The following is a 135,848-nucleotide window of genomic DNA, read 5'->3' as shown; positions in this document are numbered from 1 at the left end:
GTAATCCTGTTAGCCTCATGCTCCTCTCCAGCTCATCTGCAGTCACACAAGAGTTTGCTCAGACAAGAGAAAGACATCACCTACTTGATGGCACTAGCACATCCAGGGGGCAGTTCCCCCATTCCAGTACATGCTGTGTCATGATATGTTTGCTAATGGCACAGGATCTGCCACAGTAACGCTCATTGGTATATAAATTGCAACAAGCATCTTACAGTGAAGCAGGAAGCAAGAATCTTAGCAATTAATTATTACCAAGACTTACTTGAGAGTAATATCTGGACACAGAGTTTTTCATTATCCTTTAGGAGAGCAGATGTAATTAACTGGTATATTACTTAACCTCTGCAGTGATTTTCTTATGCTTACTGTGTTGCTCTTGTAGTTGGTAATGTGGGTAACAAGTAATCTGCTTTTTTTAGCTTGTTACCTGGCTTGGGTTCTCTCTAGCTAGCATCTTTACAGCAGTTGCTGTATGTTGTGAAACTTACATATGTCCATCTGGCTTGCATTAGCTTTGCTTTATTATACATTCTTGTATGTATAATTCTTGTAAGAAAATAATTTTAAAAAAGAGAAAAGTAAACCCGTGAATTATTGTCATGCAACTCATATACACGTCAAGTGCCTGGCCAAGCTAGCAGTGTCTGTTACATCTCTTAAAATGGTTAACACTGATTTGTGTAACAGCAAACACGCTGGTTTGCTGTAGAAGCAGTGCAAAATACAGTCTCAATCTGTAGAAATTAGAAAGTATCCAATATCTCCTTTTGCTCTAAATTGAGCATTTTTGTATAATGGCTGTCCACTTAGAATTGATAAACTATCAAATCACTAGTAAGTCTGGTTTTGTTTCAAAGCAATTTAAATGTCAGTGTTTATTTGGCTTTTATAGGAAAGCATAATACTCATTAAAAAAAATTGCTTGCTTTCATATATACATCCATCATTGCAAGTCCAGCTGTTTTGCTGTACTGTATTGAACATACTAGCATATTTACTGCATTAAAGCAGTGCTCTGTAGAAAAAAAAAATATTACTTTTTTTGACAATTTTTAGCAGAAACCTATATTCTCTTGGTTATCTATGCAGTTTAACTTTACCAGATTGGTTTTGACCGCAGTTGGTTACAATAATGTTTGTAAATGAAATGCAACTATTGCTTTTCCTTCCTTTTCTATTTCATAATAAAGTTAGTATTGCCGTAGACACTGGAATCCTCATTTGCCTGACATGAGAGAAAATAACAACATTCTTCTGTTATCCCAACTTTGAAACATGATGATTAGAAGTATTATCATAGATCACAGAAAAATCTAGGTTGGAAGTGACTTCTGGAGACCATCTGGTCCAAACTTCTGCTGGAATCAGGGCCATCAAGTTAGGTTCTCCAGGGCTCTGTCAAGCCAAGTCTTGAATACTTCCAGCGAGGGAAATTCTACCACTTCCCTGGCAACATATTCCAATGTTTAATTGTTCTCACAGTGAATTTTTTTTCTTGCATCCAGACAGAATTTGTCCTTGAAGCAACTTGTTTGTATTAGCCTTAATGTGTTTTCCCTTGATGTGTTCAGATACGTAAATTAGTGCTTGCCTGTCCAAATAACCAACAGAAGAAAGAGCAGTGGCCTTGTTTTATTTCTGATGTCATGCTGGATATTTAGTAATTGAAATACCTGGTGGCTAGCTTTTGTCCAAGTCTTTCATTCCCCTTTGCACAGCCTGTGTAAGTACTGGACAGAATTGGGTGGTCTTTAAGTACTCTGTCACGTACCAGAGAACCAAGGAACACAGAAGTGGGCAGGAGGTTGAAATCAAGGGCATTAATGTTCTACAACAGCCACCCACCCCATTTCAAAATTAAGTTTTTCAAGGACTTTGCCTATATAGTATAATTGAGCTGTAAATGTCCTGGCCACTGCCTGAAGGCCTGTATTCGACCCTCATTTTGTGCACATACATCACCGCTGCAGACTGAAAGCAGTATGCAAAACTAACCTTACAGTCCTGCCAACAATTACCTGTTACTTGGTCCACTGCCCAGAATAAAATCTTAGAAAATTTTAGACTCTAGTTTCCATTTCTCTGGTACATTTCTATAGCTATTTAAACAACTACCCCCCCCCCCCCCAAAAAAAAAAAAAAAAGACACGATAAAAATGTTTAGATTATGGAATAAGCATGCATAATGGTTTGGCTACAGTTCCTTTCTCTTTCCCCAAATACTTGAAAGAATAACAAGAGGAAATACTAAAAAGAACCAGCAATCTAAACAAAGGTTGTGAGGTCAAACTCTCACTTGCTCCTCCTTCCTTCTCTTTATCGCTGCTAGCCACTTGGCTGCTGGCTCTCAGCTGAAGGGACTGGTTGCATTGTTAGTCCATGGACAAAAACAATAAACGACAAAAAAACATTTTGTGGGTGCCCGGTGATATCTTGAGTCATTCCAGAGTTTTGCCTTGTGCAAAATGAAAATCCTCTGAAAACAAGGAAAAATAAACTGAAGTTCATGAAGTACATGAAGTACCAGCCTTAACTCTGGTCACCATCCCTCAATGGTAGGTATCACTAGAATGAGTTGCACAAATGACAGCTATGTCTGCTGTGTTTAGATATATCTGCAAGGGATGGTGAGGGAAAGTGCTGCATTAGCTTGGCAGGACTGTAATTGCAGCTGTTTGGGAGGCAGTGGTGGAGGAAAGACACAAAGATGAGTTATGAAGATTTTTACTAGTGGGGCACAAAAGTCTTCCTGCCAATATGTTGTCTGTCATAGTAGTGAAATAGGGAGAAGTTTGAATATGTGAATTTAAAGATAACCCAGTGAAAGTTGTGCATCAAGCGGCAACCTACACAAATAGGCGAACGACTGCAAAAGTCCACCAAGTGTGAAGATGTTTCTAAGAAGCACGCTACATTTGAGGATAGGACGGGTATAAGTAGCTGCCACTTAGTGCAGTTCAAAAAATGCTGGATTTGCCATTGCCTTAGACCATGTCTGACAGTGCTCCAGTGTCCTGTTTCCTGAATGTTTCTGCTGTCTGCAAAGTGCAGGCACCTTGTACTGCTACAGCCCTGAAAACAGAGACCAAATTGCAACCTAGTTGCATGTTGCCTAATTCAATATTCTGGGAGCACAGACAGCCAATTCTAACTGTATCAATGTAGAGTATTTGTTAAGTGAATTTTCTAGTTTAACAAGGAACAGGTTCACTGCAGAGAGTGGTATCACATGGCTGTAATTGAAGTACTAGCGTGACACGACAAAAATAAAGGAAGCTACGCAGTTCCTACTGAGTTTGCTCTCACACATCTAATTATAGAGGAGTGATAAAGACTATACTTCTAACTCATCAAAGGCTGGAGTTGCTGACATGAATGACAGGAATCAGATTTTTGGTAGATATTCATATATAGTGACTATTGCAATGAATACTGAATGCACTGGCTACCAGAATCGTGGATGCCCAGTTGTCCACGCTAACTCTGAGGTTATGCAAAATATAATCTCAACCAAAACTTCAAATTAGCAGTTCTCTTCCTATTCCATTGAGATGTTATCACACCCAAAGTTACTCCTTGCTATCTGGCGCCCTCTCCCGCACGTTTACTTGCGTAGGCTGTTCTGGTTAGAGAGAATCTCCTACATCATCCCCTTCCTCCGGTAAGGTCTTTCAGTACAAAAGTCCCTCCTGACCCCACAAACTTTACCTCCCTATTTTTCAGATACCTAGGTTGTGGCCACTCATTACACTCCAAAAGGCTCCCAGGCAACTCTAGCTTTGTTAATGAAGAGTTGCCAACAAAATTATTTCTAGCACCCTCAATTTACCACGGTCCAGCTAGTTGTCTCTGGTTTATTGACAACAATTACCCTTGCCACAAAATTCACCGAACAGGTATTAGTGTCTTTACCTCCTCAGGGTAATCTCTCTACCTCTTCTACTTTTCCCTTCATAGAGTTCAGCTGAAGTTGAAGCAAATTGATCTGAGACTCTGTATTGGCTTTGTGTGGCAAGGTTTTGGTAGCGGGGGTGGGTGGGGGTTTTACAGGGGTGATTCTGTAAGAAGCTGCTGGAAGCTTCCCCGGTGTCCAACAGAGCCAATACCAGCCGGCTCTAAGATGGACCCGCTGCCAGCCAAACCCAAGCCAACCAGCAATAGTAGTAATGCCTCTGTGATAACATTTTTAAGAAGGAAAAAAAGTTGGGATGGACGAAAAACGGCAGCCAGAGAGAGGAGTGAGAACATGTAAGAGAAACAACCCTGCAGACACCAAGGTCAGTGAAGAAGGAGGGGCAGGAGATGCTCCAGGCGCCGGAGCAGATATTCCCCTGCAGCCTGTGGTAAAGACCATGGTGAGGCAGGCTGTCCTCCTGCAGCCCATGGAGGTCCACGGTGGAGTGGAGGTCCACGGTGGAGCAGATATCTACCTGCAGCCCATGAGGACCCCACACCAGAGCAGGTGGGTTCCCGAAGGAGGCTGTGACCCTGTGGGAAGCCCGCGCTGGAGCAGGCTCCTGGCAAGACCTGCAGATCTGTGGAGAGAGGAGCCCATGGAGCAGGGTTTCTGGCAGGACTTGTGACCCCATGGGGGACCCACGCTGGAGCAGTTCACGAAGAACTGCAGCCCATGGGAAGGACCCACATTGGAGAAGTTTGTGGAGGACTGTCTCCTGTGGGAGGGACTCCACAATGGAGCAGGGGAAGAGTGTGATGAGTCCTCCCCCTGAAGAGGATGAAGTGGCAGAAAATGTGTTATGAACTGACTGTAAACCCCATTCCCTGTCCCCCTTTGCCGCTGGGGGGGGGGGGGGGGGGGGGGGGGGGTAGGTAGATAATCCGGGAGTGAAGCTGGGCCTGGGAAGAAGGGAGGAGTGGAAGGAAAGTGTTTTGAGATTTGGTTTTAGTTCTCATTACCCTACTCTGGTTGATCGACAATAAATTTAAGTTAATTTTCCCCAACCTGAGTCTGTTTTGCCCATGACTGTAATTGGTGAGTGATGTCTCCCTGTCCTCATCTTGACCCACGAGCCCTTTGTATTTTCTCTCCCCTGTCCAGCTGAGGAGGGGGAGTGATAGAATGGCTTTGGTGGGCACCTAGTGTCCAGCCAGGGTCAACCTACCACCGACTCACTGCATCCTCACCACCATCATACCACCTTCAGCCTTCTTGCTAGTCCATCTCTGTAGTAAGGTAGCAATAGCTATGTAGCAGTGATTGTCCCTGCACTCAGTAGAGGCAAGAAAAGCAGACAGAATGTGTGTCTCTGTTCCAAATCAAAGTGTTTTGGACAGAAGGACCATTGTATCTGCAGCAGAGGAAGTTCAGAGACTTGACCTCTGCCTCCTGATGGCAGGTTCTCTGGTCATCCATCTGAGATGTTAACAATCTGAAACATCAGCTCCAAGACAGAAAATTTGCTCCATGTATGGGTCCTCTTCCCCCAGTGTAAGATAGAATGAATCCACTTCTTTATCTGGAGATGAAAATCAATGGTCCCAACTCCCACAAAAGGCAAGGAATGGGGCACAAACCCTGAGGAGTTTCAGAATTCACCTAAGAGGAAACAATATGGGGCTAGCACTTAATCACCACATTGCTACATTCTCCTCTCATGGGCTGATTGCCAAACCACTTTCTCTTCTGTTTCCTTCCTCCTTACTGTCATTTTTACACTCTGTCAAGTCATTCACACTGCTTCCTCATCCCCAGTCAGTGTTCCAAGACTTCTCTTCATCATATTTTTCTAGTTTATCATCAAAAAGCTGCAAGAATCTAAGAAGAAAAGAAATTATGTCTTACAGAACACAGAGAATGCTTTGAATTTTGGCTAATGCTCTGCTGCCATGTTTGCTGTATTTGAGCTATTTTAGAAGGCTTTTTACCTATAGGCTGGGGATGAGAAGTAGATGCCTGTTTTCAGTAAAAATTCATAGATACCAGTCATTTCTGTAGGCGTCTTTGAAAAAATCTTTCTGCAGGGTGGCCTGTTTGATTATTCTCTGATCAATGGCTATACAATACTACTGTAAATTCTTTCACAAGGAAGAATTCAAAAACTTACTTTCAGCTGCTTTGTGGAAATAGGTGTGTATAGTTTCATTGTCCATGAACTCTGTATCACTGTCCTGGTTTCAGCTGTGATAGAGTTAATTTTCTTTCTAGTAGCTGGTTTATTGTTATGTTTTGGATTCAGTATGAGAATGTATATTCCAATCCTCTTATTATTATTGTCATTTTATTATTGTTATTGTTATCATTATCAGTTTATTCCTTTCTGTTCTATTAAATTGTTCTTATCTCAACCCATGAGTTTTACCTTTTTCATTCCAATTCTCTCCCTCATCCCACTGGGTGGGGGGGAAGTGAGTGAGCAGCTGTGTGGTACTTAGTTGCTGGCTGGGGTTAAACCATGACAATCATTGACTTCTTTAGACACAGATTTTTTCTCTGTAGACTTCCTGGACCAGTGCTGAGTGACAGGATGAAGCCTCCTAAAAATGCAATAGTAATTTTTGTTTATCTGACTAACCTACAACGCATTATGTTATTTCTCCTAGGTGAATAATATAGTGGGGCTCCAATTGTTCCTGCTGGAGGTAAGTGTTTAGGACCAGGACGTGTGCTAAGCCTGGAACTTTGTGAAAGCTGTTTCTATACTTGTGATGTGGATTTAGGTCGTCTCTCCCCTCAAAACCTCCTGATGCACACCAACCCACTAGACTTCTGCAAAATAAACCACTGAAAGTACTGGGAAAAGGAACCCACAAAGTTTCATGAACTGAAACAGCCTCCTGTGTGATTTACTTCAGCATACCTGTTCCTGAAACACAGTAGGCAGTTCTGTAAAGAATACAAAAGAACATAACAAAGCTTCCAACAATGCCTACTCTTTTATGGTAGTAGAAGTTTTGGTATCTATTGACAGTTTCCTCCCACTACCACTTAGCTTATTACTAGTGATGCCCAGAACTCTTTTCAAACAGTATTCTTTAAATTGATTCCAGAGTTTGAAGTTGGCTTATTTTAACTTTTCCTAAGGAGGTGTTCCCTATTGTTGCTAAATTATTACCAAAACCCCTGATTTTTGTGGCTCATGGAAAAAAAAAGACGTCAACTTTCTCCCACCTGCTTCCACTAACTTCAAGGTGTTTCAAAATCTTTAGCTTTGACCTTCAAGAAAATATAGTTTTCAAAGCGACTCATGTTCTTTTTGAAAGTAGGTATGATTTATGCATCTAAGAGAATCACTACATTCTATTTTCTTCCTTCCTTCCTTCCCCCTCAATTTTTTTATTCCAAAGTTTTAATTGAAACAGTTTAAAAATAAAAAAATAACTACAACCCCCAAACTAATGAAGATCTGTTTTTAAGAACTTGCAATCAGGTTTTTGTCTTTCTGATTAAATCTGTCAAATCATACCTTCCACAATTTCTCTTCCTTAGCTTTCTAAGCTCAACATCAAATTGTATTGTAGCTTACTTTTACAAGTTTGGACCTGGGCAGAAAGCTAGAACTTCAGCTTTAGCTCACTTACACATCTAACTTTGGTATGATTCAGACGACCAAAGCTATCTTGCTAGCTTAGTCAATTCAGAGGCATGTAAGCACAGAGAGGGCAATTCAGAATATCTAAAGTAGATGCTTAGAGCACATTGTGTGGAAAAAAAATCACAGCTTAATGTTATGACTACAGAAAAACCAGCTTCTTTGGCCTATTAGTCACCCTTGAGCATTCTTCTGTTCTGCATTCACTGCAATGCTTCTCTTTTCCAGTCAGTCAAACTGGCTACATAATAGAAGAGTTCTTTAGTGCTTCTAATTTTTATTGTCATTGTGTTCCCACTGTTATGTTAATTAGATTAAACCAGACTCCTGCTGAGACTGTAACAATTATAAACATTGTAGTAATCTGTCAGCTCTCTCTGAAACTACTTTCGATGGCTTTGTAAATGTGCTGCCTCAACAGACCACACTGTTGTATAATGTAAATAATCTGTTTTGATCACACTTGCTCACATATGTTGCAATAATCAATATAGAAAAATAAACTCATAATGGCTGGGAACCTGAGGCTCATTATCAATCTTTCCAATCAACTAACCATGAAGACGGTAATAGAAACAGAATAATTTAAAACATGTACTAATACTGCCAATTTTTAACTATACAATGCAAATATTGTGGGGAATTATGTCCTATCAGAAGTTTAAAATGACTGTATATTAATACTCATCATCTTCTGTCTGGAAAGATTGGTTTGTTCCATTTTTCTCTCTTTGCCTTAAATAGGTTATAGCCTTTCCACTGCTTGTTCTGAAGGTAATAAATTCTGACAAGTTTTAACATAGACCCTCAGTTCTATGGGATTTCACTTTCAGGCAGCTAACTTCTAAATCCATATTCTGACAGATTTCATCTGAGGAAAAAAGAACAAGGCAAGAGTAAGTGCTGAACTGCCTTTCGTGTCCTACTGTATGAAGATGTTCAGCAACAGGGCACTCCTCATTAGCAGACCATATTGAGAAGTAGGGTGGACTTCATAAATGCAGGTTCTTTACAAGTGATGTGCAAACCATTATAACAAATAGCGATGTACTTCTCACTAGCTTTTGCCTCATTTAACTGAATCCAAAAGGTTGTCTTCTGCATCCAGTGTGCCTGTGTGTGTCTGTGCATGTATGACATATGTATCTGCTGTGTTCACAAACCTGTATTACACATCTCATTTCTCTTACAGCAAATTTGAACCAAATGTGTGAGGCTGTAGACAATAGGTGTAGGCTGTTTTCCTCTAAACTGTGTTCTTGCTGGTCATCTGGAAGGCAAAAATTTTCCCAATAGCAGAACCACAGACTTTAAAAACAAGTAATGCCAAGATCTCACTTTTCCATCCCTTAGCCTGAAAACAATGAAAGAAGAGTGAAGGTGGAACCCAGAAAGGAAAATTATTTCTTCTTTAGACCTCTACCCTAACATAATGCCTGGCTCCAGCACCTATCAAAGTCCACTACAGATCCCTAATTCCTAAGCCTGTTTAGAAGATTATCTGACAATTGTTCACTTTGTCTTCAGGTGTGGGAGCTGATTCACAAACCTTAAGTGACTTGCTTAGGTTCACATAGGCAGTCTGTAGTACAAGTGGAAATTGGGCTGCAAAATCCTACTTAATGTGATGGACTGAAATGTGAGTGTGTGCAATATGCATTACCACCCCCAAATAATTTAGAGCTCAGATCTATGTGCCCCAAATTTAAGGGCTGTCCAGACTATAGCAGTAGGACTGTCTTTGAGTTAAACAACTCTTAACATTTATGAGAAAAGAGCTGTGTTACAAAGAAGTGGACAGAACTGCTTTGGTGAGTCACATGCTGACTGGGAACAAGAACACAGCTGGCATACACCTATTTTTCACTATTTCTTGAGGTCACTGCTTAAGCTCAAATAATGGAAAAAACAGATGAGTTAAAAGAAAACCTCTTTGAATTATATTTGAAACACATAGCTCAGGGATAGTCTTGCAAAATTTAACCAGCCTCTGAAAAGTACGGCACAATCATCTGTTGAGCTTCTCCACTTACAGAAATTAGCCCACACTTGATGATACAGTCATATGAGGATCACATACTTTGACAAGCTACAAAGCAAAGTAAGCCTGTGCTATGTGAAATCCTTTAAAATAAGGTATAAAAAGAAGGAAGGAGTAGTCAGTCTTTTGCTATAACTGATGCTTAAGCCAGGGACGACTAAAGCTGTATGCTAATTCTTTTTTCCCAGCATTTTTTCCCGCTCTCCTCTTCTTTGCCTGCTTCTGTCCTTATCTTTGACTGTCTGTTTAAAAATATACTTTTGTTTATCACTTTCTAAATAACCTTGTGGAGATAAACACAACAGCCCAAGACATCCTCATACTTATTTACCTCTGGCATGTTCTTCAGTGCAAGCATAAACCTTCAACAACTTCAGCAAAAGTGCTCTTGGTTGGAACATTCACTGGCAGAAAATCCCTCTATATTTGCAGAATTAATAACTGCAGGAAAAAAATCTGATTGCATCTGTTTCATATAGCTACAATTACAAATGTGATTAAACTTATTTGTGCCCTCCTTTAGAGAGAACTTTGCGGATGCCATGAAGACAGAGTAAGGTATTTCATTCTGCTACAGTCTGAAGGAAAAAAACTCCACAAGAGGGCACCAGATAGTTACCTTAAATATCATCCAGGCAGCTATTAATAAAAAACTGTTACTTGCACCTCATTTGAGATCAATAGCTGTATTAACCAACTACAAGTTAGGCCTTCAATATAGAAACATTCAGTGGCAAGTTCAGTGTTCCCATCTAAACTCTCAGCTTGAAGTTTGTGACTTCTGTTTCGGATCCCAAGGACAGCTTGTATGCAGGTATTTCTTCTACCTACAAACATTGCCCCACTTCTCATCTTACTGCCATGATGTCTTGTGTCACATACCTAAAATATTGCACATACCTAACATATTGCCTAGAGCTCTAGGATGAGAACAGCGATTGTTAAATTTGTTTTCCAGGACATGGCACAATTTTTTCACCACAAATGAAAAGTCAAGCAGTGCAAGAGACAGCTTTATTATGGGTTAGTCTCAGTCTGTAGAGCTATTCCTTCAAATGCTACCACCTTCCACGCTTCAGAGGCCTTTGACCTTGTCTTTGCAATGCATATATAGAGTTATTTTAAAGAGAAAGCCTACTTCAAAACATTGTGTACAGAATTTCCCCTACGGGAAACCACAGTCAATATGCGTTAATCACGCTTGTTTCCTTACTGCAGAGGATAGGACATTGTAAAAATGTTTGCTGAATCACAAATTAAAAAGTTGTAAACATTGTGTTATCATGTCCCTATTTCTGTTCAAATTACCTCTGCTACGCACCAGATCTGAAGCATTCTGCATTTTTCTTTGCCCTGAGACTACTTAGACCATTTTGAAAGTATGTGCAAAATCTCCTCAACTATTTTGAGGAAAAAAGGTGGTAAAAAACAAATTAAAAAATCATCTTTCCCCTCAATCCACTTCTTATAATGCAAATGGTAAATAAAGTAGTAAAAAAGGAGTTACAGGAAAAACAGATGCAGCTTTACACCTAGTCTGGATTCTGCCTTATTTGTCTGGATTCTGCCTTACTTACCATCCCTTTTGCAGAGAAAGGTGACCACAGGAATCACTTCTGTTTCACTAAAGCATTGCAAAAAGTCACCCTTTAGCAAATCTAACAGAGAAATGTTAAAAGTCTTTAAAGCATATTGACAATTATTCATATTATCATTATGTAATTATTTTGAAACAACTGCTTAATTGCAGAAGTCCCTGCATAGCACATGAAACTAGCCTTGGCCCCTAGCCGTGACACTAGTGGGAAGTGTGTTATGGGATGGCAGGACTTCGTTCCTCAAGAAGAGAAGAAAGGATTAAGAATCTTTGTTGCATATGGCTATGAGGGAACAGAAGGTGGTCAGTGACAGTTTGCCAGTTACACACATACTCTTAATGTCCTTCAAAAGGGAACAAAAATGCTCAGTGGGAAAGTGAAGAATACTCCCAGGCTAGGAGTATTAAGTCTTAGAGCAGTTACTACAGAAAATGAAGATCCTTTTCTGTTTTCGTTTCTAGACATACCCTTAATTAGCAGACTCATTTGACCTAGCATTAAAGAGGAGCAAGATTTTATTGCTTTCCTAGTTGCTTATGAGTTACCACTCTCTTGTCTTTATCTCCAGGCCCCAGATTTCTGGGAACGGAAGGGTATCCATTAGTTTATCTCTTGTAGCCTGAATGTTGAATATCCATTAGCTACATGGAACAGGTCATAATGCACAACAACCCACAAGTAGAAGGAAACCACGTGTTACTCTTATCCCTTGAAATGAGCTGGACAAGAATTACATTCTGTTATCAGAGATTAAATCATTAGTAAATTCAAGCCAAAAAAGTTCAGTGTACTCTGAAAGTATAGCTTAGAGGACAAGAAAGTAGGACCAGACAGCTGGCTTCACCTGCAAGAATCTACACTAGAATGTAAACTAGCAGCAGTAGAGTCACACCTATGTTAGGGTACCTGAATGGCTGTAAACACTGTCAGAAATTTGCTACTTTGGGCAGATAAACAGCTTCTATCTATTCAGTTATGATTTTCTTTGGCAGCACATGCAAGAAGAAACAATAATTACCTTTGGTTTTGTTGTGGCTAAACAATATGTTTTAGATAAATGGAATTAATTCTCTTCTTTTACCATATTAAAGGGATAAAGGAAATGCCTAAAATAAAGTTCCCACCAAATGAAAATATTTTTAATAAGCTGTCTAATTACCTGATTAAATAATTACATTTTGTCTCCCTGTGTTTCTACATCTGTTAATATACTGTCTTAAATATCAAACTCAGAATTAATACCAGCCATTAAGTGCATGCTACCCCACTCCAGAAGTCCAAATTAAGCATGCCTTTACAAATGATACCTTGAGTTATCCAGCTTTGGTATTTCAGTCAAATGTCTTCATGTGCCATGAAGACATTTCACAAACTAAGGAGACATAAAATGTCTACTCAAAGTATGAATATTCTGAAAACATTGTGTATTTTTGAGAACAAGCCCTAAGGCTATAGATTTTGTAAATATGTTTTTTTCCAGACTAAGTGAGTTTGGGGTTTTCCCTTTTGAAATGTTTAAGAATCTGAATTTCATATACTAACATTTTCATTTGTATGGCCATTTCTGTAATTCGGGGGTGTGCTATTTTGAACTACCTTTCATTTTTTAAATTGGCAAAATCCTTTGATCACTGCCTGAAACTTCATTTTATGAAGTAGATAATATTATCTTGCAGCTATTTCTGAAGCTCTTGGCTAGTTTTGACCTCTGTTTTTACTTTGCTGATATGATGACTTTCAGAACCATGCAGTTTAATGGTGTTATGAAAACACTCTCTGGAAAATACTAACCATTTCTGAATTACTACCACTGTACTACTGTTTTTCACCAGCTGTGGTTGTATGATTGTTTCACTTGTATCTACACTGGAACGCTTCATACCCATACAACTCCCAAAGCTATTAGACTATATTGCCAGTTAAAAGTTTAGATTATTTTTTCCTACACTTGCTCTCATCTTTGCCTTCTTATAAGCAATCTGCATTAGAGAACTTGGCCTGATACTGTTTCCAGCAAAGCTGGTAAAAGACTTTATGTCCCTGCTTGCTCAAAATCTGTTGCCATTCTGCATACTGCTTAAGAAGCGCATTGCAGTCATGAGTTTATTAAGGCTATATTAGGGTCAGATACATCAACATTTTTAGGATACATTGGAGGGGAAAACAAGTCTTTGACCTTTCCTAAACAAGATCCGCTATGTTACTATCTGCTCCCATCTCTGCTACTCCTAGCTCATTCAGGACTTACAAACTGCTATTTTTAGCAATATCTTTCCCTCTTGGGTCAGCATTGATTGTCCAAATGCTGGCTACATACTGGTTTTCAGTGACTTTTTTGAAAACAAGAACTTAATAATAGTGGGGTCTGAATACTGAAGATCCTGTAGTGTCTCATGCAAAACTTCTTTTCTAAATGAATAAAGCTGATAGAATCCCTAATTTGTGCATTTTGATCCTTGAGTAACATGGATTCTGCTACAATTCCCATTTACTCACATTACCTCTGTGAGTAGTAAATATGCCATGGCTTTCTCCTTCCCACTTATTTTTATCTACGAGTCTCAGAATAAAGCCACAGTCTTTTCAAAGTTCTGCAAATATATTACCAGGGTATTATCTTACCTATCAGTCCAGGAAATTAACATAGATTGTAGCAGAGCTGACTGTTTCTGACACACATTGAATTATTTTCACCACATACACAAACAAGGATCCAGAATGCATGACTCACTACCAAAACAGATGATAAGCCTGTGTCTCCAGATGTTTATTACTGCTGAGCATCACCTACTACACTGTTAGCAAGTATATCCAAAGTAATTCCTTTCTCTTATCTTCAAGATGCCCATTTGAACGTTGCATAAAGTGACCTAACTTCTGCCTTGGCATGAAAGGTACCTTCCATCACTGATTACTTTGGGTCTAGTAAACCCAGCTACAGCCAGAGAACCCTAATTCAAACACAATGCCTTCAGGAAAGTGAACGATCACTTCATGGAAGGGCTTAGTTCCTCAATACCTTTTTGCAGCTCTCTTATGAACCAGAGAAAGGGCTTTTCCTCTAGATTGCCACTGGGTATTTTCACCAGATTGTTACAGCTCTAGCAAGAGGAAGAGGTACATCGCAGTTACAGTCACGCTGTAGCAATGTCACATCAGTCCATCTACCTGTGCCAACGGTGCCTGTGACTTCAAGATACCATTGTCAGGCAAATGTTTCTTGTTAAAGTATCTTAGTTTAGTTTTGAAGGTGGAGTAAACATGCAAGTATACAGAGGGGTTTCTTGTATTCTGAACTTCTAGAATGTGACCTGCCACAATACAATCTGTGCTGAGCAATCTTGTTTAATTTCCCATTTGTAATATTGAACATTTTTCATTAAAGACCACACAGCTTGCTTGCCTCTGCTTTATTTTTAAAGACTCAAATCTTAAATTGTAGAAAACCCATCAATTCTGAGCCAGCGTTGGTTCAAAAGAAAAACCTCAGTGCTCTTTCTCCCTGCCTCGCTTGCACCTGATTTAATCCTAAGGAAGGCTGCTTTGTATAACACTTTGTAACCTGCACAAAGGGTAAATGCCTCAGAAATCTCTCTTGCTCTATTTGACAGGGCAGCCAGCATGGGAAAACGGATTGAGTATTTTACTAATGTTAGGGCAGACAAGTCTCTTAGCCTACCTGGAATACCACCAATTAGCTTACCTTATCTTACCAATTTATTTTTCCCTTGCTATCATTTATTTATACACTCATCTTCCTTTACTGTAATGTACCACAGCGGAGTAATGCACCAACATGGACATTTCCTCCCACCTTTTGTGTATCATTTACAGTTCCCTGCCTCTAAACTTTTAAAATGGGAGTACTTTATTTTCCTTTTTCTTCTCTCTATATACTCGTTTCTAAAAGGCAGTGAATGGGTGACCTTCAATCACTTTTAACAGGTAATAAATATTTTGCCTGGAAGGAGGACATGGAAACAGCATGACTCAGTTGACTGGAGTAATTTTCTTTACTATTATTTTGCTGCTGCAAGGAACAGAAGAAATGTTTCCATTACACCACAAACAGTGGAAACCACGAGCTGATGAAAGCTTTTTCAGCTATCATGCTGCATGGTTTTTCTACCTGCTGCAGAGAACAAAAATGCTCACAAATGCAAAGGTTTGAAATGCAGCATTATCCATATCCCAGGCTTTCTTGTCTGCACTGTGAGTGCAGAATCACAGAACGATGGGATAACTTGGGCTGGAAGTGACTTCAGGAGGTGCCTGTTCAACCTCCTGCTCAAAGCAGGTCAGCTCTGGGGTCAGACCAGGTTGCTAAGGGTTTGAATGAGTCGAGTCTTGAAAACCTCCAAGAATGGACATGGCACAATCTCTCTGGGCAAACTGTTTCTGCTTGAGTGTCCTCACGGGGAATAGGTTTTCCCTGCATTCAGTCCAAACCTTTCATGTTTCAGTTTATTGTCACCTCTTACCTTGTTCCCTTGCAACACTGAGTAAACCCTGGCTCCATATTCTCAATAACCTCATACGAAGGGGTTGGATAGCCCCCCAGCATCCACAGGCTGACCAAGCCCCACTCCTGTGGCCTCTCTTCTCAGGTCAAGTGCTCCAGCCCCAACTGCGCTGGGGGCCTCCCTGACCTTGCTCCATTTTTGTCAATTCCTTTCTGAGGCATTTGACTATGACCCCCAAACTGGACATGGCATCTAGATGTGATCCAACAAGTGCTGAGCATAAGAGACTAATGTCCCCCCTTGATGTCCAGGTCATGCCCCTGTTTGTGTCACCCAGGATGCTGGCCCCAGGGCCTTCACCGCAGAGGCAGTAGCATCCTGGCTCCTGCACCGAGCAGGGTACCTGGTATGGAGCAGAACTGTGCATCTGCACCACATTTTTCCCTTGAAACAGAAACCTTCTTCATGTTGATGTCTCAACAGACTGACAGCCAGCCTGCATTTGGAAAGTATATGGTGGCCTTTTTTTACATCCTTAAAAGTAGCAAGAACACTACATTGCAGAGAAGATCCCTGGTGCTACTATTAAATGGTAAATTCTTATATATATAAAACAAAGTCAAATAAATATTCTCAAAAATATGGCAAGTTGGACACCACTAGCACAACTTAACTGTGTTGAATTTCTTTTTGTCTCCCTTTCAGCAAAATGTTCTTAAAAATGTTTATAGTTTGTTAATATACATGCCACTGTATAGTTTTGCATTTTACCAGATGCTTCCAACCCAGCTTGCACTCCATCTGCCTTTGGAGATCTGCCTTCCTTAAAACTGCATGCTTTCATTTTGCAGATCTTATTTTTGCAGCATTCAATGACCTAATATTCATTTAGTTTTTTTCATCTCAAAAAAATTTTACTAACAGTGGTATGTTAACATAGAAACTTCTTCACTCACTGCAGTACTGCGGACAATTAACAAGTGAAGCAATTTTCACCAAAGAACATTTTCTGGTACAGCAGTAGCTTGACAAACGATGTCTTCCTTTCCTCAGCACTGATGAACAGCTGAAACATCAAGAAAATTTCAGTCATTAATTCTGACTAGTTTCATTCTAAAGGGAGAAACTTATCAGAATCTCTTTTTCTGTTCTGTACCAGCTTTGAACTTTAACACTTTAAAGAGCTCAACACAACCCACTTAAAAAAAATATTCTTTAAAAAAAACTAATCAAGAACAAAAAAGGACTGTTAAATCCTGTCTCCAGTTGACTCCCTCTGAGATTTAGCTGAGACATTTGATCACACTTAGAAAACAGAGATGTTATTGCTGACTACCTTATCAAGCTGTGGTCGGGATTTAATTATATAGGCTGAGGTGTAGGTCACAAGGAGTGCGGGGGAGTGAAGGCTACTACATAAAAATAGTTACTTAGAACGACGAGGAAAAACCTAACATAAGCTAGAATTTCTTAAAAATACGTGAAGTTTTGCAAAAAGGGAAAAAGTTCAAACCAGGACTTTGTTAATATTCCAATTATGAGAATACTAACTGCAAAACTCTAGGAAAACTTAAAATACTCCATATTGAATTGCTTTAAATACTCCATATTGAATAATCTAAAATGATGTTGCGGCATCATTAAAGACTTAAGTATTAATTCAAATTTATGTCTCACAAGATGATCTCTGTTCACTTTTTACTAGCACCAGATTTAATTACACTAAGCATACTGCTTTGCTTTTGCTATAAAACAGTTAATGACAAGACCAATAAAGGCACCACTGAAGACCCAAAGCTCATAAAAACTATCTTAATTTAACAAACATTAAAACGAAGATACTGGAAGACAAATGCTTATTTCACTTTTACAACCACAGAGTGGACTCGAGACGCTTGAAAACATCTAACGTGTACTTTTGCATCTGAAATACAAGCACAACCGAGTCTTGCCTCAGTTTCTGACCCTTATTTGAGGAGGGTGATGACGGCAGCATGCCTTTACGTTGGGCTCGGTGCCACGCTGCCCCAGCCTCATGGTTCAGTCCTGCCCGGGGTTCCAGCTTCGTCTCACAGCCTACAAACGGCAGGCGCGTTCCTCTCTTCGGAAAGGCAGCCGAGAGCAAGACCGGTCAAGAGCCGTGGAGTTTAGAGGGCACATCCAGTGAGAAAAGCCCAGTAAAGGCCAGCTAGAGGCCATGTGTTTGGCCCGCTGGGTCCTGAGGCTGGCAGACCTGCTCTTGCCCAAAGACAATTTAATAACCTCACTCCATCGCTTCACTTGGCGATGAGATGCAAGCGGCTGTTCAGGGTCAGCCCAGACTTCAGCCAGGACACGGCCGCCATCCCGCCCGCCTCGCTCGTCACGGAGGTACCCGCACCGCCCCACACCGACCCGCCAGACCCCGGGCCAGCATCGGGGCTGCGGAAAGCTCAGCCCCGCGGCCCCCGTTCCCTCCTCGGCGCCGCTGAGTGGAAAATATGAGATCGCTCCGACCGCCCACCGCGGCTTTACCTCAGGGAGCGCGGCGCGGCCCGGCCCGCACCCCACCCCCCTTCCCTCCCGCCGGGCGACGCCCCTGGCGGCTGGCGCCGTTTCAGGCCCGCGGCGCCGGCTCGGGGCGGGAGGCCGTGGCTGGGTCGAGAGCTTAACCCTGGTGTGGGCCGTTAATGGGGAGGGCCGCGGGCTGAGGTGAAGGAGGGCGGCGGTGGGGAGCCCCGCCGGCGTCGGTGCCGCGTCGCCCGGCGGTTGGGACCGGCGGCGGGGGAAGGGGAGTGGGAGCGCGGCGCTGGCGCTCACAGCGGCGGGGAGCCGGGGGCCGGGCGGCCGCAGCGGAGGTGTGGGGAAGGCGGGGAAAGGAACAAGCGGCCCCCAGCCGCCGCCGCCGCCGCCGCGCCCCGGCGGGGAGGGAGGAGGAGGAGGGCGCTGGGCGGCTCGGTGTCGGCAGCCCCATCCACGCTCCCCCTGCCCGGCCCCGACCATGAATATGTAACTCCCCTCTATTTCCCGAACTCCATTGCGGAGGCTGCCGCTCGCCATATTGTGCTGCTGGGGCTGCGGCTTCGCTGCCGGCGAGAGAGAGCGACGGGAGCGAGCGGCGCAGTGAGGCGCGGCGGCCTGAGGCGGGAGCCCGGCGGGCGGTGAGCGCAGGGCCGGGGCTGGGGCGGCTTCTGGGGCGGCTGCGGTCGAGGTCGCTACCGCCAGGTCTCTCCCCCCCTAGTGGGGTAGGGGCGGGCGCGGAGCCGCCGGCTGCGGCGGGGTGTCCCGGAGGGGTGTCTGGTGCCGGCAGCGGTGCCCGACCCTGGTGCGGGGGAGGCGGCGGTGGCAGAGGCAGAGGGGCTACGCCTCCCTAAGGTGGTTGTTATGGCGGGGTGGGGTGTGCCGCAGTGGGCTCACCCCCGGCTGACGGGGGTTGGGGGTGCTGTCCGGGGAGGAGCCGTGGTCCAGCGGCCTCCCCCGGCCCCGGCTGGGCGGTCGCCGCGCAGGTGGGTGCGCTGCCCGCCCCGGCGTCAGGCGGCTCCGTTCGCCCTGAGCCCCCCCCCCGGCAGGCTGGCCCCGCCGGGCCGGGGCTGCTCGCCCCCCCCCCCCCCCGCCGGCCCCGCACGCTGAGGGGCTGCCGCCGGGGCCAGCGGTGGGGCCGTGAGACCCGCCCAGACCCCTTCTGCTTCCCCCCTCCCAAGCCTGGCGCTTTCGGCGTTGCTGCAGGGGCGCGGGGAGCTCCGCAAGCCCTGAGCCATCCCCGGGGGACCGGCGTTTGGCCGCGAAGCCCGGGGGGGGTGAGGGAATATATACCATAATGTATGTGTGTGTTTGTGTATACATATGTGCACACGCACACCCTGGAAGCTGCAGGGAGAGGTACTGTAGGCAGCTCCGTTCCACAACCACATACCGTTAACACAAACCCAGAAAGCGAGGCATTCATTGCCAAATGCCTTACTTGGGAAGGGAGAGCTGATTAACAGAGTCACGAGCCGTTATTGTTGTTTTTATAAATTGCCCTTGCTTAAAGTACAATATTCAATATGATTTATTGCTCTGCATTCCCAGTCTTTTGTTTCTTTTAAAGCCCCTGAGCATCACCATGCTGAACAGTATTTGCGAGGTGTGATGCTGATAAACTGGTACTGGGAACGACCTGACTGCTTCTGTGAAAATGTCATCATTTCCAGCAGGGCATCAGGTGGAGAAAGACACTGTGTGGAGCTGTAGATGTGTCTCCTCTCTTCACACTCGCTCTCACTGCTTCTGATATGAATTTAGCACCTGTTTCTTGCCAGCTTTTATACTCTGTGGTAGCTGGCTCTTCGAAATCATTTGCCTTCTTTGGACCCACCCCATGGCATAATGTATATATGAAACGAATGCTCTGAGCAATATTCTTCTTCCTGGCATTTTTGTTAAGGTATTTGTTTTTCAGGCTCTTTTCTATGGAAAAATAATTGGATCAAGTGCCTAATTCCATAGAAATCCAGAGGACAGCTAGCGGAGAAAGATGACTTCCAGTATGTTAAATCATAATCCAGTCCTGTTTGGAAGTGTTTATAACTGTTTATATCTCTGTGTAATAACTATGCATTGCATACAGGGTTTTGAGGATTAAAGGAAATTGCTTGCATTTGAAAAAATGTGACTGGTGTGCGGGTGAAATTATTTTTGCTTGGGGAAAATTCTTTAATCAAATATGTGATTCACTCAGTGACAAAGACTCGATTTGTCATAGGAATTCCCTGCAGAGGTACTCTCATTTGTATTCATCTATATTTTCATTAAAAACTTTTGTAATGAGTTAATTTGACATTTTTATACATCATGTCAAGCTCAGAGCTGGCATTCAAATTGTCAGCTAAGACAGAGGTGCTCACTTTAAAAGTAGCAGATATCGATAAGCAGTATGTTTTACACTAAAAGATATACTTGTTTGAAGGATTAGCTTTGCCAGTTGTTTGCAGATGGGAGGAATTTTCACTGGACAGATGTTAGTGTAAGCCACAGTGGCATGTTACTCAGTGATGATACTCATGATGCTCTTGATACTTCAATGATGATACTTAAAAAAGTTTAGAACATTTTTAGAACTTATAGACCCCATGAATTGTCATTTACAATGTTTGATAAATACCTTATTATTTTCTGCATTCAGCTTCATAATAATAATAGGACACAGATTTTGCATTGGAGGAGTTTTTCAGTGGCTAAAATTTTGACCTTTGGCTTCAAAGCTTTGAAACACCAGCCCTACTGCAGTTGCCAAGAAAAGCACTGCCCATCATGTCTTAGAGTTGAAATAATATGCAAGTGCCAGCGAAATAAATTGCATGGGTCTCCCTTTATCAATGATACTTTGTGTTTTAAGAGTGATGCATGGTAATATGTTGTGTATAAAGACTTTTTTAGGCATCTTGGGTCATTAGAGCAGAATTCTGGCATATTCAGGGCTATGTTATCATTAAATAGAAATGGTTGGCACCTATAGGAAAGCCATCAGTCTCATAAGTGAAATAGATGTAGGGATACATGAATTTCTTCAGCTTTCTTTAAACATATCTCTTTCCTTTGCTTAATAAAAAGAATGCAAGGGGGGGGGGGGGGGGGGGAAGGCAAGTGGAAAAAGGAGCTTAAAAAAATGAGACCTAAGTCTGCAACTGCTCAGTTGTATTTTTGTGAAAAGGAGCACTGGATCTGCTCTTACTGAACCATTTCAAAGAACATGCATGAAAGAAGTATCAGAGTAAAGGGATTCCTTCCACTTCCCCCCCCCCCCCCCCCCCCCAGATAGTCTTTACCAATTTTTTACTGAATAAATCAGCAGTTTAATGATGATGCAAAGAGAGAGGAAAGAGACTGGAGAAGGGATGTTGTTGAGCCTAAACTTAGTTCTGCTTGTTGATGAAAATAAGTTTGAAGCTGGCCTTTGAAGCTGACCTTAAATTCTTAATTTTCTGAGGAATGAGCAGCGTTCAGTATTATGGAGCTCTTTAGACTTGTTGCAGTGGAGAAATATTTTAGGAATTATCCCCGTCTGCTTTCCCCCCACTTCTGGATCATGGAGCTCTCTTGCAAACATCTGGGAGTTAGCAGTAGTATTCTGCTAATTAATTAAAAACCTAATCCATTCATTATTCTTCACTACTCAAGGATAACATTAAACTACTTTGGATGATTACTGGGTTTAAACTTAAGTATTAAAACTAAGTAATTAAGTATTTAAAACTAAGTATTGCTCCTGTAGTACTGTTTCCAAAATGTACAGTTTTATATGAGAGAGAGTCCTTAAAACACAAATTGTTCTTAGCTGTCACCCAGCTTTAGATGAAAGTTGTCTGGTTGCCAAATTAACAGTTTTGTTATTGTATATTTATTGTAGCTATTAAGTCAATCATACACAAGATGACTTGAGTCTTTCTTTTTATCTCTCGAGTATTGTGGGGGTGTTTATTTTTTGTTTATTAATAACCAAACTGTCTTTTGTTCTCATTAAGAAAATTCTATTACTATTGGTTGTGGCTAGCTTCACTATGTTAACTGGTAAGTGGGTGAGAAATTTTTGTGGCTATCTAACATGGCTCTGGAAAAACTGAAAACCAAGCATATTTCTTGATCTGATATTCTCAGAATTTCTCCCACAATGTAAACTCATTAGAATACTACTGCTTAGTGCCATTGATATTAATAAATGTGATGGATAGTAGGTACGTTGTATGTTGTAGAGGATAACAATGTGGCTCACCTGATGTGATCCCAGTAGCCCAGGGAGAGCAGTACACCTGATTTACATATATTTGGCTTGAGCTTCTATGATGTTTCTTAAAATTTGCTTAGAAGCATCTTGGATCCTGTAGCACTGCAACAAAGCAGTCAAAGCAGTAGTCCAAGAAGCTGACGAGCAGGCTTTCATGTTTTCTGCTGGAATGAAAAATAACAAACCCATATCGGTTTCCCAACGGATGTGGAAGCGGATCCGTGCTGGCTCCTAAAGCATTCCAGTTCAGGATCTAGCGTGGTCATTTCAATGTGCCTTCAGTTTTAGACTGTCTCGCAACTGGATGGTAAGCGAGCTGTTCTGAGGGCTGGAACAGCCACTGCAGTGCAGTGGGGAGAGCAGAAGGTACAGCCCTGAAGCCTATTCTAACAAATGAAATATGGATGTAATGTATCAGTTCTGTAGCTCCTGTTTATTAACATCATATTAAAGTTATCTTCATGTTTGCAATGGAACAGAGTGCAGGTTTTGAATTTGGCAGTGCCTGACACCAAAACTGTCAGGAAGGAACATGAAAGTTTTGACTACATGTACCTCTGGCAGGAGTTTTTTATCTGGGTGAGCACAGTTTTATATGAAAACTGCAGTCCTGAACGTGAAATTGAATCAGTGTGTTTCATTATCACCACCAAAAGTGGGTTGAGTTGTTGGGTAAAAAACAACTGCCTTTTTTTTTTACCCTGGTGTAACTGTAGCTATAGAAGTGATTTATACCAGCACAGTCATCAGTCAAGGACTGTGTTTCTCCATTTTCCCAATATAAAAAACTGAAAGTAGAAGACTAGTTTTCTAGAGACGTAGCCTTTGCTGCTGCGCTACTAACAGCACTTGTGGAGATGGGAAAAATCATTTGAATTATAGTGCAAGTATATTCATAGGATTTCTGTTAAAATGTACAGCAAACTAAAAGGCTAACAACAGGAGTAGTGAAATGATCAAACTTAACCTTTATTGATTGAAGCGGTCAGTTCTCGCTTTTGGCATATGTTATTTCAGGGAGGTGACAAGAAGTTGGTTACCCTCAAAAAACATGCCAGCAGTTCTGTGAGGGTAAGAAAGTACTGTAAAAACAAAAGCACTGGTTCTGAAGCATAATTCTGTGGCAAGGGGGTACACTCCACAATAGCAGCTTATGTGGTGTTTTGTTACAGTCACATCCATGTAAATGTGGTCTTTTACTGCAGACTGTGAGTTCCAGTGCACTGTAAATGTGCTACTAGACAATGAATTTAAAAAAAAAAAAGTGATTAAAAACATCCTAAGGCAACGTGTATCATTTCTGGCCTGTTTGTATTTAGTTGCTGTGACAGATTCAACTTTTCTGGAGTTTGAAGGTTTACTTTTGTTTGCTCCCAAAAGTTTCCAGTCCTTTATCCCTCCTACTCTGATCTGATACAGCACTGAAATGAATTTTAGGTAGAATTTTAGAAAGGCATTTTCGCTTTTCTCCTTCACAGTTGGTTATTAATTCTGAAATCTAAGGTCAAGTTAGCTCTTAAGAGCTTAAGAACTTCATTAAGAGCTACAGTAGCGTGCTTCATAATATGAGAAATATTGCATTAAATTTAACAAATAACAGAGAAAATGGCAATTCTACTCACTCCCCAAAAAAGTTCTGTTTAATATTGTTACTTTGCAGGGCTAAATTATGGCTTAGTAATGGTTGTTTTCCTTTTTTGTATGAATTGTAGGCGAAGTTCTTTGGCAAGTTTTAGGTCAAGTGCTTGTCTGATTTATTGGCCCACATGAGGAGTGAAAAGGTACTGTTCCTGTAACGGTTTTGTTTTCACTCCTGGTAGAAGGGGTTACTGTTGTATCATATTTTACTACTCGCTTTGGAGAAGGTATAGATGGTGCAAAGGATAATACCAGGATTTTTTTAGCTTTAATGATTAAAATAATCTTACTACCTGTTACATTAGAACAGTGGACAATGTTTGCTTTTTTTTTTTTTTTTTTTTGTACCAAAACCTGAAAAGTTTTCTACTTAATCCCTCTGAGATAAAAAAAAGCTAAGCTTTTTAGTTTAGGAATTGCCTGGTTTTGGAATGTGATGAGTTTGTGCGTTTATAGGTATGACAGCTAGAGGAAGATGGGTGAATTCTGGACTACCTGGAGGCAACTAACATGACATAGAGAGAGCTCTCTGCAAATGTTGTAATTTTGTGTATTCTGGTTTTTGTAGCTCAGGAGATGTCCAGGAGGGTATGATACAGAACTGTAAATAAGAAGTTGAACACTAAGGGCTGAGGCTATTGACAGTAATGGAGTGATCCAGGAGGCAGTGTGAAAAGGCCACCGATCCCCCTAGCAGGGAATATAGAACTCCTTAGGATAAACTAGAAATTGAGCATCAGCTACATTAAGAGCAATGTACATGGACATATAGTGCTTATATGCTATTATACATTACTGCTATAAATATACAGAGAAGCACCAACTTAAAATCACATACTTCTGTCATGTCCAAAAGTACACGACTGTTCTTAACACTGTGATAAAACAGCCTTGAGTATGATCAAAAGTTTAATTTGGTACTTTTTTTTTTCTTAATGTTCTTGACATCTAAAATGGGAGGATTATCTCTCTTTGGTCACTTCTGTTAGTGTTAGATTAATTGAATTCTTTCATAGGTGTACATATGGATAGCAGATGGTTTGTATGAGGTCATAGCACAAATGTTTCTAAAGGCCAGGATGAGCAGCTTGACTACCAGATTGGAAATGCTGCCATACTTCATGGATCAATTCATTTCAGGTCCAATAAATTGTGAATGGCAATTAACTGGAAGATCCCATGTCTTAAGGCACCAGGCAAAACACTTTCTTCCTTAGGAGAATAAATACAGTGAAGAAACTGTAAAAGACCATGTGCTAGCAAGCTAGTGTGTTTCAGAAATGCCAGTATTATTATTTTTTTTCTCCTCTGTTAGATGTTATCTGTCTGGTAGCCTACTGGATGTTTCATAATCACAGCATTAGGTGTTGTTACTTGGTTTTCATGGAAAGATTTTTTTTTATGTTGAAGAGAAATGCCTATTAAGTTTATGGGACAGGTTGTGGGAAAATGGGAGTTTGGGTCTAGTTATCAGGAAAACTAAAAACTTGGAACTAGTATGATTGAGAGGGACAATCATGTTGGGAAAATATCTGTAGTGTTACTGACTGTCAAGGCTGTTAAACTGCACCGGTGCCTCAGATTTCTCTGCATTCCACAGTTTTACTGGCTGCCTTGGGACATTTTTGAGTTTGTGGTCTTGAATTAATTATACAACTTTTTTTTTTTTTTTTCTTCCCCTCCTCTCCTGGCTGGTAGGGCTCTAGGGCAGAAATGAGGTTGTCTCTCTTCATAGACTGACAAACTTTGGATTTCTCAGTTTGACCATCTGAAAATGCAGAGCTTTATAATACTTGCTTTGGGAAAAAATGCAGCTTCCTTCATTTTTATGTTCTTCCAGTGTTGAGTGCCATGAAGTAACTTCTCATGTACTTGAGTCTCTTCTGGGTGAAAAGCTTTGTTATTGAAAGTAATAGAATAAGAGGAAAAAGTATGAATCTTTCTAGGGTGACTTTTACAATGGATTTCAATGAGCTTCACATTTTGAGAAATCTAGACACAATTTTAAGTGGCAAATGAGAGAATCTGACAAACTGTCTTAAAGATTACATGCTTTCAAGCAGCCGTTAGAAATCCATACACACAATGTCTCCTAATATGCATTCTGGTGACACAATACTATAAAGAAAAGGAGGGTATGTTATTTTTTTCATACAGAACAGGCTGGATTTGTATTTTAAATGCAGAACTTGGCACAGCCTTGAGTGTGGGGAACATCTGGCACTCATATATGTACAAATAATTATATTGTATTAGTAACTTCTTCGTTGTGCCAGTTGATCAGTTATCTAACATACAGTGGGAGTTGGATGTATCCATCTGAAAGTAAAATTTGTGTTTCACTTTAATACTAGTTTTCTGGTTTTATTATAGCTAAATTCTTTTCTTGGCCATAGTGGGGCTATGTTGATATAATTGATCAAAATTGAATGAAAATTAACATTTGAATGTTAATTTCTTCATTTACTTCTGTAAATAAAGTAGGAAAATAGGATGGCAAGGAACCAGATGAAAACACTGTTAAAAAGGGGATTGTCAGGATGGTTATCACATTGTGTTTATTTCTCAGTGTGCATCAGCTATCCTTCAAGTGTAACTGAAATTGGAATAACTTAAAAGTAGTGAAAGGGTAGACCTGCTTTAAGTTATTTTGTCACATTAAACATCAGCCATAACGTTCACTGCAGTCAGATTATTGGCATTAATATATATTATTATTTATGGTAGTGTGTGGCCTCAGGATAGTCCCAGCTGTTCTTTATTTTAATACATTTTTATTCACTTAGTTTCTGTTTATTTTGTTTAGCTCGAAAACAGGTTTCCAGGTTTACTCTTTGAGAATGAAATACAGAGCCCCTTACCTGGGAAAAAAGGAGAGAGGATGCTTAACTTGAGTGAGTGCCTTGTGCCTACGAGCTTTCCTAAGGTATGGGTTATACTGTCAGCCTTTGAGCAATCAGAACTGTGGTCTTTGTACCATTAATCAGTTGTCTTGGGAAGAGTGTAAGGGCAGCAGTGGGATCTGCAGTGGAGGTAGCTGGGGGTTTCTCTCTGGTCTTTGCTCTTGCAGTAGGTTTGGAGAGGGGTGGAAGAGCAGAGGATTCCTGCAGTGCTTTGGAGGCTTTGGGTGATTGTAGGGGGATGGAGGGGTAACAGTGCCTTTCCTTGTGGTCTTTGGGAAGGAATTGGGGGAGGACTGTGCTGGCATTTGTGAGGATTTTTGGGGGAATGAAGGTGGTGGTTAGGATTCTAATGATGCAGATGGTTTTAAACAAAAGCCCAGTTCAGGGTCCAAGGATGGTGCCCTGACAAGAATCTGATTCCTTATTACCCAGCAACACTGTTGCCCTTGCAGTTGCTGGTGTGCTGGTTTCATCTCTTTCATGGAGCATATAACAACAAGCTGTAGCTATGCTCTTCTACCTCATTTTTTTTCTAATTCGGTGTTTCTGTCCCACAAATATAGTCCTAGGATGTGTTTGTTTGCAAGCTGCTATATTGTAAGGGTGGCAAGCACAGTGTAAATTATTTGTTACCAGATTTGACTTCTGGAGCATGTAATTGCTATTTGAAGTTTCAGCTTCATAGTTTGTATTAATTTGGCATCTTTAATAGTCTTTTAATTGGCTTTGATTGTGCTTTGCAGATGACAGACTTCTAGTTAATGTGTACAAAAGTATTTTAAACACTGGCTTTGTGTAAGCATTGATAACCAGTCATTTTTAAATGTAGTAGGCATTTACAAAGGAGCTCACTTACATTACTGTAGTGTATTAACTGATAACGTGTTTGGTAATAATTTTGAGATTATCCCGTGAATGTACTTTCAGGTGTTCTGTGGTAGTAGCTGAAACTATTCACTTGGTAACATTCAATTTGTAATCTATATCTGATCCTCTTGAATTTGCAGATTGACTACTAATCCGTGGCTGCTTACAGCTCTATTCTAACAGCTACACATTTAAATTTGGGCAGATACCTTCAGCTCTCAAGAGGCCTGCTTTTCAGTAGGTGGTCAAAACCTGAGGCATTTTTGCTTGCCAATTCAAATGTACATACAGGAGAGAGAAACTGTATTCTCAGGAAACATTTGTGTGGTGTTTTGGGGCTTTGTGAATGTTACTGCTGATTCCACAAGTTCTCAGAAGATATTTAAGGAAAGTGTTCTCTTTCTTAAATGTGTGGTTATATCATGTGTTTATGGAGGAGACTCCCATCTTAAGCAGACTTGCTGGATGTTTTTTATAATGTACTAGGTATCCAAAGGCTCAATTCCCTTGGTGCTGTTTTCACACAGTTCAAACAAATGGACTCTACTTCGTATAAACCTAGTGGTCACTGTAGTCCCAAAAAAGCCTTTTGCTGTTTCTTTTGTGGGTAAGGAGGATGTTCATATAATCATATTTGGCCACATATATTTTTAAAGGTATGTGGCGTAGGAGAAGGTCCTGTTCAGGTTTCTTCAGCTTTTTATTATGGTAATGCTTTAGTGGCTGATTAGCGTTAGTTGCTGTTGGCTTTTCTCGGCCCTGTCGTTTTCCACACAGTAAAACTAAGTATAGATGTCTCCAACAGTGAGATAACCCCAGAATTAGAATAATTTGGGCTGGAAGAGACTTCCAGAGGTCATACAATACAACCTTCTGGTAAAAGCAGGGACAATTAGATCAGGTTGTTCATGACCACATCCAGTTGAGTGTGACTGTCTCCAAGAATGGACATCCCAGAACCTCTCTGAAGTGACCATTTATTAGTGATCCTTTTGCTGTGGCTTTATGCTTTCAGTATAGAATTAGCTTCCCCTATGAATTTTACTGCTCGACACTTATCAGTTTTTTCTGTCTGTCCATATGCCTTTTGTCACGGCAATAGTTTCTCATTTTGTTTTGGATAGTTTATGTAACTATTGCTTTATGTCTGGCTCATGGCATGAGTCCACAGCACAAGGTCCTAAAGATTTTAAATGGGCTTTTAATGACTGTAAGAGATTATGATGGATGCCAAATCATATCTTATTTCTTAGATGTCTGCAAGACTGACAATGTGAATCTTGCACGTTGGAGGTGAGCTGCAGTACTGAGGTGCTCTGTTTTGATTACAACTCTGAACATGAATTGATGAGCTTGAATTTGTTGTTAGCATAGATCATGACTGATTGTGTGAAGAGAAGATGACTGTACACGTGGCTAATATAATACTGAATTTAATTTGCAAATATAAAGAAAACCTCAGTAAGGGATGTTGTGACATTGAACTTGATATTGGGAGGACAAGGACTGATAGCTGAATGAACTAAAAACACTTTAGTAAGACATTCCTCTCTCGAGCTTATCCCCTTTTGAGATCAGTATATAATTATAGTGAGTGCAGTATAAACTTACCAAGGGACAACTTGAGGACTGGTGACAATATGAGTAAACAAGCAGAAGAGGAAGGGGAGGCACAGACAACTGCAGTGACATACTTGTTCAAGATCATCGAGCAGTTAATTTCAGAGCTGGGAATAAAATGAGCTCCGGCCCAGAACCTGATTCAGTGGTCTCCCAGGGATTTTGAGATCCAGAGATTAAAAAAACTTCAGAAAAGAGTGAATACTAAAAGTACTGGATTGTAATCTAGTACTAGTTGTCCTAGATTGCTTTATATCCAGTTGTAATCTGAGCTGCCAGTGAACTGTAGTGAAGAATAATTTCTTCAAATACAGTGTGTATCCAGAAATGTTTGGGTTTTTTTTCCAAATCAAGCTCTTAGCCAGAAAGTAAAAGCAGAAAAAACTTAAATTTCAGAATGCTTTAACTGAATAAATTGAAATGAATGATTGAATTGAATACTTTGTCAAAACATGCAATTTGTACCTAATACTAGTCACAGTATCAGAGAGAGTGAAACGTAAAAGTCTAATCCTGTTAAGCTTCCAAGTAACTGCACTGTGATACCTGTTTTTAAAAGAACTAATCCTTTGGAAAAAAAAAATTGGAATGGTTGAAGGTGCTGTTGAACCTGGCATACCAAATAGAGGTCTAACTCTCTTACTGTTTTAAGTCTAAATATTTACCTTTTAAAACTTGGAACAAAAATCAGTTGATTTCTAAGGATTTAATATTGTGTTAAAATGTGTGTATTATTTTTTTTTAAAGAGCCCGATGCAATTTTTTTCCCTCAAAACTATTCTTTCATGGAGGTATCGGAGCTCAGTACACTGAGTTAAATAGCAGCTGGTACAGTTGTGGCCACACCTGAGCTGGGTTTGTGGGTTATTTCTTCCAGCTGCTTCGTACCATTCCAACCCTTTCTCTGATCTCAAGGTATGCTGACACAACCATGCATGCAGTTGCTCTTTAGTCTTTGCCTGGGCTAAAATATGCACTGCAGAGCATTTTGGAGAATAATTCAAGTTGTGAGTGTTTTCTGATGGCAGCCAGTAGAAAGTCCCCTGCTCCTCGGTTAAAGCAGGATCACCATCAGGGTTAGTTCAAGCTTGAGCTTATGAAATCTTAAATTTTCACAAATGACAAATTTTGAGAAAAAAAGACTAAGGAGTGATTATAAGTTGGTGAATCTAGGGATGGTAAACCTCTGAAAAGGTAAAATAGTGACGAGCAGGAGCAGTGACATGCTGCTGCTGAGCTCCTTCTTTGGCTGCCTTGCAGCCAGAACAGCCTGCCTGCCCGCAGCTCTGACTGGTCTGAAGTGTACTTGTTGCCAGTTGGATTTTATTTTTACTGGATAGTTTCAACAATGGATACCCAAATGCCAACCTACCATGGCTCAAGACTACATTTGAGCAAATAATCAAGTGTCTTTCAGTATAAGAGCTTGTAAAGTGGATGTGGTGTGTGACAAGTGAGGATGTTGCTCTGCTGGAGTTTTTTTTCTAAGCACACTGGAGAGACTCTCCTGCATAAATTCCCCAGTCAGTAAGCAGGCAGGAGATCAGAGGGGCTTTTCTGATGGGGTCTTTCATACTGTTATTTTTTCCTATAACTGCCTGCCTGTTTTCCAGCGCTTCAGGAACAAGACTTATTTTGTTGTTATGTTTTTAAACCCCAACCATTTGTCTTCAAATTTGTTTTGGAAAATAGTCTACAGATGGATGAGCACAAAGAGCGAGATTGCATAAGCCCTGTTTTCCAAGGAAATCAGGCTTCAGTAGCAAGTCTTTCAAATGAAGTGATGCGGCACTTGTTACTGAAACCAGCAGGCTCATCTCCTAGCTCTAGTTAGGGAGCTATTCAACTTGTGGATAAAACTTGGTTATATAAAGTTGATGAAAAATTTCCAAAGCTCCTTAAGAACAGCACAGGTGGGTTTTGTTTTCTTTTGTTTTTAATGCCCTGGCAATGTGGAGAACTGAGAAACATCCTGGGTACAAAGAAATAAAAATTTACATGTTCTGATAATCTTTAGCAATCTCCCTGTTTCATCTTGCAGTTTTCTTTTATAAAAGACACGAAGCAACTAGGCAAGTTTTATGACTACATACTAAATTTTAGCTTGTTTCTGTTTTTTCAGATGCTGTTTGGAACTGGGGAGTGACAAGGAATCAAACCTGAAGAGATTTATAACATTTCTGGTTCTCAGATTTATAATACATTCTGTTGATTGTATCTGTCAGCTCTTGATAGTGACAGATGTGCATACTCCGTAATTACAAAGTTTGTGCTGCAGAGTTTTACTGTGCTTGAAGACTGAGTCAGCCTGAAGGATTGCAGGTGTCCTTATAATATTGGTTATGGGTTGTGGTTTGGGTTTGGTTTGGTTTTTTTTATGACTGACGAGAGTGGCCCTCTGGCTGTAGCATAAATTACAACAACTAGTACTTGTTATTAGCTCCAAGAGAAAGATGTTTGATCTGCCTACAGGAATATGGCTTCTCCCCTTCATATTGCCCTGTTGTCATGTGACTCGTTGCTTTCCTCTTATATCCAGAAGGTATAGACAAGTCATAAAGGTAAAAAATGATAAAAGGTATAAAGTCATGGTGCGTTAGAAGTTTTTTCAAAAACTTAATGTTGAAAAAAGGCTTATGGGTTGTATCTGACTTCACATTGTTCCTAGTGCTAGCACAAGTGACCTGTGAAGAAGAGATCCCTTCTTCATTTATAAAGTGGAAAAGATCTGAAATGTTAAATAGCTGTAAACTTAAGTAGATATTGTGATGAAATCTGCTTCGTATTTTGAGTTGGAAAAATGAGCATGAGAAAATTGCTATGTAAGACTTTTTAAAAAAAAATGCTGAAAGGGATGCAGAGGAATAGTGAACTATGTCAGTGAAGATCCAACTGATCTTAAGCATGTGAGATTTCAGTGGAATAAATTTCCAGACTAAAGAATAAATGTGAGGCTTTGTATTTATTCTGTATCTTCTCTCCCCTTGCCAGTAGTAGTTAATAAAAAGTCTGTTGTACCTTCTGTCTAGAAACTTTCCACTTTATATTTTTTACTCTGAACGAAGTGTCAAGAACAGGAAAAAACCCCGTTCTATGGCTCATGAAAGCTTTTTCCTAATTTTGCAGCTTTAGAAAAGATCAGCTAGTCTGGCCTGCACTATCCAGGATTTCTTTTAGCAGATGCCTGCTTCAAATCTAGTAGGAGTGGACTGTCCTAAAAGAAAACAACTAAGGAGTAATCTCTGTATTATTGTTGCAGGCTGTAAATGCTGGCACTGTCAGAACATATAGAAAAAGCCCTTCTGTCAGATTCATCTTCATGCCAGGCAAGGTGTGGTGGGTTGACCCTGGCTGGACACTAGTTGCCCACCAAAGCCGTTCTATCACTCCCCGCCCATCAGCTGGACAGGGGAGAGAAAATAGAACAAAGGGCTTGTGGGTCGAGATAAGGACAGGGAGACATCACTCACCAATTACAGTCATGGGCAAAGCAGACTCAGCTTGGGGAAAATTAACTTAAATTTAGTGTCAGTCAACCAGAGTAGGGTAATGAGAAATAAAACCAAATCTCAAAACACTTTCCTTCCACTCCTTCCTTCTTCCCAGGCACAACTTCACTCCCAGATTCTCTACCAACCCCCCCCCCAGCAGCACAGGGGGACAGGGAATGGGGTTTACGGTCAGTTCATCACGCGTTGTCTCTGCCACTGCATCCTCTTCAGGGGCAGGACTCATCACGCTCTTCCCCTGCTCCAGCATGGGGTCCCTCCCAGGGGAGACGGTCCTCCACGAACTTCTCCAACATGGGTCTTTCCCACGGGCTGCAGTTCTTCACAAACTGCTCCAGCATGGGTCCCTTCCACGGGGTGCAGTCCTTCAGGACCACATGGCTCCAGCGTGGGTCCCCCATGGGGTCACAAGTCCTGCCAGAAACCCTGCTCCGTGGGCTTCTCTCTCCACAGATCTACAAGTCCTGCCAGGAGCCTGCTCCAGCGCGGGCTTCCCATGGGGTCACAGCCTTCTTTGGGAACGCACCTGCTCCAGCATGGGGTCCTCCACGGGCTGCAGGTGGATATTTGCTCCACCGTGGACCTCCCTGGGCTGCAGGGGGACAGCCTGCCTCACCATGGTCTTCCCCACGGGCTGCAGGGGAATCTCTGCTCCGGTGCCTGGAGCATCTCCTGCCCCTTCCTTCTTCACTGACCTTGGTGTCCGCAGGGTTGTTTCTCTTACATGTTCTTACTCTCTCCAGCTGCTGTTTCTGTGTGCCCTGCAACTTTTTTTCCTTCTTAAAAATGTTATCCCAGAGGCGTTACCACTATTGCTGATTGGCTCGGCCTTGGCCGGCGGTGGATCCATCTCAGAGCCGGCTGGTATGGGCTCTGTTGGACACAGGGGAAACTTCCAGCAGCTTCTTACAGAAGCCACCCCTGTAACCGCCCCCCCCGCCCGCTACCAAAACTTTGCCACACAAAGCCAATATGTAAGGAGAGCTGGAGAGGGTCTGTCCACAGCAGCTCAGCTCCACAGCTAGCACAAGAACAGAGCGAATAGTGGAGTTGAGTCCAGTGGTGTCTTCCTCATTAGGTTTTTTTCTGCTGGAGACCAACAGATTAAATGATACCTGAAAATGAACTCAGCAGTGCTGTTTGGGATGTGCTTTGAAAATGACTGCCTATCAAGAGTGCTTCCTTACTTAAAACATGTCAGTACAGCTGCCTAACTATTTGCTGTTAAACCTGGGAGCAAGGGACCAGTGCAGTCTCCTCCTGCTTGGTTGTAAAGCTTGACTTGAGAGTCAGCTAACTGCAGAGGATTTTCCTACCTCTGTTCCCCAAGCGAGTGGAGAAGATCAGTCATTGATGAGAACATCTAAAGAGCTGGTTTACTGGTTATGATTTTGAGACTGGTAGTTCATAATTGGTGGCTATTACATGGTCAGTGCAATTATAGGTCAAAATGGCTCTCCTTATTGTGGAGTTTGATCTTTGATACTGGTGCCAGCTGTTGATTTTGCTGTATTAGATTTCAGCAGTGTGAATAAACATAATCCAGTCTTATGTCCAACAACGTCATAAGGAAGCGAAGTCAAGCCTCATTCATGTGCATTTTTCAGGCCCAATGTAGATCTGGAAGTTGTAGGGGAACAGGGGAAAAAGCTAAGGAGGCTTATTTATTGATCATCAAGCAGTGTAATGTGATTTTTTTTGTTGTTGTTGGTTGTGGGAGTGGCCTTTCAGCATGTTTGAATTGACCATGTTTCCACTGTTCCTCAGATTTTTGACTTTGTACATACCAGAGGCAGAGTGTGTTTGCTAATGATAAAGTGGACTATGTGGATCTCTCCAGCTTTTGGCTACCTTTAAGGCCACTTTTTTTCCTCTTAAAATTTGAAAGTGCAGACCTTAGTGTCACTGCAGACCTTAGGGTGAGAATGAAGCACTCAGCATCTCAGTTTAAAAGCCTTTAGAATAAAGCTGGTCAATTATTTATTATGACACTTGTAGTGTGTCTTCAGCAGCATAGCCTCAGGCTTGTAGGCAAGGTTGCAATATAAATTATAGTGTTAATACACTTGTTCTCTGGTTTGATAGGTTTGCTGACAGTCTGGCACCTGGAGAGATGCCGTTCTGTGTTAGCAAGTGTAAGCATGCAAGTTTAGGCAAGATACTACGTGTGTGTGTGATGATCTCTTTACTATGGGGCCGCTTAGATGAGCTCTTTACTGCGATGGAGCTGCATAAATGTTGGGAGCAGGTTTTTCTGTTAAGAGAGGCTGGATTTACTGGGACTTAGTTGCCTTAATCTGCTGCAGTCTAACTATGCTTCAGCAGATTTTGGGAAGGGTGTGAATGATTAGCAGCTTTGTGAATTTTTCTCAGTAGTTGAAATGATAGTTAATTAAACGTGTCAACTTCAAAAGCACTCAAGAGGAGTATCCAGTGCGCATACAGAATAATAATGTTGGGCCTCTGTTAGAACAATCGACTGGCAACAAGACATAACAAAAATCCTTACCCCAAAGGACTTGACTTCTTGTATGCCTGGAATTACCTTAAATAATAGTGGATATTAGAACACAGAGAAATACTATTTCCTTTCTTTGCCACTAGTACACTTTTCAACATTGCTTCTTTGCTGAGATATGTCACTTAATACCATCATTAAATTCATAGCTCTGAATAATTTAAATAAAATGCCCAGAATCCTGACGGGACAGTCCAATGCTTGGTCAGACTGGGAGCTGACAGTCTGCATCTGGGTTGTGGTGGCTTGTCACTTTTAAAGGGGAGGTAAGGTCCTAACTGGACATCTTACTTTTCTGATCCACACAGAGGAACATGTCTTTTGTGACAAGTAAACTGTATTTTCAGGGCACAATATTTTATGTAGTAAAAATTAGAGTTGATGGCCTGTCATCTCCTAATAATTTCTTTTGACACCTTTTCAGACCCTTATTACTTATTAGACATAATAGTGGACGTGGCTACTTTATGTCAGGCTTTTTTTTCCCCTCCTTTTTTCATAAGGTGAGAAAACTCTGATTTCTGTGTGTGGATAAAAGTAGATAGAATAAGCTTTGCTGCACTGCTTCTCTTGCTTTTCCCTCAATAATTAATTACAGCTTACAAAGTAACCTTGATCTCCAGAGAGGTTGACCCTCTTCATATAGAACTTGATGAATTGCAAACTGGTTTATAATGTACCTGGCAAATGCCGGTAGAATCTGCATTTGGCTGCTGATTTGGAGGGTCTGGAAATACAAACCTAGACTTAAAAAAGTGACAAAAGAAAGGAAGAAAGCACTTTTGCTTTTTCCACCTAGTAGAAATGTCTGCAACTGCAGTCTTACCTCTTAAATGGTGACATTTTTTTAAACATACCACACAGTCTGGGATAAGTTTTCCTGCTTTAAGGGAGGCATGTTTGGAGAGATGGGGAGGATTGCCTCCTCTCCCCCAGTGTGAAACTATTTTCTGTTCACAAACATCATTTTCTTCTGTCGTTTTGACCTGACTTTCTTTCACGTGTGCAGTGACTGTGTGTGGTAGTTTTGCCTCATCTCATACAGTAATCCCAAAATTTTGATGGGAAAGCATTACAGTTTCTCTGTGTGGGGTTCCCCCCCCCCCCCCCCCCCGTTTGTTTTATTTATGGTTTGGTGGGGTTTTTTTAATGAAAAGGTGATGTATGCCTTTGCCTGTAGGCAAATTCTGCAGCAGTGGTTGTGGGAGTGGTTACTTCTAGCCCTGTCCATTGACAAGAATGCCCTTCTACCACTACTGGAACAAAAAATGAGTAAAACCCCATGTCCTGGTTTCAGCTGGGATAGAGTTAATTTTCTTTCTAGTAGCTGTTATAGTGTTATGTCTTGGATTTAAGATGAGAAGAATGTTGATAACACACTGATGTTTTCAGTTGTTGCTAAGTAGTGTTTATACTAAGTCAAGGATTTTTCAGCTCCTCGTGCCCAGCCAGCGAGAAGGCTGGAGGGGCACATGAAGTTGGGAGGGGCTGAGGAAAAACAGGGTCCTTTATCAGGACAGCTGACCCAAACTAGCCAAAGGGGTATTCCATACCATGTGATGTCATGCCCAGTGTATAAACTGGGGAAGTTGGCTGGGGGGGGCAGATCACTGCTTGAGAACTGACAGGGCATCAGTCAGGGAGTGGTGAGCAATTGCATTGTGCATCACTTGTTTTCTATATTCCAATCCTTTTATTAGTATTGTCATTTTATTATTGTTATTATTATTAGTTTCTTCCTTTCTGTTCTATTCAACTGTTCCTATCTCAACCCATGAGTTTTACTTTTTTTCCCCAATTCTCTCCCCCATCCCACTGGTTGAGCAGCTGCGTGGTGCTTAGTTGCTGGCTGGGGTTAAACCACGACACCCTGATAACGTGTGTATGATTTGGGTTTCTGAAACGTAAAAACTTCTGACTCCCCTTCCCATGTCATTGCAAATCAGGTGCACGTCCTGGGGTTGCACAGGAAAACTGAAGCTCTTGACTGAAATTACCCAGTGACTATGTTTTACTTGATCTTTCAGTATTCTCTAAACTTCTGATCAGACACCCCTAGCAATGTATTTTCAGGAGGAAAAAGAAAGGCATTTTAGCGTGCTTCCAGTGAACATGTTTAGCTAGTTTTCTGTGTGCATGTATAATTTTGACCTTCCACTTGGTTAAAAAGTAGACCCCACTTGACCCCTATGCACATTTGTAAGTGGATGTTTTATGAGTTTTCCACATCAGGTGGCATTTGCAGCTTTGCGCCACGCAGCCAAGTATTACGGCCTTCAGTTCCGTCACTTTTGTTTAACAACCCTAATTGATTTTTGCAAAGCATTCATGGCTGACTGACTCCCTCAATTTTTCTGGAGCGCTACAGAGCACGGGCTTATCCACGTGTAACACAGTGGAGCCTGGTACTTGGATGAACAAGTGTCCCCCCCATACTTCTGCTGTGTTGTCGCAGAGACCGCTGTGTCTGCGTGGCCCCAGGGACTCTGTGCTCGCCAGAGAAGCCTGCTCAGGAGAGGAAGCTGGCTCCTGTAGCCAGGTGTACTTGAGTGTGCAACATGTTTCTCTTCTTCTTCCCAGCCATGTCTCAAGCTGTGCAGACGAATGGGACGCAACCTTTAAGCAAAACATGGGAGCTCAGTTTGTATGAATTGCAAAGAACACCTCAGGTAATACATGTTAAAGAGCTGGCCTTTATGGCAAGGCTTTTTAAATACTTTTTACTATTAAAAAGCTTGATGTTTTAAGATTTTCCTTTAGGAGTATTAACTGCCTATTCTAAATGATAGAGTACTTTTGAAAAAAAAGCCTTCCAAAACAAAACCTCTCTCGCAATATTAAAAAAAAAAGTATGTTTGATCTTAATTTCTTTTTTCCTTTCTTTAGCAGCATGGGTGTGTGTGCTTGATGTGGTTGTGTTTATGTCTCGTTTTGACTTTTTACTATGTTTCTTTTTAAAAGAATAGTAACCCATGCAGTCCCTGTGAGGAAGTTACTAAATTCCATTAAAGAACTTTTACTTTTTTTTTACGCTAGGAAGCAATCACCGATGGCTTGGAAATAGTGGTGTCACCCAGGAGCCTGCACAGTGAACTGATGTGTCCCATCTGTTTGGATATGTTAAAAAACACCATGACGACAAAAGAATGTCTGCATCGCTTCTGTGCTGATTGTATCATTACAGCCCTCAGGAGTGGGTATGTAAATATTACTACAGGGAAAACGGATTTCACTTAAGATGAAAATGTGATCAAGGAAATCCTTTTAGTCCTGGGTGTTGATGTGGAACAGTTACGTGCCTGTGCACTACAAGTTTCTGAATGTGTAACACATCTTTCATATTTCATTCTTGTGTGGCCAGCCATCTGTGGCAGACCAGGTCTGGTTTTTTCCTCATATGAAAAAGCATCCCATAACTTTGTTTCTTGAAAGGACTTGAAAACCTTTTTTCTTTTTTCTTCAATCCAGTATCGGCAAAACAAAAATACAGTACCTCACTTAAAAAAATGAGTCTCAATTCCCTTATTCTTCCTTTTCCTAATAATAAATTGCAAATCGTGTGGCCTTTTAGCAGTAGTCCTTCTTCCAAGCTTCACTACTGGAACAACCTACACTAAAGTACAAATAATTTTTCTTGTATTCTTCAGGTACAAGTTCATATTTTCCTAAAAGCAATAGACTTCTGAGGTAACCAACAGCAATTAAGTCAATGATGTATCTATTTCTGATAATGGCAATTACCTGTGTTCAGAGGTCATGCTTAATTTTCTGTGCCTGTGTAAATTCTGATGAGTAATTAGCAAAAATACATTAGAGGGAAAAAAGAAAACCATCAGGAGTAAAGACACCAGTGTTTCAACTATTGAGGCCTCTTCCTCTCACAGGAAAAAAAAAAAGTGAACCTGACATTTTTGTTAAATGAGAACAAAGCGGTAAGAAGGACAAGACTGTTTTCGTGTTCCCAGTAATTAGTGCTTGAACTATGGAATAGGTTCCTTAATCTTTGTTTTGTCCTGTGAGTGCTAGGAAGACTATGCCTTAATATAATTTCCACTGGACATGCATTTTTTTCTAGGTGAAAATCCATCCAGAGGGTTAAGAGAAGAACCGTTTTGCAGAGTGGAACTTTGAACTCTTCAGCATAAGCACAGTTTGCTAAAACATACTTTAAAAAAAAAATAAGCAGGGAGATATATGTTTGGGGTTTTTGTTTAAATATCTGGAACTACCTGATCTGTCAAAAGATAGAAGCCCCATTCCAGATTCACTATAAATATTGAATCTTGGTGAGCACTTTGACTAAGAATGGTAGCATTAGGGCAGACTTCTGTTATTGCCAGAAAGTTAGTATTGTTTTCTCCCTTCTTGTTTATGTCCAGCAACAAAGAATGTCCCACGTGTCGTAAAAAGCTAGTTTCAAAAAGATCACTGAGACCAGATCCCAATTTTGATGCTCTCATCAGTAAAATTTATCCAAGCCGAGATGAATACGAAGCTCATCAGGAGAGAGTGCTAGCAAGAATCAGCAAGCACAATAACCAGCAAGCTTTAAGTCACAGCATTGAGGAAGGATTAAAGATTCAGGCTATGAACAGGTACGTAATCCACTTAATTTGTCCACATGTAACCTTGTTTGCCTTAACACAAAAAATAACACCGTCTGTCCTCACTCCCTGTATAGCCTGAGATTCCTCTTCTCTCCTCTGAAGTCTGCCAAAATAATTTTTAACCTTTGGCAAAGTAATTTTTAACCTTTTGTCTACTAATAGAAACCTCTGTATCACTCCCTGCAACTTCTGTGGCGGCCCGATGTAGGCGGCAGATTTCAGTTTAGATTTACTAAATTATGGCTATCATGTCTTAGATAATAAACTGTAATACAATGAATCCTGTACCAACATATTAACCATGACATGTGAAAAAATGCACATAATACCAGAATGTAGGTTTTAGTTGCAACTTCGTTCACAAGGCTGGAATATATTGTGTTTATACAGTAGTGAAATTCTGGGTGTGCATTTAAACTAAGAGAGCCAGCTGGGAAGGAGGCCTGAAACTTTATATTGTGGTGAAGCGTGGTGTGATTTATATTTTTAATCACATGTGGATTCATATTTAGATGAAAATAATGGTCTGAAATTGCCTGAAAAATAAAAATAACTGTTTGAAGTTAAAAATTGTCTTAAAACATGTCTAAAAGTTGTTTGAGGGATAGGGAAAAAAACCATAGTCTTGTCTATGAGTATCTTTTTATAAAAAAGAATGATTTTTATATTTTTTAAATATTTTTTTTTTTGTTTTAAACTTTAAATATCTCTGAAACATTTAGTGCTTGTGTGTGCATATGACTAACTTCTGGCATGATGGAGACCGGGAGAGGGAGGAGTTATACAAGCATTGTGGGCCTGTACATTGGGTGAATTCTGAATGTGGATTAGCATTTATTTCTACCTATTTCTGATCAGGTTACAGAGAGGCAAGAAACAACAGATTGAGAATGGCAGTGGAGCAGAAGATAACGGTGACAGTTCACACTGTAGCAATGCCTCAACACACAGCAATCAGGAAGCGGGGCCCAGTAATAAGAGGACCAAAACATCGGATGATTCTGGGCTAGAACTGGACAATAACAACACAACTGTGGCAATAGACCCTGTAATGGATGGTGCTAGTGAAATCGAATTAGTCTTCAGGCCTCATCCGACTCTCATGGAGAACGATGACAGTGCACAGACAAGGTAAATGGCTTCTATTCCTCTTTGTGTGTTCTGCTGTTATTTTCTGGTGCTTTTGTTTTCTGTCATTCCTTGGGGCTTTTAAAATCAATTTACTTTGGTCATACCACATCCTGTTTAACCCATATGCACTCTTTCCCTCTTTCCATTGCAAGTCAGGTAGATAATACTGTTCAACTATTTCCAAAAATACAGTAACAATCTGTTTTAAGCCTTTGATCACAAATAAAGATGCTTTTAAGGGTTTCTAGCATTGCAGTTCACAGTAGGTACTACAATGATGGTATAACATCAGCCCCTTTCTAGTTATTCTAAGATTCTTAGGGAATAAACAACCTTGCTTAAGTGTCAGCAGTTTTCAGAGCAGCTTTGTGTCAGTGGGATTTGTAGGCTGGAAGCTTTTCCTGGCATTTTCCTTCATGATCAGCCCAAGCACAGACTGCAAATTTTGGATCACAGCAATGAGCAGTCTCATGGCATTTCCTCAGATCTCTTCCTGGCTTTTTCTCCTGTTGAGACATCTCTCTGTAGTGTCTATAAATATGAGCTTCAGCCAGCTTTTCTTTTTGGTTTGGAATTGCAAGGAAGTTCTGGGGGTTGTTCTGAAAGGCAAAGAGAAAGCTAAGCTTCTGGGAGAGGCGTCTGCAGCATTTGTGTCAGCCTTTAATTCTTGCATGAAGAATTGAAGTGAGAACAGATAGTGAGACAAATAAGGAAGAGTAACTTCAAGGAGATGCAGAGAGCGTTGTGTGTATAGCTCTTGCACCTTACACCTTTCTGTCCGGGCTTTTCAGACTGTATCTGTACTCTGAAGATATCGGCAGTTGTGAGTAGTTCTCAAAACCCCTTGACAACCTGTTATTAGGTTTTTCATTTTGAGCAGGTGACAGGGCAGTGCTGTCTTCTCTACAAAGAGCAAGAGGGCCTGTGGGAGAAGTGTCAAAAAGATGTAAGGGCACTTTGGAACAATGTAATTTGGTAAGCTGCTTGTATGTCTTGGGTGAAAGCAATTGATGTTCTTGTTTGTGAACTGTCTTTAAAGGCCTTTTCACACTTGATGCTTAATATTTGAGGGTGTTCCAGATGTCTTTTCCCTATACTGCAACTCAAACGTCTTTGATTATCTTTGTGGTTGTTGTCACAGATACATCAAGACCTCAGGCAATGCCACTGTTGATCACTTGTCCAAGTACCTAGCTGTGAGATTGGCTTTGGAGGAGCTTCGTAGCAAAGGAGAATCAAACCAGATGAACCTTGACACGGCCAGTGAGAAGCAGTATACCATTTACATTGCTACTGCCAATGGGCAGTTCACTGTAAGTACAACTTCTAAGTGTAAAACTGAGCATCAATACATCTTTGATACAGATTTGATTAAAATTTACTCAGCTGGACTTTTTCTGAGTTGGTGTAGGGGTAAAATTCATAGCACCAGGTTGTTTATTTAGAAGCCCATCAATTGCTTTTTAGGAAAATGTATACAACAAAAGCTTGGTTAGTAGAAAAGGAGGCATATAAATTACTTGGGAAAAATCCAGCGATGCCAGCAACTACTAGCTGACTTATGCCATTATTTTACAGTTAATATTGAAGAGGAAAAATACTTCATCTGAGAATCTTGTTTCAAAAGCAGATAGCTCTAGCACCATGAAGCATCTATTGTAAGGTGGCATTTCTCCACTTCTGTGTAGGCTTCCAATATTCCACTATGAAACAGCTGTGAGTACACTTTTAGGGAAGAATCCCTCCTCTCGGTTGCTGACTTCAGAATATACGGATACAACAACAAGGCAGTATCACAATCAGAATGAACTCTGAGCCTGGTATTACACTTGGGCGTTTATCTGAATAAAGTAAGTCTTCTGGTTAAGAGATAGGCAGATGCTTTGCAGTGAGAGTCTATTTCAAACATGACTATAGACTATATGCCTTAGACAAAAGCAGAGATGCTTCTGGTGTAAATACACATCTACTACTCCTGCTGTTTGCAGAGAGGAAGGAGGAAAACTGAAGTTCACTTTATTTACAACTATATTCACTTTGCAAGAGTGTTTTTTGGTGCTGTTTTAGTGAGATCAGCAGGAGTTTGGAATAGCTTGCATTGTTGCTTTTTGATGCCGAGTGGTTAGCTAGTAACTTGCGCCACATTATTGGTGACTTCTTTAAAGTCAGTGCATTCCTCTGATTTAAGTAGTCTGTTTCTACAGTGCTACCCGTGCAAGCCATCAGATTTATTTCATTTCTGTTTTCGTGTTCTCTTCTAGGTATTAAATGGGTCATTTTCCTTGGAACTGGTCAGTGAGAAGTATTGGAAAGTGAACAAACCCATGGAACTTTACTATGCACCAACAAAGGAACATAAATAAGCTGTACTGGAAAACTGAGATGGGACTAACTCTTTTTATAGCTATGACTTCTTTAATATTAAAAGAAGGCACCACCATTATCTTTATGGACAATACATGTGATGCCTTCAGGTTCTCTCACTATACTTATTAATATGATTAGACAGTATTCTGGGTTGTATTTGATTTAGTCTTTGTTTTGGGTTTTTGGTTTTTCCCTAGGAGACTAAATGACCTTCTCCAGTACATTCCAGTGTTTGACATGCTTTTTTGTTCCTAATGCATGATAACTGAACAAGTGTTCCAGTTTGGAATGTCTTAATTTTGTCCAGGTAAATCTGGATTTCTAATACATTTGACACAGTTATAGTAGCCTCTGTGAAGTATTGAGCATTGGATGGCTAAGTCAGTCTATTCAATAGTAACATATGCCAAGGAATGTGTTAAATGTTGTAATTTGCTAATGGTTCTCCATATAAAAGATTGGTAGAGAATTGATTTCTGATAGTCTTGCAGCTAGAGGTAATCTGATTCCCTGGAAGAGATCTGTTAGTCATTTTCTTGTGAACAAACAGCTGTAGTGAGGAAACTGACACTTTAAATCCTTGCTGTTTACTGGGCTTAACACTTCAGTGCAAGGTAATTCATGAGATTGACTGAAATATTCATTAAAAAGTAAACAAAAAACCCCCCCAAACAACCCACACCCATAACTCTTCCCTGTGTAGAACATGCCAATCTTGATGCACACTGCAGCTTCCCACCTGGCCCCTGTTGCAGTGTTATCCTGTCCTCACAAGCTTAATTGAAGAAAATCTTCTGGAAGTTCTACAGCCCTACTCTTTTCCCTATAGTAACAGATTTTTATTGAGAATGTACTAGAATGTTCTGTAAAGAACTGTCCTGAAAACTTTTTTTAAACCAAATCCCTGAAATTCCAGCACATGGACATAATGCAACATTGAAATGCTTTGCTTTATGGAATTTGTGCCACCCCAGCTGTGAGCTTATCCAGGCTTCAGTTTGAGTAGGGAGGACTTCAACTGTAAGCTGCTTGAAGATTGAATTTTTATTTTTTATTTTTTGCCATAGCTTTAACAAATATGGCTTAGCACTTTGGAAGACAATTTTAGTACTTGACAAAGTTTACCATTTAGTGTCTTAAGTTTAGGTTCAGGTTTTAAAACTTGGTAGTAGGCTGTTGTGTAAAGTCCAGTAGCTACCATTCATCTGCATGTTAAAACTCCTCTTCCCTCGCTCTGGACCTTGTTGTCACTTAATGGGGGCTGCTTTATCTGTTAGAATTCTGTCTTACGGGAAATGTTACCATGAGAGATTCCCTTTGCTGTAAGACTGGCTGATGACGCGTTCACCCGTTCGCACCTGAAGCTAGAAGCGAAAAATGTTGCCGATAGGTGAGAAGTTAATATAGTTTAAACCATACAGTATTGTTCCTTCTTTATCTTGCCCGTAGTTAGACTGGTTTTGGCATGTGGTACGTAAGTATTCAGATGCTCGGGGATTCTCTTGGGAAGGAAGTACCCTTCCATCGCTTCTGTCTTTCAAGCCTAGCACTTGTAAATACGTGTCCATTCCAACTGCTGTTTCAGATCAGCTTTATCCCGATGTGAAAACTGCACAGGCTTCTTTGAGTAACTTAATTATTTTCTCTTACTGGAAAAAACTTGGGGGTTTGTGACATGAAACGGAAGTTTTCAGGCCCTAGAACACAGAAGGGGCAGTTTTTAAGGAAATACATTATTCATGACTTTCTGGTGAAACGTTGCATTGTATAGATTAGTAGTGCATGTCCACTAAATATAATCTGGGGGATGGGGGAGCAGTGATTATAAATGCTTTAAAATTAATGGGGAAACTTCTAGATTAGTTGCAGGATATCTTCCCATTGTGATAGCTAAGGTAATGTCCAGTCCCTTAAGCAAGAGAGGTGTTTGTGAAGCTGAGCAGTCTGTCTAGGAGCCGTCTGTCACTTTGTCCCCAGTTCTTTAAAAAGCGTGGGAAAATGTGAAGCGCTTATTTTCATGTTGTAGTGAATTTACTGAATATTTATGTTCTTTAAATATTATATATAATGTAGTTTGATTAAACCATTGATTGCACTGTGACTCTTTAGTGCTATAAACTATTTTATTTTCAAAATTACTTTACTCTTCCACCTTTTAAAGCCATGTTATTTTTTAAGTACACAACGTGTTAGATACAGATATGCCTAATAGCTCTAGTATCCAACTGAGGTCACACTGAAATTCTCAAACTGACAATAAAAGCAAAAATGTTATCAACAACCTATTGGAAAGTCCAGTACTGCTTCCTCTTATAATTCATAATGGAAACCCTTTGGACAGTTTTTGTTTGTTAGTGCTGCCATGTTTGTGGTTGCCCAGAGGGAAGGGTGAGGAGGTGAAGCTGACCTCCACTGGTGTTGATCTGAGTCAAGTCTGGCTCCTGAACAGTTACATTCCGTTGAAACACGTGGAGGAGTTCAGCTGGTTATGTGCCTTGAATGAGAAATGCAGAGGCACGTAGAAGATAACAGCTCTTCCAGTGACCTGCTGTAGAGGCTGCTGTTCTAATCTGATCCTGTAGCCCAAGAAATGGGATGAAGGATTTTCACAGCACTCAGGTTAAACTCAGCAACTTGCATTGTGTTTAACTGCGTATGAGGCAGCTTCAGCAGAAAGCAGCATAGGGTAACTGCAACAAATCACTTGCATTGAGGTATGTTATTAAGAAAAGGGAAGTTCTGTTCCTTTCCTTGTTTTCTCTCTACAGTTATTACAACTTTCAACCAGAAGGATGCACTTGGAGTTAAGAGGGAATGCTTGTGTACACTAAGAGTAGGGTTTCTTGAGATGTACTGAACGTCAGCTCTCTCCAGTTGCAGAAGGAGGTCCCCTTTCTGCCTGTGCTCCTGCTGCTTACTGTGCTGACACTAATTTTCACAGCCTTGTTTGGAACAGCCTTGACTCCCTTAAAGCTTCCCTCAATCACAGCTAAACAGAAAACACCCAGAGAACTTCTGTGCTCGTGGGCAGCCACTCTCTGCTGTACGCAATGGGTAGGTGGACATATCCCTCAGCTCCAAAGCATTAGAGATGCCACTGTACTACCCATACTGGTAACTAGATCATACCCTAAAACTTAATTTTCCATCATCCTTTGGTGTTTTGGCTTCCAGCATGCTGATCAGCTGAAAACCTAATACTGATTTCAGTACCCTAATGGTTCCAGCAGTTAATCAGTTTGATTTTCAGTTCAGCAGAAGCCACTTGCACCAACACCTTGATCCAACAAAGATTTGTTGCATGTTGAAGGTCTGTCATTAGTGATAGTGGCACAGAATGCCTGGCAAAGTACTATGCCAACTATCAGCTTGGGCCTCGTGGTAAAACATTGGCCAGCTCTTAAGAATTTAAAGAGAATCAGCAGTAACCTGGCTACCAACACGTGCATTATCCCAATTTATTTACTACTGTAATAGCCAACTGTGGTAATATGGATCATCTAAGTAAGTTGATCAAAACTGGGTTGGGTTATGCTGTTATGCAAGGAGCACTCTGCACTGCTGTGTTTTGAGGCACAGCCAAGCATACTGCTGTGCTCCCCAAACCCTGTTTCCATACAGCATGAGGACAACATATTAGTCATATCTTGTAGAACAACTGAGAAGTAACAAGAAGCCCCAAAACAACAGCCTTGAACCAACACTAGTGTTCTGTTAACTAATTGCAGGACTGACCCTACCCTGATGAACAACCGAGACAAATATTGAACAGAAAGAGAATTCTGAGGCCTGAGTTAGTTACAAACAGCTCTTCTGCTGGTCACTTAGAACAGACAAAATGCCTTGTCCCAGATTATAATGGCTTCTGCCTATCTGACAGAGGAAAAAAGCCTGAATTGTATGGACAAGCCTAACTTCACTTTCTCTGCCCCTCGTTGTGCACAGCTGCAAACACCAAGGAACAGTTGCTTTGACTTAGAAAAGATGCCTTCCATTACTTAGGAGGAGCTGTAAAAGTAATCAATCAGAAGTATTTCCCACAACAGGCTTCAGTTCAACTTTCTTTTTAGCCTACTTTATTGTAATTGGAACACTATTTTGCTCCAGTTAACCAACTTTATGACCGATTCCATCCCACTTACATTAGTGCTGAAGGGAATAGTGTGTTATCTGCAAGCAAAGCCTTCCAACAGTTTCTCCACTTAAAAAAAATAAAGACTTAGTTCAAAACAACTCAGGAATACTAACTCTTCTTTCTCCTTGGCATTTATTTTTCCAATTTGATCCCAAGTTATCTTTGGAACAAAGAACCAGAAGTACTACATTTCTGAAGGAAACTTAGTTTGTTGTTGTATCACTGAAGTGCAATCTATTATCCCGTTAGTGGTCTCCTCTTTTAATTAGGACAGAATGAAAATAACTCCTTACCAAAGCAGTCCTGAATTTAAGATGGTGTAAGAGGCAGTAACTTAATTCTGGCCTGATAGGAGCTTAGGAAGTTTTGCATAATCAGGAGTGCATCAGTCCTGTTACTCTTGGTCGGCGCTCAATGAGAGAGAAGCAACACTCTCACTGTAAAGTTTCAGATATGGATAAGTAAGAATAACAACCACTCACACTGGGGGCCAGGTTGAACACCAAACCTGTGAAAAACTGGAATGACTAGTTCAATTGTGATCATTGTTCCCAATTCAAGTGAAATATATGGAAGTATCTATCTGAACAAAGTTTGGGGCAAAGAAAGGACAAAGTCAAGCTTATTTGGCTGGAATGCTGCCATATATTTGAGGAAACCAGAACCAACACACAGCATCTTTGCTCGTTCACAGAAGAGATCTTTTTAACAGCTAAGATTGTATTGTTGACAAACTCATAGCAAAACTTCACTTAGAACTTCAACTTGTGGTGTCTTGTCGCTGTACCTTTTTGCAGTACACAACCAAATGTAATCTCTGAACAAACAACTACCTAGGGTGGTGACTAACACAATTCACTAAAGTTTGGTTATAAACTGAAGTTTCAGTAACAGTCTTGGAACCATTCCTTTCCGTTCTCACTCATGTTAGGTCCTTGCTTGTAGGCAGAACTATGAAAACAGAACTGAATGCCAAATTACATGTGCAATCTGGAGTCAGAAGTGCACAGTTAGGACTTTCTGGCTTGCTTAAACTCAGATCACATTTTATCCTGTGATATTTTATGATCTTAACATGACCTCCCTCTGAATTGTAACCAGTCAGGTTTTAGGAATGATTTATTTTAGGAACATTTTGTTTCATATTAACCTCATGTTCAGAAATGCCTAAGACTTTTGGCCCCATCCACAATTCTGTGCTAGGAATAAGGCTTAAACAAAGACTTGGGAGCAGCCACAGTGCCTCAGTGTGAAAGTGGATGTGACTGTAAAAGCAAGTAACTGTCTCCGAAACCTTCCCACAGTAACAGTACCTTGACCATGCACGCTGTGATCAGGGGTAAGTTCTGCTACATAATTCTAAAACATCTTTCCAAATTAAAATAGCAGGCAACTCAATTCTTCAAAATCCAGTTTAGTAAAAAGTACTGGCTTACTTGAACAGGGTGGGCTTGCAAGACTGCAATATCCTGATCTACTAACAGAAGGATTTACATTAATCGGCTCCACAGTGAGTAGGGTAGTCTTTTGTGAACATGGCGGCAGTAATTCCAGATTTATCATCTTCCAGAAACTCAGCATCTTCTGCCTTGCTGTCTGCAGCAGCCTGAACCTGTTCTGCCTTAACATCTTCAGGAAGATGGACAGGGCCTTCTGTCTGCCCCCCCAGGTATGTGGGAGTGCTGTACTTCATAAGAATAGTCTTAAACTGTGCCAAGGGTGCATTCGTGCGAACTCCCATAGGATCAAAGTGGGTTCTGCTTACTCTGTATCCAGCTTCAGAGAGATAGTTTAAGAACTTATTTAACCTGAAAAAAGCCCCAAACATTTAAAAAGGAGTTAATGCTAATAAGGCTGATTCACTACAAGTTATGTATCAGTTGTCATAGTAATCTAAGACTGGAACTTAAATGAAAACTTACTTTGGCATATTCATCCCTTTAATACTGTGTCTGTGGATATTGTAGTAAAATGCAGGATGCTCAGCACTGTTCTCAGATTTTTGTCTCTTGGCTGCATTTCGAATCACTTCATCGCTTTTTCTTTTTCCTGGACCACAAAAAATGCCAGTGAAACCAGTTGAGTATTCAGTGAGGCCATGAAAATTGCCAGTGAGGCCGAAGACAGTACATACAAAAAAAGCCACACAGCAACTACAGTTTTGTGTCTGCTTTTATAACCTAATATTTTGCAGAGTTAAAATCTAGCCTGAATTTAATTAACATGCTATTTTCAGTAATAAAAAGTGAAATCAAGAAGGCTTCATGGAGTATTTAGCGTTCTGATTTTACCAGTGAATACGATTCTGGATGAAGGTAAAGTAAAATCAGTAGTCAGTGGGAAAATAAAATCCTGACTACCAATATTGTTAAATATAAAAAAATACATGAACACTAGGTTGGCTTAGCCATCACTTATAAACTATAGTTTAATTTGAAACTGCTAGAGTGACACCAAAATGACCAACTTACCATGTACCAAGTAGGATTCTGCAGAAGTATTTGGTGTTTTAATATATACGCCACACTCTTCTAGAATACAATTAAAAGTCAAAATTAATTCTACTGTAAGACAGTAAAATGGCAAAATGCCTTGGTTAAACAGAAAGAAAGAATACCACATTCTGGCCTAAAGAAGGAAATGTAGTAAGAAGCATACATATGGGTAACTTTTACTTACAAACTCATTAACTTGTGTTTAGAGGAGATATTCAAAATACAATTTCATTTAACAGTGGAACAGCATTCCTGTACAGAAAGCCATTTCTTTTGGCACACTGATTTGCAATCCCTGCGGGGTTGGCAGAGCATGACGGCTGCAGCCCTCTCTTCCTAACAGCACATGCTCTCAGGCTGGGTTTGGGGTACACCAAAAGAACTACCAGATGCTTAGTATTTCCATCTCCTTCAGGGAACGTGCTGGATTTCATGGCAGTCACCCTGCCTGCATTAAGTTCAGTTGGTTTAGGACCTGTCATACTGATTAAAGATGTCTAAATCCAGCACTCTGCCTCTGACAGCCCCTACTCTTTTTTGCAGCACCAAAGACCATCTGACAAGAGCTGACAAGTCCCAGACTGCATTCCAAGCAACAGTTTCTTGACCTTTTAATGAATACACTGCTGTTAGTAGTCAAAGAGCAATATCTCTCTAAATCACCACAAAGCCAGTCCTTTTTGTGAACAGTCTGCCATTTTTCTTACCTTGTTTGTTCTCATCATAAAGACTATGGATAGAAAAATGTTTTAAAGTTGTGCAGTCTGCTTCACAAACTAATGTCTTCAAAAGTGGCTGAGCTTCATCCAAACCATACTGGACAGCCTCAAACAGCATTCTTCTGAGGAATCCAGTGTTAAAGAGGGCTCCTGACCTATGAAATACAAGACAAGTGAAAAGTTAAGACTTCTTAATGAAAACAAAAAACTTGCTCTAAAAATCTCTTGCCCAAATTGATCAGCAACTATTACCGCAATGTGCTGCATCAGGCTGACTGTGTTCTTAACTTAGAGATATTGAATTGCTTTGTTTCCAGTGACAGTAACATTGGTCTTGTGTTAAAAAATCAAGATCTCAACAATGGTAATTTTATTTCCACCACTGACTTGCCCTACTATTTTGAGAAAGTTATTTAACCCTGTTGTGGTTTAACCCCAGACAGCAACTGAGCACCATACAGCTGCTCACTCCCGCCCCCCCCCCCCCCGCCCCCTGTGGGATGGGGTAGAAAATCGGGAACAGAAGTAAAACTCATGGGTTGAGGTAAGAACAGTTTAATAGAACAGAAAAGAAGAAACTAATAATGATAGCACTAATAAAATGACAACAGTAATAATAGGATTAGAATATACAAGTGATGCACAATGCAATTTCTCACCACCTGCTGACCAAGGCCCTGTTAGTCCCCGAGCAGTGATCCCCCCGCCCCCACCATCCCCAGTTTATATACTAGATGTGACGTCCCATGGTGTGGAATATCCCTTTGGCCACTTTGGGTCAGCTGCCCTGGCTGTGTCCCCTCCCAACTTCTTGTGCTCCTCCAGCTTTCTTGTTGGCTGGGCACAAGAAGCTGAAAAATCCTTGACTTTAGACTAAACGTTACTTGGCAACAACTGAAAACATCAGTGTTATCAACATTCTTCTCATACCTAACTCAAAAACACAGCACTGTACCAGCTACTAGGAAGACAATTAACTCTATCCCAGCTGAAACCAGGACAAACCCCCAGAAGAAAGGTACTGTCAATTTTCAACCATTTCTAACAACTGCTTTGAAAAAGCTTAAACAGAAGTCTTAAAAGACTTAACAAAAGGATTTATTCTTGTTTCTCATAAGAGAAAATTTTAAGTATTAGTTATCAAGTAGTGTATTATTTACTACCACCAGCACATGTAAGGATTTACTAAATAAATTCTCCACAAGTATCAAGTAATAAACTGTTGCTTAATATTTGGCAACTAGAGGAACATACAGGCAGGTTCTCCTGTGCAGGACATATTATGTAAGTTGCACTGAATCTGAAGTTTAAAGCAAATTTCTTATTATTTATTAACTGGTTTGAAGTCTATGATAACAAAAGCAAAAACTGAATACCCTACTAAATTCAAATCAATTCAATGTTTCCTGGATTTCTCCTGATTGCTATAGCACCTTTTGTAGTGCTAAAATATCCAGAAGACTTGCATTTTTATTGTATGACGGAATAGCTGACCTCCAGAGGTTCTTCCAACCCAAATTAATTCTCCAATTCTGGTACTGTGTTCCGTACTTACCAGAGTGGACCAAGAACTACTGCTGTCTTTCCAGGCATACTGCCGTGACAATCACAAGGGAGCTGCTGATAAGGGTTTTCTACAACAGAAAAACAGGATTTAAGTTGTTTTGGAATAGTCAGCAATGCCTACTTTACTGGAGAGAGATGACATAGACAGAAGTAGTAGCTTACTTCAGTGGAGGTAGTTGGAAGGGCAAGCAACAGCAGAAATGTGACACCGTTCTCAATTCTGCCAAGCAGTGTTTATGAGAATTTAGCGATTGATGACTTGATCCTTCATCATTGTTAAAACATTGAAGGAAAAAAAACAACTAAAAAGCCACATAATTCCTATGCTTCTTGGCAGAATTCAAGTAGCAAGGAAATTGTTAACCTTCCTACACTTATGTAAGTAGCTGTCCAGGTTAACAGTAAATAACAAAAAATTTTTCAGAGATCAGCCAATTACATCTACAAAATACAGCCCACCTACAAGTTTCCTAAGCTGTAGGTCAGCTCGCTTGCAAGTAAGGCATTAAGTAAACAATTAATTTACTAATTAAGATCTCTACCGTAAGACTGTACTTATCAGTTACTCACTTCTGTTCTTAAAACTTAATATCTACGTTTTTTTAATCTCTTTAAACAAGCTCATTGCATGCTCCTGCACCTGACTTTGAGCAGGGTAGTCAAAGACACCACCAGTTAGTAGTTAGATAGCCAAGAATTGGTAACTTTGAAACAAGGTTTTTCCTTTTATATTAATTCAAACTACCAACTGGCTAGTAGCTACCTCTTCGCTTAATTTTTGTCTCCTACCTCTGCTAACTCGTGTATAGAGACAGCCCACAAACAGTCAACTTTTAACCTAGAGGCTGCCTTCATTTACCACCAAGTGTTAGATGAATTACAGGAATGTTGCATACCTTTCCTACCACACCTGCTGACATATTTCCACAAGGCATGGATACTGCCCAAGGCCAGGCAGAATACACCCTCCTCTGATGGGAAAGTGATACTGCTTAGTCCACTATGTTTTAAGGTAACTGAAATGAACAGTAGAAAACCAATCTGACACTGAAATCTATCAAGCTGCCACTGTATAGAGGAACTGAATGGTAGCCAAGACTGCCCCACTTTTCATCCCATTCACTGAAAAGACACATCCACAGGCATATCAGGCATCCTGGCAGCTTCAGCAGCTACAGCTAGTTGGAATATGTCCTGTCTAGAAACAAATCCAGTACATTTACAGCAAAATCCATAGAGAACTAATCTAGCCCACTACCAGAAAGCATAGTACCTTCTCCACCTCATACAATACACTTATTACATTAAAGGGAATTATTACTTTACTAAAGGGATGTAGATACAAACAAGGCCTAACCAAACACAAAATGGAGAAACAGGAATTGGACCTTCTCGAAAGTACAAAGGAAAAGCCATTTACCTTCTACCATATTACCCTCTTTCTGAAAAATTCTCTCTTCGCACCATTGGCAATGGATGAGGTATCTTATTTTCTTTGCTGAATCATCCGCAGGGGATGGCCCCCTTAAAACTCTGACCACTACTAGAACAAAATGTTCTAGAGCTACTGCAAGTAAAACTTCAATGCCCTTGTTACAGCGAGCTGCAGCTCTATGAAGGAAGAACAAACACAAAACCACATTGTACTGAAATCAGCAGACTAAGATTGCCATGGACACCTGAACCTTCTGGAAGATTCTTGAGCTCATCCACTTTCTAGAAAAGAGATACTAAAGATCCAAGAAAGTAATCAGGAGAAAATGTTGTTTCTCAGGTGCCTAGTTTTGTCTACTGCCTGTAAAGCTATGCAAATCTTGTTTTACTTCTTTTTATCACGTCTAGAAATATTGATCTGTCACCTGCATCATCTTTCTATCCAAAAACCTACCTATTGCCAGGATATTGCAACAAAAAAATATAAACAAACTAAATGAAAATCCAAGAAAGCAGAAATGTAGAGGGACACACGTGACGGTAAATCATTGAATGTTGACTAATAAGGACTGTGGGAAGGTAAGTGAGCAGTTCCTGAATGTAAGCTTTGAGAAGGAAGAAGAAATCTTTAGGGAGTTGGAGCATGTAACCCAGCACACAATTAAAACATTGCTTGAGCAGCATGTCTGTATCTGAGAATATTCTGCAAGGAGAAACTTCACATATGCAGGGTGAAAGAGAAGTAAAACCTAAACATATTCAGGTCAGTATTTGCGCTCCGGTGTTCTGAAAGACCTCTGTGCATTTCATTTTCCTCCCAATCTTTCCCGAGGAGTTAGTTGTCCCATTCTCTTGCCTGTACCTTTTTTCCCCCTAATTAGGGACCAGGTTTTATATCTTCATTTATTTACTGAGAGTAAATTTTCAGACTGAATTTACTGAGAGTATCTACATGCAAATGAATAATTTCAGAAGTTAGTAATTACATGTATCTTTTTAAGCTCGAGCACAAGGATCTGAAGTGAACATCAGTTTCTACTGAAGCAAGTCTAACTGTAATGCTTAGCTAGAAGCCATTCAAGCAGCTGAATTAGAGTCCTATGCAGCACTAAAATGACAAAATTGACAGAAGAATAAAAGAGTTTGCAGATAGGCAAGTCTGGGTATTACTTTTTCTGTTACTGTCTCTCCCCAGCACCAAGAAAACTCTCCACCATCCCAAACTCGTACCCTATTTATGCATTTTTACCTTGCCCAGTCTTTTAGTTTAAAATTTACATTATCCCATAGCACCACACATAAAATATGAAACAATAATTTTGTATCAAGTAGTCTGGCTTTTAGAATTAGGGAATTCTGTAAACTGAACACGTACAACCTACAGCAGCAGTCTCAAGTTTTTTATCGCTAATGATTTTCTAGTCCTTTTTTTACCATAATTTGAGCCGATTTAGCAGTACCTTGTCACAGCAGCAATTACTATCCTGGCTGCCAGTTCCTTGTAGTACTCAGTTCTGACAATATTACATCCGTAATGACGCAGGGCAACGTGTTGAGCCTTTGCGTACAGAGAACTGATGTCTGTGGACGTGAGTGACACAATTCCAAGATTTCTCACATTTCTAAAGGCAGAATCCAGATAATTCACAGAAGTTCCGAAGGGATCCAAATGGCTGAAGAGAAAGGAAATACCACTGAGTATCTATAAATGCTCAAGAGTTTAGCTTCAAACTGAGGAAAACGCTACTTTATAATCTTCACCTATGGTCATATTTAAAACAAAAGGGGAAACGGGACTAAAATTTACAGCACACCTCTCATGAATTACTCCGGAATACTTGCAAGAGCCAGGGAAGCACTGTGCTGGAAAATACACATCACCACAAAGCCAGCAAGTACTTTTTTTTGCATCCTGAATGACTAATTCAAGTTATAATATTGGCCTGATGCTTACCTTCCTCCTTAAAACAAAGGGAAACTTCTAAAACCAAAAATATCTTCAAATGTATGCATTCCAGTTTACGTACTAAATAATTAGCCTAATTTTCAACCTGAATACCTGCTGCTTAGATCTGGATGTTAATCAATAAAAAAAAAATCTGATCACTTATTTTGACGTCTGTATAGTTTTAGAATGTACACATCTATAAACCCAACTTGGAAGAATTAGCTTACTTTAATTGAAAATGAATATGCTGCAAAATCAATTAAAACAAGAGGTGCAATAAAGTCCTACACAACAAGATGCAAAGGTATGAATTTTAAACTAATTAAAAGTTTTAAGAAGAAAACAAAAAGACTGATTTGACATTTCTCTATCAAAAGTTTGGCTTAAAATTTTCGTATACATTCATAGTCCATTCTGGATGTCAAAGGGCTTAATATTTTTCCAGCGATCTCTAAAACATTTAACATTAAAGTCTGTTCCCACACCATTTCTGGGACAACAGAATTACATTTAAAATACCAAGTGACTGTTGGTTATTTCTTTCATTCCAACTTCCCCCAATAATCATATACTGTGAGACAGGGTGGGGTGTGTCATTATCAAACTAGAAAATTACTAAGAGAAACATCCAACACTTACATAAAATCAAATGATCTCAAATGCATTATAACATTGGCATCCATTTTTGTCACCTCAATGGTGTCACTATTTTCTCCTCCATCTCCCATAGCTTCATCATAATCTTGTTCCTTAGTGTGGAGTTTCACCTTCATTTTGTTTAAATGGCAGTTTTCCTGAATCATTGTCACAGAATTTTCATTACAATCATTAATTGTAACCTTCACAGAACTTCTGAGATGCTTTGCCCATTGTAATCCCATTATACCTAAGGAAAGACAGAATTGTAACTCCATGACAGAATAAGGAGTTGGTTTCCAAGTCGCTGAACTCGCCAAGAAAAAAATTCATCCTTTTAAATGCTTATAATACAGAAGTGTGTGTGATGCAAATTTTGTCACATTCCTGCAAAAATGTGTTGGTGACCTTCTGCCTCAGCACAGAGTGACAATGGGCTATGTAAAGGAACAGTCTGCTTGTCACCTTCTTATATGATAACTGGGGCTATAGACCAAAAGATTTTTCTATCAGGCTGGACCCCCAATCTGCAAGAAAGCCCCTTGGCTTGTTTAACGCTCCAGTGTAGCAGACAGACTCCTGTGACAAACCACCGTAAAACATAAAGATGAGAATAGGTACTGCGAAGATTTTTAGGCTGCCTCCAAGTGTTTATTGCTGACTTCTGTAGTAAAGTCTATGACTACATTGTAGAAGTGAGGACAGGATGCACTTGTGAAGTCTGGCCAAGTTCAGAATGGTGATAAATTCATTATAAAGAATTTTAATGCAAAATACTAAGCAGTTACTGCTGTTCTCAACTACGACCTTAAGTTTGCAGTAGCTGGCTGATGATGAGGCAGCAATCCAGATCTCTTCAGATTTTTGTTCCAAATGGTTAATAGACATTGATATAACTACTTTACATTTAGCTCATGTTCAGAATTTTTGTAATCAATTAAGAGATGATTCTGATAAAGCAGCTTGGATTCATCACCATTTTTAAACTCCAGGTTGATTTTACAGCCGAATTCCACAGCCTCTTGTGACTAAAAGAGATCTGTGACTTGGATGCAAGTTTAGGAAGATGCCATTTCATGGACATTAAGGCAACTGATTGTAAAGGAGACCACTAAACTTTCGTATTATTTACAGTCTTTTTAAAAGGCCTAATACCAGGCTCTTGATGGCTGTTTTTTTTATATGGAAGCTAATGACTGCCTGCCTAAGGAAGAAAATTATTGTGTACCTCACATTATTTTTGAATATGCATTGTCAATTATAACTGATTTCTGCATCTTCATACTATTGGGTATTAGCCTAAAGATTAAAGAAATTGACTTTACCAGTGGCACCGAAAGCATCCAAACATTCTATCGGTTTACGTTCCTCAGCTAGAACAGCTAGTGCGCAGAATATCAATTGCCTTGAAAATAAAAAAGAATGGTCATAGTAAGTTGAGAAAATATTTTTCCTTCCTTTTCCTTATTTATTTCCCTTGAACATAATACTAGAACATTTAAGCTAAACTCTACCTTTTACACAGAAGAATTGTAAATCAAAAACCTCAGCTACCTTTAAATGTTTAATTCTACAGAAGGATATTTATAAGGCAAGATCCTGAATCAACTTACTGGAAGAAGTGGCTAGTATTCAAAAGTAAAAAGTGTTTTTCTTACTATCCTAGCATCTGGTACTACCCTACTAATGGCTCTGTGTTTAAAAAGATGTCAGAAGTTACTGTAGAGCAATGAAATTCCACTCTGCTGAGAAACAGGCCTTGTTCTTCTAGACATGGCCATAACCTTAGCTGCAGTGGCCTTCTTCAGAGGCATGCCTTAGCATTCAAATGTACCTGTCCTGGTTTCAGCTGGGATAGAGTTGATTGTCTTCCTGGTAGCTGGTATGGTGCCATTTTTGAGTTAGGTATGAGAAGAATGTTGGTAACACTGATGTTTTCAGTTGTTGCTAAGTAGTGTTTAGACTAAAGTCAAGGGATTTCCAGCTTCTCATGCCCAGCCAGCGAGAAGGCTGGAGGGGCACAAGAAGTTGGGAGGGGACACAGCCAGGACAGCTGACCCAAAGTGGCCAAAGGGATATTCCACACCATGGGACGTCACATCTAGTATATAAACTGGGGATGGTGGGGGCAGGGGGATCACTGCTCGGGGACTAACAGGGCCTTGGTCAGCAGGTGGTGAGCAATTGCATTGTGCATCACTTGTATATTCCAATTCTTTTATTTTACTATTGTCATTTTTTTTAGTGTTACCATTATCATTATTAGTTTCTTCCTTCCTTTCTTCTATTAAACTGCTCTTACCTCAACCCATGAGTTTTACTTCTTTTCCCGATTTTCTCCCCCATTCCACTGGGTGGTGGGGGGAAGTGAGTGAGCAGCTGCAAGGTGCTTAGTTGCTGGCTGGGGTTGAACCATGACACTGAGCTAACTTTAAACCCGGAAGCTCAAATACTAACAGCACTGAGAACATGAGGGGTCAGCACAGGCTGAAGCGCAGTCCCATGCATTGGTGTCAATGCCTGCACCTTTAAGCATGACTCTCCTTAAAAAAAAGACCATGTTTCTTCATTGTTTTAAATGCAATAATGAGAAGACACTTGAGAGAAACTGAGTCCCAAGAGAAAAAGGCCTAGAATATGAAAACTGTAAATTACAGGTATGCTGCTGTTCAGTTAGAGGAGAGAGCAGTGACTATGCACAGTATCTTGTGGAGATTCACAGGAAACCATTTTAAGTGTATACAATGAAGTTAGTTTCCAAGTGTGCTCCTTTCAAATCCTGTTCTCCATAAAGTACTCATTACAGAAAAATACTTAATTGCTTCAGAAGTGACAGTATTTCCCATAGTGTTCTTGGGTTCAAATATTATTTGTCAAGATGAGTTTTTTGATGGAAAACTATTTCTCCCACCCTCTGAACAGAAGTTTCACAGGGTTTGATTTTCAAAACGTGAGAGTATTTTTCACTACAAACTCACCACCCCTCTGGCGCATCCTCCTACTCCCTGTTCTCTTACCTGTTGAGTTTCATTTTAGGATTAAAATAGGAATCTGTTTTCTGAGGTGTGGAGTAGTTGGGAAGAACCTGGACATCTGTGGCCGACTCTTTCAGCACTTCATGAGAAGACTTGGGAGCAGGAACTAAAAGAAAGTAATTGCAGGGGAAGGAAAGAGTTAGTGAGAATTGAAATTAACGTTAGCACATTTGATAAATTAAACTGAAAATTTGCTTCCATATAGCAAGAAGTCTGGGTTATGCTGTAATCCAACTAGCACATGGATCAGTTAACAAGTATGTGGGGGAAAAAAAAGCAGGCAACAATTTATCTTCTAGTCCTAAGAGTGGCAAATAAGGATCAAGCTCTACCACAATTTTCATCCCATAAAGCACCGCATTTGTTTCTCAGTTGCACTCCTATGTATCCACTCAAATTTAAGAAAGCAAGCCCCTGAGCCTGACACTTAGCACATTTGTTTCACGTATTTGAACATAATATATTGCTAATTAATTAAACCCTATTAACATAGTCCTGAATGTATATAATGAACTGCAAAAATCCTCAAAATCCTGTTATCAAACAGCTTCATGAAATGTGTATAGACAGTACAAGCATGGGGACAACTTCAGCACTTAAGCTTTTTATAAAGTAGTCTGTGGCAAAACAAGCTTTCTGATTTGACATGCTGTCATTCCTGAGCAATTTAACCCCAGTCTAACAGTAGCAAAATTTACCCAGGAACAACCAGGAAAAATTTGTTAGCTATCAAGTAGATACCTTTCAGTGCTCAGCCTGCCTATCTCTCAGTGCTTTGAAATACACAGACTACGTATCTGTGAACAGCTCTACCACGCACTCCACGTTCATAGTCCCCAAGTGTTGCTGAAGCACCTACAAAACATGAAATACCTGACCTCTGGATTTCTCCTCTCCCCGTGAGGAAAAATAGCCACAGGCATTTTGTTAAAAAAATGACAAATGGGCCATTCTTTACTTACAGCTCTGAAGAGAACCATACAGAGATTAATGTATTTCACAACACAAACTCTATTTAAGTTAAAGGTATGGAATATGGTATGGATGGTACTAATATCGCTTCTCAGACATGCAAACTGATGCCCGAACACTAACCTACTATTCCTAAACCACAGATTGATAACAGAAAGAAGGGTGATCCTCATAGCTCCCAGGATCATCTTTACTATATTGTATCTAGATAAAGACCATACATCTACAGAGAGACAGTGTCTTGGTTTTGGCTGGGATAGAGTTGATCTTCTGTCTAGTAGCTGGTATAGTGTTATGTTTGGGATTTAGGATGACAAGAATGTTGACAACACACTGATGTTTTCAGTTGTTGCTAAAGAGTGTTTTGTCCTGGTTTCAGCTGGGATAGAGTTGATTGTGTGTTCCTGGTAGCTGGTATGGTGCTGTTTTTGAGTTAGGTATGAGAAGAATGTTGGTAACACTGATGTTTTCAGTTGTTGCTAAGTAGTGTTTAGACTAAAGTCAAGGGTTTTCCAGCTTCTCATGCCCAGCCAGCGAGAAGGCTGGAGGAGCACAAGAAGTTGGGAGGGGACACAGCCAGGGCAGCTGACCCAAAGTGGCCAAAGGGATATTCCACACCATGGGACGTCATGCCCAGTATATAAACTGGAGGGAGTGGGGGGGATCACTGCTCGGGGACTAACGGGGCCTTGGTCAGTGGGTAGTGAGCAATTGCATTGTGCATCACTTGTATATTCCAATTCTTTTATTTTACTATTGTCATTTTTTTTAGCGTTACCATTATTAGTTTCTTCCTTTCTGTTCTATTAAACTGCTCTTACCTCAACCCATGAGTTTTACTTCTTTTCCCGATTTTCTCCCCCATTCCACTGGGTGGTGGGGGGAAGTGAGTGAGCGGCTGCGAGGTGCTTAGTTGCTGGCTGGAGTTAAACCACAACATGTTTACACTAAGTCAAGGATTTTTCAGCTCCTCATGCCCAGCCAACAAGGCGGCTTGGAGGGGCACACAAAGTTGGGAAGGGACACAGTCAGGGCAGCTGACCCAAACTGGCCAAAGGGGCATTCCATATAATGGGACTTCATGCCCAGTATACAAACTGGGGGGAGTTGGCCTGGGGGGATTGCTGCTTGTGAACTAACCGGGCATCAGTCAGCAAGTGGTAAGCAATTGCATTGTGCATCACTTGTTTTGCATATTCCAATCCTTTTATGATTACTATTTTCATTTATTATTGTTACTGTTATCATTATTAGTTTCTTCCCTTCTGTTACTATTAAACTGCTCTTATCTCAACCCACAAGTTTTACTTTTTTTCTTATTCTCTCCCTGATCCCAGTGGGTGGGGGGGGGGAAGCGAGTGAGTGGCTGTGTGGTACTTAGTTGCTGGCTGGGGTTAAACCACGATGCAGAGGAAAAGCAATCAGACTAATTTTCAACAGTTACAGTCTGGGCTGTAGCAAAAAACCCTCAATTTTTACACATCAGCTAATCAATTATGTGCTTTTTACTTAACTGCTGTAGAGGACAACTTGCAAAAATAAAGGAAATAAATTTAATTTTCAAAATTTAGCATTCTAATTATTTAGAAAGTTTTCAATTTAGTTTATCCAAGTTTAGAAACAAAAGTCTAATTCCAGAGAAAGTCAGGTAGGATTGTAATTTACCAAAGAAGTATTGACACCTGTATCACAACTCTCTGGGACTGAAAAAACCATCATCTTGATTTGTGAACCCATGCTTATGCATTTTGAATAAAAAGCAAAGGATTTTTATATTGCAGAAGGATTTACTCCAGACTGTTTTAAGAAGAAAGACAGCAAAATACAGAGGCATGAAATGCTCTGTACAGATTTTGTTTTATGGATGCCATGTCCCCCATTCTTTTGGAGACACAGAAGCCTGTATTTACAACATTGAATTCATTGTGAAGGGAGTATTATTTATCAATAAGAACAGAGTAACTGGTCAATGCAGAGACTAAATCAGAACACTGTTACATCTCTGAGGGAAAAAAACAGTTCTGAAATAATAAGGGCAGATTTCTCATTAGTAAAGCTAAATCTGTTTCAGAATTTTTCTCATGTCTCTCACCCACATATCATAGTTATTGCATATGCTACATAGTATAAAAAGATTCAATGTTTTATGTAAGAACCTACTTGTAATAAACCTTGATTCAGTTTCTCCTTTATTCACATGACGATTAATATGACCTATCATGTCAGTTCTTCGTGTGATAGTTGCTGAACAGATGATACAATGGTAATGGGCTCCCATCTTTGCAAATGTCTGTAAAATATGCATAGTTTCAGAATACAAAGACATGGTTGAAGTAGAACTATACCTGAACACAGGCATATGAAGAAGTCATCTGTCTGCTACCTCTAACGCATACAAAATATTTTGAATCTACAGCCACAGGGACTGTAAATAATCATACCCGCAGCCAGCACAGCATGGCTATCCTGCCACAGCACCACAACCAGTTAAACTCTACCAATATTCTATACACTCAGCACACAGGGAAGGAACTGAGAAGCATCCATCCATCACCTGGCCTAATGAACCCTTCATCTCTTCCACATAAAGCTGCTGCTTACTCCAGTGTGACAGTGTTTTATACAATCCAGGCAGCTACCCGCCAAAATAAGAGAGATACATCTACTTATATTCTGGACCAATAAGCTTTTGGTATCCCGCCCTGAATAGCAAGACATTTTGTGACTAAAGCAGATCACAAAAGTTCCTCTAAATCACCCATTTCCCCCACTTGGTAGGCTAACAAATATTTCTGTGATTCAGCATTTTTACCTGGTCTCCAATGAGGTTTGGTTTTACTGGATGACAAGGTAAGTGACAGATGCACATTCTGTACCCTGGAACACAAATTCTTGTCACATCACAGTACAGTAAGTAAACAGAATATATACGTCCTGTATCACATGGCCTCATTTAAGATTGCCAAATATTGCCGCAAGACAGCAATAAGAGAACATCACCAATTATTTGGTACATTCACACCCTGGGCAGGGAAATTTATCAGCTAATTATACATTTTAAATTTTAAAATGCAAAAAAATTACATACAGGCAATTCATTTTAATAAGTCTGTTAGCACCCTACAAAGCTACGTCAAGTTTTCAGGCTATACAGTATATAATTTTCAAAAGTACTTGTGAGTATTTTACAAAAGTATTGTTACCTGGCTAAAAGACTTGTGTGAAGACTCCTATAAAACTTATGTTCCACAGTTTAAAGAAAACCAAAAACAAGACATCTGCTAATGCATGCAAAACCAGAACTCCAGTCAGAGAATTTTTAATTTAATCTTGTCCATCTTCTAATTATTCATTTTATTTCCCACAAACTCATACACCTAGTTCTTTAAAAGACACATACTGCTCACTTTCTTTTCCTTCTTTAACTCCTTGTAGGGATTTTAATGCATCTTACAAGCAGATAACAGAGTCTGTTAAAAAACAGATAAGGCTACTAAATATTGGTACTAAATAAAAACTTTAGATATCTATCTGAAACCATGGAATCTTTATGATGAGCCAAAAATGACCACGCACACTTGTGCATGTCTGATTACTAACGATATTACCAAAACTTTTATTAATTTTCATAATATATGTAATTGCTTTTTTCTAAGTGAGAAAATGCACAACCATAACTATTTTGGCATGTAGAAGAATAGAGAGCTATTTTACTTCACAGGTCAAAATTCATTAGGTCAAAATGTAGTTCTAATTCAGAGCTGGTAACAAGATGCTTAAGTCAAGAGGAATTTAAAAAGATGAAACACAGAACAATGTCCTACATGTCCACAATTTCTTATTGTATTCACTATTCAAATGATTGCCATTACCTTCAAATGCAACAGAAACTTTCCAGTGCAAATTCTGAAGGTGACGATGGAGTTTATGACTATAGCAAGCTTTGAATTTCTCCTCAGGACACAATGGACAAGGCTTCTTTTCATCTGAAAATACAAATAACCATAAAGTACGAGAAACACATGAAATGCAGTTGCCACTCATGTTAATAGAGATGCATGCTAAGAGAAAAAAGAATGAGGGTACTATTAATGGGAGTTAAAAGATAAATTCCCCAGGGTATATTCTATTTCAGGCATACACAAACTGAAAATTTATCGATTGCCTCTTTCTACTCCATAGAGTACAGACAAGAACCACTATTACTCTAAAGATCATTGACTTCTACAACCTTTAAGTTTTGTTTTCTAATATTTTTTACTCCAGCAACATGAGGCTGATACAACTTCTGAAGAGTATTGCAGAATTTTATAGATGAAGGCTACAGACTTGCAAGGTTTCAAAAAAAAACAAAACACCAACAAACCAAAACAACCCCAAACAACCCAATTGAAGAGGTTAAAACAAATATCTGTCTTTATTCCTCCTGAATCTTTTAGATAAAACAAGCACCCGGTATCTTTTTAAGCTGCAAAAAAGATAATGTACTCTATATTAAAACAATTTTTCTTCTTGCAAATCCTGCATAAGGGACAAAAGAGCAAAGGCAAGATTATCTGACATCAAAGGTGTTGAAGCACTTGAAGTACTAACCTAAATAAAAACTAGCTATTGGGAGACATATGTTGTAGAGCTGTACACAGGAATTACACATCAGAATACGCTTACATCTGCTGCTGGGTCTTAAGACTACTGAATGTCAAACAATCCCCATGCAGAATTTAGCAGAAAAGCTTCTATGTGTTAGAATAGTACAGGATGAATACTGAAACATGCCACACAACATGGGCCATCTGTAATAATAATTATGTATCGTAGGCTTGCAAAACAGCAAAATTCCTTTTTTATGACTTTTTATGAGTGGGCTACTATGTCCATGCAGAGTCCCATGCCAGTGAAGCCAACAGAGACAGCCTACAGCTCACCAAATAAATCACCAGTGTTCTCTACTGTTGATGAGCCTCTTTTATTGAATTATGATTTACTGAGTATGAAATACACAAGGCGATGGTAATAAATACAAGTCAGTCCATTAACACACGTGGCAGAAAAATGCTACATCCATGGCAGAAGAAAAAAAATTACTATGAGAATAGGCAAGGCAATAATAAGTTTCTTGTCACTACCGTGTGGATTTACATATAACTTGGCTCAGCAACAGCTGCAAGTACAAGACTTATGAGATACTTATGATCCATCTCCTCATTAAAAATGGAACAAATGCTCTATAGAAGTTTTTGGCATATTTGTTAGTAAAATTAAACAGTCATAGAGGTAGGCTATTATTTCCATCAGTGGCCACTTTAAAAGATTATTAAGGCACAAGAGCCATATGATGCAGAGTCTATGTGGACCCTGATCTTTCTCTTCATCTGTGAATAAGAACTAGTTTCAGTTGCAAGGGCTGCCACTACCAGCACTAAATACACACATGTAATCAGAGAAAAACTGAAAGTTGTAATAAACCCACTTCACAGTCTTAAAAGCAATCCTCCAATATACATCTGGATCAGAAATGAATACAGAGCAGGGGAAAAGAAAAAATCCAAAATAGAACACACATTTATTTAAACTGATATTTAAACACTGCAAAGACAACAATTGGGTTCCATGTTTTCATGGCACTTGAAGCAAAATAAAAATGAGACTAAACTGCTGATGTATAGCTAAAATTAACATTTTGCTGATCCATGCACACTGCCAATGTTAGAAATGCTACAATGCAGAGGAAAAAGATGGAAAGGAATCGTTAAGACCTTGAATTTACTGAAGGAAGTACAACATTTGATAAGCAAGGCAACAAATCATAAACCTATTTTTTGTGAAACCCCTAGTCTCCAAGCATTATAAATACATGTAGTGTATTAAAAATAAAAACTAAGAAAAAATGTAAATACCTGTAACATGAAGATCTGTGGTCTCAGATACTGCCATGGTAAACTCACCTTCTTTCAGGTCAGCTAGTTTCTCTAGATCAGCAAGATGTCTTTGAATTGAAATATGTCTCTCTGAAAAGCAGAGATATTTAGAAGATAAACATTGTCACTTAAAAAATTGTTTTTAGTTTGCTGCTGTTTTTCTATGCATCATTTCAAAACTAACATTATTCGCGAATCACTATAATAGCAACTGGAATACCTGTCTGTATCTGTTAACTTAAAAGGTAGAAGGAATGACTGCAAAATTAATCCCCAGAATGGTTCTTTAATAAGATCCAATTATTTCCATATATTTCTACTTGCTTTTTAATGCTGACGCACATCAAACCTCTCAAATTGGAAAGACCTTCATTTGAAAAAACAAGCTGCAAAGATCAAGTCACATTCCATTTACTCCTGAATTTACTGCTCGGCATCATTAGTGAATGCAAAATGTGCACAAAGCAGTATAAAAACATCCAATGAACTGTCTGGCAAAAATAAAATATCAGCTAGAAGCGGACCAATTGTCAATAACAATTATTCACTGTATAGCCAGGATATATTAAAATTCTACCACCTTCCCCCTCACCCCCTTAGGAGGCTGTTTTAACCTTTAAATTTACCTCCTGATCTTTCAACTTATCAGTCAATGGGAGCAGAGGAGAATTTGCTAAAAACAAGAGAATTAGCTTATCCAATAAATCAGCTTTATTGGTTTCAGCACACAGAACATCCCAGTATACAGTTACACTGATTCTGTAGCGATTTTAAACCTTTATGATGTGTTTTTACAAGATTAGTCTTCATGTTTTCTTATGTAAAACAAAGATGGCAATTGATCAATGTGCTCAAGATACAGAGGTGAGTTTTAAAGCTAGGGTTAAAAGCAATTCCTAGCTTTTAGTTTCTGCACTTAGATACAATAGATTTTCTCTGCTCTCTGTGGTACTTCTAGCATCAGAGCCTGATGTAGCTCATACCTCACCTAACCTTGATTTCTTTTCTGTCACTGTGTATGTGCAAATTTCCACAGTGATTTTTAGAAATGTTAGTAAGGGGAAAATGGCATTTCTTTTTTGAAAGAGATTTCCAAAGCCTTAGGAAAATATTTTGCTCAGATGCATGGGAAAAAGTACCCATACCTATCGGATGCATGGAAAATGAGATTTCACACATTCCTTTTAGCTTTCTTCCCCACCATATCTACTTTTTCTCTTCCTTTCCTCAAGCACACAACACAAATATTCGTAAGAGTTTATTAGCAAACCTCTTGGATAATCAGATGATACATCCAAAATGCTGCTATCAGATTCCCTTGTGGATTCTTCCTCAGTTCCTTTTCCTTCAGTTTCCAATTCTGACTCACTAACTTTCACATCCAGGTTGTTGCTTTTCTCTTTTCCAGGGACAACCACGCCATCTTAACAAAATCAAACAAACAAGAAAAAAACAGTAAAAGTGTTGAAAAAACAGTAAAAGTGTTGTTGATATAACCAAATTATACAAAGACATTAATTTGTTTCCAATAATTTGGTCCTTCTAATAGGCAAAAATTACTACAAGTGTGAAGGACAAAATAAACATATAAACACTATGTTTAGAGATTATCACTCAACCTTGGAAACCACTGTGAAATAATGCCATCCTCGACAGACATAACTGTTTGCCCATCTGTATCATCAGACGTTTAAACTTAATAAAATGATATTTACATGTTAGTTTCTGGGAAAATGCAGTGCTATCAAGTCAAAGCAGGCAAGGAAGAATCCAAATACTCATAACAATATACTAGTGGCTAAAAAAATTTGGAAACCAAAGTTTAGAACTTGTCTTGGGTTTGTGTGGCAAGGTTTTGGTAGCGGGGGAGGGGGGTTAGAGGGGTGGCTTCTGTGAGAAGATGCTAGAAGCTTCCCCTGCATCTAACAGAGCCAACACCAGCCGGCTCCAAGACGGACCCGCTGCCAGCCAAAGCAGAGCCCATCAGCCATAGCGCCTCTGTGATAACAGATTTAGGAAGGGAAAAAAGTTGCGGCGGGCACAGAAACTGCAGCTGGAGAGAGGAGTGAGAACATGTAAGAGAAACAACCCTGCAGACCCCCAGGTCAGTGAAGAAGGAGGGGGAGGAGGTGCTCCAGGCGCCGGAGCAGAGATCTCCACCTGCAGCCTGGGGAGGACCCCACACCAGAGCAGGTGGGTTCCCAAAGGAGGCTGTGACCCCATGGGAAGCCTGCGCTGGAGCAGGCTCCTGGCAGGACTTGTGGATCTGTGGAGAGAGAAGCCCACGGAGCAGGGTTTCTGGCAGGACTTGTGACCCCATGGGGGACCCACACTGGAGCAGTGTGGTCCTGAAGGACTGCACCCCGTGGAAGGAACCCATGCTGGAGCAGTTCGTGAAGAACTGCAGCCCGTGGGAAGGACCCACGTTGGACAAGTTCGTGGAGGACTGTCTCCCCTGGGAGGGACCCCACGCTGGAGCAGGGGAAGAGTGTGATGAGTCCTGCTCCTGAGGAAGATGAAGTGGCAGAGATAATAACACGTGATGAACTGACCATAAACCTCATTCCCTGTCCCCCTGTGCTGCTGGGGGGCATAGGTAGAGAATCCAGGAGTGAAGCTGTGCCTGGGAAGAAGGGAGGAGTGGAAGGAAAGTGTTTTGAGATTTGGTTTTATTTCGCATTACCCTACTCTGGTTGACTGACACTAAATTTAAGTTAATTTTCCCCAAGCTGAGTCTGCTTTGCCCATGACTGTAATTGGTGAGTGATGTCTCCCTGTCCTTATCTCGACCCAGGAGCCCTTTGTTTGTATTTTCTCTCCCCTATCCAGCTGAGGAGAGGGGAGTGACAAGAGTGGCTTTGGTGGGCACCTGGCATCCAGCCAGGGTCAACCCACCACAGAACTGTTCATGGCTAGTTGAACAATGTGAAAAAAGGAGGGGAGTAAGAAAGGAATTTGCCATCATCAGGGGCCATGATGAGTGTTAAGTGCTGGTGCCATCAGCATTTGCAAACGAATAACTTCTCTGAAGTAGGCCTACTCAAGAATTTCAAAAAGTACTTAGGAGGCTGAGTGATTGGGCAATAAAATGACAAAAAAGTCAAGTAGTGGATTTAGGGAAAACCCCCTGATTTATATTTCACATATGAATGCATGGACTCTGAGCTGAGCATCACCAGTCAGGACTACTACCTTGCGATTTTAAAATACAGTTTTGACAGAAGGAAGAGGTATAAATCCTAAGAAGTGGTGGGTCCCTCTCCCCACCAATTGACATTAGGAACTGCTAGGACAGGATGCAGAAAGCCATGCTCAGCCTGCATACTGAAGGGTATTGCCCCGATCCCCCAAGCTTCAAAGGGACAGGTACAACTAGTAAAGTTTCAAAAAAGGCTGACACTAACTAACAAAGCTATGGCATTGTTTCTTAGCTATTCAGAAGCAACAGAGCAGGCTATGACTTCTCAGCCTGGATAGGACAGATATCTGTAAGATCATGAGATGCAGAGAGAGCACACAAGTAAACCACTCACTGTCTATTCCAACACAAAAACTGGGATGCACCACATGGAGGCATCAGCTGAAAATTCAGAGCAGAAGAATGTTCTCTACATGACCTACTGCTAATGCTGCAGACCTCCCTGCCACAGGCTGCTGCAGATGCTGCAAGTCTATGACTGCCAGTCTACAAGTGCCAAAGTGAGTATTTTATGGAAGAGAAATCCACTATGGAATTTTAAATATAAAACCACGACCTTTGGCTGAAAAAAATAAGGAGTAACAAACCGGTTTGTGTTTGAAGATATTTCTGGAGCATGCATTAATGTATGGCTGCTCTGTTCTGCTAGTCTTCCCTAACCATCTACTCCTGGCCACTACTGAAGACAGAATAAGGGCTGGAAGGATCTTATAGTAGTTCTTAGGATTCCCCTGGGGTTTTCTGTTTGTCTGCTTTTAAACACTGCAGTTGGATACAAATCTTTGCTATTATAACAAAAAAAAAAAAAACAAAACCAAACCAAAACCCACAACAAAACCAGAAAGAGGAATACCTCAAGACAGGGGTTATAGAAATTGTTCAGAAAGACAGAAGCATAGAGTAAAATTATTCTACCTACCTTAAAATATATCAAGACCAGCACTGCTACTCAGAAAGCACTGCTGTATTTCTCACAGATTTATTGTTAAGCTGACAGCTTACCTGAGACAGACTTGTATTTCCTGCCTACTTCTCAATTAAGAAGTTGCAAGATGCCTGGTGATAGTTTCTATATGCTTTTTTAATAGAAAGACAGCAAGAAAATGAAGTAAAAGGATTTGTGGTAAGAAATCTGTAAGAACAATGACTTATTATGACTACCGGTGCTGAGAAAAACTAGAAACAGTTAGAAAAATGTGTAGTGAGAGCATAGGAGTGACCAAAGTCCACCGCAGTTGGACTGTCTACATCTTCAGAGCAAGTGCATAGGTTAAAATGGTTGAAAAATAGAGTATGCACATACGTACATATAGTTTGTATATATATCCATGAAGAGAGGTAAACTTGCACACTAAATGATTAAGAAAAGCAGGCTGCGAGCGCAGGAAGATTGCACGATTTTTTAAAACGCCTGTCCAGAACCACTGACTATGCACAAACGTAATAATGCATCAAAAAGCCTAAACTATACTTTTTTTTTTTTTATTATTAGAAGAATCAGTTCACTTCAACTCTAAGACTGCAGTAGCAAATGACTGGTATCAATGCCACATTTGGTGCAGCTGGAAAACTGGCACAACCAGTTTAAACAGATTTGGCAGAAAATACTGAGGAGAAAACGTTTGGGGAAGAGACGGCATGGCACACATTGCATTCCCATCTGTGGTGGTGCAGACCCCCTTGGTTCACATTGCGAACACTGGGTTCTTGTTTTGGCTACAAGCGCAGCAAGGTGGGACAACCTGGTACTTTCTTCTCCTGGTTATGGTACAGAGACTCAGGACTACTAGGCACTCCCTAACTGTTCCTGAACCTCCTGCTGCCTGGATCGTGGCACACCCTGGAAGGTGGCAGAATTACGAGACAAGAATTGTGGCCAGAAAAGAAATATACTGACCAAAGTCATCATCTCGCGATCCTGAGACCCTTTGAGCTCTGTGGCATCGCAGCAGGCTGTGACCCAGTATCTCCCTCTGAGCTGTGATGCCTCTCAGGAGATTTTGTGAGGATTTCAAAGATGATCCACTGATAGACGTCGATGCAGGAGAATAGCGAGTAATTTAATTCACTACAATTAGATTTCACGAAGTTTTCAAAGATCACTTAGTACCAATAATTTACTACAATTGCAAAGAGAGAAAAATCTTCGTCACAGGTTAAGCTCTATATTTCTGTGTGTGTGATTCGATTTAGGAAACTTAGTAGTGTGGATTATAGCACATCTTATTAAATCACTCAGGTAGCCGGCTGATGATTAAGTATTGTTAAAAATCATATAGCCTAACCTTGTGATTTACCGCAACAGTGCTAATAAATCTTAAGCTGCTGCTGCCTCAAAGCTGCGCAGGATCCTAAGCCACTCACGACAATCTGGCGTAGCTGGCAGGATCCTACATCAGGACCCGCGCCGCCATCCCACCTCCCGCAGGCCCTGGTTTGTATCGCCACCTTCGGGAGCAGAGTTTGAAATACTCATAAAAGATCGTCGCCCATACCACCACATAAGTCTCATTAGATTTAAAGGGAGGAAAAGCTCCCGGTTTCGCTCTTTCAAAGCTCCCCGAGCACGGAGGGAAGCGCCGAGGCTCAGCCCCCGGGCCGGGCCGCCGCGGGGAGCACGTGTGGCCTCGCCGGTGGCCTGCCCCGCGCCGGCCCAATTCTACTCAAAGTCAGCAAAACGGGGAAAAACAGGCTTCGTTCACCTCGCAGGGGTTTCATGGCGCAGGTGGAGGAAGAAAGGAGACGGCACGAGTGCGGCTCCAGCCGCCCAGCTATAAACTCACCCTCCCACCGGGGTTCTCTCAAGGCTCTTCCCCCTCCCGCGCCTCCGCATGGCGCCCGCCTTTCCTCAGCACCCCCCGGGCACGGCACGGCACGGCGGGGCGGCACGCACGCGGGAAGCGGGGCAGCAGCCGGGCGCCTCGCCGCTCCTCTCAGAGGGGGACGAAGGGCCCGGCTCCCGCCGCACCGCCCGCTCACGCTCCCCCCCCCCCCCCCCCCGCCCGCCCAGCCCAGCCCTCACTGAGCGCTGCTGTCTCGCCGCCGTCTTCGGGGCTCTCCTCATCGTCGTCCTCCCGCGCCGGCTGGATCCGCTCGGGGGACAGCAGCGCCAGCGAGGCCTCCGCAGCCTCCTCCGCTGCCATCTTCTCTAGGGACAGCCCGGCAGCAGGCGAAAGCAGGAGAGTCGAGGTAGAGGGACGTGCCGCCCTACCCACACGCCTCTTATTTGGGAGCGGGGCGGCGCTGAGGGGAAGGTGGGCGGGGAGGCACAGCGGCGGCGGCCCGGCACGTACGGCGGTGGGAGGAGGCGGGCTCGCACAGCCTACACTTCCCAGAGCGCCTCGGGGCTCCGGCTCCCGGGGGCCTGGGCCTTGCCCAGCGCGCCCCGCGGCGGGGAGGGGCGAGGGCTGGGGCACGCCCGGAGGTGAGCAGCGCGGAGGGCTGTGGCTGACAAGGAAGTCTCCGGCCCCAGAGCGGGGCCGTGCTCGGGTTACCCCTGAGGCCCCCTCCGCCAGCACCATCCTCCCGAGGCCGCCCGGCGCAACGGGGTGGAGGGGCGCGGAGCCGCTGCCCGCCTCGGCCTCGGCTTCGGCTTCGACTTCTACGGGAGGGTGCGTCCCAGCTGGCGGGCTGTGAGGCGGGGCCGCCCCTGTGCCCTGCTGCCGGGGAGGGGAAGGGGAAGGGGAGGAAGGAAGGGAAGGGAAGGGTGCTGGCCGCAGCTGTGTGGGGTGGGGGAGGCCGGCCGGCCGGCTTGTCCTGTGAAGGGGCGCGGGGGCTCACCCTGTACTTCAGGCCTGGGGTCGCGGGCAGGAGGCTGCCGCCCCTTGGGTCGTGGCGGAGTAGCAGCTTTTCCTCCAGTCACTTCAACCCGCCCATGCTGAAGGCTGTCTTAAAGAGCCGTGCGTTTACTTAGTCCTCCCTGCTCTATGGCTGAGCTACTTCTGGGGCTTATCTCTTTAGGTAGTTGACCTGTACTCTGGAAATTCATCTCTACAGCTCTGGGAGATTCTGGTGGAGGTCTCTTGTAGCCCTTTTAAACCTCTTCTTGGTCGCAGCAGGCTGGCAGGACTAGTTTGCGTAGAGGGTGGTGTAGCTGTTGGAAGATGTCACGATATTACGTCCACCCCAGGGGAAGAGGGGGCGAGCCCTAAGGCGGGAGTTATACGGTTGGAACTGCTTTAAAACTTCACGGTTGTGTGACTAAACGTTAAAGCGTGTTCATCTCTATTAGTTTGGTATGTTTGCTGGTACAAAATATGTGTCTCTGGAGCAGAGCGTAAAGTAATTGCCATCGGTTTTTTTCTGTGACGTTCTTCTAGTAGTGAGATGTGAATAATTAACCCTGTTGAAATCTGCTGTGACTCTGTAAAGAGAAGAGTACTAGAGTATTTTTTCTCTACGCAGTTAAATTTGCTTTTTATACCAGCTGGAAATAAAAACTTGAAATAAATAACAATGGCAACACTGTTTTTCTTAGGATTTGAAGATGTCTAAAAAGAAACTGAAGAAAATAACTGAAAAGGAAGACTGTTTGGATGGCCAAGATGACAAAGTAGGAACAGCTGTATTGTTACTATTATCATTATTTTAATTCAAAACCCCACAGTCAAGAGAAGAGAATGAATTGTTTAGCGGTTTTGTGATAGAAGGATGAATCAAATTTAAAGGTGGGGTCATTAAGAATAACAGGAGGGTTGAATTGATCAGGTAACTGCAAGTTCTAGCCAGGTAACTAGTTTATGTTTTTCTTCAGAGACTGAGAGTAGTGTGGGTATCGGAAAATAAGAGACATTTTTATTTTAGTGTATCTTCTTGGTTGAGGAAAGCTGAGCTTAAAACTGTTAACAAAACCACTGCTGTTTTCTTGGATTGTTCTTTATCGTGGATCATATATCTTAATTTTCTGATTAATCATAAATTGTACTTTGCAGCATTTTAGCAAGCAACTCTCAAATACTTCATTTTAACCACTGAGACACAAATAAATGACCAAAATTCTTAGTATGCTCTGGTACATATTTGTACCTAGTGAGTAAGTCTTCACCGAATCGCTTGTAAGATGCAGGTGCTACAGAGGTGATAATCTTTCTGGTCACACTTGTATGTAGCTTCCCATTTTTATTGTTTGTATCCCCTTCTGGGAAGTTATTTCCTGCTGGTAGCATAATACATATCCAATAAATTAGGAGTTTAATAAATCCACTCTTAAGTTTGCTAGATTTCGTTTCCTTGGATTTTTGTAAGGTATATATGAAATGAGGGAGCTTTTAACTGTCTTACCATAAATATCTCAAAAAATGTTTGGAAGTGTTTATAAAAGAACATGATATTATGGCCTTATAAACTGAGTTCTACATGTTAGAAGCCTTTTGCTCATGTAGAAAATGTTGTTGAAAGTCAAGTATTTGTGACTAGTTTTTCTCCTGAATTCCTTATTATTATTCAGTTTGTCTTTTAACATTAACTTATCATAAGGTGTGGATGGGGTTTTTTTTACTTCTGTAATACAAAGGGTAAAAACTTGGCTTAAAACCTCGTACTATAGCTGTATTGCCATTGCTAATGCCTGTACTAATTTGAAGAATACAGACTTTTAACTGTTCTGTGACTTCAGTCTGTTTGAGACAGCATTAAATATTCCTATATGCTGACATTGACCAGTGCAAGCAACAGTGAGAACCCAAATTGAAAGTAGCAAAAAGATAAGGAAACTTCTGATTAGTAGCAAGTGTTTCTTCAGTATGATCACAATATGAATAAGAGGTATCTTCAGCTCTCACAGGTGAGAGTAAGCCATTTAAGTAGAGTCATATTTAGGTGTGATTATGCTGGGGGCTTTGGGGTTTTTTGTGTGTGGTGTAAGCATGACCACAGATTACAGAAAACTTTATGCTTGTTGGCTTTTAGCCATTTGGCATATAATTCCATAATTATGAATGAAAGGACATTTGTCACAGTATAAACTAGAACAGCTTTACACAGAGCTGTCTGGAGGAGTTAGCACAGCTGCCTTTTTGTAATATGGCCTGGATAACACCAGGTGATATGATAGCCATGGGATTGTAAGCAGAAACGGTCTATTCCAAAAGGATGTTACCCCAGACTGATAATGCTAAGAGGAAAGGAACAGTAACAAAGTTTAAGATGACCAAATTAAGTGAAAATTGGGGAATTATCAAGAGACTTTTGAGAAAAGAAGGAGCTAGGTTGAAAAGAAATAATAAAAACATCATGAAAACTCGTGGTTCTAGGGGAATAGGCCTTGAATAGAGAAAGTAGTAACAGAGCAGCAGTCAAACTGAGCTTGATGCTGCCCCAAGTTGTCCCAGCAGCATTACTACTATCACCTACGCCAATGGAGCACCTTCGCTACCGGACACTGTCAGTAGCCTGCATTCCAGCTGGTGGAGTGACAGTACGGGGGACCATCCCATAGGGTCCCACACCCTGGGGGGCTGTGCGTGACCTCATGGGGAGCCTTTCTCACCAGCATGTGCATTAGCAGATTGGAGGAAGCGGTACAGCTGCATGCGTGACTGGAGGACCCACATCTTCAACAGCATGAGTGTGTGTGCCAAAGTATATCATGTAGGGGATAAGATTAAAACTTTCTGGTACCAAGTCGTTTGATCTGGTATCGTTTTGTAAGTGTCTATTATTACAGTTTTTCTGTTGTATTGCTAGTATTGACCCTGAGTGTGTAGTTCAGTGATTGCCAGTTAATTGAGTTGTTAATAAAACACTTTGATTCCTATTTGATTGTAATCATGTGAGTTGAACAGGAGCTATTCAACTGCAGCAAGTTGCATCAATATGATTCTCAGTGGCAGTAGCCTTTAACAGCCTCCTGTTACGGTTTCAGTGGTTTTGCTGCTGTTACAACTCCAGAACAAACCACAGGCAGAAGTTCTCAAAATTTCCTTAATTCATTAGAACTCTGTTGGTTTCTGCAACCCTTTTATTTTTTAATGAAGTGCTTTCTAATGTGGAAGTAAAATAGGTAAGAGCTTTTGCAGGCCTCTCTAGTTAGGAAAACCTCTGCAGCAGTGACCTAATGGCCTCACTGAGTCAGCATGACCCAATTATTGAAGGAGCGAATTATTTGTAAAAGGATGTACTGTCTGGAGCTTCCTTATCTGAAGTAATCCATATGTTACCATTCTCTGTTGTGGTTTCCTACATCCTGCTGTAGTTTTGGGAAAACTGAGTCATGTAACCCAAAGGTGTATAAAAATTAAATGCCTTGTTGGGCAGAATTACTATCAGCAGTCTGTCATTTTACCGCTCTCTGTTCTCTCCCATAGCTGCAATAATAAACTGCTTTCTGTTTTGACCTAATCAGAAGTGCCTTCCAGTTATTCCACAACATGAATGCGACACAGCTTGTAATATAACTGCTTTCTAAACAAGGACTGTTCAAGTTCTTTGTTTGGGAACTATCCTTGCTCTTAACTAGGCCTATGTAACTGCGGTTTCACGCTTTTCCACCCAATTAGTAAGTCTGATGAGAATTAGTAACGCATCTCTTCTGCACAAAAACCTCCCATAGAAATATCTTCTCTTTGGCCTTACCTGGGGGTAGCTGGAGGGAGTCTTCAGGTAACTTTCTTTTCCCTAAGAATACTGTTATACTTGTACAGTATATGAAACACATGAATCCCAAATGTGTTTAATTAGTTGAGCTTCCTCTATTTGTAACCCAGGACTGTGTGCCACATTCAGTTTTTCCCCTTTTGTTCTTAAATACAACAAAATCTAAATACTAAGTTATAGCAAGGTATGTGGCTGCCTTTTTCAAGCTTAAGTTATTCATAAATCATAGTGAATCTAGTATGAAATAATAGCTTGTTCCATCTTATGAAGGTGGGTTTTTTTAACTGCAGTTTCCTCTATAAGCACTTGGATTTTTTCCTTCTTTCAGAACTCAGAAGACACAAGATCTTATAACCATACTATGAAAGGAGAGACAGAATTTCAGAGGTAAATTCTTGATCTGTCATTAAATGGAACTACTTAAAAATAAAGCAATCACAGACTTTTTGTAATACTGAATTTAAGAATTTTGTTTGACTTGTTTGCCAAATAAAATATGTTATTTTAACTGATGAAGTGTTGACATTGCATTAATGAGTGGATTCTGTCGAAGCTGAGCAGTTTGAGATAGTTGAGGCAGGGTTCAGAATTATTTTTTTTTTACTCTAATGTACACTACTACACTTCAACTAGGGTAAGAATTACATCCTTCCAACACTGCTGGCATGAGAAGATTAATTTTTTTTGTCTTGAGTACTACCTTGTTCTGTACTGCATGCTCCACTGAAGTCTGGAGGATAGTTCTGCAGTGAATTTAGTACCTTTAGTAGATTCCTTTAGTTCTGAAATCTTTGATTACTCCTGATGCTTGAAGTAATTGATTCCAAGGCAGAGAAAGCAATCTTTCACCCTAAGTGTTGCAAATGTAAACACTGTTTGAAAACTACTTCATATGAAGTGAGAATGTTCTCGTGAATCCTGAGGTGGAAAAGCTTTGGATTGTTTCTTAACCATGGCAAAATCTTGTTGTGGTTTCTCTGTTAGACTGGACTTGGAAGTCATGGGATATTTGGCTGCATGCATACATGCTGTTAAGCACTGTTTGTTAGTACAGTATGATATAACCTTAAAAGAGTGACTATGTTAGTGCCAAAACTCTCTCCAGTCCAGTACCCTATCCCTGACAGTGGCCAGTAGGGCTTGTGTAGGAAGGAATATGTGAAACAAGACAAGCACAAGATGATTTTTGCTGCTGTACTCCCTTCCAGCTTCTAACAGCCAGTTAAGGGTCTCCTAAGTCAGAAGTCAGATGCCAATCAGTACATTTAAGTTACCTGTCCTATGTGAGTTTGTCAAATGGCCTTTACCTCCCCAACATTTTTGACAACACTATTATAGAGTAGGCTAGAAACTTTCTTTGGCTATTGTAAACCTAGTGTATGATAAATTTATTGGGTATTTTCTCTGCTCTTACGAGAAAGTTTCCTATTCAGTTTTTGTATCATTCATGATTTCTGTAAAACATTACTATATTCCCATCAGTCATTCCTTTTCCAAGTTCTCCAGTCTGTTTATCATGCACTGTTTGAAAACTGTGTGATGTTTGGCACTGTGCAACCAAGCTGAACTGCTGCACACTCGAATTTTGGGATGATGCACCTCATATCATTAAACTGCTGTTAAAACTTCTCTGTGTGGTAGGATGAAACTCGACTTTGTAGGGCATGTCTCAAACCAATAGATAATGCAGAAAAAGCTTTTTCTCAATTTTGTAAGCTAAAAATAGCTGTACAGCTAGGAAAAATGTAAATACTAAAAATGCTGTATCAAACTATTTTAAAGGACAGATGTTGCTGCAAGTTCATATTTAAGAACATACTCAAACTGGTTTGCATAAATACTTAGCTGTAACTGCCTAAACCAAGTGTAGGCTATTTTTTTGCTGTTCTTTTACATTAACTGAGCTAGATTACATTACTTTTTTTCATAATGTTTCTGTAGATTCAAAATAGAGAAAGATGGGCAAGAGAGGAAGCAAGACCAAAGTTCTAGTACTTCTCATGGCGCTGATGGAAGATCCCGAGGAAAATCTCCAAATAGAAACAAAACAGACAATTCTTTAATCCAAACTGAAAAGCAGAAGAGAATAATTATCCAATTCAAAGCCAAAGAAATTAAACATGGAAAAAGTACATGCACTCCTGATGTAGTGACCACTAGCAGCGAAAGTTGTAACAAAAGTCGTTTTGATGGAACAGAAGGAAAAAGACTGTGGCATAGCTTTGCTGTTCAGAGGGACAAGGTGCTGAGGAAAAAGAGAGAGAAAGTTGAACTCTGCAAACGAAAGTTAAAAGTGGAACAAACTATGTTGGAAAAATTTAAGTCATCTGCGTACAACTCACATGTACCATGTAAAAAGGCAGAAGGATCAAAAAAACAGAGTGAAGATGTCAGAATTCCAAAAAAGCCATCTGACACCTCTACAGGGACTGTGCGTGATGATAGGCCTTTCACTAAGAAGCCCAATACATTATTTAGGACTTGGGAAGAAGAGTATGAAGAAGAATATAAGGAGTCTTCTAGGAAAAAAAGGCATGCAAATAAACATATGCCATCAAGCTATTCAACTGAAACACCACAACAATGGGACTCTAGTAAATGGAAAAAACAGGATGCTGATTTTGATAAAGCTACTGGTAATTCAGGGACTGAAGAAAGGGACTTTGAAGCCACAGCACTATATTTTAAGCAGGTAATAAGAACCCAATTCTTTGTATTACACAAGTAGATGTTTCAGGCTAGTTTCTGAATGACAGGTAGTTTTTATATAAGCAGACTGTCTTCTTACAGATTTCAAACAGGATTTCATAGTTAACAAGATAGATTTTTCTGATCCCAGTGTAAACCATATTAAAATGTTTATCTGCTCTGCTAAATGATTAAAGAAACCAGAATAATAAAGGTCTTGTGTATTAGGACTGTGTCTGCACATATGCTTTCATAGCTTTACTTTGCTGCTGGGGGTGTGGAATACTTCAATTTAGGTAGAAGTAAAGAGAATTTTTTTTGAGCTGGCATGGTTGTATAATTTTTTTGAATGAATAAACTGAACCAATGAAAACTTGCCTGCCAAACAGGTGCTCATTGCTGGGAAAGGGATACCAGGAGAATTTGTAGATCTAGGACTAAATTTGTATGTTTCCTGCAGAACTTCATGTTTGGCTGTGATGAGTTTGTTTCTGAGTTGTAGCTTGTGTTTGGCTCTGCACCTCAACTTTATCACGAGCGTGGTTACTTTTTTGTTGTTGTTTAACATGCCTAGCATTTTTGGAGATTGCAGTTCACATTATGGTAGCGCGATCATTTTGTGTGTACACAAAGATAGTAATTACATACAGAATCATGGAATCATTGAGGTTGACAGGCACCTCTGGAGATCTTCTAGTCCAGCCTCCTTGCTCAAGCAAGGTCAGCTAGAGCAGGTTACCCAGGACTGCATCCAGTCAGGTTTTGAATACCTCTAAGGATAGAGGCTCTACAACCTCTCCAGGCAGAGCCTGTTCAAGCACCTTCACTGCAAAAAAAGTGGTGTTTTTAATGCTCAGATGGAATTTGCTGTGTTTCAGTTTGTGTCCACTGCCTCTTATTCTGGTACTGGGCACTGCTAACAGTCTGGTTCCATCTTCTTTACACCCTCCCATCAGCTATTTATAAACATTGATAAGACTCTGCCTTCTCTTCTCCAGGCCAGTCACCTTTCAGCCTCTTGCATAACACAGCCCAGTCCTTTAATCATCTCAGTGACCCTTTGCTCAATTCACTCCATTAAATTCATGTCTGTCTTGTACTGGGAAGCCCAGAGCAAGAATAACAGTCACAAACCCACAAGAGATTGGAAAAATAGGTTTACTGTGTAAACCACTACATTTATTTTAAAAGAAAGCCATCCTTCTAAGCCCTTTTGAAATGATACTGTAGATGCTTCATCATGGATATTGAAAATATTTTTTGTGTTACCTATTCAATTCACTTGGGAATAGTTAGTGTTCTCTAAAAAGCACTCAGACTGATAACATGTTCTTCTTGCGTTCCTACTTGTTTCTAGAATTTTGAGGTCCCATGCGCGTCTGACTCCTACCAAGAAGGTGAGGACATAAAGTCTGTCCAAACGGTTAGTGATGTACTTGTTTAACACTAAAGAGCTATATTCCAAAACTCTTGACATGGGGATCACTTGTTCCTCAATCTTCCTTGATATTTTGTGTGGTTGGTATGGGTTTTTTCTAATTCTTCCTACAGAACTTTGAAGTCTTTCCACCGCTTCAAGACAGTCAGAACCCAGAAACAGACCAAGAGGTTAGTAGTGCTTTAATTTAACACTTCTAAGTTATATTAAAAACTCATGGCACTGACATTGTGTAGCTGGACAATTCTGTGACCTTTCCTAGTATTTTGCATTGTTGGCTTAAGATCTACACTTCACAAAAATGTGGAGCATTTTTTTCAAATACTAAACAAACTTGCTAAAATACTGCTAATCAGGAACTTTCTGAGATAGAAAGGTTGCCTTTCTGTTATTCTCTGCAACGTAGGGGGCCTTCACAGGTGCTTGCTTACTTTAGTGATCTCATTTTCCATCCTCTAACCCTCAAGTTGGAAGAGACTTTTTTTTTTAAGAAACACCTGTCAGGAAACTTGCAGTCTATATAGCAAAAAATGGAACAAAGATTTTTGGTAGCAGGTAGAAAGGTTATAAACAAACTGTCCTTCTAGGCCATATTTTGGACATCTTTTGTAGACATATTGTAGTGGAAGATGTGCAGAAGGTTCTCATGGATTTACATTTGTTGTACCAACTTAAAATTTGTCATGCTTCATTTTTGGTCCATTTTAACACTACAGCATTAATGCAAAAATGTCTTTTTCAGGAACAATTCATAAGTGATTACTTACAATTGATTTCACACATCCATGTTTTTTTCACTGTAGATGCAGATAGTTGAAGATTTGCATGTTGCTCGTGTTCAGAAGAAGATGGTGCTCTCTGTAGTACAGACTTGTGGGGAACTTACAAGTATGGAAATAGACCTTCCAGAACAGGATTTAAATATTTCTGCTGGTATGTCATGACTTGATGTTCTTTGGTATCTGCTTGCAAGTAGTTCTTAGTCAGTTAATGGTCTGAGTAGAGAGTACACAACTGATTTTTTTGCAACTGGTTTTTTTTTCCCCCCCTCTCTCTTTTTCCCTCCAGAGGCTTTTACTTCTGGTCTGAACATATTGGTTGTGATTGACACAAATATAATGATTAGTCACCTTGAGTTTGTCAGATCCCTGAAATCTGAGGATATACCAGGTATGTAAATACACAGTAATCAATAAGACATTTTAAGAAAAAACAGATGTTGTAAGAACTTTAGGCTACGTGAAGAAAAAGAAACCTGGGCTCCTTAAAAAGGCAGCAGGTTTCTTATCGAGGCAGAAGGCTCGCGCTTCTGTGAACCCAAATAGGCTGCCTTTTAAGGAAAGTTCAGGTATGAAAGTAGAACCTACTATGCTTATACCTATGTACCTACAGAGAATCATGGTCAACGTTCCCAGGAATGTGTGTGAACTCTTAGAGGTAAATACGTCTTACCTGTTGTAAGAACATACTTTTAAGCATTTAATCCATTACTAGTGGTAATGATGTTTTCTAATATCTTTTTAGCATTTCTTTTTTCTAGAAACCTTAAAACATTTAAGATCTGATAAGCAGTCGGTGCTTTATTTCTGTCTTGGTGAAGATCACAGAATTCATGAGACATGAGCAATTCTCAGGAATTCAGATTGCAGACCCTGGCTTTAATGTTTGGATTTAATATGTTGTTAAGCTTTTAGTGATTTAATGTTAGCAGGATTAGGATTGTGCGTGTCAGTTGTTGGTAGATATATTTGGAATCTATCAGAATATTTAGGGTGCTTTGATGCTTTCAGCTAATGAATACACTTATTCTGGCTGCCTGGAAAATAACTTAATAAGGGCCTGAGTAATTTTCAGGAGTGTGAGACTGTATTTCTCTTTCCCATATTAGGAATGGTGTTGCGTTGTGTACACTGGGATGCCTTTTTTAGAATATTGCAGCTCCCAGTTTCTGGTCCTGCATCAGACCCATTATGTTCAGAAGATTGCTCAGTCCTGACCTATTTATTACCAAGCAGATGGATATTAATGTATTTTTTCAAAATTGTATTCTTATACTGTGAATGAGAAATAAAACAGTTGAAGTATTTGTCGGGGGTAGACCAACAGAACAGTCATTACATTTCTGATCTACCATGTATATACGTTTTAAAATTCAGACCATACTTACCTACAAATAAAACCATAGTCCAATATCCATACTTCCTGTTCCTGGCTTAGGAATGCTGGTTGGCAATTAGCACAAACTATTGCTCCTTTTATTTGGTTATTGTTTTGGCACAGTGACTGTTGTGGTCATTCAGGTATTTTCAGCCTGTTATTTCAGCTGCTGTTACCTTGCTTTAACATCTTACAGCGAGTGTGTGACAAGATGATAATTGCTGCAAATATATTTTATAATACTGCTACACACTGTTGTCAGAGTGTTCTGTTGATTAAAATTGTGTCTTCCTTTTGTTTCCCTAATAGTCATTTTTAAATGTAACCAATGTAGTGCAAGTCTGAGGTTAGATTAGAAAGAGGGAACTTGGCCTTTTTCAGTTGTTCATTTTTTAACGTTAGATAGTCTTGAGCATGGACTATGAAAACTACTGGCAAAAACCATAACTGTGTACTTACATAAATGTGATGTTTGAATTAAAAGTTACCTGTAGTAGTTTGCATGGCTCTTCAAAATGTCTTTGGTTTTGATTGTGTTTGGTTTTTTTTTTCCTTCTAGGTGTTGGCAGACTTGCATTAATAATTCCCTGGGTTGTTCTGCAAGAGTTGGACAACTTGAAGAAGGGGAAAATGTTGCAGCATGTTCGGGACAAAGCTATACCTGCAGTCCAGTTTATCTACACATGTCTCAAAAACCAGGATTCAAAATTGTGGGGGCAATCCATGCAGCTTGCTTCTCAAAAAATGTGTAATATATGTGCAATCAATTTGTTTTGGATACTTAATCCTTGGAGTTCACCTAGTATGAACCTTAGCACTAAATTTTGAGTTTAATACAGTGTTCACTCTGCAGTTTGCTAATTAGCTCACAGCAGCCTTCAGAGCATATCCAAGGCTATAGTATGCAAGCACCTTATTCAGATTAGTGCTTTGTTCACTATTGTTTTATCAATTGTTTCTCACTTTTAGCTACATCTGTTGGGGGATTACTAAATGAAAATTCATCTAGTTACTTATACCTGTGAGCTAAGGATATGTTGTGTGCTTTTGCTTTTGACTCGGTCATCACAAAATCTAACATACTCAAATTTACTTGTGGCTCACTTGACATTTTCTGGCAAAACCATAGCGGGTTTGAGTGCAGTAGTACCTAAGAATTCAAAGCTTAGATTTGTGTTTAGATTACACTTCTCTGTCCTTGTTTGGGGAGTATTAAATTTAAAAACAGCACCATGACTGTACTGAAGTATTTCTTATGTTGAATTACTTCTGAACATGTCAGCACTGTCTTAACTAAATTTGCAGATGGCCTGAGTGACGAGAACAATGATGATCGTGTTTTACAATGTTGTCTGCAGTATCAGAATCTCTTTCCTCAAGCTGTTGTCATACTCTGCACGTGAGTTCCTGTGTGGTTTTAGGTCTCTTATGAGGTGTAAGTTAGTCTCGTGCCAAATGCCCTAGTTTCAAATCATGTCTTAAAATGAAACCTGTTTCTGAAGTAGGCTTTTTGAAGAGCAATCACCCTCTTAAAAGCTAGGGTAGAAGGATGTAATAAAACACAAATGTTGTAGACTTAATCACCTTCATGTGCTTGAGGCCTGAAGTAGAATTAAGTTTACTCAATATTCTAAAACTTTTTAAAGTATAGCTTTCTCGGATTTTACTGCAGTTTCTCATAAAAATATTACTAGAGTTACAACATGGAAAAAAATATTTGTGTTAATGATTGAGATCCGGTTAGATAATTTGTTTCTGCTCACCTAGTTGGGAACAGTGATAGGAGTGTTAGGAGTTACTCTTAGAAAGAGGGAAGATGGAGATAGGTTTGCCTCTGTTCTTGTTTTGTGAAGATAACAGCTGACTTCTGAGTATTGATTCTCAATTTTATTCAAGTCACATGAAGCTAGTTTTTAAAGGGCTAATATTCCTTGACAGGTACTGTAAACAGTTTGCTTTGGTCTTTGCTAGAACCATTTCCTGCATAGTTTCAGTAAGTGGGGTTAAGACACTAGGCATCCATTGCTTTGTTTAAGTTGACGTGTGGATTGGGTTGCTGCTGAAAATACTATTTCAGTCACAGTATTGGTAGGGCTACTGATAATGATTTTAGGTTTCTCTGAGTAAAGAACAAGAGGTGACTTCAGAAGTGCTTTTCATCTGAAAAAAACTTTTATCCTTTATCAATATAAGCAATGGGAATTTTTCAGAAAGTACTAGGATCCAACTTTGTACTGCATCTTTATAGCAGTTCTGCTGTAGCAGTGTATACCTCAAGGTGGCATCTGGGACAATGATTTGGCCAGTAGAACAGTAAAAAATGGTGTTGAAAATGAGAATTTATTGTAGCAATCGAATAAAATATTACTGTCTTAGTATTATTGCCTTGTTTGGATTTTAAGATCATAGCAACTAGGCATCATTGCTGTAGTATTTATAGCTGTTTTTTTCTTAAAGCAAACCTACAGCCTGAAACATTTTTCAGTTATGTTTCTAATTTTTTTCAGAATAGACGCTTTAGTTAGTTTTCTGGTTTAATATTTTGAACTGCTTCTAATTGCTTGAGAAAAAAACTTCATATACAATGAAGCTCACAAAGTAAGCTTACCAAAGACAATTTTTAGAGTGTGTTGCTTTTATTACTTAGTATGTAGTAATGTCAGTTTTAGGTCAACAATTAATTCTCTTCTCCTAGGGATGATAAAAATTTATGTAATAAAGCCATTGTGAGTGAGGTCAAAGCATTCTGCAAAGCTGATTTGGTTACTGCTCTACAGAATCTGAACATAAACAGGCACCAGAACTGTTTTGAGCTGCCACACTCAAAATGTGGTAAGTTTGTTTAATGTGCATGTCTACACATGCTGGTTTTTGAGACATGTAATAATCAGTGTGGCAGAGGGGGTGTAGTTTCTACTATAGCTTTCATATAGTTTGAATCCTTAGGAATGCTTTTTGTTTGGGGCAGAGATTTTTTTATTTTCAAAGGAAAATGGTTTTCTGAAAGTTTGAGACCTTTATTGAAACATGTGTCTCAGAGTTCTAGGAAATTCAAATATGATGTATTTTTGTTTTATAGAAAAAACACAGCATGAATTTCCTGTGTTTAAGGTGTCCTGAAGTTTTTAGGACTGAAAAGAAGTTTTTCTAGTTGAGCCAGTTTGAGTCCTATTCTTAGTAGTTTTAAAATTCAGTATGCTAAGATCACTCCTTCCATTTAATGTTAATACCTTTATCTGCATCCTAAACAGTAGAACTTGATTCTTGGGTTGCCTGTTCATTTTTCCAAAGATACAAAGACAGTTTACAGTATTAAGAAGTGATGATCTTATACTTGTTGATAAATAACCCCACTGGCTGTATATAATCTAAGTTATTTAAGGAAAAAAGATATGTGGAGTAAGATCACAAATGGCTAATGCTCTGGGAAAATTAATCTTCTTGGTTAGTAGCTTATAATTAAAAATATCCACAGTACAAATGGGTATTACTAGAAACATTTGGAACCTAAGTAGACGTAGCCTATCTGCTTCAAAACATAAAGTGCAGTCTGTCTTTACGGGGACAAGTTATTTGTGTACTATCAACATAAATTAGATACAGAAACAGTTGCAATAAGTGCCTTTTATTATCATTGGTTTAACAGATACAGAATTCGAGAAAACAGAAGGAGGTGATGCTAGTCTTACTGCGCGATTCCCAAATATACTTCCAGAACTTGAAAAGAACTTAGGAGAAGCTTTATCTGGTATTTTGGAGACTGAAATGAAAATTGCATTCGGAAACCTATGGATGGAGGTGGTTTCTAATGTCATCTTGCTTGATATTTCAAGTATTAAGAGGTTTAAACATCCTTAGTGTTTTAATGATATTAGTACCTGTGCTAAGCCGAACAGCTGAGTTATCTAGTTCACTAACATAACAGTTCACTGACAGTGAACAGTTAAATATTCAGTTTTACTATTTCATTTTATAACAAGGTTATTCTATTTGACCGGTAATGACTGTGCAATACTTTAACAGTCTTTCAGTAATACAGTAACAGAGATGCCGGCTGTTCAGTGTGAATTTTCACAACTCTTTTTATTAGTTGGATTAAATGTCTATTTTGGCTTTTCTACTATGGTTAAATCACTGCATTGTAAATATGTCCTTCAAGAAGTTACTCCATCACGTTTTATATAATATTGAGGCACTGTTGTAGCAGGCACTTCTTCCCCCTCAGAACAGATGTTTTTAGATACCATGTGGATAAAATTGTTCACAGCTAAATTGATTACAATGCAGATACAGAATTACAAGGGTGTTAACAAGAATCTTCAAACATTCACTCTTTCAAAAGTATTAATAGACAGTAAATACTCATGTACAAAGCACTTTCAAATTATCCATGCTTTGGTTTAGATTCCATTTTATAGCTGGGAGGGGTTAGTTAGAAGTTTAAATTTATTGCAGATAAGCCTCTGTGGCTTTCAAAAAAAAAAAAAAAATCATTTGCATGAGATGACTGTTGTTCCATGAGATAGAGCTTTGATTAGCTGTTAAGCTTTTAGGCACTTCTGATTAACTTAGCAGATTTCTATTAACATCTTTTCAAACTGTGGTTTCACTTGGTAGCAATAGATTCCAATTTTATTGCAATATGCATATATTACTTCATGTATTTATAGTCACAGCTAGGAAAAGTGTGTTTACTTTTTTAACAATACTAGAAATCAAAGGTATATTTACTATTGTTCTGGCTTTTGTACACAGGTAACAAATTAAATCACTTTAAGAGTTAACTCCAGAGTTTGAAGTGTTTCAGGAAGGGGGAAACAAACATCATGAAAATGATTATACATTGAATGCTTCTACATGAGCATCACTGCTTAACCCATGATGCTGCTGAATCAAATCTTTTTTAATAGATAAACTTGTTAAACCTGAATATAGCCTTATTTCTGAGGAATCATTGAAATTCTACTTCAGCAAGCACAAATCATAACATTACTGAAGAATAGAGCGGTTGTGGTATGTGTAGGAATATGTATATATGAAAATCAGCCTTTGAAATTATAACATACTGTCTTTCAGATACTGTATCTGAAGCCACCATGGACATTAGCAAACTTGCTGAAGTGTTATAAAAAACACTGGATGGCTGTTTTTGGCTATGTTGTGCCAAGAAGTTTACTTGCAACCATTGAATGTCTCTATAAACACCTTTGTACAGGTAAGAATCTCTGAGAACGTTATTGTAAACTTGTAAAAACCTCACTGTTCTGGTTTTAGTAGTTAGAGAAGTAGATACTTTGAAAAGGCATGTACTCTGTATGTTTAAATAGTAATGTGTTCCATCCTTTTCTGCTTTTGTAGCTGTGAAGCCGGAATTGAAATGAAATTGATGAGCTATGAATTAAATTAAAAAAAAAAAAAAAAGTAAAAGAAAAAAAGAGCGCTTGTGCCAAGATCAAGTCTGTCCAGACTGTGGTCCCAAATGGTCTAAATATCACCTGCAAAAAACATAAAAAATTATTTCTGAAATGTTTCTTCTTCTTTTTTTTTTTTTTTTTTTTTTTTTTTTTGTAATTCAGTGTTCTGCTGGCTTTTTTCTACTTTTTGTACAAAGACAGTAAAAGCAAATGTATGCACACTATCAGGTGTGTAAGAATTTATTTCACACATCTCTATGTACCTGCAAAAATCAGGGGAGAAACTTTTTAATGAATATATATATATTAACGGTCACCAAAGTCTCTGAACTATTTTTAAAAAGCAAATAATCTTTCTTCCTCCTTTGCCACCATGTTATGCGTGGCCAAATGATCTGTATTTGCCAAATAAATTATGGAGGAGTAAGGACTACTTAATGTGACAGATGAGGGCAGGGAGGTTTGTTTTCAAAAACCAACAAAACCCCCCCCCCCAACCCTTTCATTTATTTAAAGATATCTTTAAGAATTTGATTTTAACAGCTATACCTCTTTCGGGATATTGCTGTTCTGCAAAATTATTTTCGATATGTCAGTTGATCCTCTTGCCCGATCCTGGGATAAATTTGAAACATTTGATTAAGTAGTGGAAAGTCTTAACCTCGTATGCGTTTCTCTTGAGACTGTTTTATCTAATGCTTCTGAACCATTTTCAAGGCTTTTTATGTGCTTCAGTTAATCCAGTTATTTGTGTATTAAATTTGCCTCCTAAGACTGACAATACCTAACATCTAATAATTTTTTTTTCCCTCCTTCCATATTAATGTCTAAATATCAGATAAACCAGTTGACTCCTCAATAGTGCGTATCTTGCTCCAGGAATCCAAAAAATTACTCCATGCTTTCAGTTCAAGGTCAGACTATAACGGTGTACTTCCCCAGGCTTATGCTGAAGTGAATAAGCTATACCAAACACTTACAGAGGTAAGGGGAGCTTTAGTATTTGTTCATCTAACATCTTCTTGAAGTTGCTCCATGTTCATGTTACAAATGTGGCTTAGATTTCTAAAATATTCCTATAATTTCAACAAATTATTGCAAGAAATGTTGTTGCTAGAGCGTTTTCAAAATTAACAGACCCCAACTTTAACTTTTATTTTCATGTAGCAAATATCTGCCTTTATGTATATGCTTGGTAGACTTTTTTTTTTTCCTAACATAAATGTGTTGGTGTTGGGAGGGTGACTGCAAAACATTATTTAGCTGCTTTCAGAAAAATTTCTTAGTTTTTTTATTGCATTTGTAGCTGATGGAAAAGGGCCTGAAGGATTAAAATGAAAATTGTTGTTTCTACTTCTGACATTGATCCAACACTACTCTTCTTAGGCATGTTATTTCACCTTTCATTCTCTTGGTAGCTGTCCTGGTTTCAGCTGGGATAGAGTTAACTGTCTTCCTAGTAGCTGGTATGGTGCTATGTTTTGAGTTCAGCATGCGAAGAATGTTGATAACACTGATGTTTTCAGTTGTTGCTCAGTAGTGTTTAGACTAAAGTCAAGGATTTTTCAGCTTCTCATGCCCAGCCAGCGAGAAAGCTGGAGGGGCACAAGAAGTTGGCACAGGACACAGCCGGGGCACCTGACCCAAACTGGCCAACGGTGTATTCCATACCATGGGACGTCACATCTAGTATAGGAAATGGGAAGTAGGGGCGGGGAATCGCCGCTCGGGGACTGGCTGGGTGTCAGTCGGCAGGTGGTGAGCAATTGCCCCATGCATCATTTGTACATTCCAATCCTTTTATTATTACTGCTGTTATTTTATTAGTGTTATCATTATCATTATTAGCTGCTTCTTTTCTGTTCTATTAAACTGTTCTTATCTCAACCCACAAGTTTTACTACTTTTCCCGATTTTCTCCCCCATCCCACTGCGGGGGGGGTGGGGGGGTGCAGTGAGTGAGTGGCTGCGTGGTGTTTAGTTGCTGGCTGGGGTTAAACCACTACAGTAGCTCTGGTGCTACACATGAAGAAAGGGCGCGCTTGTATCATGTGCTTTGTGATAGTTAATGGGGGGTGTCCTGACACCTTTTGTCTTCTGAGAAGTATGTCTTTACTTCCAGCTCATCTCTGAGTTGCTGTGGAAGAAATTTCAGTGTCTTGGTTTGTGGTTACTGTTAGTTCCATGTGTAATGGCATAACAAGTGGAATGATAAGCATGGATGACTTGAAATATTTCTATATATGGGAAAGAATACGGGTCAGAATATCTGTAAAAAGTTATTTTCAGTTTTCAGAGAAGGCTGAAGGGGAAAGGAAGAAGGTGGTCAAGGAGAGGAAGGATCATCTGAGGAGTCTTGATTGTTTACGCTGCTGTAACTGCTGTGTGCGTTGCAGTGAGCCACTTAGTCGGCAGTTCTGTGAACAGTGCTGCCGTAAGAAGCAGGCTCTTTGTCTGAAAACTTGTTTCCTCCTGTCCTTGTCCTGCCAAGTGTTTGACTTCACAAAGAACTTCCTTTTTACAGACTAGGTTGTGCCAGATTCAGTTTAATCTAGACAAATTTTCTGAATCAGTTTACTAAATGAGTAGTGTGTGCTGTTGCAGAGGAAAATGTGCCATCAGTTGTGGGACAGGGAGTAAGAGTAAGAAGCAGTTCTTGTTTATACCAGATTACCATGCCTGGGAAGGTTTGGCATAGCGTTTCCCTTTGCTTCGGTTTCCTATCTGTAGAAATACCAATATATAGATATAGAAGACTTGGTGAAAGACTGAGAGATGCTTTAGACACAGAGGCTATAATAAAGATGGTTATGACTGGAAGCATTTGGACTTGCTTTTTTGAGTATTGCTTTAAAAAAAATGTAGAAGTCTTCAAGTTTTATTAAGTTAGGAACCAAATACATTCATTATTTGTTTGCTGAACTGTTTTATAAGGTGGGGTCAGACAGTGAGCAGGATTTATCAGAAGACATCATGGTTCTTTCAGAAAATCCTGTATGTGAAAAAATGGAAGCAATGACACCAAATTTGCAAAACTCTGAAGAAAAAAAGTTACAGCCAAGCTCTCATGTGGCTCAAGAAAACAGGCACCAGGAAATCTGGTCGGTCCTTGAAGGTGCATGGAATACAATAAACTTGTACAGGTATGGTATGCTAAAGAAGTTCAGAACTTCTACATAACTTTACATGATTTTCAAACAAACATGCTTTAGAAATTGTCTTTTTTTTTTCTATTTTAGAGAAGAAGCTATTAGTAATTAATAAAAAATGACCAAAAAATTTCACACAACTTGTTGCATAAAGAAGTGAGGAGCATGCAGATTGTTATGTGGATGCAGTCAGTGATCTGTCTAGTCTGCTGCTCTTTTTCTGGACAGTGGCTAAAATTAGTTGCCTTAGAGAATGGTGTTGAAAACCCTGTAAGAGCCACAAATGTGAGACATCCGTGGAAATCCTGTCTTTATCCATAAAAAAGAGTCATTCAAGCTCTAAGTTTTCTTGTGATTATTTTCTTTCCAAATCCTGTGGATGTATACTCGTTTATACAAAACTGTTTACTTTTTTTTTTAAACTTAATCAATTTCAATTTGAAATATAATAAGTTTTCTTATTAAGCAAAATCCTTCACTCTATAAAAGCCACATGAAGAATCTAGTGATGAATTTCCTTTCTCATATAAACTCAAAAATGCAGGAAATTAACCCCCCCTCCATCTAGATGTTTTACCGTTGATTTTATTTGGGTTATTTTTGAAAAATCTGCTTGAAAATCACTGAGATCCCATACTTTTGGATGCTATCACAAAATCTGAATAGATACTGTGTTTTCTTTTTGTAGTCTTAATCTGAAATCTTTTCACAGGAGGGACTCTTGAGTTACGTCAAGCACAAAGGAACTCCATTTTTGGGGGTCTGTTAAGGACTCACCTAATAAGCAGTGATAATAACTCTATACCAATGCCATTTCTACACTGGCATACTCCTCTTGGCTCTAGCCCAATGCAGATTAATCTGAATTGAAGCTGTTCAGGAGTTGGCTTGGTGTGGTGTTCAGGTCAGCTGAGGATGTGCACCAGGGACCAGTCTCAGTGTGTTCTCTTACTGGGATAGTAATCGTGAACTTGAAGGTTTCACGTAGGCGTTGAGGAAAAACTCTTTCAAGTGTACCACTTTATAATGAAAATACAACTGAACTGTTGGCTCTTGGCACCTGTTAAGGACCATGCTGTGAAAAGAGGGTAAGAGTTTAGAATCAAGGGTCACTTCACACTCTTCTTGCTCATGTCAAGAATATACTACTTGCCTCGCAACTGTGGGGATAATTCTTCATGAGTGTACTGCAGCGTATCATCCCAACACAGCCATTGCAGGGAAGGTGTCAAGCCCATTTCAGTAAATCTGGAAAATGAAACTGCTTGGAAAATTGATGGAAATCACTTTACTTGGCTACTTTGACCTAACAATTCTCTTCTAAAAGAGGCTTACTCAGGTGTACTCAGGTCATGCATCAAGAGACTGTTTCATTCTCAAGTGAAGTTTAATAATAAATCTATTTAAGTCAAGTGTAAAATACTGTTACAGAATACAGTCATCAAGGAAAATTTTACACAGATAAGTACAATTGTAGGGCATGGTCTTTCTACCATTTATTCTAAGACTATTTTAGATAACATGGTTTTAGTATAGATTTACATTTGACCTTGGTTTTTTTAATAGTCAAAATACAATGGATACCGGTTTCTCTGAATTTTGAGCATTTTTTATTAATTGCTTTTCGATGTCTCTTCTTTGTTTCTTTTTAATACTAGTATTGAAATTTTCCAAAAGTTGGACCCCAACACAGTAACTGTGACTGCAAAGTCTTCATTTGAAGAAGCTTTTTTAGGTTTGCAGAAACTGTTGGCAGCTGTGAATGATATCCGTGAAGGAATTAGCAGGTAAGCATTTAAGCTAGTCTTAAAAGCTAGTGATAGTAACAGTCACCTAAAGTCATAGAAGTTGCTGAAATCTTTTGATGCCAAACTACAATTTGTTATATGTGCTTAGTTACATGATTTTCAGTAAAAATATTGGTATCAAGGCTACCTAGAACCATTTCTTGGTAGCAAAAGAATAAGAAACTGTTGCAGACATTCAGATCTCTTGTAGTGAGCTTTCTCTTTTATGACTTGGGACTTGTTTTCCAGTATTTGGTGACAAACCACTTGCCTCTGTTCAGAGTGTAACTGGAGCTATGACATGATTAACTAATATATAGCTCTGATGGCAAGAACTTCGAATAATTCAGAACATTTGTTTTTCAAATGTGAGGCCCACTGGAATTAGGGCTAATTTCCAATATAGTAGAGGACATAAAGTTTGGGGACTTTGCTGTTACCGGTTTTAGAGTATCCTTCATGAGTCAAAAGCTATATTGCAGCAGTAACAATGACAATCAATCAGCTGAACTCTCAGTTTAGGAAGGATAATATTCCTTCTGTCTTCCTCCTCCCTTTTTTAAAGAGTGCAGAATAATAAAAATGAAGCTTCAGAAAGAATAAGGTATCTCCTGTGTAGTCTTTACTTAGTCCTTTTTTTATAGCAATGAAGTTTATTCACCAGCAGGAACAGCCACAGAAGAATGCTTTAAATTGTCACTTTCGCGATTGTGGGATTCCTCAGTTTCCCATTGACTTTAAAGAGTGTTTGTAGGAGCTAGTTTGTAATTGTAGTTAAAGTTCCAGTAACTGGCTGTGAGCACTAAAGTGTAACAGGCTGTGAATCTGAGTGGCTGGAGCTATTTGATTTGGGAAAAGGACACCACTTCACACACTTTTTGAGCATAGTAACAATGCAAATGGATTAGAAAACTGTGAAATAGGTGCGTCCAAACAATTTGGCTTACCATGTACATCAACAATCTGCCTTTTAAGTAAAAGTTGAGCTATATTACATTTCTACTCTAGACCGATACAGCTTTGTTAGAGATTATCTAATAAGCAGATTTTTTTTCAAGGTTTAGTTTTTTTATCATTCTACCATAGTCTAGAGCTTTTAAACTTGAATTGTCAGTACTTAGTGATGTTCTTTACAATCTTTTCTGAAGGTTCACAGTCCTTATGCTATAGTTATCACAACACTCTAGCAAAGTATGGATGTATGGTTATCCCAGTTGTGAAGTGTGAGGTCTGACCTGTCAGGGCACTTCAAAAGTCTGGACCGGGGATCTGGAGCTCTGTCACTTAGGACTTAAGCTAGTTTTCATCTGTAACTGCAAGAGTATTTCTTTTTTTTAATAAAATTTTTACAGAATCATGTAAACATTTGCTTCACTTGTCACCACTCCCAAATAAGTTTTTATTGCCTTTTTTTTCTCATTATGGTCAAAAGAATATTTCTTTAATTGAAGTGTTTCAGTAAAATATATATTCTGTAAATCCCAAACAAGCTTCAAGGTACACTTATGTGAAGGAGTGTGTTTACATGAGCGTAAAAGACCATCCCTGCACCAGTAGTATTATAGCCTAAGTTCTAGGTCTAATTTTTTTCTGTACGGCACACAAATAGTGGGATAAATCCATTCAAAGAATTGTTGTCTTTCTGTCAAAGATAATCAGTAGGATTAGTAGGAAACGTGAGCTAGAGCAGCTTGGTGGTAATTGATTCATTTTCATTGCTGATTGAGTGTTTTTTTTCTCTAAAGAAATTGTTTTAATAAAGCAGGTTACTGCTAAACTTGGTTCTTTTCATTCCAGTCCTAAAGATCTTGCAAGAAACCCTGTGGTATCATTTTATATATGTGGTAGATGAGATTTAATGGGAATATGGTGCTTGAAGATCATTATTTCAGTGTTACACGGGTGTTTCATTAAAACTTTGTGTGGTGATAACAAAATACTTTTTTTATTTCTTTTAGTGAAAGCTACTTACCTCCCATATTTCCCCTTATGGGAGAGCTCTGTAAAAATACAAGGTCTAACTCTATCGGTGAAACCTATTTTATACAAAAGATGTACTTTCTTGATTAGAGCCATTAGAATATCTGGAGCAAAGATAAACAGGATTCTGTCATTTGACTTTATTTGAAATGGAGAGGCTATTTTCTGTTCCATGTGATTACCATGACACTCAGTAACATTGATGAAATGGCTTTAAAATTTCCTTTCGTACTTTTTAGAATTTTCTTTTTCACCACTAAACTGAAATACACTATTTGTGCATCCAGGATGATTTTTGAAGTGTAGTAATTTTCCTCCACGGTTGCATTTGGAAATGCCTGCTCTGAGTTTGTTCTGCAGGTTTGCAGTAGAGGGCATCGTGGAGCAAGAAATTCAGAGAGACTATAACATGTACTCGGCTGTTTCAGTCTTGAGTGCAGGTATTTCAGTTAGTTTGAGAACTCCGTGTAGGTTTTCCAAAGAGAGTCAGAAGCCATATTTATGAATCATTGTAGGTTTATGTATATTACAGAGTATTAAAACAAAAAGCCTGAAGTTTTCAAAAGCAACAAGGTGGCTTATTTTGTCTAGGTCGCTCACCCTTTCTAAAACTGAACTCGGAGTATATTTAATTTTCTTGATTTTTGAAAAAATTCCTTTCAGTGACTTACAGTTAATATCTAATAGTGTGATTGCAGAAAAGGAGGCATCTGGAGAAAAAGTAGTGAAAAAGTTCTAGCTTGAATATTTGGAGGTAATACAGCTTTTAGTGATAAAATACAAGTGTTTTCTGGGTTACCTTGTATTCCTTGTTGTCTAGAACAAAGAAGAGAGAAACTGTCTTGTGAAAGTTTGAAAGTTTTACAAAGAAGTTATATTGAAAGTTCAACTGTGTTAAAAGTTCAGATTTTCAGATTAAAACAATCAGAAAAGCACAATACCACTTCTTGAGATAAACATGTGTAATGATACCTTCCTCATTAAAAAAAAAAAAAAAAAAAATTAAAAAAAAATTACTAGTGTTACTACTGCAGCTGTTTGGACTTGATGACCAGAACATGTTTATGACAATATAGATACTAAAAAAGAAAAAAAATAAAGCAGCTGTTTCATGGAAGAGGTCTTACTAACAGCTTTTTGCTTCTTACCTTGTTTTTGTAACTTCTGTCATACCATACAGATTTTTAATTTTATCTTTGCTTCTTCCTCTAACAACTTTGGTAGCAGAATGGTATTTCTACTGTAAAACACTGCATGCCATAAATGTTTTACAGTACTTCAGCTCTAAAATGAAAATGGTAACTAGTATGTTTAGCAACTGTGGATAACCTACCTCCTTCTTTTGGCAGCAGGAATGTATTTAAACAAGTATGTGTTAGTTGTCTCATCAAATATAGTTGGTCCTTGCAGCCATTGTTACATCAGTGTGTTCTTGAGATTCACTCAGAAAGTGAGCATGAAATACCTCCTTTCCACTTTTGTCCACAGAAGTTATTATGTATGTTTATTGATTAGCAATGAACAAAGATTATTAAACCTCTGAAATTTACACTTCAATTAAAATTCTAAACCCATGACATGTTTTTAAATAATTTTGGATTTAATAGTATTTCTGACTGTTTTCAGTGGTGGTTTATATTTGGTTTTATGATGTGTGTTATTTGGGTTGGGTATTATTTGGAACCAGTTAATTAGGGGACCTAATTTAAGGTCTCTTAAATCTTTAAAAATAAAACAATTATCTTCAAAAATCTTTAAATTTATTTCTTCGTTTTCAAGTAGCTCTTTGAGGCAACAGAAGTATTTCTACAACTCAGGGGTTTCAAGTTTTTGCCAAATTTTTCATCACTTGCAGAAGTTCTTCACTCATTCTCCTGGAAGATGTTTCATCTTTGGAGAAAAGAGAGGTTTAAGTACTTACCACAGATAATTAACTCTTGCAGGCCTTGTTCTAAAAAGTGCAGAATGCCTTGCAAGGTATTGCTGCCCGGGGTGTATATATACTTGAGATATATTTGACTCTATACTTAAGTTACATTATAACTTCTCTTGGCTTTCTGCATACAGGATGTGTTTCTTTCTTAACCTGTTGAAATTAATGTATGCACCAACACCACTAGAAGGCTGGAAGTACTTGTAGGTTTTCATGATCAGTCATCTGAAGCATATTTTGTGTCTTGTTGCTGTTAAATCTTCCCATTAACATACTGATTGGAATATTGGATACCGATAGCTTTCTTACCCTTTCAAAGGCTTCAGCAGCAGTGTTTAAATGTATCTGCAGGGGTTTACATTAGCCAGTGTTTTTCCCTTGGCTGAATATAACTTCTGATTCAAAGGTTTGTATGCACCTCTAGAGAGTTTTACATGTCTTCACGTTCCCTGCCCAAGTTACTTTTAGATAAGAAATCCTTGTTAACAGAAAAGAAAAAGTTTAGTCTGTGGTGAATTGATACAGTTATTTCTAGTTTGATTTTTTTTTTCATGTGTTAGCAAAGAAATAATTGTTCTGTTCACATGCCAACTTTAAAATCACTCACAATTTAGAGCTTATACTCTTAGATACAATACTCATAAATATTTATACTAACATAGTGTCAGCTGTAAAAATACTTGTCTGTTACTTACTGCAGTAAGGAACCTGAATTCTACTTTTCTAGTATTTTATCTGAATGGAATTTCTCTCGAATTCGCAATGATTTTGTTTGTTTGGAAAGCACTGATTTAGATAAGGACTTCATAAACATTTGTAAATTAAAAGTATAATTTTTAAGATCTCAGTAGTGCAGGAAAGCGTTTCTGTATCAAAACTGATCACTAAATTTAATATTTTGGGATTAAATGATTTTAAACTAGTTCTACAGTTTTACTAATTTAAAAACAGAATTCTACAGCTGTAGAGAAGCTGTTCACTCTTTGTTTATTCAGTTGGTCAATGGAGGAATTGAGATTTCTTTTTCTTGATGTCTAGTTAGAAAATTGTCTTCCTTCCCTTAGACTGCCCTGGCATTTAGTAATTTCTATCATAAAGTCTCTAGATTAAGAGCTGACCTTTTAATCTTCCTCTGCATGCAGTCTCCTTCTGGAAATAAAATGGAGATTAACTCCCAGTTCAAAGAATATCAGACTTTCCTATCACTAGTTGTTTGATTTTTATTTTTTTATTTATTTAGGTGAAACCTGAAATGTTCTTGACCCACTAAAGGAAAACAGTTAAATTACTTTAAATGTAAATTTCAGCCTCAGAGTGCTGGGCTTTGTGTGGCTTTCCAAGGTAAACAGAATTTACTATGAAGGAGAAATGGGTATTGGAAATACCGCATTTAAACATTATACTACATGGGGCATGGCTCCCTCTTCCTTTTCTTGGTGGCAGATCCAGCTAACACTGCTACCTATCAGCTGTCTTCCAACTTCTGAACAAGGTGTGTAACGTAATTTGCGTAACTCACCAATTGTCAGGAAGTGGAGGATTTATAACGTCCTCCATGGCGTGTTTAGACCACACATAGATTGGCACAGCTGAGAGCAGGATTGCAGTTGGATGAGCTGTAAGGCATTTTGAGGAGAGGCGTTGTATGTAGAAATGTCCCTCCCCAGGGGTCAGCACTAATGTGGAAACATCCCCTTGGTTACTAAGAAAACAACCACTTTACATCAGCATTTCTGGAGCTCATCTTTTTTTGTAGTATTGTAGCCTTTAGTTTAATTAGCATGCCTGATACAGTTGAAAATGTGCAGTATCTGACAAAAGGTTTTCTCCTAGTTCTAGCGTTTCCTTTCCTACATGGATTCTTTGCCATCTCCTGTTACATTTGAACTTACCTCCAGCCTTTTCTGCTGCCAGGGTCCAAATTTGTCCTTTAGCCTTCTGCCTATTTTAATGAAAGCTGTAATAAATTAAAAAGTTTCAAGACCTGTGTCAAATACAGCTGAAATTGGCCAGTACTTAACAAGGTGCAGGGCAGAGGTGATGCTGTGGCAGCTGCTTAAGCCTTGTTGATTTTAAACTAGTCTAAAAAGCAGAAAAGTTTGAATAAATGAGTTAGTGTTGTAAAAGCCATGGTCCTTTCTGGCCTTATAAAGCTAGAGAATAGGCATCTAGACAAAGCAGCACTAGGATCTGACATCTGAAGTACTTCTACAATAGAAGAAAGCATGAGCTTGACTTTGGGGAAAAATCCCCTTAATTTCCCAATAGGTTGATGTTGAACAAAACCTTGGCATGTGTTGATCATTGTAACACCAGTTTGAATACCTTACTGCAGTGCAGTGTAATGAGGAATTGTTAATAAGCTGCATAGAAGTTTTGTTTTTCTGTTTATCATCTTTTTTTGCTTCACTGATATTTTGACAGTGAGGTTAAATGGGGCTTTTAATGGCTTAAGTTGACTTTAATACAATTAAGTCATATGCCTTTTTGATTAACGGCATGGATTTATTGTATTGGTTAATGCTTTATGACAGTCTTATCAGTCTTATGCCACAGGCAATTACATAGAACTGTTAAAGAGGAATGGCTCAGTGTGACAAATACTGAGGTACAGAGGTTTGGCCAGATTCAAGAGTGATTACCACATAGTCTCATATGACTTTTATCCATATGCTTTACTTGTTGCTGCCCAGGTTTTTTTTTAGTGTTTGTGAGCAGCTGGCAGGCTGACCTGCTTTCACTGCCAGATTGTCTTGTCGATTGTTTTTCTTTTCCTTCTATTTGGTAAGTTAATTTTCTGATCCTTTCCAAATAGGCTTTGCTTGTTTCCCAGGTCTTCTCTAAGCACAAGTGAGGAACCACGTCATGAGCTATTTCCTATCCATTTCCGTTTTTGCTTATCGTGTCTTACACTCTGTGCATGCATTTGGCATCAGATGAGTGACAAGACGGTAAAGAAATGTTCTGAGTGGTTTGGGAAGCCCTGTTGCTTATGAGATAGAAATCATTAAGTTTGACTCTCCTTTCTCCCTTCTGCCCCTAGAACAACACCTAAGCTCCATTTTGTAGCTGATACCCATAGTCACTTTATGTATCTTTCTGTGACATGCTCTTCTCTACCTCATGTACTAAATATTTTCAGAAAACTGCATAGGACCATACTATAGATTTTAGCTTGATCAACGAATTGCATTTTAGTGATAATCCCAGCTTTCACATCACCCAGCATCCTTGCCAACACCTGCTCAGAGCATGATCTTTGGATTAATTAAAAGTTGGAAGTACATGATGTGGGGTCATTTGTAGTTTGGTTTTGCATGGCTGTGGTGATAGGAGAGGCAAAGTGATTCAGTGGATTTCCACCCTCTGCTTTTGAAATCCCTTTGATGTCATGTTGAGAGAGAAGAAAAAGCAGTGGTTAATATTGCAGTGGTCACAATACTGAGATTCAGATTCCTCGTTAGAAGGGTTTTACATAAGAGCCCATTTGCTTCATGTATTATTAATTTAGAGGGCATTCTCTAGACATAGTTTTATAGCTGAGGCAGACTTTTTTCTACTGAGAAACTTTGGTGAAAACAAGATCAACTTGATTTAATAAACTAGTAGAGGCAGACTCGATGTGCATATAAACCTGTCTAGATTTCCCAATGTACATCTTCTCTTAAAATTTCTATTTTATGTAACACAGAATGGTCGCTACAGGAGATGAAAGGAACATAAAATGATTAAAACCAGTACACAATGTGTTACAGTTTTCTACAGAAAAACATATTGCAAGACTGGAGCTTGTATTCCAGATCCTATTTAGTTGAAAACAGCAATAAGCATGTTTTATGAATGCTGACCTGTTAAGAATTTGTGGGGGTACTTATAGTGCAAGCTCCTCTCTCACCAACTTCTTTTCAGTAAACTCTGTGTGTAGCAATGGTTCTTCCCTGAAAAGAACAAATTTTATTTATTTGAAGATATTGTAAAACTTTGAGCCAAAAGTCAGACTTCTCATTGCATGTTATAAACCCAGAAGCAATTGTTGTCATAATCCAAGCAAATGCCATAAAATAAGTTACAGGATTTAACAGAAATTTACTTGTATGCTTATTTACACAATCTACTTTGGTTTTTTTTCCAAAGAACCGGAAGCACAGCTGGTTTGTACATCCACCTGATGGATGTACAAGCTGCGGTTTGGATGTACTGAGGTCTGGTAACCTATGGTGAGCTAAACCAATAATGTTAGCTGTTTGCTAGTACACTCTGGTCACTCTGGCAAAAATAAGTACGTTTTCCAATTTGATGTCCTGACAAGAAATTAATACAAAGAGCGGTGAGGGTTACCTTATTGAGTGCCTAAAGTGCATAGTCTGAGAAACATCAATGGAATAATTTTTAAGTCTGCAGTATCCTAACTAGTGTCAAGATTCAGATTCTCTAGTAATTGTTGAAAAGCGCTCCCTTTGGTGAGAAAAGATCAAATACAGTGTATGTGATGCTGGTGCTTTCGTGGTGTTAGGTTTTTTAGGGGAAAGGAAGCGTGGGTGACATGTTGGCTGCTTTCATATTCACGGTATGATTAAAGATCTGTGTGAAACCAGGGGTCTAAAAATGACCTTGGAATTACAGGCTAATACTGCTTCGAAAATGACTTTCAAACTGGTTTTCTTTAAAGGTAGCCTTGCTAAGAATGACGGAGTGAAACTTGAAGTTTCTAGCCACTTCTCTGCCCTGGGAAGTTAGAAGTCAGACGGGCAGAAACAGCCATGTGGAGATGCTGCCTAGGCAAAGGGAAAGGCAGCACTGTTTAATCGTGCCTTCCGCTCTGCTCTCAGTCTCTTCCTTCACCTTTTCCTAGCTTGTACATACATTTTTCTTCCACAAAATCCAGAAGCCCATAATTAATACAGGTCTTTCTCTCACCAGCTGCCCTTTCCCCCCACCCTCCCTCCTTCCTATAGAAAGCTTACCTGGCTGGCTTTCCCACTGGCAGTTCACCTATGGCAGCAGTCTTACTGATCCAATACCCTTGCATATGTGTCCTTGGCACAGCAGGAGAAGTATAGCGATGAACGTATTTTGCCCCAGCAAACTGTGTAGCAACATATAATGGCCTTCAGGTGAAGTTATTAGCACTATCTTGCTTTTTATGTTTTGTACGGTTCTGCATTCAGTTTTATGAAAACAAACATGCAAGCTTTCCTCCTTTTTGCATGAAATAGAAGGCAGAGCGGTACAAAAATCATCAGCAATAGAAATCACACTTTCCCAGGCTTGGGTAAACTCATTTATTTATGTTGCAGATGACCGATGTGATAGCCAAAGCTCATGTATTGTCCCATGCAGACAGGGTTGCTGGCTAATGGCTACATGGAGCTGGTCGGTGGGAATCTTAGCCGCAATGCAGTCCAAACTGCCAAGATTCCCAGCGTTTCCAAGAATGTTTGCCAAATTGTCTCTGCTGGGGTTTTATGCTGTCAAACCCGATAGCTTTCTCGCTGAGGTAGCAGTTGAACGCTTCGAGGTATTTTTAGGAAAACTAGCCAATTGGTTCTCTTGCTGACTTTTAGTTGGCAGGTTAAGTGCTTAAGAAAAAAACTCTGGGTACATTTTCTTACAAAGAGGGAAAGAAAATGTGTGACTAATTTTTGTAACAGTGATAATTTCTGTGTAAAATCATAATGAAAATAAGCAGCGGACTTACTAGTTATGATAAATCCTGTGGTGTGTCACGATCTTCCAGCCTGTTTAAAATACACTGTCTTTTTTAACAAGGATTTTTCATTTATTCTGTTAGTTTCTGGTTTTTTTCTTAATTCTTAATTAATTCATTTATAAAGGCTTACAGCTTGTAAGGGAAGCGAGAGGAGAATTTGGGCACTTTCCCATGGGAAAGTAAATAGAGCTTCCCAAAAAGAAGATTTTGTTCAGGTTTTTTTCCAAATCCAGTAATTTTCTCAATCATTATTTACATACTTAACATAAGGCAGAATTTTATCAGTATTTCTGAAGAGATGTAAAGTGTTGCTTTTTTTAAATTTAGACTTCAATGTGCATTTTGTAATGTGTAAGAGGGTTCTGTTTTTTCCTAGTGAATGCAAATAAAGTTACACTGAGGTATAATTGATTTATATCTGCTCAAATAGATTAGGATAATTAATTTTTGAGAATCACTTCCTTATTGGATCATTTTTGGAGCCTTGTGGAAAAGGGTGTACATCAGTCAGAACTTCCCAACACCTTATGGAGAGACCAAAGCTGATGCTTTCTTCTGCAGGCAGTATCTCTGCTTGAAACGTGGTGAACAAGGACTAGATTTTGGGAAAGGCTGAAATGCTGCTGGCTGCCATGTGCATTCATGGCTAAATAAAATACCAGTATTTCACGTGATACTAGGAGCTTCATAAAGACAGCTCTCTTCAGCTGTCAAATCTCATTTTCACTTCTCAGTATTGGGGGGGAATTGGTTATAACTAGAAGTAGCAAAAATAGTATGTAAATTTTAGCATTTGAGCTGTACATTAGAATACTGGAGGGAATGAGTTAAAGCTTTAGCTGGTGTGGGAAAGTTTTGTACTGCGTGTCACTTTTCTGTTGCTTCACATTAATACAGCAGGCTTTGCTTATGTGAAACAAAAGGCTTTTAATTATTGCTGGTTTTCTTCCCATCTGTATAGAGAAATCACTCATAAAAACATCGGTTGAATTTTTAATGAGGAAAAACCTTCATAGAAAGTCCTTACAGAAATAATAAGCTCATTTAATTCTTTTAGAAGAGTGGAAAGGGATGGGTGGAAGGGAAAATTCTTCAAAGATCAGAATTTCCTTTTTGTTTAAAAAAAGTAATTAGATTTTTTTTTTTTTTCCCATGAAGCATTTCTGGCTATTTTTTTTAACTCTTCCGTGGAATCTTTTTATACTTGCTTAAAAAAAATCCCCAAACTTTTCTTTTTCAGAATTTTGACCCCAACCAGTAGTTTCCAAGATATTTGGACCCTCTATAACTTCCTCATAAGCAACGAGGTATGAAGTTTTCTTTAATGTTTTCTCAGACACACTTCGGTTACAGTTTTTTATTTAAACTAGTTATGGGGTTAGCTGTCTCATCATTGTGTTTCCACTAAGCTAGACTTTTGAAGGTTTGCTCTTATTTATTAGGTGTTGGACACAAGAAGATGTTTTTGGTTGGTACCTACCAAAAGTTATTTGAATCTCTACTAGTATTTGAGTTGCTTGCGTGACTTCCTGAGCACTCATTTGTTGTGAATGATTCGCTGTTGAGAGTAAAAAGCCTTGAAGCTGAAGTCACCAAAACAGCCCTAAACTAGTCATTTTAAGAAGAGAGAGAGAGTACATTGCATTAAGGACCTCTATGGAGAATATTGGCTGCAGTTCAGAGAAAAAAAAGATAAATTGTAATTGCCAGTTATTCATGAAGTTTTTACTAATTTGGGCTGAAAGATTTTAAGACTTGAAATTGAAATGAATGTTTGCAGTAGGAGAGAGGTATTTTTCCTTTTAGTGTATTATGTATTTCAAATGTGCTTTCCTCTCCTATACAGGGAAATATATTTGGGTTTTGGGCCTGTACATATATTTACAGAATTAACATGAGTCAGAACTTCCTTCATTTGAGATAGAACTATAGGGTAAATTAAGAGGGGAGGAAGAATTATTTAAGGTCTTTCAGATTTGTCCAAAAATTGTTAGAAAATGGAGCTGGAGTGATATCTTATCACTCCCTTTAGATACAGTTGTGATTATTAGTTTGTAATATTTGATTTTGTAATACATGGCATGACTTTCTTATGTACTTTCTCAACTTGAGAGCCTGTTAGGTAATACTTTAATACATTATGGTTAATACATTAACCATATCTGTTATACCAGCTGTATAATTTTAATCGATATGTGATACTTGGTAAATTACTATGTTAATTCTTTGTCCTTTGTTTTAGATAAATAACTTGGTAAATTACTATGTTAATTCTTTGTTCTTTGTTTTAGATAAATAACAGTATAAAATTCACTGCTGAGGAGCTTTATCATTGTGTTTCACAAGAGACATATCGGTAAGCCATTTACTGACCACATCAGATGGGTTTTGAGACAGCATTTTAGCATGTAGTCTATTAACCAAAGTACCGTAAGAGAAATCGCTTGGATAAGTAAAAAATTGCCATATGTTGGAGGGGCATATGGAAGATGAGTGGGGATGTTTTCTTTTTTTCCTTTTTTTTTTTAATGACCTCCTACAGAGTAGGAGAGGACAGAAATTAAATTAGAGATGAGCCAGTATAGGTCAGCATTCATTGTAAGGTTTAAGCATGAGACTGCATTTAAATTAATTTGATTATAACTGAAATTCTGTTTTGGTGAGGTATTTCTTGTAACAGAACTGGTTATTATGAGAACTTTGCTTAAATCAGCAGGGGGAAAAAACCTGCGAATCTCAAGGCAATTCAAGTGATTGAACTGTACCATGAAAACTGGGCATATCTGCAGTTGCTGTGCTACATTGTGGCCATCATTATTGAAGTCATAAATTAAGCTATTGTATATTATTAAGCCATTTGTAAGTACAGTTAGAAAAAAAGGAGAATCAAATGGAAGATTCCAAGTACTTGTTTCCATTTTAGGAGGCTTTTTTACAGTTCAGTCCCAGGAAAATAAATGTTCTGTTGTACAGCTGAGTTAAAGGCCTTGGAAACATTAATTTGAAAATGAATGTCATGCAAGCCTTACAGTTCTTACTTTATGGTAAAGTTTCTGGCTCATTAAAGGTTTCTTTCTGAACTTGTGTAGTTGAGGGCTTGTAAATCCAGGTTTTTTGTGAGGTTTTTAAAATGCTGGTGGTTTTTTTTTAAATAAATCTTAAGTGGATAATAGAAGACAGGTAAATATTTTCTTTGATGTTGCTGTTCTACGGATATGATTTAGCTGTAACTTGCCAGGATATGAAGAATGGTTCAATCAGCTGTGTAAAAGGCTTGCAGATTATGTTAATCTGAGTAGGCAAATTATCCTAGAAAGCTTTCCTTTGCCTGAGTTGATACTGATTTCCTAAATCTTCTGTGAATTTGAAAGTGTAAATTGCTAGGTCAGGGGAGAAAAGTTATGAAGGGAGGGATTCAATCTATGTATCAGTAGAGTAGAGTAGTGTAGAAGCTTATCTGTCTTGAGATAGCAACCAGCACTTGTGTAGTTCTCAAATTTTCAAACATTTGTGGACATCTCCATCATTGTCTGTATAAAATCTACAGCACACATACAGCCTTTGGTATTGTGATAAGGGTGGCAAGGGAACTGCAGTTTCTTGGAGTTTGAAAGATGTCCCTAGGTCTGTATTTTATCAGAAAGCCTGAAAACTTAGACCACTGTTGAATTCTGTGTGCCACAGTAGATTTCATGGTGAAAACAAACATTCTCACGAGAACTTTGATTTTCTGGATGAGTGGTTCAGGGTGAGGGTGACATTTTTGTAACATATAAGTAAGTCAAAGATTAAGATCTGTTGCTATAAATTCAGTCCACAGATTTTCAAAGTACTACTTATGTCTAATTGTTGTTCACAGTTATTAAAGCAATGAAACTATCTGGTATTACAGAAGTGAAATAAAATGACTCTCCCCAATAAAGCAGAGATGCTAAATGAGGTTTTAAAAGCACTCAATTAAAAAGAGATGTTCCATGAGCAAAGGCACAGGAAAGGAGACTGCTTTAAGGCAGGCTGAATTACTTGTGCTTTGGCAGAAGCATGCTGAACAAAGTGTCTCCCCTTGCTTCAATCACCAGCAAATGTTTTTACTTCAACCTTGCCTCTGAATTCTTTAGGAGATAAATTTCTGTCTAGAATATTTGTACTCTGACTGTTCGTTTTCTAGGACACACCAAAAATGCTCTCATCTTGAAATTATTGATCCAAAGGGTTTCTCCTTATCTGGAGAAGGGAAAGAACTACTTGGAGCTAAGTAGCCAAAGCTACATGCACAATTCTCTGCTTTCGTGTCCCTAAGTGGTACTATAGGCTGTGGTATCACAGTAGCATTTAGAAGATGCCAGCCAAGGACTAGGGTCCAGATCTTTAGGATATAAATGGAGCAAAAAGACTGACTCTGCCCCAGAGATCCACTGTAACAATTTTTTGCATCTTCAACAAATTCACAAAATCAGTTTTTCTGTCAGAAACTCTTACGTGACTTTTTTAAAATGTTTTCTGAACTTGCTTGCTAGTCGCCTAGAAGATTGCAGTCTTCCTCTCCTAAATCCGAGTAGTGTTGACCTAAGACGTCTCCTTTTGGGTGAGCCCCGCCCCTTGCTTCCACATGTCCCCTGTCCTTATATTGGTAGATACTGAGATGTGGTGAGAGCAAAGCCCTGTAATGAGACCAAAAATGTCCGTTATACTGAATCAGACCTGTCACAGTTAACATCGCTGTTAGGGGGCAAAGCAGTAGCCTGCGAGGGGGAGATGGGATTATAGAGAGGAAGCAGAGGGCAGGCCTCGCCACTAATTCCTTCCTTGGTATAGATTCTTCAGGCCTGATAAAGCGGGTTTGCGAAAATCCTAGCCTGATGAATCTTTCGTAATTGGAATGAAGTTTTTTTGCCTTCAAAATGGTGGGAACACACAACAGTCCTGAGCTGCTTCAGCAGAAGAATTAAGTAGATTGAGGGAAGTTTAGTTAAAGCCCTTGTTTCTTCCTCCCTCCCTTCCCATTCAAGTGTGCATTGCAAGCAGTAGGGTTGCTGGATTGCAAGAAGAGTTTCAGAGAGGTCCCTGTAGTTTTTATGGCAAGCAGCTAATGCGAAGACTTAAAGTTACCCCTTCGGTACTTTCTAAGGCTTTTGAATTTTCACTGCTGAGCAGTGAACGGTTTGAATCATTTAGTAATGACAATTTGATGTAAAGGCTAAGTGGCAGAAAGAATTATTCAGGCTTTGTTTTGCAAGCCTATGATCTTGTCTGAACTAAGAAAATATCTTGTTTGGAGGCCTGGGCATCTAAGTAGATGGCTTGAAAGCTATGCGTGACTTTCACACTGCTCTTTTTGCTGTTCCCCCTGGTGCACCTGCCTTACAGTAAACTAGCAAAGGAGGTGAAGGTGACTGCGTTAGGCAGGGGCTGGGAAGATGCCGATGCCTCGGGTCTGGAATGGGAACAGGCACAGCAGTCCCAGTGTGCTTGATCCCTGCGGCCAGGCGTTCCCCTGCTCGCCCGGGAGAGCACCCTGTGCCTCCCCCCATCCTACCGACCCCCTGTGCCTCCCCCCATCCTACCGACCCCCCCGGGGCCGGATTTCCTGCCTGGTGCGGGAAGAGCAACCCTTTGCTTTATTGTCCTGATGCACAGACCTTGGTGATGAAGTGCGGGACAGCCCGGCGGATACCCTCGGGGAGTACTAACTGCATCGTTTGCAAACCCCATCCCTTTTCCTGTTTCTTGACAGTCCTCTTCAGTGCCCTGTACGTCCCTTTCTGCCAGCCTGGCACAGCAGGGTGTCCCACACCAGCATCACATGTTTCGGTGGAAGTTACCCACGATCCAGTATGAGCCAGCGTGGTTTTGAGGGTGCAAAAACAAGCTCTCTTGACCCATTTAACTTTATTTCCAGTTACTGCAGTAACTACATTTGAATTAACCTGTTGCAGTGCTCTTGGGTATAAAAGTCTGCACGTAGGATCATACTATTTACCGTTTTACTCAGTGGCCACTAGAATGATGATGTAAGGAAAAATTTAATTGAGATAAGGGTAATAAAATATTCATGTCTCAGACGAGATAATTTTCTGTGCTAGTTTTGAAGAACTCTTGAAAACTGTCAAGGTCCTCACTGCGGCAGAGGGTTTGTAACTTGTGCTGCAGAGGTGTCCTGATGTTCACGCCTGTTCTGTACGCAGACTTGACTGATAGCCCGAGTAAGTACACCCTGTGCCTACTACTGGCTGCCCAGCAGTGCCTAACTCACCAGTGTCGAAACTGAGTTGAAGCAGTTTCTAGCTGCTGAACGGCGCTCATTCATCAGGAGGATGGATGTTCTTTCATCAGTGTAGCTGTGCCAGTGCTATAGGTTATTGCCGGAGAAATACTATACAGTCAGACTGCTCTTTGGGATAGAATTCATCTCCCGCTCTGTCAGGCTGATCTGCCAAGCTTCTGTTACCTGTGAGAGCAAAAAAATACCGGGAGGGCACGGTGCGTATCCTTTTAAAAGCATCCCTTAGTTTGAATTGTGTTAAAAAGAAATATATGTGTATATATATATTAAAAGAAGATCAAGTGAAAAAAAAAGTAATAAATCTAGCTGTTGGATATAGATCTTCATTGATACAGGCATAAAGAAAATACTGTGTGTAAAATTATGCTCAGCATAGTAAAAAAAAAAAAATTACTTCAGAGGCTGGTCTGGTGCGGTAGCCCTCAGGCTGCACTTGTGTAACTTCACCTTGCTTTTTTTTCTCTTTTTTTTTTTTTGAGGAGCACCTTTTAAATAGTCTTTCGAGAAAGTATCTTTTGGAAAACCAAAGTTATAGAATGCTTTCTGTGTAATCAGGTTTAGATTCCTCTTTTGAAACAAAAATCTAAATCAGTGTAGTCAAGAGATTTATTTTGTGTGTAAATACATTATATGTAAATACATGAAAGACGGCTTGAATTGAACCTCCCAAAATCCCCACTCTGTCAGGAAAGCTGATGTAAGTGACCTTTCAATGCTGATTATTTTTTAAAACTACCTTTGCGTGATACGATGAAAAGCAAAAAGTAAAAAGGAGCACTGCCTGTTTGCCAAGTAGTGGGTTAGCTAGTTTAAGGTGTTCATATAAAATCCACAGGCTTAGTAGCTTTAGAGCAAAAGTCACTTCTTTAATTGTATGGTGATTGCCTTTTTGATTATACACATCACAACTGCATAGTTTGTCTTCTGCCATATCCCTTTTTAGTTCAGAACTGTATTAAATTGTATTTTGAGTCATGGCAACTGGTTGCAAGCTTTGTAGCCACTTTCTTAGTAGGAAAGCAACACATAATTCCTAGTAGCTGCTTCTCAGAGGTTATGTTTGGTTGCAAATACCAGGGAAAAGCCTGCAGAAACAACCCAGCGGAGTGGTAGACAGGAGGGGGATACACAGTACTAGGACAGAGCATGGGCTCCTTTTCCCTGGGGGGGGGTGAAGGGGAATTTTTGCATCTCTTGCATAAGCAAGAACATAAAAATTTATGCTAATTGTTTAAAACAACAATTTTTAAGTATGCATGAGGTCATTTTTTAAACTCTTAGAACTCAGCTGCCTTACCTGTGGTTGGTTTTTTGTTTTTTTTTCTCCCCAAGTGCAATAGCAAATATGTTTGCAAAATACTCTAGCTTAAGTACAGAAATGAGGATTATTTTTTTCCTTGCTGTTTACCATTTAACCAATTATACCATCTAATTCCAAGTTAAGATAGAAAAACAAGAGCAGGTATTTTGGCAATTTCACAGCTGGGAAAAAAGGCAAACTGCACAGGGGAGACTGGTCAAACTGTGTAAGTAAATGAAAGCGCAGCAGCCCTGCAGTGGTTCAGTGTCCGCACGTGATTTTTATGAAACTAGACGGGGGAAACGACATCCTGGATCTGGTCATTTTGCCAACATTTATTAAAGCACTCTGAGGGATGGAAGCTTTGTTTTGCTTTCTTTCAGAAGGGCATTGAAATTGGAAAGGTTTTTCATGTGTTGAACTAGAGCAGGTGCTATTTAAACATTGAACACCGTTTGCCACCCTGCCATATGTTCCAAAACAGGAATCGCTGTGGTTACTGTAAATGCATGCTTGGGGGGCTGGGGGGGTGTTTAAAAAAAAAAAAGTTTCTTAGTACTTTTTTCTCAGTGCATGTGTGCTGTATTGAATAGGTGACCATAAGTCCCCTTAGGAGTAGCTAATGTAAACAATATTTAACTTGTGCAAGCATAAGCTTGTAAAATGCTGTCTCTGACTGGTGACACTCCACAGATTATCAGAAAAATTACAGATGTTGGGGAAGTGTGAGAGGAACAGGATTAGCTGCACCCAGTAAAGGTTGAAGTCAGATTATCCCAGAAGCCTAAAATCGGTCTCTGACCACGTTGTAACTGTGGATAAAACTTGTTTCTACCTGCAATGCATAAACCTGTAAGAAACGTATAGTTTGCTGGAATCTTAAACACATTTAGTAAAAAACAGTCATGTTTTATATTTGAAGGCTCAGTTTTGGGTTGGGAAGACTGAACTAACGTCTGCTGCGTGGCTCTTGGCTTGTTCCTTTTTAAAGATTTCATTGCGGGATACAGCTGGGAACACATAGTGACTAGCCAGCTCTGTAGTAAACTTCGACTTTTGCTGATAAAAATATGTCTAGATTTCCAGAGGTGCTGAGTATTCTCTGCTTTTGACAGAGTTGAAGCGTGGTATTAGAATCTCTCTGAATTTTGTTTTAAAGGAATATACCAAAATGTCCCCGTCTATAAAATGGGCCCATTGTGTCCCCATAACCCTTCTATTTCTTCTTCCCTAGGGAAAGGTTGGAAGTTGGATGTTGCCAGCTGGCCCAGCTGGAACACATGATTAAGCAGTGTCATGCATCAGTTCACACGGAGGCCAAGAACAGGGGCTGGCTGTGACACTTGGGTCAAGGTGTGGAGCTGCGGTACTTGCCCCCTGCGTTTTCCTTCTCCAGGCAAAGCCCAGCTCCTCCGGGGTGTGAGGGACATACTCAAGGAGCCAAAAAATTTGCCTTCTATTTTCTCGATGGTGCTGTTTTTTATTTGAGTTGAAGGAAAAAAACCCAACTAGTTACACACGCACATTAAATGTCAGAATTTCTGCGAAGAATCACAAGCTAACAGGATTTTCTGTCTCAAGTGAGGTGTCTGGAGCGATACAGCTGGTTTGGTATACAGCAGATGTGCGGTGCTGAATTCCAATTGTTCGTGTTAGGAGCTACATCTGTTAATGGTTGCATAGGAAAATCCACGTAAGGTGTTTGTTTTGCTGATACTTCCAAAGTGACAAGTGAGAAAAAAGAGAGTATCTCGTGACAGCTGGGTGTTTGAAAAAACTGAAAAGAAAGCAGGCGAATCCAAAGCCAGATACCTGTGATGCTTGCTGCCCCTATGGACATGAAGGACTAAAACACAGGCGCAATGTATGTATCCTAGGTAGTGAACTATATAAGGCTTAAGCAAGGATATAGAATGGCGAAAGAAATGGATTGATGCCTTTTCTTTTTTCTTTTTTTTTGTAAAAACAAAACAAAAACCCAACCCTCATGCAGGTATGTGTGTCCTGGACCTCTTTCCTTTGTTTTTCCTTTGTTAAACTATCTACTTAGTCTTCATACAGCGGAACCTGCTAGCGCCACTCTTCTGGAAAACTCCTTGTCCTTCTCTTTTGCCACCTTTTCTTGGAAAGGCAGGAGGGGGTTTTCCCTCTGCAGGTTACATGCCACGACTTGCTCTCCAGGTGACATCTCTATTTGAATGTACTGTTTGTTGCTTTCCAAAACTGCTTGAAGTCCATGAAACGTTCTAGAAGCCATTCTCAGTGCTGCTGTGGCCTTTAAAGCTACCTCTTCCATGTATGTACTTGTACAGAGATGCAATGACTGGCAAAGCTCTAGAAGTGTTTATTTTGATACTAACTTTTTGGATGTATTTGTAAAATCTTTATTGTAAAAATGTAATTTATTGTTACAGTAAATGGCAGTTACTTCTACGTGGCAGTTTCTTTGAATAGCTCTATTTTCACTTTTCCTAATTAATGTGGATGCAAGTTTAATGCAGTTCTTGCCTCTGGACACTTAAAAGTCAGAGAGAAGTGGCTTGGTAGAGTTACTGTCAGAGCACAATGCATTTTAAGGGCTACTTCATTCATGTGGGTTGTTAGCCCACAATTGTGGGACAAGTATGTTAAGCTTAAATAAGCTTACGTTGGCAATTTGTATCTTAGATCTAGAAAGCTGGATCAACTTAAGCACATGATATCTGTCTGTCTTAACTCACATCTACTTTTGATACAGTGTCAGCTGTCTTCTCCTGACATAAGACAACTGCTTTGTAACTTACTCTCATGCTGACTCTCTCCCTGTTCAAATGCACCCAGCTTTACAGCTTGGAATCACCAGTACATTTCTTTGGTCTGGTATTTTCCTGCTCCAGTGGAGAGACACAGTAGTCTGCTCATGCCCCACTTCAGCAGGACTGCCTTATGTTACATGAAATAACCTGTAGCACAGACATCTGTTACTAGCTTGTCAAGACCTGAATCAAAGCAGTCAACTAAGAATGTGATGGTGACTGAAATTAGTGCCATTTCCTAAAGCTACTTGATTAATGCTGAGGACCACAGCCACAGGAACAGATCAAGTTCCTTACAACAGTATCAGCTCTTTCTTTTCACCATGGTGTTACACACTTGTCTTTTTGGCCCCTTTCTCATCTCACCTCTGGAGCACCACACTTTAATTTGCAAAGAGCTTTTAGTAAACTGATCCTGAGGGGAGCCTGCAAGTAGGTGAATCTCCCTGCAAGAACAGTGGTAGTGCTCTAGGGGGCAGGTGCTGTCTGCTGGCTGCCTGCTCCGAGACCTTTACACCCATTTCTGGAGGGTAACTCTCAAAGAGCAGGCAGGTGTACAGGGCACTTCTCCTCCTCTCTCTTTCTACTTGAGGTGGGGTTCAGTTAAACGTCCTACCTTGTTTGTCTTGTAGCTACATGCATTTGAAATGTCTATTTTGATATCACAAACTTCTCTTTGTAAGCTGTCTTGTTAAAGAAAAGGACACAAAGAGACATCACAGCAATCCTGTGGTGCAAGGATTTCCCAAAAGGTACCTTTAATGTGTTTGCATCAGCAGCAAGCAGTCAGTGCTAATTTTGGCACTAGGAGTTAGATGTGCAGCACTACACATTAGACACCAAGTCATCCTAACCAACATTTTATCCATATGAATAGAGAAAGTGAACTAAAACATAGTACTATGAGCACATACGAAATCAAGTCATTTGTGTTCTATCACACTTTCAGCTTGGAATATTAGAAAAATAAGACAGTTAATCAGACGAATACATTTTCATTGCCAGCTGGCAAGAGTTTAAAAACCATGAGAAAACCCCCACACTGAAGTTTTTGTTTTACAAAGGTTAGCTCACCCACAGTAACAAAACTGCTGTACAGAAAGCATCCTCTGCATTTTTGTCAAAATAGTTGGAGCCAAAATCATTTTCCTGTCCTAGAAAGTCACAGCTATGTTATGTTCAGAAACTCCATTCAGCTCTAAGGAACATGTCACATACTAAGTTACAATATTGTAGCAGAGGCAGAAGCTCAGCAGCTCACCTACAGTGGTAAATCGGTTGTGCCACTCGGTCTCTATGAACTCCAAGGTTGTCTCTTTGCTTCAATAACCATTTATCTGCCATTTTCATTTCAACAGATAAAATACTCTGCTGAATATATAAAAAGTTATAAAAAGGCAATCATAAAAGATAAGGTATTGGCAGGCATGTCAGCTTTTTTAATAAAAAAAATAGCCATTATATCTATTTAAATAAGGCTTCTTGTTACAGATTGTTCCAGTTACTGAAGGAAAAACAAGGCCTGATGAAAAAAACAATCCCCCACAAACCTTACACTTCCTGCCCCAAGAACACAGCCTACAGGAAAAGTTGTTTAATGTGCAAAGTGACATAACACTGGGGGAAGCTCCTGAAATGATATGCCCAGTCTAGTTTCTCTTGCGTTATCGTCAAAAATCTTTTAAAAAAAAAAACTAAAACAAAGTTCTAAAATACACAAAACCCCCTTCATCTTGATATTCTTTCCAAAACAAATATGTACAGCACATTAATATGCAATATGCAAAAGCTCTGTGTTGCTGTTGGCAACGTCTATGCCCTCCCCAACCCTATTCACATGTGTACCTCTACTAAAACACAATTACATCACTAAGCCTGTTAGTTTGAAAAAGGGAATTTAATTCACTTAAAACTTGTAAATTTTCGTGTAGGGGCTCCATTCATTTGACTCGGGATTGTAGACTTCAACTGTGTTCAAGAACTCATTGCCATCAAATCCCCCAACTGCATAAATAGTGTTTGCCACTGTGGTAATCCCAGCGTTGCTCCTTGGCGTAGTCATGCTTCCCATCATCTTCCATTCGTTCTTAGCAGGGTCGTACATCTCCACGCAGCTCACTGCGTGAGAGCCGTCAAAGCCTCCACCAACAAAGAGTTTTCCTATCAAAAGGAAACAAAGCAAAGGCTTCACTGCTAAGCATCAGCTGTGTTGCCAAACACAGCTGGGGTAAGCTGTGGGGTAAGCCAAAAGGAAGGACCTTCAGGTTTTCTGTCAGAAACCTTTGCCTTGCACAAGGTCTGAAGGTACACTATTGACCTGCTTTGGGTGTCTTGATCATTAGAGCAGACTGGAAATTATTTCAGTGTAAGTGCAAAGCCCAAATTTGAACAGATGCAGTTGTTGAAGCTGCAGAGTGATGTTTTGAAAAGAAGGAGGTGGGGGCGAATGCCCCAAAACAAAAAGGAGTTTTTTTGCTTTTCTGGTTACAGTTTTTAATTAAAATTGGAGGCATAGCCAAGTTCTTACTGTATTGTTCCCTCCTTGAGAAGGAACACAGCTTTGTATTTTACTTGCATTGTAGCTTAACATGAAAAATTCATCAAGCACAAGAGGTTGCTTAAGCCTGCGGAAGCCTACCATCACGAACAGCCACTCCGGCCCCTCGTCGAGCCACGTTCATGGGTGCAATCAGAGTCCAAGTGTTGTTCTCTGGGTTGTAACGCTCCACGCTATTCAGGCAGTTCCACGATTCTGCTCCTCCAATGATGTACAGATATCCACCCAGCTCACACACTGCAGACTGATGTCTCCCTGCAATCAAACACTAGCAGTCACAGCCCAGCACAGAAGTCATGCACTAACAGTATGCCACAGCAGCTGAAATTTAAACGGTGGCTTTGTTCAGTTTGGTTTTAAACCTGCAGTTTTGCCACCACCCTTTCACCCCCTCCCTCCAAAACTACACAACAAACTTACGGATATTAAGGGGAGCACAGCTCGTCCAAGATTTTGTTATGGGATCAAACACATCACAGTTCTTAAGTCCCTTTTGGCCATAAGGATCTGAACCACCAACAATGTACAGTTTTCCATTCAGGGCACATACTCCTATTCATATAGGAAAGAATAAGGAGCAAACTAATAAATGAATACTTTTTTAAAAAAACAAGCAAATACCCTTATCAACTGTAGATGTGTTACCTGCATTGCAGCGATTGGTTCTCAGTTCTGGAACAGGAGTCCAGTCATCTATTTCTGGCTCATACATTTCTCCACAGCTCAAGTCATCTGAGTGACCATTTGACCCACCCACAACATATAGCTGCCCCTAAGGGGAAAAACACAAACACCTGCTTCACATCCAAGTACACAACAATTGAAATCATTAGCACTTTAGTAACCCTGTAACTACAGGCAAGCAAGTTCCATTACCATTTTGTAAAGTTTGCCCTGTTTGTCCCACCTACGTTTACACCATGTCACATTTCACCTGATCTCCACCCACCACACACCATTAAAACTGCCATCTGGAACCGAGCTCTTGGTGTTCTCATCGGTGCAATGAAAGTCCAGGTGTCCTTTTGTGGATCGTAGCACTCCACTGTGCGCAAACACTCCTCTCTGTTATATCCACCTAAAAGCAAAAGGTCAGATGACACCACATTTCCAAAGACCAATTGCTTTCACGTTGAAGAATGCAGACTCAAATACAGTGTACAGAGTTAAGAAGCCACTGTCACCCCCACTTGAGCAAGTTATTTAAAGAACTGTTACTATTTCTTTTACCTGCAGCGATAAGCTTGCCGTTAAGTTCGGCCGTGCCCAGTCCAGACCGAGCATATTGCATTGGAGACATGGGCTTCTCTATGATATCATTCGGTTGAAGCTCAAAACTCAGACTTTTCAGCAGTCGTGGCGTACTCGTGGGAGAGCTCTGAGGGCTGTTACGGCCATGCAGGAATATCACGCACAGCACACCATCCAGCACAGCTAGACACAGGTAGGTGTTACCTGTCATCAGGAGAAAAGGAAAGACCACCCATATAATACAATTTTAGGTGAACGTAAGTGAATGCTGACTAGGGTCTTCTGATTATGCTTCTCCCCTTGTAAGTGTGAAAACTATTTTCTGGTTACTGGTTCCAAGTGTTAGCCTAGTTACTGAAAAATATGAGGTTTAGATTATTACTATAGTGCCCAAAGGACATAAGAGCAAGCTAAAGATGTGCTAGGAGAAAGTCTCCTCACACACACACAGCAAATAGCTCCATTAATTGATTAGAGACTGATGAACTCCTTAGGATTTTCTGGTTAAATTACAGACACCGTGGGATTTGGGATGGCCCTGTCAATAAGGAATCGAGATGCAAGTGATGCCAGTTTGGCCCCAGTTACGTTAGAAACATCCCACAAATTACTGGGCCCATTACTGGACTTGCATCATCAATAAGAAAAAGCACTTCTGCATTCCTTATAGATGTTGAAGGAAACCCCCAGGGAGTGGGAGGTGGTAGGTACACAATACCAGATGCATCTTTTAGACAAACCCTGCCCCAATTACTCACTTGAAGTTTTCTCTGAAGCAATGATTTTCCACTCGTGTTTGGGACTCTGAACAGTAGCATTTGGAGAAAGACTTCCAGAGGAGCTGCTACTGATCTGCTTGTGATCATTCTCACGTGGTGGCTTCTTCTGCAAAATCAAAAGGCAGCTACAGAAACCTAGCCAGAGACTACACCTTCTACCTTTGCTTCTCTGAGCTAAGGCATAACTATTCAAGAGAACACTTCGTCTACCACCTCTGCAGAGCATCATTTATAGCACACCTAAATTTTCAACAGAACATGTTGCCCACTCAGCAACAGTGGCTAAAAACCACCCTGCGTCTATCTTGGTACTCATTTCATCCTGTGACTGCAGCTTTGTACCGCTGGTGTCTGCCCAGAAATCATTTCAAATTCCTAAAGAGAGTATGCATTACTAGCAGGATTTTCAAATATAAGGAAAAATCTACATCCACTTGGAGAGAACTGATCTACAAACTAGAAGTCTTGCTCGCAAGCTCTGTTTCTGGAACTTGAGTTAATTATATAATGCTATTTAGAAGTGAATTAACTATTCTCTTCATTCCCTGAAGACAAATTAATTTCGCCTCAGTTCCTCTCTGTGCTCAGATTAGCTGTTTCTTGGATTTTACTCCCTTGCTACTTCCCACTAACAGGAGATTTCTGCTTTCTTTTCTTCTTCAATTAAATTTATACTGTAGCTTACATTATTTTGCTCAATTAAGAAAAAACCCCAAATTTCACATTTCAGATTAGACTGCACAGTTTGTTGGGTCAATCATAAGAACCAAACACAAAATTTAACGTTCTGTCTATTCTGTTTAGCAACAAAGTTTATGACCACAGTACCAAGTTTGCAATGCTTGCACAGCTCCCTGGAGTCTGATCTCTATGGAAACCGTCATAAGACTTCTGAAATACATCATCTCACTCATAGATAACCTTACACAGGAGAGCTTGATTGCTATACTCAGCTCACCACAAAAATCAATTCATTTGTGGATAGTGTTTTTGTTATTTCTGAATCTTCATCCAATTAACAGCTTATTCTTGTATCCTTAAAGTGCCTCGACAGTTACAAAAATTACAAACTTTTGCAATTCAAAAATTTAAAAGCTACAATTTTTCCAGGACTGTCATCTCTGGGTTTTCTGGTGTTAGTTCTCTCAACTGTTTAGAAGGTCTGAAGTTGGCAATTCTTATTATTCAAAAGGATTTAAAAAAAGAAGTTGACAACTCTTGGCCTTATTTCTGAAAAGGAACTTTTTGAACGTTCACCTCTCAGCTTCTAAGTATTACAAGGTGTAGTATCCAAAGGTGGTGAAGTCTGTGAAGGCTTACTAAAGATAATTAAGAAATTGGAACGTTAGCTGGCTTTTCATTTTCCTCCCTCACTTCTAAAATCCATGTTCTGGGATGGAGAGTGTTTTACATAAACATTAACTAAAAATTTCACAAAGCTTACTTTTGTATCAGCACATTCCACTGTTATGAGTTAAAATATTACAACGTATTTGCTTCTAACTCGGTGAATTTAAACAACCTTAATTCATATAAAGCAATTGATAATTTACATCTACTAGCCCTTTTTTATTCTTTGTTTCTTAAACAGCCTCCATTGTGCTAAGCTGTGTGGTTTTCAGGAGTTGAGAATGATTGTATCTGGCTAGAAGTAAAAACAAAAAAAAATAAATCTCAAAAGCACAAGACCAATTTGTACATAGCCAAAGCATAAGCTATCTCAAGATCAGAAGTTACCTACTGCTGCTTTTTAAAAATCTCTCCTGCACATTACCAGTGCAGCTGAACAAAAGAAACGTATGCTGGAAGCTGAAGGATTAGAACTTGCATCTGGAATCTTTTTCTATGCCAAAATTTAACAGATGCATTCTCCGCTGCAAGCCAAGCAGTCTGTGGTTCTTTACAGACTCTTGAATCTCTCTACAAAGCCACAGCTGACTTGCTACAGCTGACTGCTTTTCTACCTCTTCTTCTTCTAACAGCCTAAGATTTATTTTGAAGTCAAACCTAAAGCACTCCATTTTGCAAAGTCTTAGAGTCAGTCTGCCAAAAAAAAAAGAAGCAGAGACTAAATCATCACCTCCAGTGGTTTTGAGAAAGATACTTTCTCATCACATATTTCTCCATTAAAGCTACTTTCTCTGCTAACAGTATGCAAGACTTCAGGTGTGCTGTAACTGCTCCTCCAGTCTATCTAGGGTTACCTGAGACTGTCTGCAATTTGTACCTGCACAAACTGAATGTGGTCATCATCACTGCCATACACCTCAGCCTGTCCATCTAGCAGATTTCCATCAAGCAGCTTGTGATCAGCTGAGTAGTACAGCGTTTGAACCTGCAAAAACAACAACAGAATACCCATGTGGCTACTGTCTCCATTGCTACTTAGCTACAGGCAGATTACAAAAGGCAGTCGCCAGCATACTTCTCGTCATCTCATCTCAATCTAGCAGAATGACAAAACTAAAAGGAAGCAGATGTCATGGCGGCAATCTTCAAACATGGGATGAAGGTTCGTTACTTTCTCAGCTTGAGAGAAATCTTCATTTTTCAAGGACTTCTACTGCTTTTCCAGCACAGAAACATTAGACAAGCAAAAGGCACATTAATTTGCAGAATTACACAAATTCACAATCTCATGCAAGCATTTTCGTTATCCCCGCAAACAAGTTTTCTGCTTTGAAAAATACACATATTTATCTCGATCAGAAAAAGTCAAGAGAAGCCAACAGTGGACTCTAAAAGAAAGGTACGGGAATGAGGGAAGACAACACAAATTTTAAGTTCTGGAGGAAACTGTTGTCCACAACTAAACATCAGATGCAACTGTTTCAAATGGAATGCATCTGAATTTCAACATGATCAAAGCTTTTAAAATGAGTTTTTCCAAGAGGAAATATACACTTGAGAATATACGACAGTATCAACATGTACTTTTGCCTATACAAGTGTTTCCGAAGATCTATCATGATTGTAATAACAAACGTGGAAAATTTTGATGTTTCATGGGTTTTTGTAAAGTCCATTTTCTCTAGCCAATTACAAATTTAGACTCCCCACTAATTTTTCCATTAAACACTGCCCAGGCTACATCTAGTATCAGTATTCATGAGTAAAGCCATTTAATAACACACAACTTTCAAAATAATGTATCCTGTAAAGGAGTAAGTAAACACCATTAAATCATCATCATCGTTCTCTGCCCACAGCGGATTTTCTTAGGAGAACTGGGGCAGGACTGCTGCTTCTGTACGTGTCAATACACTTGAGGTTTCTTCTTGGTTCTTCAGCCTTGGTATCCTAGTTTTGTTAATAAACCTATGGGGAGATAAATCAATGGGGAGGAACAACCATTAGAAGCTTTTACCTACTTTGCATTTACAAGCAAAACCTGCAAAGGAAAACATCAAGAATCTACAGCAAGTTTCAGTACCACCTCCCCAATTCTAAAGCAAGATACACACCACTTTGAGGTTACTATACAGCACGTAGTGAGCAAAAAAGGAAAGCGGAAGACCAGACTGAACAGTTCATTCAGCTCACCTGAACACCCCCCCAGTTTCTCAGCTTAGGGGTACCTACAGTAAAATTTAAATTCTTTAGGGTCATAGTTTAAAAAGTGAAAAAATAAAAAAAATTAAAAGAAAAAGGGATCATCCTTCATATTGACTTTTTTTGTGGATTTTTAAAAAAGGATGTTTAATCCCATTTTCTTAAAGACTAACCTCTTCCATTAGATCTTCCAGGCTGTCTCCATTCTCCCAGATGCTGCGCTGTACCCAGTTGATTACCTTTGTGTACAATTTGCCATTGCTGGGTAGGCCAACATTGTCTTCCAGCATTACTTCAAGCTTGAATTAGAAGAGACAAGGATAATTTAGTCTATAGGTATTACCCTTGTATTTGTAGCATACTGTACTTTACGTAGTGAGCACTACTCTCACTTTACCACAGAGCTAGAAAACACCACCTACAAGGAGCTTTCAGCCCATGCCACTGAAACTAGGAAGCACATTTAAATACAACTGCAGTTATCTTTTATGCTTAGAAAGGATGATAGTATGAGTTTTCTACTGTTAAGGTTCACAGTAGTATGGCTATTACACAGACCCAGAATTTTCACATTGGTGGTAAAGGTCAGTACACCAAGTTTTCCTAACTCCCAAAAAGGAAGCCATAATAGTTGCTCCTTGGGTTGCTTTTTGGAAGTCATGTACTAGAAGGAAGTCTACAAACTTAAGCTAACCTTTAACCTTGGAAGTTTGAGAAATTCTTCCTGTTCTGAAATCTGTAAAAGATGTTCCTGAATGTAGCCATCGATCTTGTTCAACAAACGTGAGTCTCCCATGCAACTTGCAAAGTTTCGGTAAGAGATGCAGCTCTGAACATCCATCTTGGAGAGCAAATAGTCACCACAAACCTTTTAAGAAAAAAGGCTGCATTTTAGTTTACAGGTAGATGAGATTTTTATACATTTAAATTATCCATCCCAGCATACGGCAACAGCTGTTTTCTAACTGCAGAATAGCGACTGTCTTTATCATCCCCTCCCTGAGCTAGAGCTGTAAATGAAATGTTGCCTTCCATACGAATATACATACGTTAAAAGTCATACACATTTGAAAGCTACTCATACATTGACCCTCGTGCTTTTCTATTGAACGCCTGATCAAAACTACTTATCTGCAGTCAAGTGAAGGCAAGAAGCCCAATTCCCTTGTCAAAGGTATCCCCATCTGTGGCAAGAGTTAAGTATTTCTGAAGTCAAGCACTACCAAACTTATGTTCACGAGGGTGTGGATTATTCTTTTTTCCACATATCACTGCCACAGTTACAGGTTTAATTATGCCCCTCAATGCAATGAAGCACACCACTGCTTCCACAAACCTGAAGGTAAATAACCAGCTGCAATTCAGAAGCAGTTTTGCTTATACGGGTGCACAAATACAAAACTTAACTTCAGAGAACCCTTCAGCACAAAGATAACACAAGTGGAAGCAATACATACTGATGCCACTTAAATCAATACAATGCTAATGAACATCTAAAGCAGCTTATCCGCTGAGCACTTTTCCACAGAATCATCATTTTTTGCCTCATTAACATCAAAAAGCATAATGCTGCGAGCCTGAGAAATCAGAATGGCCTTCTGGAAGAGCTGAGAACTGTACCTGCTTAACTCTCTCCATCTTCAACTTCTTTGCCGCAGAGTATACATCTTTCACCAGTTCTTTATCAGCTTTTAACCTATTACAAAAATAAATTTATCTTTATTATTTTGACTTTTTAAATTAAAGTCTACTGTCTACAGTTTCAGTGAAAACTACTTACTGAGCAGTATAGGCATAATTCAACAGAACTTCAACAGCTTCTGGATTGAGATCATCAAATTTAACATGGGAAATTCCATGAGAATCACTATCGCTATTGAAGATTTCAAACAGGTAGGGACTGCAGCAAGCTAGCACGGCTCGGTGTGCCAACATCTCATGTCCACATACCTTTATTTAAAACACAAATAAGATATCCACATGCTGGTAAGAATTTTTTTTAAAGTATGTTTGTATTATAGTAATATAAAGGCCTACCCAAGTGAATGTCACAGTTCAAATCAATTTTTCAAATCAACACAGTCTCCAGTTTACGTCAGCTGAAAAAAATGTTAGCGTCGATTCTCTCAAAGTAGATCTGATTTTAATTTTTTTTAAGTATGTGTTTTTCAGAAATCAGATTCTAAAATCTCACACCTCACAATCAATGAGGGGCATAGCATTACATACTGTAACAAAAACCCTACTGCATTCAGTCATCATACTTGGACAGAAAAAAGGTACCTGGAGACGGACATCACAGAACTGACCGCTTTTACGTAAGGCATTTAGTTTGGCAACAGATGACTCAATGAAGTTTTCATCTTCAAACATCAAATATCCATTAGGAATCATGTTGGTGTTGGTCTGGCTGAAAACAGAATGTATAAAGTTTACAGATACAACGTTTTGCTTCATTATAGAAGTACTCTTAACACATTGTTTGCAAACAAACATTCATGGGGAATTTAAGAAAAAGATATAAATCCATCTCAAAAAAAACCAGCCTAGAAGAGTACTACGGCTCTTGAGTACGTGTTGAAAACAGTCCTTTGGATTGACTGGATTACTGATTTTCAGAGATTGAGGCCACAACTTTTATCTTATCCACATCACTTCAGTAGGTACCAACTCCAAAACTACATGCTGAACCTCTGCTAGCTCTATGGGAGCAAGTTGGAAACCACTGGATTACACAAGAAGCTTCATTCCCCTCTACAAAGATCAGATTTGGTAGATTCATTGCTATTTTCTGCATGAAATCTGTCAAACTGGTCAGCTTCAATTTTTTGCACAGACCCAAAAAAACAACTACATTGAAAAATAAGAACTGAGAATTTAAAGTAACCAGTTAAGTAGAATAGCTGTAGACATAATTTTTTGTTTAATTTTGAGTAATGACTTAAATATTTTAGAGTAGCTGAAGTCATGAAAAACATTAGCACCAACAAAAGACAGAACTAAATACATTCTGAAGTCATCATGAAGCTGAAACAACTTCCCCTGAACATCTTGCCCATATACAAACATATCACCTCAGGTAAATTGGACCAAGACTAGAAAAATAACTTCAGGAAACTAACGTTTTAATTTGGAAGCTATTTTATAGATAATTTGATTCTTTCTTTAGTTACACACTTTCAGGAAAAGTCCATTTTCCGTATAGGAAGCTAATTAAGAATACTAAAACATGACCCTGAGGTGACCTAATGAACTTGAAACTAAAAAAAAAAAAAGTAATAATCAAATTTTTAAGTTTGAGCTGCTAACATATGCAAAAGTGTACTTTCCTCAATGATTTCAGAGGAAAAAATATGTGGGATACTACTAATGTTATCAGCAACAATTTATAGTTCCATCTAAAGTTTAAGAAAATTCTAAAGATCAGACCAAACAAGAAAACCCCCAAAATATAAAAAGTGGAGAGCAAAAACCAGTAATAAAAATAGCAAGCCCCACACAAAATAGTTCTAGTGTTAATCCATTTATTTTAAATTCACTTACTACTGAAAGCATTTGACCCTAAACTGGCAGCAATAATCTTACTTACAAAGATCATTATCCATTTGTATACACTTTGATTTGTTGTGTTTTAATAAAAAAAGGACAGCAAGGTTTTAAAGTCACAGAATTTCAGCAAAAGTATTAACTATTATATATGCAGCTAACAGTATCGACTTACCAAGAAAATATATTACTGTAAATCTTTAACTGGGAAATCTTAAAATAATCCAATGGTATCACTGTATTAAAACAGAGCACTTCAGTTTCAGTATCTTCTGACAGAAGATGTTTGTTGAAATACAAAAGCAGACGTGTCTTTGCAGCTGCAATACGGATTCCAAAACTATCAGGCTTGAAGATGATGTAATAAAGTCCTTAAGAGCTATAGACATGAATTTCTTCTGTGATAATCATGCATCATAATCTGCAATAAAGTAGAAGTTATCAAGTAAGGACAATAGATAGTACTACCATGTATTTCAGATGAAACTTTAATAGTGTCTTAAAGAAGTTTTCCTGACCCAAACAAACAAGTTTTTCTTCACAAAAACAGCCTGAAAAATTCCATATTGACACCAATGCATTCTCATGCCTAACGAGAGGTCACCCACATTAATTTTTATACCCACAGAGACAAGAAAGTGGCTAAATCAGTGCTTAGAGAAAAAGTTAGAACAGCTGAATCCCACTTTTAGACAATTCCTTACCAACTCTAACCTTCAGCACTTCCTGTATCTAGATCATTACTGCTTGCTTACACGAGTAGATAACGCTTAAGTAACACAACAAAAATGACTAATTTTTGAAAAAGAAACCAATCTACATGCCTCCTACCTTTTGCTTTTCCTCTACTCCTCTACTTATATCCTTCTTCTACTGAATGCCTAAAATGGACTGAAGATGGATTAAGGACATGTCTGAAATGACTGGGCATGTCTCCAGTCTTCGGTACTTCCAAAAAAATTATAAAGTCAGAAATTGCTATTTGCTACCCTGCAAATAGAATCTGTTAAGTTCTGCACCGGCAGTGCAGACTGGGGTAGCTTTGTTGGTATTCTGCATGTGGGTGGGCTGTTTATGCCAGGCTTTTTCAGGGAAGGGAGAAGAGGAGGAGCAGCAACAGCAGGGAGGGAGTGGGGAGGTAACAGGCAACAAACACCCACTCTGGAACTTTCCATGACCCTGATGCCACCTCAGGAAAACATCGATCACTTCATCCACTTGAGTTCCCCACTGCAGTTCCAAAACTATATTTGTATCTACAGATTAAATGCCACATTGGGAATCTGCTTTCCTAAAAATAGGTGCAGCTCATTTCTCCTTGTCAAAAATTAAAAGTCACCTACATTGTAGGCAAGAGAGTTTCACGACCCAACTGCCTGGCCAGCGCTTACACACAGGATCATTTTGGCAGAAATTCACCTCCCTTGGTCTCTAAGCAGATCAGCAGCTCAAGCGCGAGGCTGATTCTCAAGAGCGACAGGGGGCATTATCCCACAACATACCAGCTCCACAGGAAAATGCTTCCATCCTTAACGGCTTCTTGGAACCCTGAACACAGAATATTTCAGCTAGCAGATAACCGGTAGAAAGTATTAATGTTAATTAAGTCTGGCTACTAGAACACACACAAACACATACATATAAATAAGGAAACAACTGCTCCAGAGCAGCAGTGGTGTCTGTCTGTAATATAGTACCTCCAAATGCAAGGACGACTACAGAAACAGTACCCCAGGGATCACAACTTTTTACAACATACTTTAATGTCAGCACACTTTGCTAGGAAAAAATCTCAAAGATAAAATGTATGTTCTTTTTATAATCCTACTGGCCAGTTATGAGACTGAAACCAAGCTCTATTTACCAAATATTATTTAACTAAGCATTTGGAAGTCAACACTTCTTCTCTTGTTGGTACAACTGGCATAACCATTTCAGTTTCTAAAGCAATCAAAACATTTCACTTCTCAAAAAGAGAAGTAAACAGTTTGATGTCCACACTTTCCCCAAAGACTCACCTCAGCCGAAACATTCCGTTGTTCAAAGATGCAGAGGTATTATTTCAACACAAGTGTTGCAATGAATTAGCTTACAGAGAAAGTGATAAGAATCTATTAGAAGTTATGTTTCACCAAGACTATCCACAAATGTACAAGAGAATTATCACCAAGAGACCTCCGACTTTATAATCTCAGATTTTAAACCTTCCATTTCTGTTGTAGGAATTATCCAGACGTGATGGCCAGACTTACCCAGACAAATGCAAACTACAGGAGACGTCTAAAAAGGAATGTCAAGGGAGACAAGCTCTGAACTCCAGGCAGGAGTTGCACTGGATTGGTACACTGTCAGACCATTTTGGTGAAAAGGCTTGGACCAACCCAGTCACCACTTGCTTGATTCTGAGCAGAAAGCGACACATAGCACATCAGATTATCCACCTTGCTCACAATGGTTTTAAACCAGCTTTTTCTCAACTACCAGATCTCTCAAAGAAGTTCTGTTGTTAACGGAGTAGAGGTCTGTAATTACCAAAGCAAATTAAATGTATGTGCTACCACAGTTCAGACAAACAGGCTGCTGGTCTGCTCATGCATCACATTATGCATTCTTCCGTTCAATATTCATTGCGATTGCTGTTAATTACCAGTACTGAGGCTTTGGGGAGATTTTGACTTACACAACAACTATTCAAAGAATTTCAACTAGATTCCAGAATTATCCTCATTCAGTCTACATCTCTGACTGTGTTTTGTCACATTCTGCTGTAATGGAAGAACTTTATTTCAAGTGCAGTGTTTCAACTTTGCCTGATGTACTTGCTTATGACCTTCAAGACCTAAAAAGGACATCCAAAATAATTCTGGGTTGAAATGGAAGATTTGTCTTCTGAAGTCCTCCTTTGTGCCTGAGGTCAAAACCAGACATTTTGCATTTATGCACCTAACAGTATTGTCCAATCTGAATATCTAGGAATTTGAACATCTTAATTATTGCCACAAAGTTTCAATACTGTTGTGAGTGAACCATGGCTATTTTTACTACTCAAAATGGCATTAAATAGCACAAGCGTATTCAGTACTTTCTGCATTCCTTTTGGTTTGGGAGACTACTGCCAGAACAAGCCAAACAATCAGCCAACATTCAATGAAAAGCCAAGAGTGCTGCATTTTCTGCATTAAAGGTTATAAACAGGTACTGCAAACAAATTTCTTTCTTAAATTGTTTTTAAAATCTAAACCACTTTGTCACTACCTTTGTCCTACCCACTTCCCACCCCTTGCTTGTACTCCCTTCTAGCTCACCACATCAAGAACTGTCAGTGGCTTTTTTTTATAATTTTCCAGGATTTTGCATGTTTTTAAACCAAGTGCAATGTTCAAAGATCGCTGTCAGCCAGGTAAAGTCTGAAGTCTGATGCCTCTGAAATGATTATTCTTCAAGCTCCTTCAAAATGCACTTATTTAAACTTCTTAAAGCTACAGAATTAGCATTCCAGAATGGGAACAACACATTCCATTTGAGAAAATTCTTACTTGAGAGCAGGCCTATTTCCTGCACTTATTTTTAAAACAAAGCAAAAAATAAGAGTGATATATAAACTCTGCATTTCCATTCTAGTTTTAATACTAAAGATTGATACTGGGGTTGAGCCTGGAGACACCACCTTCAATCAAGATGACGCTAGGTGTAATCTGCAGAGGACTGAGACAGGCCGAAAGCCATGAAGCATTCACATGGTGTGTTTCAATGATACAGCTGTACCCAAGTAGAGGAATGCCAGTACTCAACATCTGCCCAGTTGCTCAATTTAAACATAATTGTGTTCTAATAATGGAGTTTCTTAAACACTTACTGTTATGCACGGACCGAGATTTTCATTTGCTCCCGATATGTACCACTGGACCACAAAAGATTCATGGCTTATAATACACTCAAGAGAGAAATTCACCACGTTACTGACTTCCAGAAGAGAAATTTCCCCCCTTTAAATTCATCTTTCCATTTCACTGTATATACATTTAAAGATGCATTTAAAAAGATTCACCTAAATAACAATGATACTGTCTTCTCATCCTTCACTACACTATTCTCTTATATGGATTTTGCAAGTGCAAATACTACTGAAATATGATTACCTGAGTTACAAGAGCAAATAAATGTCATAATTAATACACTTCAAATTGTTAACTGTGCTTAGAATTTAGGATCTGTTCATCAAAATTTTTTTTAAACAGCCGTTCACTGCAGAAAACATTCTAACATTTAATAAACCTGCTGCCTGATGATTACTGAATTTCTCCAAGATCTAAAACCCATTACTGTGCCCTAGGACTCTCCACTGCAGAGCCACTTTCAGGGGACGTAGGAGCTGTGGTCTCAGGTGGGGTGCCAAGACAACAGGTCCCAGAGCCATGCACTGAGGCAAAAGTCACCCTGCCCATGACCTAACGACACAGGTAGTATTTCTTTCTCCCCTCATCTGAGAAGTCTCCTCTTTAGTATAGCCCATTGGTACATTCCATGTGCAGTACTTCATTAAAAAAAGCTCTTGCTTTGTGCCAATTTTGCACAAACTTTTTTGTCAGATTAAGGTATTACCTCTTCAACTCTGAAGAAAACACTGACTTGGGGAATATACTTTTTAGTTGTTTGATTAGAAGTCAATACTTGTTGATATAATGATAGACACTTGATTGACACTTGTCGGTACAGTGAAACTAAAATGGAATTTAACACCACAGTTGGTGCTTTTTACTTGCTGTGGGCTTTCTGGCTTTCCACAGCTCAGTTCAGAAGAAATGTAGGTCACACCTACGACTACTCATAGCCTACTACCTGTATCAGAAGATAAAACCAGGCGTCCTCAAGAATTTTCTTTCATACATTAGCATTTATTTATGGTAAAAACACACAATTTTTCATGTCTGAGTTTGCATTTGAGCAAAACATCATGGACCAAGACATATATCAACATACTTTACACCACTAAACAGGCTCAACTTCTTTACTCCAGTGATTTAAAATAAGACTCATAGAATTCACATGAATTTCATTTTACATATTCACTTTTCAGTGTTTTTCCACTAAAAATTTAGTCTCATTGATAACTATGACTTGTAAACAAAATTGTTCTATTCCACTGCAAATCAACCTCAGTTGTGCTCCCACCCCAACAGTGAAGAGAAAGGGAGAGAGTATTTGCTATCACTGGTTAAGAATTGAAGGGGAAGGAAAAAGGAATATGGACATTTTCCAAAATCTTTTAAGTGTAGTCCAAGGAGATGTATACTTGGACTGTCCTCTACAGAGAGCAAGCCTAGAGAGCTCTTTCAAACACACATTCATGTATGCAGACAAAAAATTTATGAGAAGCAGGTTTGATGCTCGAATGTTACTGCTCCTTCAACTACAACTCTCAGCTGTAACACACCAGCTGCCCATGTAGTACCAGCTTCCAATGCTATCCCCCCCCATACACTGTTTCACTGAGCCTTAGCACCGGTCATTTATATGGCCTTTCCATACTGCGTTTCCTCTTCTTTTTCCAAGTTACACTTTTTTTTTTGTTGTTGTCATAGTCTTTATCTACACCTCTTTTTCTACCTTCTACCTCACCTGCATGCTCTTAAAATCCGAGCTCTTCCCCCACCCCCACCCCCCCACGGTTTTCTTTTTTTCTAACACAAACATTTCTTCAAACTTTTGTCACACAACCAGCAAACTGGGGGGGTTGCTTGTGTGTTGTCATCATTTCCCACCCCCCATTCGGGGCAGTTTTTGTCTTTCTTACCATCCCCCGCTCCTTAAGAACTCAAGCTGAGGAAAACAAAATTAGATGTATTTACAGTAGCTAAAGTACCGTTTCCTAACTGGAAAGTATACCATGAATGTCACATCCTGTGCTCCAGGAGTTAGGCTTGTGGCTACAAAGTTTGCTTTCCTAAAATGAAACCAATCTCATCATCAAAGCACCTCATCCTGCTTGGGTTCTTATTTTGTTGGTCCCTGACAGAAGAGAACAAGTGTGGTGTCTACACACCCATTACTGGAAACAAAAAAAAAAACCCCTCCCCTTTGCAAACCACGACAATTAAGGACAGCGACACAATACTGAATTTCCACTATTCTATTACCGCTCAGTCTTGCCACCTCTCTGCTTAGTAAATAACTTGGATGCCTTGCCTCTCACTTTATCAACATTTTCCACCCTGCATGAAATCGTAACCAATTCAGTTCTTATGTCTATGGGAATCTGGGGTGAAAGAACAGTGAAGCTGCCAATGCAAAGATCATTTCTGCCATGAAGCACCTCTGAAAAATTCTAAAAAGCTGCTGGAAATTTGTGCATGCAGGGAGAAAATACTGTATTTCTCTCACACCACACCCCCCACCTCCACCTCCCTCAAAAATCCTTCTAGTCGTTCATACTCATCACCCTTCTCCAGAAGCACTAATGTGGACTGACAGCTACTGTTTTTGCTGTATTCTCTCCTATTTCCTAGAACTGGTATAGATGACAGGGAGGGTCATGACATTGGCAACCAGCTGTCAGCACACGTTCTTCAGCCCAAAAAGGCTATTTTCTTCACTCAAAGTCCAGGATTCCTGCGATTCTTTTTCCCGCACTTACTATAAAGGGTTTAAGAAAGGTGCCACCACACGATTGCAGCGTGGCACTTGGAAAAGCGCGCGGGCAACGCCTGACCTTGGAACAATACCCACCCGTGTGGGGAACATCTGATTTTCGGGGCTAGGGGCTGCACGACACTTCCACCAGCCGCTGGTGTCCACGCGGGGCCACAGCAGCGGTACCGACACCCTCCACTCCCCCCGCAGCCGCGGTAACCCCCGGCGGGACGAGGGTCGGCAGCCGTGAGGGAAGCAAATCTCACGCCACCCCGGCCATGTACACAACTTCGCCTCGATGAGGCCGGCAACTTCGAGATTTGGCCAGGCTTTCAGAAAAGGCCCCCAAATAAGCAACGAAAAGCCGCGGGGACTTCTCTTTTGCCAGCCGAGGGCGCGGGGATGGCACGGTGCGACCGGCCGGGCCGTCATCGCGGGGCCCGCCCCGCCCGCCAGCAGCCCCCGGGCCGCCGCCGCCGCCGGCGCCGAACAAAGAGCGGCGGGGCCGGGCGGCTCAGCGGCCGGCCGGCCGTCCCCGGCCTCATGGTGGCTGCCCGCCGCCGCCTTCCCCTCACAGCCGGCGCGGGCCGCGTCTGGGCCGGCCGCCCGGGACGTCCCGCTGGGGCCCGCCGCCCGCCCCGCCGTACCTGGTGCCTCTCAGCGTAGACGATGCTGTTCATATTGGGAGCCTCCAGGCTGAGGGGGAAGCCGACGCGGAGACGCAGCCCCAGCCCGCCGGGGAAGGGAGGGCGCGGGGAGAGCGAGGCGAGGCGAGGCGAGGCGCTGCCGAGGGAGGAGGAGGAGGAGGAGGAGGGCGAGGCAGAAGGGCGGGGAAGGGGGGCGGCGGGAGCGAACGGGAGCGGAGCGGAGCCGGGCACGGCGCCAACGCGTCCGCCACGGCAGCTGGAAGATCCCTACACCGCCTGCGCGGGCGCGGCACTGCGCCCCGTAACCCTCCGCCTCCGGCGGGGCGGGCGGGATGCGCAGCTGAGGCGACCGGCATCGCTCCGCCGAGAAACGAGTCCGGCCGCGCCCCTCCCTCCGCTCCCGGCGTGGGTGGGGGGAAGGGGAAGGCGACGGCGGGGCGGGAGGGGAGGGGAGGGGGTGCTGCGGCCGTGGGCACGGCGGTGGGCGGCGTCGCCGTCAGCGGTGGCCGCGGGGCGGGAAGGGCAGGGAGGGGTACGCAGGCCCGGGAGAAGCCGGGGCTGGCCCGGCCCCGCCGCGCTGGGCCGCGTCTCCACGAGTAACCGCCACCGCGTTCGTTAGTCGTAGCTCTCGGCCACAAGCCCACCTGCTGCCATAATTTTATTTTTCAAATCCGGTGTTGCCTTTTCTCCTCAGCTCGGACCTGTTGTTCAAGGCGTCATGTCTGCTTGACCGAAAAATACGGTATTCAATGCTGGAAGCTCTCCCCACAGGCAGCCTGTGGGGTATGGGGGGAGGGGGGGAGGCCGGCTGTCCTTCCCGCCTCTGGCACCACACCCCGGAACCGGTCTGGGAAAGGCCTTTTCCCATCTGGATGAGAAATAGACACAGGCACACGCACTTTTCATGATAAATCCTGTCTTGCTAGGTGCAGTAGTTTTAAAACATCACTGCTGATAAATAAGGGGTGTTTGAAGTCTTGTCTGTTTGTTAGGTGTTTGCATGCTAGGTAGTGTAATGGGTTTCTGATTCATGGCTGGGGCCCTGAGTGCTGCTGCAATATCATCGTAAATAAAACATGGAGCTGGATGAAGTCTGAGGTTCCTTGCTTGCTTTCTGATTTAAAGCACCAAGGTCACCTGGAAGGCAGCAGTACGCTTCCCCGTGCTACTTCCCTGCGTGCTTTCTCCTCATTCAGAGGCCACCTTGGTCAGAAACTAGGAAACCTGTAAGAGGTTATGTTAGATACAGCTTCAGTGCCTCGGCTGTCAGGTGTGTATGGCGTATATGATAATGCCCATTTCTCTAACGTTCTTCAAGAATCTCAGTGGAGAAACAGATTTCAAAACACTGAAGTTGGATGATTCTGGGGTTTCAAGCAGAAAGTGCTTCAAAATACTGAAAGTAATGGTCTCATCTCATCAGAAGCGAGCAGAGGCATCAAGCTATAGGTATATTCCTCACCTACACGAATCCCTCCATCTCTGGAGACGTATATGGTAGTACAGTGCCCACGCTGCAGCTGGGCCCACTCTTCAGCTTCTCATTTTGCCTGCAGCAAACAGGACCGTCTCCACTTCATACCTCTTGCTAATGCGTTTCCACTCCCTCCTTTCAGTTTTTACATCACCAGCCACACCTCAGTGCCCACCTTCCCGCTCTGCTTTCTTTTTGAATGAAGCCTTTTATGAGGGCCACGCTAATCACAGGTACTTGTGGTAAAGCTGGGAGGGAGAGTAAGGTGAAGACAAGAGAAAGGAGCTATGATCAAATAAAACGGTGCTGGGGATGTTCCTTAGTTAAGTAAATCTCAGGATTACGCAAGCTGCTGTTCCGGTATTCTTAGGAAGGAGATGTCTTTATGAATCACCATCAATTTTCATTATCAGCCACCACAAGTGATGTCAAAGGGCAAGTGTAGCATCCTCCTGACAGCACAGAGTTAACAGATGGGTGTTTCCAGTTCTTTTCACATAGATCCCCTTGGGATTTTGTGAACTGTGGCTAGGCTGGGAGCTCAGGCAGCATCTCCTTTGGGCCAGCTGCATTCTTCTCACCCAAACTCACCTCTCACCGAAGAAAATGGGTTTTTCTCTGCTTCTTGCTTTGTAATCAACATGAAATTAGTTTACATCATTAAAACGCCATTGTTCCAGCTGAGATGTGACTATATAGGTGTCCCTGCCCATGGCAGGGGGCTTGGAACTAGATGGTCCCTTCCAACGCAAACCATTCTGTGATTTTATGGTACTTCCTGTGACGATGGAAAAGACTTCTATAACACGCAGATACCTTAATTTCAATTTGCTAGATACTTTGCAATCCTTTCCAATTAAACCTATGCTAAATCTTAATTATTTCTGAAGAAGAACACTTTATTGAAAGGGACTAGGGAGATCGAGCTGATACCAGACAATGGAGTTACTGGGAGCTGAAGTAGAAAAACTAGTGAGCACACACGTGCAACCACCAGAGCAGTGATGTGCATTAGGGTCTTAGATCTCCTGGTTTGACAACTGTTCTTCCCTGGAACAGTGTTCGTAAGATGTTGAGAACACTTCTTTAACAAAACCACTTCTCTAACACCTTATTTAAAAAAAAAAAAAGAATAAAGTTATGCTTGTGGAGGCTCTGGATGTTCTGCATACCTGTTATTTCCTGCCACAGAAGATACAGTCTTCCTCACTAAGGAATGGCAAGCCCTCTTGCTTTTCTTCCAAATGGTGTGTTACTCCTAAGTCAGATAGTTTGTAGGTGTCCCTGGCTCTGAACTGGCTCTTCTGCTCATCCCTGTCTCTTTATAATGGCCTCCAGATGTCTCATCTAAAGATCTAATGTCTACAGGAAAGGCTGAATTTGTTAACTCTGGATATTGCAAGGGCTTAATGTCATAACATTAAACCCTGTTTCCACCGAAGCTTAGTCATGAAGACCACCTGAGAAGGGAAAATACTATATTTGCTGAGAGCAAAATATGTGGCTTGGATTGCTGCACTAAAAATGGAGAAAATGTAGAAAAAAAGTTAGTCCTAGAAGTAAGAGCAAGA

At 40.0% G+C, this 135,848-nt stretch overlaps 4 protein-coding genes across 10 annotated transcripts; 2 read left to right on the top strand and 2 right to left on the bottom strand.

Annotated features, from left to right (window-relative positions):
• The first annotated feature begins 18,551 nt into the window (after nt 1-18,551).
• On the top strand, nt 18,552-46,388 carry RNF2 (ring finger protein 2). Its single transcript, XM_049809132.1, has 7 exons — nt 18,552-18,795; nt 38,033-38,121; nt 38,489-38,649; nt 39,832-40,047; nt 40,918-41,190; nt 42,332-42,503; nt 43,452-46,388. Exons 2-7 carry the CDS (start codon nt 38,035-38,037, stop codon nt 43,551-43,553), a joined length of 1,011 nt encoding a protein of 336 aa, XP_049665089.1. The 5' UTR covers nt 18,552-18,795; nt 38,033-38,034; the 3' UTR covers nt 43,554-46,388.
• Nucleotides 46,389-48,314: 1,926 nt separating this feature from the next.
• TRMT1L (tRNA methyltransferase 1 like) lies at nt 48,315-73,135 on the bottom strand. 3 transcript variants are annotated; one of them, XM_049809127.1, is made up of 16 exons: nt 72,637-73,135; nt 67,686-67,838; nt 66,395-66,505; nt 64,370-64,483; nt 63,310-63,374; nt 62,658-62,787; nt 59,508-59,631; nt 57,816-57,895; nt 56,494-56,740; nt 55,367-55,579; nt 53,893-54,083; nt 52,462-52,540; nt 50,895-51,061; nt 50,164-50,223; nt 49,615-49,741; nt 48,315-49,500 (listed from the first exon to the last, which is right to left on the bottom strand). In XM_049809127.1, the coding sequence occupies exons 1-16, from the start codon at nt 73,133-73,135 to the stop codon at nt 49,188-49,190; spliced, it is 2,673 nt and encodes an 890-aa protein (XP_049665084.1). In that variant the 3' UTR covers nt 48,315-49,187. The 3 variants fall into 3 exon arrangements, with proteins under 3 accessions (XP_049665084.1, XP_049665085.1, XP_049665086.1); XM_049809128.1 differs by having other exon boundaries at nt 66,443-66,505; XM_049809129.1 differs by lacking the exon at nt 72,637-73,135 and adding an exon at nt 71,512-71,643.
• A 6-nt stretch (nt 73,136-73,141) lies between these two features.
• Nucleotides 73,142-113,479, top strand: SWT1 (SWT1 RNA endoribonuclease homolog). Of its 4 annotated transcripts, none has more exons than XM_049809125.1 (19): nt 73,142-73,225; nt 74,092-74,166; nt 77,536-77,594; nt 79,149-79,899; nt 81,253-81,318; nt 81,447-81,503; nt 82,137-82,266; nt 82,402-82,503; nt 84,050-84,238; nt 84,796-84,889; nt 86,186-86,322; nt 87,137-87,288; nt 88,567-88,705; nt 89,743-89,888; nt 91,839-92,047; nt 93,712-93,840; nt 104,704-104,770; nt 105,755-105,819; nt 112,281-113,479. In XM_049809125.1, exons 2-19 carry the CDS (start codon nt 74,101-74,103, stop codon nt 112,384-112,386), a joined length of 2,664 nt encoding a protein of 887 aa, XP_049665082.1. In that variant the 5' UTR covers nt 73,142-73,225; nt 74,092-74,100; the 3' UTR covers nt 112,387-113,479. The 4 variants fall into 4 exon arrangements, with proteins under 4 accessions (XP_049665082.1, XP_049665083.1, XP_049665081.1 ...); XM_049809126.1 differs by lacking the exon at nt 112,281-113,479 and adding an exon at nt 106,177-112,270; XM_049809124.1 differs by lacking the exons at nt 73,142-73,225; nt 112,281-113,479 and adding exons at nt 73,244-73,574; nt 106,177-112,270.
• Nucleotides 113,480-114,566: 1,087 nt separating this feature from the next.
• IVNS1ABP (influenza virus NS1A binding protein) lies at nt 114,567-132,984 on the bottom strand. 2 transcript variants are annotated; one of them, XM_049809130.1, is made up of 15 exons: nt 132,804-132,984; nt 125,702-125,947; nt 124,264-124,390; nt 123,761-123,930; nt 123,601-123,676; nt 122,675-122,848; nt 122,154-122,279; nt 120,656-120,763; nt 118,408-118,534; nt 117,629-117,853; nt 117,355-117,476; nt 117,044-117,170; nt 116,819-116,950; nt 116,480-116,653; nt 114,567-116,001 (listed from the first exon to the last, which is right to left on the bottom strand). In XM_049809130.1, exons 3-15 carry the CDS (start codon nt 124,372-124,374, stop codon nt 115,748-115,750), a joined length of 1,926 nt encoding a protein of 641 aa, XP_049665087.1. In that variant the 5' UTR covers nt 124,375-124,390; nt 125,702-125,947; nt 132,804-132,984; the 3' UTR covers nt 114,567-115,747. The 2 variants fall into 2 exon arrangements, with proteins under 2 accessions (XP_049665087.1, XP_049665088.1); XM_049809131.1 differs by lacking the exon at nt 132,804-132,984 and adding an exon at nt 126,358-127,004.
• Nucleotides 132,985-135,848: the final 2,864 nt, after the last annotated feature.

The sequence above is a fragment of the Accipiter gentilis genome, chromosome 8 (assembly GCF_929443795.1).
Source record: "Accipiter gentilis chromosome 8, bAccGen1.1, whole genome shotgun sequence".
NCBI classification, from domain to species: Eukaryota; Metazoa; Chordata; class Aves; order Accipitriformes; family Accipitridae; genus Astur; species Astur gentilis.
This window is presented reverse-complemented; position numbering and strand designations above follow the sequence as displayed.

Bases quoted from the DNA above. Each gene is read 5' to 3' on its own strand.
- RNF2 (XM_049809132.1), top strand. From the start codon at position 38,035: ATGTCTCAAGCTGTGCAGACGAATGGGACGCAACCTTTAAGCAAAACA. The intron at 38,650-39,831 runs GTATGTAAATAT...GTTTATGTCCAG, and splicing joins ATTACAGCCCTCAGGAGTGG to CAACAAAGAATGTCCCACGT. The intron at 40,048-40,917 runs GTACGTAATCCA...ATTTCTGATCAG, and splicing joins AAGATTCAGGCTATGAACAG to GTTACAGAGAGGCAAGAAAC.
- IVNS1ABP (XM_049809130.1), bottom strand. From the start codon at position 124,374: ATGATTCCTAATGGATATTTGATGTTTGAAGATGAAAACTTCATTGAG. The intron at 123,677-123,760 runs GTAAGTAGTTTT...TTTTTGTAATAG, and splicing joins AATTATGCCTATACTGCTCA to GTTAAAAGCTGATAAAGAAC. The intron at 117,171-117,354 runs GTGTGTGGTGGG...TTTTCCCCTTAG, and splicing joins TCCAGATGGCAGTTTTAATG to GGGCAGCTATATGTTGTGGG.
- TRMT1L (XM_049809127.1), bottom strand. From the start codon at position 73,135: ATGGTGCTGGCGGAGGGGGCCTCAGGGGTAACCCGAGCACGGCCCCGC. The intron at 57,896-59,507 runs GTAAGAGAACAG...TTTATTTTCAAG, and splicing joins CCTAAAATGAAACTCAACAG to GCAATTGATATTCTGCGCAC. The intron at 52,541-53,892 runs GTAAATGGCTTT...TTTCTGTTGTAG, and splicing joins AGAGGGTAATATGGTAGAAG to AAAACCCTTATCAGCAGCTC.
- SWT1 (XM_049809126.1), top strand. From the start codon at position 74,101: ATGTCTAAAAAGAAACTGAAGAAAATAACTGAAAAGGAAGACTGTTTG. The intron at 86,323-87,136 runs GTAAGTTTGTTT...TTGGTTTAACAG, and splicing joins GCTGCCACACTCAAAATGTG to ATACAGAATTCGAGAAAACA. The intron at 92,048-93,711 runs GTATGGTATGCT...TTTTAATACTAG, and splicing joins AATACAATAAACTTGTACAG to TATTGAAATTTTCCAAAAGT.